Consider the following 144179-nt stretch of genomic DNA (forward strand, 5'->3'; position numbering starts at 1 on the left):
AAGGTTTTTCACCCAGCAAGTGGCTGAGCACTGAACAGCCTCCCCAAGGAAGTGGTCACAGCACCAAGCCTGAGAGCATTTAAAAAGTATTTGAACAACACTCTCAGACACACGATGTGACTTTTGGAGCTGTCCTACATAGGGGCAGGAGTTGGACTCAATGATCCTGATTGTTCCCTTACAACTCAGTATATTCTGTGATTCTACACCCAGCTGTATTTTATCCAGTTTGATGTTTAAGAATTCAGGTAGAGCAGAGCAGAAAGTAGATTATTCTCTGATTCACTGGTAAAATTGAGAAAATTGGGGTAGTCTTTGCAACCAATGACAGACTCTTTATATGAAGGATACAGTAGCAATCCAGGAATATTTAAGGATCTGTACCCATTTATAAGGATGCATTTAGGGCATTAATATTAATATTAATATAATTGAGTGATAAGAAAATTTCTGCATTGTACAAGCAAGAGCAAACAGCAAGCTGTGTGGTTTTAGTTGTTTTCTATTATTTCTAAGTTCTATTTTGCTTCTGCTGAAGGAGAGGATGAGAAAGGAGCCTGGGAAGAGCTGAAGTAGTTCTTGCATTAGATCTGTTTTCCAACAGCTCCAGCATGAAGGAGAGTTGATGGTGGATTCTGGTTCTGGGTTTGCCATGCTCACTGGGGACTGGCATCGCCCTGCTGTGTGCAGCCTAGCCACATATGTCATTAAGAAATGTAACTTTTGCACTGAAATGTACTCACTCAGTCCAAGCTTTTGTCAATAGCATTTTCAGTCCTACCTTTTGTCAATGGGATTTAGGTTTACACAGTAAGGAATATGATTTTAGCTTGGAAAGGAAACAAATAAGAGAGGTTTTTTCTACTATACTCAGGGTTACACTGAACATCTAAGCACTTTCTTCTGTTAAGGTTTAGTCAAATAGGTTTCACAACAGGCTAAACCTCACTCTAGGAAAGACCTTAAGGCTACAAGCCTGATTTTTTTTGCTTCTGACTCAATTTTGCAGTTAAATCTTACTGCAATGGCCATTGGATTTGTTGTTTGTTTTTTTTTTTCCTCTGGCATCTCCTTTTGTAATGCATGTTTGTGTCTTCATGATGTTTTAAGGAAACATTTCTCATTACCCACAGAAAAGGCAGGCAGAAAGTACTGTGTAATGCTGAATATGAGGAAGCTTAATACTAACTGACACCTAGTAAGAAGAAAGGGCTGAAAGCCTTCATGAAAATTTGTCAACACCTTGAGACTGGAATATCCCAAAGACTTGCTAAAAACTCACCACATACAAGTATAGAATTATTTGCCACAAGCTTCTGAATAAAGCAAAACAAGCCATAAAATATTCACTGACAGATCACAAACAGAATGAGAGGCTAAATTTGTGCGCTATAAATTCACTATAATTTGTTTACTTGGCTTCAGCCAGTTTATAGGTTATGCTGGGAATCTGCCAGGTCCTGGTAAAGCTGAGGCTCAGTAATTCAAGAAGAAACCTTGTTATTGCTTATGAGAAGAGGTTCTCAGTGCTCCTCATGATGGAAAGTCAAATTAAATGAAAGTAGATGTAGATATGCTCCATGCAGAATTTCAGTCCTGCTTGTGGGCAGTCAGGTCAGAACATGTCCCTGGATGTGTGCCAGTGTGCCAGGCTGAGGGGTGGTGCCCTTGCCAAACACCAATGTCCAGGAAAGAGCAGTGATACCCACCCAGGAAACACAGAAACAAGGAATGGTCCAGGATGTTTCCAAGGATTACTACAGGGCCTCATGGCCTGAGAGAGCCATGGGCACCAACTGTTGAGACATTTCTCCTTATGCCCTTGAATTGTGCCCAGCTTCTGCACGTGCTGGAGAACAGATTGCTGGTAATGCAGCAGAGGGCAGCAATGGAAAATCACCCTTGGAGATTCCATGCTCTGTGTATTTTGCAAATAAGAAATAGGCACAGGGTAAATAAAACATAAAAAGACCAGAGCAGAACAAACCCTAAATGGATCCTCTAGGAGTAATCCTCCAAAAACAGAACATTCAGGCAATGGTAAAACTTAGAAATTACCAGTGTAAATATTCTTTTCTTCTTATCCTCAGCCATAAGCAAATCTTCTGCTAAAAGAGTGGGGGCCACAAATCAAATTGCCTCTGGGGCACTTGGAAGCCCAATGTTCAGTATCATGTTAGTGCATGAGAAATACTGTGTGGAAAAGATTGTTCACTCTTCATTGTCTATGCAAGAAATATGAAGAGAGCATATTCATAGCAGTGAGAAACAGAAATTCAGTATTTAACATCTGTTCACAGTAATATTTGAAAAGGGTGTAAACACAGATGACCAGCTGATGCAGCCTCTGTCTTTCTGGTGGGTTTAGTTGCCACTTGCTGAGGAGCAACCTCAGCATTGTTGCCATGCCCTTAAAAATCCAATATTTTTCAATGAGACAATGTCCCTTGGTTATTGAAAATAAATTAAGTTTATTCTATCAATCTGATACATTTCAATCCAATAAAATTTTAAAAACACTTCTGTGAATAACCCCTGGGTTTTTAGAGTTAAACAATTTTCAGTGAGTCAGCTAAGAGTAATCTACTACAATCAGAGGTCTGGATAATGGCTATATTTGAGACATACATTATGTGCACTTTAAGCAGATAAGTGTTAAAAAACAAAGTTGAAATAGCCTTCTTGTGAACTGTGCTAATACAGAATGGGAAGAATAGCCTAACTGTGAAACTTGAACAAAGGAGGAAAAGAGATCATTGAAAAAACTTAATTCTGAAATGGTGAGTGTGCATGAGGACCACAGGAAGGCAGAATTATTACTGTGTCCGAGCTCTTCGTGCCCTGCAGAAGCAAAGAGGGTAATTTGGATCCATTTTCATTTACCAATCATGCCTTTTGAAGTGATGGAGTTTGGCAAGGGTGTTTATGACTTGTTTAACAATTACTAAATGAGCCTTTCTGTTAAAAAATCAAGCTGACTGTGACTCAGTAACATCTCAGATATTACTGCTGGTTGATTGTATTAGATTGAATGATGTCTTGCGACTTGCATGGCCCTCAGAGAACTGTCATTTACAGTATTTAATGTTTATTCAATGAACAAAGATTATGCTGAGCTAGAAAACAGTAAGCAAAAAAAAAAAAAAATCCTGGGTGATTATAAAGATAAGTGTGTCAGTATTTGATTTGGAGAGTTCTGATCTGTCTGCTCAGACATGCAGTGGAGATTTACACTTCCTTCCCAAATGTTCTTTTGGAGATATTTACTATACCTACAGCAGACTTTGCTGAAATCACATTCTGGAGGATACATGTAATGTGATTTGAATTCAATCAGATAACTCCAGTGCTTCATTTTAAAGATGAAACTGTGAATTTTAAACAAATTCTAAGTAAAATGCACTCACACTGCAAATATTTCATAAATCATTCCCCAATTTTATCTTGACTGAATGGCAACTTGTTAGCACCAGTATTTCTCAACATTTTTGTTTCATAACCATATGAATGACAGAGGCAAATGATGCTTGTTAAATATACACATTGATATTTTTTACTTTCTTTTGCTACTTGAGTTAATCTTAAAATACATGCTTCACCTTCAAATGTGACAGCTGTTTTGTTTTGGTTTTCTTTGAGAGCTTCAACCCATGTTAGATTAGACAGTCTTTGGTGTTCTGCAGAAGCTGTCTGTATTCCAGGCTGCTAAAACAAAGAATATTTTGTATCTGGCATATTAAAGCCAGCATATTATAAAATCAAGCACAGTATCATCTTTACAATATAAAACGTGTGAATCATTTATACATTTTTGCTGTCAAATGTTGTTTGACAATCATCGCATGATAATGAAATGTATAATTAATAATAAAAATGCCAACATCTGTTAGATTGCTATTACAGACTGATTCTGAGTGTACTACTTGGAATATGTCATCATTAACTTAATTAATATTAAAATCCTTTAAATACAATTTGTTTTCATTACTTGCTAATTTAGGAAGATACAAGGCATACAGAGTAGGTTCTGGTTTTTCACTTTGTCAATAACCAAACTTCACAAATGCTTTTCAAACTGTTTAATTAATGTAAATGTCCTATTAGCAGATGAATCCAGTTAGATGAATGTTGTGTGATTGACTCAGCCTTTGCCTAGCCAGGTTTGTCTTTTTATGGGGACCCTCTCTCTGGGGGATGTTGTTTGCCTGCCCAGTAACCTCTTTAATTGTTCTTTCAGCTGCCAAAAGCAGACAGGTTTAGGTGCTCGTTCCACTCCCTACTGCAATATGCAGGCCCTTGAGCTAATATTATGCAGTTATACAGTGCATGTTTATAGCCCTGAGACATTCTCCTGCTCATTGAAGAGAAAAGGTTCTGAGGTCAGGCTCCCCTGGAGGTCTGATCAGCAACTGAATGAAAAAAAACTCCCCATGAATGCATGTATGTGTATATATATATATGCACTTACCTGTGTATGTATGTATCTATTTACTATGTTAACACTTGCCAAGAGAATTACTGGGCACTTGGAAGATTGTGTGGTGAACAAACAGGGGCTGTTCTAGAGAAGAAACTCCCATTTCTTCTATCTTGCCATCTGCAGGGAAGGTCTTATCTGTGGGGCAAACTGTGAGGGACTGCAGAAAAACAACCTATAAAGCAAGCCTGCCTATCTTTCAACATGCAAATTAAAGTCATCCTCCAGTAGTCTGAGAGCAGTCTAGGGATTTGCTGAGGCCATCTAAAAGCTGCAAAGCTGCTCAGTAATGGGGGTGAAAACATCTGGCAATGGATGAAGATCTCCCTGAAACATCCCATTCTTCTGGTCACAGCTGAATTGGGAGGCAATTTGTAATTTTTGTGCTTGGAGTCTGATGGTTGTGTGTGTCCCTATCATCTTTCTCTGAAAAGCTACTAAGGCTATTGAAAGCAGTAGATCCACATAGACACATTTCATTTTGAATTTGATTGAGGAAACTGATATCTAAATGTTTGTGATGATTGATAATTATGTTTAAATAATCCCTACATTTTTGCAACAGTGGATGTTGCAAATTTTCATAGGAACAATGCATACAGCAAAGACTGACCACATTGACCACTTGACATGCAATTAAACCTATCCACAAAAAGTGCTCAGATCTCCATTTCCTGCCTGGGAAGAGATGAAGCTGGAATAACTGAGAAACTAGGTTTTTTCACTTTTTTTCCTTTTCATCTTCATTGAATTCCCCATCCACCACTTTGTAGTGAATGCAATAGAAAGCCACTATTACTGGTTTTGTGGAGTTACAATAAATAATTCATGAGTTGGAATTAACAGATTGTGAAAATATACTAGTTGGGAAAATGAAAAAAAGAAAAAAAAAGGAAAACCAGCATTTAGGCTGACCGCAAAGATAAGACAGCTTTCTTCAGTTTACAGTGATGTTAAGGAAATTAAAATCAAGGCTTTGTGCGTAATTTAACAAGAGCAATGCCATATTTCAATATGAGCTGTAATACTTCAGTCTCCTGTGGTGCCTTTACTTTTGTAGCACCCTTCCATCTGCAGGAGAAAGAGGCAGGCACCTTCTCAAATGAAACTTTCCAAGCTAAGCTGCTTCACCTGGATTGGCATAAATTTGGGGAGCTCCCAGGTGCAGCCGAGCTGGCTGACCTGAAGGAGGCTCCAGGAGGGGGAAAGGAGTGACCTTTGTGAGATGTGCTGAGGGCACCCATCTCTTCCATCAGGACTGGGCTCTGTATTTCTGCAAAACCCCTTCAGCTAGATGGATCAGTCCAATGCCTAAGGCTGAAGTTAGGTGAGTCACTTTTGTCTTCATCACTCATGGGAAGAGTGACTAATTTCTCCTAACCACACTCGGGAGCCAAGAGAAGTTTAAGACACAAGTAATTTGTTACAGCTTCAGTGAACAATGAAGCAAGCAAAATAAGCCAACACTAAAAGCAAACAATAGAAAGGGATGCAAGCAGGAGGTTGCTCCGAGGCTCTGTTTTCACGTGAACAGCTTCCCTGTTGTATGATCTGTGTGGAGCAGTAGGATGGAATAATATTTTCAGGCAGGCTGTTAGCAGTGGGTCAGAGATTTGGGGTTGGTTCCACTCCAGAAATTTTTAATAGTGAATTGTAATTCAGCTCTGGATATAAAGACTGCCTGTGTCAATGCTTATTGAAGCTATTTACTTTAATGAACTTCGGACTGGACTTTTATGTGAAAATCTGGAGACGAAAAAAGAGTTCTTTGCATTTAGTTAGTTTTTTCCATCCTGATTTTTAAAAAGTCACAGTTCTGGGCTCACATCCTCTATGGACTCCAGCCTTCTGTTCCAACCCGACTGCAAGAAGTGCTCCAGTGTGCCAGTGGAGCTGCTGTGACGGTGCCTCCCTCCCTCCTCGGAGGCAAAGCAAATCCTTGCTGTGCAAAGTGTGCAGACCTGGGGGCTTAGAGGTGTGGGTTGACTGTTGAAGAAGCTTCGCTGGTTGATCAGAGTAAGCCAATACCTCTGAACCAGGAGTGGAAGCTTATCCATGTCTAAGTGACCAGAAGCAGGCTGAGGATGTGTGAGGATGTGATTCCCCCTGGCCTAACCCTGTTAGTCCCTTTTCCCTCAGCCTCCCCTTCCATCACTTTATTCAACAGGAGCAGCCTGGTATGCAGCAGTTGATGTTCACATTGCTGTTACGGTATATGTGTGCTTTCATTTAAAAAAATGAGAAACTAAGAAATCTCTGATACCACTAAATACATTTTTGACATATTTGAATATATTACCCTTTAAATAGTTTAGCCAATAAGTATGTTCATTTCTAAATAAAGATGAGCACCCTTTAGCTGGCCACATGTTTTATGCAGAGGAGATCAATAGTATTTACTAGTCTGCAAAAACTAGATAAATACTGTATTCTGCAGGCAGAGTATGCTGGGTCTGCACACTGATACCACTGAAACCAAAATTAAATTGTACTGATTTCAGTGGGAACAAATTTCAACTTTGATAAACAGAAATAAGGACAAAGCCAAATCAGTTAGGTATTCATCAAAGAATGTTATAACACCTACTGTAAAGGAAAAAAAAATAATATTCCTGCCACAACTGGTCTATAGTAAGTGTAATATATTAATGCAAATATAATATTTGCATTGGCTCATGTATCCACTTTGTTTCACACATACAAGAATTGCATATGCCTAATTATCTGTGCTTTTAGCATGAGACAAACTGGGTGGGGTCTGGCTTCTTTCTTGAAGAAGTGAATCTCTCTGCTGCACTTCTGCCACTGTCATTATTATTTGTCTAATTCCCATCATAAAAAATGCAAGCAAAAGGGCCTCTGATTTCTGCATTCTGTGTACAGAACTATCTGCCCTCTATCCTTTCCCTAGTCCAGGTAAGATTGCAATCTTAGATAGTATTGTTTAATCAGTGATTGAAATGTAAACAAATCCCATTTTCCCTTTGTGCTGGTAATGGTTATAGTGCATCTTTGCAGCCTGCCTGGGCTCTAGAAGACAGTGAATAGTTTCTGTGCAGAGGGTGAGGTCCTGTACTTTGTGCATGTACCATTAGCCCTGTGAGGGTATTTTATAAAGCATCTACAAGGTCTGAAGGAGAGAGCCCATCATATGGGGGACTGTAACCAGTCAGGTTTCATTTCTGGGTGTTTTGCAAACCTTCTCAAATCCTCAGATTTCAGTTTCATGGCAGTTCCAAAGTACTTGTATTATCATTTTATTGAAAATAAAATAAAACAGTAATACAAGCACTCATTCAGTTCTATGATTTGGTATTCTCTCCATACATTCTCAAATAACAGAAAAAGTTTGGTGTTCAGATGTAATCAAATGAAAGCATGCATTTACTAAGAATTCTCCAGTTGTCAGCAGTTTTGCTAAAGAAATAAACGTTCAGGTGAGAAGGGCAAAGTGGACAACCATGCTATTTAGATATCTGAATTGCTTATTGAGACCAGATTTGATCAGTGCTTGTGAAATACAAACCATTGTAGCTCTTTAGCTCTTCCTTGATCATAGCAATTCGCAACCAATGCTGTAGAATAAAACATACCAATGGGCTGGCAGCTAAAATTCGTAATTTTCAGAGTTGCTTCACCCTTTAGATAATTTCTGTAAGATTTCCAGATCTGTCTCCCTTGGAGGCAGGTTTGTATCATGACTTTGGTTCTCCAGCTAAAAGCTATACAACATTAAAATAAAGGACCCTAAGTGACCCATTCCCACTCTTAGAATGCCCCATCACCCTATTCCCTTCTTTCCCTCCCAAAGTAGATGTAACTAATATATTTCTAATGCTGAATATATTCAAATTTATGACAGCAGTTTTCTAGGGCTTTTAGGATTACCTCTGCTCTGAAAGGAGTCAGATCACATGCTTAAGTGGCAAAGGTTCAGCTGCTTTGGGAGATGACACCAAGTCCTACAGAGAGGTGAATATGAACACAATCGAGCAAAGAATAGGTACCTCAGTGAGATACACCAGTGCCAAAGTTTCTGTCTGGCATCAGCAACATGTTTTGCCCCTCAGTATCTGGACTCAATGAATGAATCTTAATTCATCTGGTAACTGAAAGAAGCCTCTGATCAAATTTTGAAAACCACAAGCCAGTAACAGCTGTGTGGGTAGATGAGAGGTCGGATGTGCATCAGAATAAGACTTCCTGGGTGTTTTGATATTTCATAACAAAAGCAGCAAGTGTAGCAAACCACATCAAACTCATACTGTTGAACCAATTAAAAACATCAGCAAGTCATCTGTGCACTGAAGTCCATAAAGGTTAGTGAGATGAATCATTTCCTCTTTAAGGACCACCACGAAGTAGGGGAAACTGGTCAATCTTCCTAAATAGGACACATAGTATTTTCTGCATGTCTGAGTTGGCATGGCAGCATGGAGCTGGAAGCAGAGGCCGGAAAAAAGGAGTAAAGAGTGTCAGTATTCATCACTGTGGGTTTATTTATATCTTTGTTAGGCCAGTGCACACCTTTCACTTGAAGGTGGTATTAACTGAAGGATGTATTCATCATCTCCTTTGTTTGATATAAGATATAAATCTGGTCTAAAGACAGCTTAAAGGAAATTATTTTTGAGGATTTTGTAAAAACCATATTGGTTTGGTTTTCGTCAAGGCTGCAGTTCTGGCCACAGATATCTTAGCAGAGCACCATTTAATTGGGCTGTAACTGGCAGCACGTTACACTGCCCTTGCTCCAAAGCTGCGTCTCGGCCACTCGCTCCCAATTCTGTCACACACATTTAGCTCGAGATGGCTGCTCAAAGAGCAGATAAAGCAGTTAGCACCACTGTATTTATTTTTTGAGTCTAAACTTTGTGCTTACAGTTTTCCTTGAAAGAGTAATATGTAAAGTATACTTTACAATGTATTGGAATTTAACTACAAAGATATACACCTTCATAAGTACAGGCTATTAAAACAATTTACTGGTATGTCAACAAGTACTGATATGTACATAAAACCAGAATAATTTGGTTTGTTTTAATGCACTGAGCCAATCCAGCAGTGTGCTGTCAAGTGCTATTGAGAATCACTTTGCACTAACAGGATGACATGACTGGAATCACATTCACTGCACATCTTAGTTCTATTGAATGATGCAGAGCTGAAATGAATGACTGACACTTTGTGAATAAAAGAATAAAGCAATTGTGCCATTCACACTGAATTAAGGGTGAAAATTTACTTTCATTATATTGGGTGTTAAGATTCACTATGTTAGAGTTCATTAAAGTAAATGGGAGAATGGGACTCTGAATAATTAACAATAAGTCATTTATCAAGGAAATCTAGTTTTTCCTTCTGTTTGTAGAAAATCCATAAATAAATCACAGCTGCTTAAGAAGTGTTTGCTATGCAAACTTATTTTTTAAAAAAAATATTTTTTCCCCTATTCTTAGCTGTTTGGATTGATTGTAAGCTCATTGTGAGGATATAAGGCACTTGCTCGTCATATAGCATTGATTATCTAGTTTGTCAGAAAGGCACACGATTAGCTGTCTCCCTCCTACTCGGATGTGTTTGCCTACTTCTCTAGAGCAAACACCAGCGTGTGCACATGCAAATGTAAATGTTTTTCTTCATCACAATCTCAACAATGACACTTTGAAGGCTATTTGCCATGAATGCTGGTGCCAAAAAAGTGACATTTCTTGAATTTCTGTGAAATGTAAACAAAAAATTTGATGTACAAGTAAATCAATTTGACATAATGTCAATATTTGCAAAATACTTCTATAATATTTCACTTTTTTTACAAAGTTGTATCTCTGCATATTCAGGTTTGAAAGAAATTAGACAAATAAGCCAAATAGTCAAAAATAATTAGTCTGACATACAAAATAAGTATCAAATAGCAAACATCTGCATTACAGTGTGCGGTGCTTTGTTACAAAAGGCATATTTTGAATACAGAGACCATGACAATATTTTTGCCAAAGGTTTTTGTGTTTATGGCTCCACTGAAGTAATTTTGCCATTAAGTGCAGTGAGATCAGCATGTTACCCAAAACAATTGACCATTGTCCTTTCTAACAGCCCAGTGCACATTGTTCTGCAGGCTTTCTCCTTCAAATGATAGGATCCCTCATGCCACGAATTTAACTTTCCTCTAGAAGTAAGTGCCAGTATCTGGTTGAGATCAGTGGATTAAAAGCTTTACAGGAGTGCTGAGAATTATTATTATCTTAGTTATCACTATTTTTCAGAAGTATTCCCCAGGACTGGAGACACTCTGGGCCTCTAGATTGCAGGGTCAGACAATGCTGAGTGCCTGACACTATAATAACAAGAGAATTCATTCAAATACAAATGGTGGTTTTCTCCCACTAGTTCTGATAGCTGTCAGGTAAAGGAATGCGTGTGGGAGGAGATCTATCTACAGCCCAAAGCCATCCATAAAGTCAATAAAATTAATTTCTCATTCATAGCTTATAGAGAAAAACGTTCATTTACAGTAAAATATAGGTACCGAAGCCCATTAGCAAAATAGCACATCTCTTACACTTAAGTACGTATAAAGCCCTCTTTGAAGCCCCTTTCAGAGCTCATGTTGCCAGCAGTTATGGTTCAAGTCTTTCATGTGACAAACTTGCCTGCACACCTGGCAGGCAGCGGGCTGAGCTCCCCGATGGGGGCGGATTGGGTTACGGGGGCAGTGCCGGGAAAGTCTCAGGAGGAGTGGCTGAATTATTTTTTAAGAAGAAAAGCTTCAAATGGAAAGTGTAACCCAATGCTTTCTAAATGTGGAGACATGCTTAAAGAGCAGTGCTATTTAGTTTCTTTCTACATTGGAGAAATTTAAATCCTCGGTAAATAAATCCTGCTCTTCAAGTACTGAACAAATGAAATTGCCTGATTAAAATTTAGAAGCGCTCCTGCTGCATGTTCCAAAAGCAGGAGGGATGACAAGAGAGTCAGACTTGCTCAAAGAGCAAAAGCTTAGCCTCTAGCCCACAGAGCTAAATTCTGTCCTTGGGTCAACTCAGTGGAGCTGGGATAGCCTGGGTGTAAGCTGAGAGCAGAGCCTCACCTTCCTGGAGGAAGATCACAGCCAAAGTGAAGGCACTCCTGTATAGAAACAGCTGCTTTCAGAATTAAAGTCCTCCTCAGTTTGAAGCCTACAGGCATGACAAGCACAGGCTTAGCAAAAATAGACAAGGGGAGAAAGACTGGAAAACAGAAGATTACAGGAATTTCTTTAAAGCACCTGATGTACATAGAAAAATCCTTTCATGTTCATGTGCAGTTGTGATCTCTAGGCACAGGTGTGAGCACAAACATTCCCCCTCAGTGGAGATGCCAGCACGGGAGAGCCCCTCAAGCTGCTCCTGCTGCTGAAATGTTCTCCCAAAGCACGTGGCTGGGACACGCTCTCACAATATTTGTGCATGAGTATGATCAGGTCTGTGGCCAGAGAAGCAGCAGGGATGTGGTTGGGCTCATCTGCCCTCTTTCAACAAACAGTTTGGTTTAGGTTTCTTTTTTTTCAAAGAAAAACGTCAATCAAGCAAAAGCAATCTCCATCCAGCAATTCAGCTGTGCCTGTTCACTCTGATGAGTCACTGGAGCAGAGACTCAAACCTGCATTATCGACACCAAAGGCGAATGCTCAAACTTGCTGGATTGTAGGATCCATCTCTCGTTAAATTGAATAATACTTAATTATTCCTAAAAATTGTAACAGCTCAAGAGTAACAGAAAAATCTCCTTTCAAGTGATCAGCTCCTAGGAGTTAGAACAGGTATGTGGGATGTAAAAGTTCATGTTTTGAGTCTTTGCTTTGACCCATCCTGAGCAGATTTGAAACCATGAGGTGAAAGATCCTAACCATGAACTTACTGGGTAACTCATTGTCAGGCCTTCTCTCTACTCTTTTAAAATTGAGAGAATATGTAGTTCCTCCTCATATAGCAGAGAATAATTGGGAATCTCCCTCACAAATAGCTGATAGAAAACCTTTTATGCTCCCCTTGCCCTAGGTAGGAGCACAAGTACATATTTGTGAGGTACAAGGAGGTCCTTCAGGTGCAGGGTAGCTTGGACAAACACAAAGTCCCATTTTGCAGAAACCACATTTACACATCTGTGAGGAACCCAGCCTTGTGTGGAAAGCTCAGAAAATGGTTTCTATAGTATTTGTTTCATCTTTTAGGCCAAGTAGGCGTTACCTTCTCACAGTAAAATCTTTTCACCCCTTTCCATGTCCCATTCTACCTTCAGTAACAATTTTCTTCATTATTTCATCTGCTGTCATTGTTCAAGATGAGTGTAGTTGGGTGTTAAAGCCAGGGAAGAAGATGCAGATGTATGTAGCAGTGGTACAAGACACATGCAAACTAAACCCATTCTGCATCCTCTTATGGCCCTTAAACACTATTGAAAAAGGGCCAAGAAAGGTCCCACAAGACTCAGGGGCCTTCGGTGTATTGTTCATGTTTTTCCCACAGATAATTTGGAAGAAATACAGTGTATTTTGCATGCCCCCAAAGTAAAATTACAACCAGCTGATAGAACTATCTCAGCAGCAATGAGAGTCAACTCAGAAAGGCAGGTTTTGTTGCCAAATAACACAGATTGTTTATAATGAATATAAACAATTACACTGCTGACCAGATTCCCAGTACACTTCCATCTACAGAATATACAAAATACTGCTCTGGCAATGGTCTCTCAAATATTTGCCATATATTGAGCACTTTCAATGAATGAAATTGAGTGGAAATGACAGTGAGGGAATTCCACACCACACTGTTCTCATTCCCTAGTATTTTTCATTCCACATATTTATTTTTGCCTTTCATATTATAATCCTCCAAAACAAAATGCTTCTTGATGTATCATGATCTCCCCCTAATTCTTTGATCCCACGTTGATTTTCCTTGTCTCATGGAACAGGTTTAACATTTGGCACAGACTAGAAGACAAGGGCAATTGTTGTGGTAACTCTTGCAGGTTTTTTTCTTACCTCTTTCTGTGTCACATCTCGGTGCAGATCTTGACAACGTGACTTGTCTTTCCAAAGTGGAGACCAAATGTAAATTGGTGATAGTACAGAAAAAAGTCTTTGCACTGGAGCATCCATACAGGTGGACTGAGCCTGGACACTGCCAAGCATTTATCTGAAAGCAGAAACTTCAGAGGTTTCTAGTGCACTGTACAATTTTAAACCCTCCTATGGGACAGTACTGAGGGAACTAAAGTATTCCCAACAAACAAGAAAAATCTTGCAAAAGAAAACTATTTCCAAAGGTTTGGTGATAGAAATACATTATATATGATGTTAACACAGGTAATTTGCAAGAAAGCTCCATAAATCATAATTTCAGTGGGTCATGAACTTCAAACTGTGCATTCAGCTCAGCCATTTCATTAGAGCAGAATAACCTTGTTTCCATACAGAAAGCAGTCATGGTGCTAATGCTAAAGTAACAAATTGTCCTTTTGTTTCAAAACTTATTAGTACTGTCACTGACAGATACAGGGAAGAAAAAGGAACCAAAACAACTGAGAAAAGCTGGCATTTTCAAAGTTGTCCACAGAGGGGAAGTTGGAGAATGATGAAGACCACAGCACACTCATTGCAGTTTTCTGTTGGAAAGAAATGTGTTTTTCTGGCAGAAGATAAGTTGCTTTAGTTATTACTGGAGTCAAAAGCAAACTCTGTGTATACCAGTCTGGAGAACAACTTCCAGCAACTGCTTACAGATCTCAGTACTGTAGTCCCACATTTTTGGGGCTTTTTTCCCCAGAGAAAGCCACTAATTCCCACAATGTTTTTGTTGTAAGAAACAAGAATTACTGTTACACATTGAAAAGAAAGGTGGTTTTTCTCAAACCACTCCCACCAACTTTATCACGAGTGTTAGGAAGACATCTGGGTTGAAGCTGCATCTGTCTTTCCAGAAAGCTGCACCTGTGATGCTGCCCCATCACCTCATTGCTGCCCCTCTCCTCGCCCATTCCCACCTGGCACCATCAGGCAGTCAGCAGCAGGCTTTGAATTTCTGACTCTCATCTCAGCTAAACTCTTAATACTGAACGCACTCTTAATGTTTTCAGTTTTACTGACTTCAGTTTTGAACTTACTAAAGCTCATGACACTGACATTGCCTATCAAAAACAGGGCTGGGCCTGTGATGCTGTGATTAAAGCTTCAGGTGAAAATACAAACTCCCTTGAAAACAATGAACTGCCATATAAAATTAAGTGCCAACCAACCAGACAAGTTATTTTCTTGGCTTCCTATAAAACTGCAGGGCCTTGAGTATAGCAAATATGAGAAAAATAATGATAGAGTATGATACATTTGAGTCTGGCCTTGAAAATCTGCAGTTACTGCAGCTGTGGGTGCCTTACACTAACTACATCCTGTTTATAAACAGCCAGCACAAAAATGTCACTTTTCTGATTTGAAGCCATTTGCTGTAGCCAAATATGCATTTCATGATAACAAAAGTGTCTCAGCCAGTTAGAACTCATTTCTCTCCCCTCAAATAAACAGCAATCAGCTTTTCCATTGGTGGTGGTGGCTTGTTTTGTGTCTGCAGCTCCTGCTCTGAATATGTAGATCCCCCCCACTCTCATTAGTTCTTGAAGTGCCTTTGTTCACCCTTCCTGCTGGAGTTGGTGTTTCTGAGTTGTTTGGATGACAATATCACAGCTAAAGACAAAGATAACTTTAAAATGTATATGAAAGCCTTAAAACATACTATGTCACAAATCAAACTGACTGTTGAACACCACTGAGAATTACTAAGAAAGAATTATAGGAAACAGCTCCTGCAGATGGAGGGACCTTATCTATGAGGATTGGATCAGGCAGAATCTTGTCCCATGCCAGTAAACCTGGTGGGGGTGTGTTTGCAGGGCTAGATCTGAGTATGGAACATCTCAGAAATGAAGTTTATTCAGTGTATATGCTCTTGCTCTCAATATAATAGTCTGCCTTCCCAGCACTGGCTGGTGCTATACTTTCAATGTTGTTCCAGTTTATGTTTTAATAAAAGACAGTTCAGCATCATGTTAAAAAATTAAATTCCAAAAAAATATGCTTTTATTATTAAGAAAACCCTGAATCAGCAACTCCTTGTAGGCTTAAACGCAAGCTGCATGAGCAGGTTTGTGAAGGGTGTGTACATGCTGATCTTGCAGAGATTTACATCTGAGTGTAGCCCGTCTCTCTCTTCCCCACTTGCCCAGTAGTCTCAGAAAAGTGGTTGTGAACCCACAATATCAGTTAACAAACCCTCACTGTGGTTAAGGCATCGCTGTTTTACTTTTCCCAGCTACCAATCAAGTGTCAGAAATTTCCCCACATTTATTCAGCAGAATGGTCTCCAGGAGTTCTCCCTGTTTTTCTGCTAGGCTGTTATGGCTTTAAAACTACATGAGGTTTAAATAGTTTAGCAGGTGGTTAAGCTGCCTGCCTGCCTTTGCCCAGAGAGCGCAGGGAAGAGGCACGTGCTGTGTTCTGCCAGCAGTTTTGGGGAGGGATTGCTTGGCAGAGGGGCAGGAAAAAGCAGCTGGGCTGGAAATGGGCAGCAGCAGGTGGGAAGGAGTTTGTGTGCTCAGCCTGAGCTGCCCTGGTGCTGGCAGACTCCTCTGCCCCAGCAGAACCCCAGCTCTGCCCAGCACACTTTGGGAACTCTTCTGGCTCATCTCATCACAGGACTGGAAGCTCTGGTCCCAGTCAGGAAAACTGCTCGGCCTGTGTCATGGTCCTTGAGTGCATGTTCATGGCTTAGCCCCCTGCAGATGGAAGGGAGCATCCAGGAACTCAGCTAAGCCCCAGGGCTTGGCACTGGAGCAGCTGCCAAGGGCTCACACACCCTGCTCCAGCCACGCCGTGGTGGGACAGTGTCTGACAATGGTGGTACCAAGCAGCTCAAGGAAATTGCTGCATCTGCTTTGTTAAGTGAGCACGTGTCTGAGCCCTGAATCCATCCTTCAGTCAAGTCTTTAATAGGCAAATGTAATCCTGAAAATTATATTTCTGATTAGGACCCAGTAAGGAATAGATGGACATTTAGGTACAGTTTAGAGTGAAATCAAACCAAAATATTTAAAGTGGTGTTAAAAGGTCCCATGGTGTTGAAAGCAATCACACTTACACCAATCAATTATGATGTTTTAAACTGGCCAATCTCCTTGGCTAGTTTAGCTTGCAGGGTTGAGTCTATCCTGAACAAAGAAAATCAACAGTAAACCAAAGAAAAATTATGGGGAAACATGGATTCAGTGTTTACATTTCCATCCCTTGCACTGGGCTATGATAAGGGAGAGATGAGAAAAATAGGGACTGTAAAATACAATCTTATCTTTCTACTCCCCTTTTAAGATTGATGAGTTATAAAAGCAATTATCCAGAAATGTTTTTAAAACTTGTCAAATACATTATTTGACAAATATATTAATAAATCATGTATCTAGTAACAAACTGCATGAGTTCTGAAAGCTACCTTATCATTTTAAAACAACTTGAAAATCTCATTTCATCCATTGATGAATCACCTGCCCACATTAGCAATAAACTGGCACAAGCAGGACAGAGACATTTTTATCTTTCAAATCATATGAAGTGCATTTCAGGACACTTTGCTAAATTTAAGCAAAGGCAAAAAAAGGCACATGTGTATGTGTTTTGAGATAGTGGAGGCACACCCATCGATTTGGGGCAATTCTCTACACCTGTGCAAACTGCCACTCTGGTTTCTCTGCAGGGACTCTCATCTGCACAGGGAGTGGTGGAGACCCAAAGCTGAATCTCTCTCAAATGATCCCCAGCCCACCTGCACCTTCTGAACTGGGAAAAAACCACTTAGTCCATTAGACACCCAGAAAAAAAAGTTACTATAAGTCAAAGTTTACATTCTTATCAGCAACTTCAGTCTCAAGCAGTCAGGTAGCTCCATGCAGACAGCTCATGCAAAGAATCTGTGTCACCTCCAGTATAACACAATGCATGTCCTTTAGGAAAGGGCCCTTCCTTCTCCCATCCAGGTGGCACACCCTGAGGTTGAGAAGCTCATTGTCCTCTCACTCCCTTCTTCCCTCTGGCTGAGGTCATGTCAACAGCTGAATTTGATAAAAATGAGAAATTTTAAATCCATATTTATTTAACCGTTTGTGTAATTGCAAAAGTGCTTTTCCTGCACATTTAACTGGCAGTGGCTTTCAGACCTGGTGGATGCTTCATCTGGCAACATATTTTTGCCTCATACACTGCTCACGATGCGTTGTCCCTAAATTGGGTTGAAATGAAATGAACAGGAGCAATCCAATTCTCCAAGGTTATGGGCTCGTGTCTGTGGCCTGGCCCGTGGCACCAGGTTGCTTTGCAGTGCCAGGGGATGTTCACTGTGCTTGGCTTGGTGCCTGTGCAGTGGGCACTGAGCTCCTGCTGGCCAAACCCAGCTTCACCAGATCCTTCTCCAAAAGAAAAGTTAAATTCTTGGTTCCTTGCAGTCTGAAATGTACACTCATGGTACATCTCCAAATCATGGCCAGTTCATGCTGCTCCTGTTATCCACCATGAGAGAACTCATCAGATGTTGTGCTTCTTTTCTGCCATGTAGTCACTGACATTTGCAGATGAGATGGCTGCAAGTATGATGTCTTGGTGAGGGAGAAACACTTCAGAGGGCCACAGTGGTTATCACAGAAGTTTCATCTGGAAAAGATTTGGACTAGTAAGAGTGGAAAGAGAAAAGAAAAAAAGAAAAAGTCCTTTATTCAAAATAAAATACCCAAAATCATGGCTTTTGGTGAAGAGATGAGTGGGAACCCCCTAGTTAGTTTCTCAGAAGTTTCTGCAAAACAGAAGTGTTGCCTGCTGGATCATTTTCTCCATTTCACAGACAGAATGTCAGGTCTTAGCTGAAAAAGGAACACAAATCTTCACAATTTGAAGAACTGGTACACATTCTCTTGCTTTTTCCTGAGCATTTGTGATCATCTCTAGTTATTCACAAGAAGCCATACTATATATTAATAGACAATTTGGCCTTGTAATTTATTTTGCAGGTTGTGTTATTGCCTCATAAACACAGAGATTCTTTAAATTGTCATCAAAATACATCACCATAAAATTACTGAAGCAATAGAAGAAAAAACTTACAGTACTGCTACACCAAATTCTATTTCAAGTATTGTGCTGCTCTTCTGTGAAATTCAGTGTTCTTGCAGACATCTAACAGCTTTGCCATATTCTTTCACTGATGTAGGTAGTCCAAAAGAAGCAATCACACCTTTAGCAAAAGCTGATTTAATTTCCATGGGACTGTGGGCTCAAATCTGCTAGGACCATCTTAACTCTTTTTAATGCAGCCAGCACTAACTGCTGTTCTTTGCTACTTTTCACCTTAGACAGACATTTATAGCTGAGTAAAGTGGCTGTAATTTATATCTGAGCAAAGCAGGTCTCTTGATTTGGAGCACTTTCCATGGGTGTAAATGACAAGCCCAAGGCAGCAGCAAATCCAGCCCAGGAGATAGTTAGTCCTTTTCAGGGAGCTGGGAAATGAAACTCTGATTATTGTGATCTGTACTGGGCAGATGTTGCAGGCTGTGTGACACTTTGCAGGAGAGGAGAAGTTTGCTTTTGCTGAGCCATACAGAGCCTCATTTCCCACACCTGCATGTGAAGGGAGCACTGGGCTGGGATCCCTGTGCTGCCCCAGTGGGAGCCTCTCCACAGACTCCTGCACCTCACTTTGAGAAGGGCTTTGGGAGCTCCCAGATGTGCAGACACAGATGATGTTAGGATAGGATCACTGTGATTCTCGGTAAATAAACTCTTGGGGAATGGCAGTACCCAATTAGATGGCAATAAAGATTTTGTTGCTTCAGTTTTATGCATATTTTAAGACAAAATCTGTGATGAACTGCATTGTGTATGCTTGCACCAAAATAAAGAGGGTAGCATAGCATACAAATAAGTTTAGCATTAGACCGATGTGTTTTTCAAATTATGACTCACTAACAGAATTTTACAGCAATTTGATTACAATTTTACTGCATGGAAGACTCTTTTGCATCTGTTTCACTGATATCCACCTTTTAAATTTTATTTAATTTGTATTGATTTTTCCTGCACTTTCATAAGCAGGCATCACACATCTGAGCACACACAAAAATGATTACTTAAGTGATGATTTTAAAAAATGGATGTACATTAGCACATGAATGATTAATTCCTTTTTGTGAGTACAAGCATCCAGGCTATGGCTGAGTAAAATATTGATGGTACAAAGGAAATGAGCTGTTTCTTAATTTAGTTTTGTTCTGGTAATGTGTAACTAATGTTGTTCCCTTCTAGCAGTATGCATTTAGTGACCCTTTTAAATTTTAATACCTAGTGATAGCTAAACTAATAGTTTCATGGGACATACAAGATGAGATTTTTAAAAGATGCAGGTAGGGTTTACATGCTTTAATTTGAGACTCTGTAAGACATAAAACACAAACAGGCACTACAGAAGAACCTAGATAGTCTCCACACAGAGGCTGGCATTTCACTAGAGAGAAGAGGCTTTTTTTGTACAAGACACATTGAAAGGTAGAGACTTCATTGTCATATTGGTCTCGTGAGGCTGTGGCATATGAATCCCAGTTCATCAAGGCCTGATGCTCTTGTGAGGCACTTGAGAGTGTGGGGATTTCTGAGGCTGGATCAGAATGAGACTGCAGGACTGCTCTTTCCACCTGACACGTGGGCACTGTTTAAATGTAGGGGGACTTGAGCACTGAGATTAACCTCTGCTGGGCTCCTGCAGCTCCACTCAGAGGTACCTACGTTGTGGTTTTTCACTGTTCCACAGCTCTGCAGGTATTTCTGGAAATTTTTGCCTTGACTACAACACCCTGAGGTGTTTTCGCACATATTTGCTACTAAATGCCACAGTGGGGAGAAAGGCACTGAAAGCCAAGCAGGGCTCACGTGGTCCTGCCCACACCTTCATTGCAGAGCATGGCAGGCCAGGCTCACCCATCCCAAAGTTAAACCTGTGCCAGTGGAACAGAGCAGGATGGGCTGCAAATCAAATAGAAACCTTCCAAACACTGCAGAGATGTGTGTGAGCAGCAAGGTGTGTGAGGACACGGGTTAAGGTTCCAGGCTCCACAGCTCCAGGCTTTGACATCCTCAGCTGGGAATACAACCTTGTTACTCAAGGTTGATATCCAGACTGGAGTGCTGGCACTGCCTACCCCCTGCCCATCTGCTGGAATGGCACTTTGCCCACAGCGTGGTGACATGCCAGGTTTCAGCTGAAGTAGGTGTCTTCTAACAATGGGTTTAGAAAGCAGTCTGTTGAAGACAGCAACTGACACTTCTTTCTTCAGTAGGCTATTTTTGGAGTGGGAACACTTGCTGGCAGCAAGTGCAAAGGGCCTAAATCAGTTTCTGCTAGTCAGCTGCAAAAAAGAAAAATCTCATTTGCTACAGAAGGTTTGGGATAAAAAGTAAAGTGATTGCTTCCATTTGCTCTTGCTGGCTTCACATGGGAGTGTTTATTGTGGATACTTAATCCTGCTTTACCAAACTGCATGACAATTTGCAGGTGAGAAGGGAAAAAGAGGATGAGGAATAATGTATTGCTTTTGAGACAAGAAAGGGTGCTGCTTTGTTTAATTTTAAGCCATGATCCTTTGATATTTTCCACTGCTGCAATGGATATTATATGGTAATCCTGCCAGGACATTTTATATGTGAGGAAGAGTTTGAGGGTTGGCTCCCCAGGATGACATTTGAAAAGTACAGTTCACATTTTTTTCCTTTTGGCATCTGAGAGAACAGAGGGATCTTCACTCAGTCCCAACAAAAAATCAACAGGCTCTCTGTCATCAGGTCTGTTTGAAAGGTTTTTGAAGATCCTAGGGAAAACACAGACTTAGTCACTGTCAAAAGTTCATGAAGGGGTGTAGATCAGAGAGCAAGTTAACGCACGCAGCTCTCCCGAGTGCCGTTCTGGACACAGGACGCCCGAAACGTGGGCAGGGTGTAAAACCACATGGCTTTAAGAGCAGCCCAGATGGCCAGCAACCCCAGGAACAAATGCACACATGCTATCCTGATCCTTCTAGGAAGGATTTTGAATCTAAATTGTCAGCCTGACATCAGTGCCATGACATTACTGATGGGCAGGACTGACAGATGATTCACTTTGCAGAGAGCTCCTCAATTGGCCTCTTCTGACATGTCCAAAGCTCATCTGAGCTTCAGTCCTGGCAGTGTGATGTGATGGGAGTCCAAGGCTGACCATGGCCCTAATCTGCTCTCCAAATCCCCAGGCAGCTGGCTGAGCAGTGGACAGTGTGCTTTGTCCCCCTTTACTGACTCCCCAGCCCCGACTCCACTCCCTTCCCCCCTGGCAGTGCAGGGGACTGGCCAGGTGCAGGGAGCCTTCCAAGCCCGTGCCTTATGCAGCTGCTCTCCACATATGGAGAGTGTTTCTGCATGGTCTGGCTGCAGCACAGGTGGAGACCTTTCATCCCTCTCTGCTTTGGTGCTGAGCTCTTGGCCTGGTGCACATACGTGGGTAATAATGGCAGGGAGAGGAATTACCAACCAGGCATTCTCTGCAGCATGCAAAGTACATGCACAAAATAAACAATCACTGAGATTCTTCTGAACGTGGCAAGCTATTCAGGCAGCATCTGAAGCACTCAGATAAAATATCCAACTCTGAAAGAGCTTTTGATAAGAAAGCTGAGAATAACATGTAGTTATCTTTGGCCATTGGACAGTAGAGACTTTAATATAAAATTATTTATTTGCTATAGCATGGCTGCTAAAATCCTGGCACCTTGTTATGCAACTAATTTTTTAAAAAGTCAAATCTATAAAAGGAGCTGGAAAACTTTGACTGGAACCACAAATACTGTTTCTTCCATTGCTTCCCAAGTAGTGAACCACTTTTCTGCCCTCCTCTTCCCCACAAAGACACAGAAGAGAGGAGATCTGTAGCTAACAGTGACAGCAGCTACGACTGCATCACTCCAAGCAGCAGAGGGAACAGAGTGCCTGCAGCAGTCTCTGTGATTTGCCAAGAATGGAGATGTCACAGCTTACTCTTTCTTCCAGCTATGTCAGAGAATAGTGTTGGCATTCCTACCTGAACCTGCTTTTCCAAGTCAAGCACCATCCAGAGTATTTAGTTATAACTTAATTATTACTGGCTGTTGCTCTGTTGTATGTTTTTGCAATGTTAATTCTTCCAGTATGTGATGCAAATGGGAGATTTTGTAGGATAGACTAGGTGCCATGGCTAATTTATATTGCCTTGGATCCAAAGTGCTTTCTACACTTTTGACCCCACACATCCCCCTCTCCTAGACCAAGCCTCCTCCCTTGACAGCTCCTTTGCATGACTGTTTCCTGCATGAGTTGTCACAGACAATGGTATTTCCCCAGACTCTGTGGAGCTCTGCATCACTCAAGATTAGTGGGCTGACATGCACAGTCATACAAGCAGCTGGCATACTGTGATCAGTGAGACAATGTGGGGCTGAAATGGGCCACCTATCTCACTGTCACCTACTGTCACCTCAAAGGTGAAAATGTGTCATCTTGCATTCTCCAAAGGAAAGCAGTAGGAAATGTCCCTGGATCAGTGACTTCTAGACACTGTGCACATTTCAAATGTTGATGGGGGAAGGAGCAACAGTAACTCCAAAGGATCAAACAATCTGCACTCACTTCTGCCTCTTACTATAGAGAGTAGTAGAATAGAGAGCATATAGAAAGAATATATAATACATAGAGAATAGTATCTGTGTGTGCTCACCTTCCATAAGTGGAAATTTTTCTTCTGCACAAACAAGCAAAGCACAGAACAGAGGAAAGGAAACATTTCATGGATGGCTCTGTTACAGCTACTCAACAGAAAGGATTTTGCAGCCCCCAGCCAGAACACAAGAAGGAACTCTGAGGTACATCAAAGCTAGAAGTCATTTTTTTCAAACAAACTGTAATGTTAGGTAAGGCCATAAGTGTTGAAAGACTAATTAAAGGTAATCACCTATGTCTCAAGAACAATATACCCAAGGCTGAAGTCAGACACTGCGATGTCAAGGGGCACACAATAACAGAAACTCAAGGTAATATGCCAAAGGCAGCAGCTCCTGTCATTACTGATTGTGTGTGGGCCATGGACTTTATTGTGTGTGTCACAGAGGTAAAAGCAGAGTTTGATCATCTTTCTTCTAACCCAGGATAAGAGTCTACCCTCTTGTTGGAAAGGAATGCCATATGGTAAGGCTTTATTTCAGAATTCATTCAGATACAAATTTGCAAGCAGTTTGTTTACCTTTCTATTCTTAGGAATTAATGGTATTAGCTATTCTCTAAGCACCCTCCCTACTTCATCCAAGGATAATGTCTGTCTGATCCTTTACAACTGTTTCACTGTCACCCAAATCAGGCAGGCTTTTGGCTCCTGAGTCAGTGTTAGGCTGGACAGCTGCTGAGCCCAAGGAGCTACCTCAGGCTTGCCCAAGGGGGTTCAGACTGTACTAAATTACATTCTTAGGGACTTATTTAAGGCCTTAATCCGTGGAGTTATATTTGGTGGGCCAGTGAAGGAGCAAGGTTTGTGTGTGTCTGTGTGTGTCTGTCTGCACATGCACACGTGTCCAATTACCTGTTTTCTGTAATACTAAAACCTCCATGACTATAAAATGTCATCAGCTGCTACCTGTGGACTCACCTTTGTGTAGGATGTGATTGTTTGTGTACAAAGTCAAGCCGATTCATGTTGGATTTTATGGACTCTGGAATGAGTAACATGATACAGATCTGTAGATAAACTGATCTGCTGGTATTTATAACCAGTGAGCAATTGCTTCATCCTTTGCAAGTTTTGAGATGTGACAGTTACAGTAGAAAGTAGCTTTACTGTAGCTCTGAGCTGTTTGAGAAGGTGTATGATTGGCTACATTTCTATGGGAATATTTGATTTACCTTAAAGAAAACATCCATCATGTCTTTGGTCATTCTTACTGATAGGGAGTAATTATTCTTCTTTTTTCTTCTTGGTCAAGTCATAAAACACTTAGAATTCTGAGCCCAGTGAAGTAAATAGACAGATAAAATCATCTGCTCTCATCCTACATTATCTTGTAATTTACACATAAGAAAAAAACAGTGAAATAATGGAATGTTTTCAGGCCTGTTCCTATTCTGAAGGTCAATGGGTCTCCACAGGACAACAGGGACTCATCACATAGAATCAATTACAGGATTAGGTAATCCCCTAAAATGGGACTGAAGAGTGATTTTGTGTAACAGAAGTTGCTATACATAATATATAAATAGGTAACATTAAGTGTCTTGTCATCTTGTGATTATATGCCATAAACACAGATTTGTTACTAATACATCTTTTCATCTGTCTGTGCCTGGAAAAGACAGCACATTTTACTACTAGTGAAGGAAAGTGTAGGTTAACACTGTGATGCTGAATCTGTACTGAGTAGCAGTATGACAAATGAAATTTTGGAAATTAAAATTGTAGGCTGTGAGGAAGATCACCTATTAATCTTGGAAGTATGCCATTAAATCTAATTACAGTATTTTGATGATATTACCTTAGATGTTTTGAATTAATTCCCCATCAAAAGATGGGTGCTGTAATACACCAAACTGAAAAGCTAATAATTGTACAGAAAATGGAGTTTGTTTTGCTTTCAATCATTCCTGCAGACATTTAGAGTGCTGAGGGGAGTGAGCAACACCATGGCTCTGTACCTGGACCCAAGGGGCACCATGGCAGTGCCTTCAGCTTGGCTTTGGTGCTGCCAGCTCTCTGCCCTGTACAGCTGTCCCTCACTGGGATTATTTTACAAGATGAATCTTTTGCAAGGACCAGGAATTAATCATGTTTTACTATTGCAGTGATCTTTGTGTCAAAGTGCCATGGCCAGAACCACGGGCCTGAAAGAGCTGGTTTTTCAGAGTTAAGCCTGATGGGGAGCTCACAGGCAAGAAAGACCAGTTGTACAGGACTGTGCCCAGTTACATTTATTGCTTGAATCCCTTTTATTGGCTTTGACATACAGTCATCCAGATTTCACTCCAAGCACATTTCATCCAGATCTCACTCCAGGCACATTTCAGGTTGTAACATACACAGGACAACACATTGCAAACGTCCTGTCTATGTCTCTTCTGTCTTTGCTGACATGGGGTTCTCTCCACAGCCTCAGCAGAGGAGGAATTTCTGCCTTTCCACTGTCTCAGTTCCTCTGCACAGGATCCTGCAGGATCCCTGCTGGCTGACCCACGCAGTATACTGACAAAGCTTTAAAAAAAATTGTTTCCCAATTATTTTTATTCATTACTGGCAGATCTCCTCTGCCTCCCCAGAGAACAGATGGGGGAGTTGGAGAGCCAACACATGGAATTTCAGCCGGACCTTTGCCCGAGAGCAGCTATTAGATTTATCACTCAAATATTCAATATAGAGATTGTTCTGTGGGCTTCTCAAGGCAAACTGATGTCAGATGATGGTGGGTGGTCATGAATAACAGTGTGAACCCATTTCTTACATCAGCCAGAAAGCTAAATCACAGGAATGAAAGCACATGCACATGCTGGTCTTTTACAGAGACAGGACAAAGTTGCCAAGTTGGGGTGCACAGCCCAGCATCAGTGTTGGCAAAAAAATGATCACTACACCTTCAAGTGACAGGCATACAGCCTGAGATTTCTGCACACCCCTCTAAATGAGGAGGAAGATTAGAAAAATATTAAAAAGGGAACAATTATGTTGCTAATGGTTGGACTCAATGATCCTAAAGGTCTTTTCTAACCTACATGACTCTGTGTTAAAGTGAATTCTTGACAGTCAGAAATACTTTAAACATTAATCTCCATAGAGCACCCAAGAAGATGCTATAAAAAAGTGTTGAAATTGTTTTCTCTCCTCCCTATATTTTAAAAAATGGTAATTGCTTAAAAGCACCTCCTATAATTTTCTGTCAGCTGTCAAGGGTGAAAAGAGGGGTCTTCCATCATTTGGAAAATATGAGAAAATTATCTTCTCTCCTTTAAACATTATAAAGAACTACCCTCATGTGATACCTTGGATGCTATTTACAGGGTAAATTCATTACATCTTTTCTTAAACTTACCCCTCTTTAAATAATACTTGACTTATGAACAATTATTTGTCTCTATCAACACAGCACAGGCTTGTTATATTAGCAATTTGCTATTTTTAGCCGTTTGGTGTAAATCATGAGCAACAATGTTCTGAAATGTCTTACTTCTGACTTGCATTGATACTGCTACATGCTCAGGGCTCAAAGAAGGAAAATGGTTGGCTCAGCTCTATTGCTTTGCCAGCCAAACGCTGGGATTTTCACCAATATTCCCCCTGGCAACAACGTTTAGGGCAATTGAACAGGGATATGATTTAAATGCACTCGAGGCAGATTAAAGACCCATCTTCTCAAGATCTAAACCATGGGGAATGGGGAAGAATGAGTGGCTAAAGAAGGGCAATACCTTCAGAAAGGGTTCGTGGAGATGGGGTGCTATAGCCAGGAATGGCCGGCATCCCTCTAAGAGGGGTGAGCATTAGGAAACAAATTCTGCATTGTGCAGGCTGACTCCATAATGAGCTATCAGTTTCAGCTTATGTGGCTTTAACCCTGTTCTGGTCATGAGCTGTGAAGCATTACAGCTTGATCTTCCTATTTTCTGCGTTTATGTTCTTAAAAGTCCAAAGGAGAGAATTCTTCACCAATCGATAGAGATAAAAAGCCTGTTTTTCTTGGAAATTGTCCTACATTTATTCACGTATTATACATGCCTGCCCTGCCCTGTGCAATGGCTCCCAGGATATTGAGAAGACAAGAAGACACATAAAACCAGAGCTGCATGAAAATAACTTTTCTAGGTTGTTAATGAGAACAACTATTATCAGGCAGACAAATGTTTACCCTTTCTATGGGAGCATTACTCATTGAATAGCACCTTAAATTGTCCAACTAATTTTATTCACTCATAATAAATAAATTCTATTCTCTTTTACTATCAAAGTTAATTACAGTAAAGGTAAGTCATAACATTGCACTTTGCAATTTAGATTTAAGGATAGTGAATATAAAAACTGCATGTCTACTTCATCAGGAATTATGTATCGATCCATATTAAATTACCTACCAGTTCCTCTATGCAGTGCCTTGCACTGGGCAGATGTCTATATGCACTGGCAAAAAGAAGGGAGGAAGAAAATATTTAGCTAAAACAAAATAACTCTTAGGGTATAGCATCATCACTTCTTGCCACTGCTGTGATATGACCTTCCCCCTGTAAATGACATTTGCTGGCTTTATTGGAAATGACACAGCTTAAATGAACATGTCCTCCAAATATAAGTTTGATATTTCATTCAGAAGCCATTGTGTCCGTGCATTTGCATGCTGAGTCACTGATGGAGCTCTGGCTCAGCCAGGGGGAAACCATCAACTCCATTTCCCTCAGCACTTAGTATTTCCTAAGGATGTGCCATTTGAGCTAACTTTTCCTGAGCTACCATGATCTGAAGGTGCTTTCCCAAACTGGCAAACTGCCCTGCACTGTGTGCACTGGCACTTCCTCACCAAATCACCATGTGGCTGAAGTGTTGATGTCAATCCACCCACCTACCTGCTGAAGTCAGTTCAGCTTTGGTTATAAACCCAGTGGAGGCATTCAAACAGAATGAAATGTCTGGTTTAAAAACAGTTTAATACTATCTATACTTTCATGAATAAAAAAAATCAGTATGTTATTCTAACAGAGGCTGCTTCTGTTACCAGTATGTAAATTTTTAACACTTTGCTTATATTTTCAAATTCATGAACAAGTGTTGCTCAAGTCTGTAAAGCACTTAGAGGGTGAAAAGTCCTTTGGACAGTAGGGATCACCTGTACACCCTACCCATGGGACCAGGTGGGTCTGTTACTACCTGGGACACAGGGACAGTCTCATTGAAGCCACTGCTGACACTCAGTCCATTTTATTCTGCCTCTGTACTTTCAGATTCTGCTGATGTGTTTCTTTTGCAAATCAATCATTCTAGGGGTAATTAACATTTAAAAGCCAGGTTTCTTTTAATTCCATTAGTATATTTGTGACAAGAAATGCGTTGGCAGAATCCAAAGGTTAAGAGTTACAATGAAGAACAAGTTTTAGGATAAATGAAAGTTAAGGCCTAAAATAGCCTGACAATACCCCATTAATCTGCACACTATTGACACAATAGTGGTCTGTTGTGTCAATGAGGATTTAAGAAGCTTTGCAGCACATGTTACTGATAGTTTATCATATCAATAGGAGCCTGCATATATTTGTGTTTAAAAACCTGTGGCTGTGCAATTCCCTGACTGCACACATATTGTAAATGCACATACTTTAAATCCTTCCATAAAGTGGTTTCTAGCCATGCAGCAAGTTTTGAAATGATAATAAACTACCATATTTAAGTGTAGACACAAGATATTAGTCTTGGCTATACCAAAATCCTCTAAAATGCTATACTTCTAGCTGAAACCCTTTGCCCTACAGGAATGCGATCTGATTCTCAACATTGTGTCACCTGCCTAATTGAAGCAGAAGGAGATTTAAACCATATTAATCTTTCATCCTGATATATGGAAACCTTGAGTCAGCTTGTGGCTCGGAGGTATGGCAGGGAAGAAAGGTCCCTTCCCACAGGCTGCCCTTCTCAGAGCAGAGGGGAGCAGGCACCCACAGCCCAAGCGTGCCGAGGGCTGGGCATCCGACACCCCCAGGCAGGGATAGCAGAACAACATTGAGCAGTAACTTCTACATGGCAGTCACAAAAGGGGCGCCTTGAATGAAAATATAGTGGCTCTTCCAGTGCTGCAGTCTTCTTGGCTGGCACTACCATCAGGAGTTTCAAAAGCCAAGGAGCAAATCCCACATTTTTAATGCCCTGGTGTGGGTAGCCTGCACCTAGGCACCCATCCGTACCTGCCATAAATCCCCACCACAGTGGGTCTGCTCCGGGTGTCTCACTTCCAGTGCAAAGGCCACAGAGCTATTCTGTGAAACAAATCTTTCTTTGGGAAGCACTTTCATCTTTGTTCTCCTGAGGTTGTGATTCAATTCCTAACCAAGCGAGTAGTCTCTATCGCAGCATTTTCATGCGCTGTGCAAATTTTGATGCTTTTCAGATTAGGGCTGTTCATGAGAAAGAGAAAATAATGTCCTTACACCTTTAACCAGGCAGCAGCTCCTGGGGTGCCACATAGCTGTGCTGTGTTCGCTGTGAGGAAGCCCATAATGATCTTGCCTTTAGCCTGTCACCACTAGGAAACATCAGAGAGAGACAGCCAAGGGGGACAGAGTTGCCAAAAACGTCCTATTCCCATGGCTGGGAGATTTTGTTGGCACCATCTCTAAAGAGAATTTACTATGGGCCAAATCCTGGCGCCCTTACTTAGATGAATCAGTTCTCAAGAGGCAATGCTCCCCCTGTGAGTGGTGCGTGCGTAAAAACCTGCCAGATCAGCCCAAAGTACTGCTTGGGAGTATCAAGCGCTGCTCTTCCAGAGGGGAAGGAGCGCTGTGGGAAGCAACCAGCCCAAGGCTTTGCTGTGGAGACAGTGCTCAGCTAAGGGGCAGGAACTTGGGAACTGCGCATGAAGGAAGGATATATTCCCCAGCAAAAATCTCTGAATTACTTTTACTTGGAATTTTTCTTATTTCCCATAAACCAAACACAGATTAAACAGTTTGGCAAGTAATCCTTTATTTTTTTTCCCCTTACAGGGGCATCCAAAATACTCCATGGTACTTTAAGGCTTAATTAATCTTTCATGTGAAGAAAAATGACTTAGTGACAGCTATTTCCTGGACTTCATTTCTGGGATTAAACCCTTTGTTTCTGGAATATTTGAGGGGATTTTGGACAGGCATTTAAAAATATGTCATTTCAAGGACATCCCCCCAGCACCACACGCGAAGCACTCGTCTGCAACATCGAGTATCATTAGCCCGCAAAATTGCATTGCTCGCAATGACTTTTTCTTTCCGAATAGAAATGAAAATTTCTGTTTTAAGAAGCGAAGGTGGCGTCGACGATGAACAAAACAAATTCTCGGCGGCTTCGCCCCAGCTGTTTACCTGCTCGGGGCGGGAGGGGCGGGGGCAGGTTTGCCGAGGTGGGCTGGGAGGGGTGAAACTACGGGCGAAGTTTGCCGAGCTCCGCGCAGCCGGCCGGGGCCGGGGCCGGGGCGGCGCCCGGCGCTGCCCGCGGCGGGGGCGGCGGGGGCGGCGGGGGCGGCGGGGCAGCGGCCGGGGCGGTGCCGGGGCCGGTCCGCCCCCGCCCCGCCGCGGAGCGACTGCCGAGCTCCGCCGGCGGCCGCGGGCCGCGCTCCCGCTGCGGTGAGACCGAAAAGTTGCCCGCGGTGGCGGCGGGGCGCGGGCCGGGGGCGCCGCGGTGCCGGCGGAGGGACGGGCGAGAATAAATCCGTTCGCGGGAGGTGGAGGCGGGGGTGGGCTCTGCCGGGCGCGCCTCCCCCGCGCAGCGCCGGGATGGGGCGCCCGGCGGGGCGCGGCGGGCGGAGCGGGCCCCGCCGGCGGGCGGCGGCCGCGGGTCCCGCGGAGCGCGGCGGGAGCGCGGCCGCGCTGCCGAGCGCAGCGGGCGGGGGCCGGCGCCGGCCGCGGCCGGGGCAGCCGCAGCGGAGCTGCCGGGCTCGTCCCCGCCGAAGTCGCCCCGGGGCGCTTGGGGTGAGTTGGGGCTGGCGCCGCGTCGGGGGCCGGCCCGGGCCGGGGCTCGGCGCTGCCGGCGGGGCGGGGAGCCCGGCGAGCCGTGATTTACGGGCTCCCCGGCAGCAGCCGGGCGCTGGGAGGCAGAGGGAGCCGCGTTTCCAGCTCCCCATCAATAATGGATGGAAACAAATACTGGAGTCAGTTCTGAATTATCCCCGTGCCGCGGCAGGGGCAGCTCCGCGCCCGCCCTCCTGCCGAAAACAATGCTCAGGTGCAGAGCGGGGAAACTTTTGTTTTTTTCCTGGGGGGGTGGGGGCGTTTCATCACTGCAGAAACCGATACAGCTGCTTTCAAGGAGTAATTAGAAAGGGTTTAAAGCCTTCTTTATTATTTATAAGGATGGATGGAAATGAAAGGTCACACAGATATGTCTAGGTGGCTATTACGCCTGTGTTTTAAAGGGTCGTGGGGTGGTTGTGGAAGGTTTTTTTATTGTTGTTGTGTTCTATCTTGTGAGTTAAAAAAAAATGCGATTAACTGCTTTAGGTTGATGTTTTGAAAAAAATGTAGTTCCGGTGGAAATCCCACTTGTTAGCATGAATATGGCTAGTCTTAAATTAGTGCATTTCTGCCAATCTCTCAGTTGTTTCTTACTTCTGGTCAAGAGTATGTCTGTAGCACAGACATTAGCCTGTGAGTAATATGAGCAAAACTCAGCCTTCAGTGTGTAAAATCATTTGTATTTGTGTGTGGCTTAGAACGCATTTGCTTTTGAGCATAGCAGCAGCAATGATGGTTCATAATGCTCACATATGTGGCACTTGCTGTACAGATGGTATTGTAGCTTATCCATGTACACACACACACACACTTCACACATAATGTGCAGGAATTACAGCAAACTTCCTCCAGAATACTGTTCGGTGCTCTGTAAATGTGTGGCATTTTTTTTCCCCCCTGGTTATTTCCTTCAGGGAAAAAAAAAGCATGCATCTTTATTGGAATACCTTTGTGCTTCAAGTTGTTGGTCTTACTAATGTTCCCTAAATATTATTTGAAGAAACAGCTTCCTACTGTCTTAGAGGCGTTTACTGGTGGTCTGTTGCTCTCACATACAAATACTTTCACAGAGAATTTTCTGAGGTTCTCTCCTTTTTCCAAGTCCAACAGGAAGCTCATTGTAAAGCTTTGCAATTACTTTTGTGGCAAAAGAGAATAGACGTTTTTTCCTACTTTATTCATGCTATAAAATTCGGTGTACCTCTAAAGTCTACTTCAGTTCCTTTCTGTAAATTAAGCTGTATGGAATCATGTTTAATGTTGTAAGTGACAGGCATATTTTGTTATGTTGGCAGATATTGTATAAACATTTACTCTGGCTTAGATAAAAACAAATTGCCAGCTTAGTGCTCTGATTTCTTCTTTATATAATTATGAACTTCAGCAGTTTTTGTGTTAACTAATATAAAGCTAAGGGGTTTTTTTTTAAATCGGGAAGGAAAAGTTTGTAGTAAGAATTTATTAGGATTCTGAATTATGTAGCTCAGATTTGTTTTCAGAAAGGCAGCCAAAAATGTATAACCCAGAGGCTCTACATTGGTTTATTTAAACAGCTTCTCACTTTCATCTGCACCTTTAGTTACAGTGAACCTTCCTCCCCCATATCCTGCAGTCTGTCACTACCTGTTCTCCTTTATGGTGAGATGCAACAGAGATAACATCATTTTCTAAATGTGCTTTGTGTGATGCAGGAGTGTGTGCCAGGAATACAGGGATGGCCCTGTCAGAGCTCCACAAACCAGCTGTGTGGCTGCGGGTTTCCCCCCAGCCTCTCGCGCCCTTTGAGCTGGACCATCTGAACGTTTCTGGGGATGGCTGAGCTGAGCTGTTAGTGCAGATATTTTAGCCCTTGGAGCTGCCATAACTTTGCTGTCTATTTATGAAGAGCACATTTAGATAGAACGCTTAATTACAGATGCAATTCGCTCGAGGTTGATCTTTGATCCAATCGGTCCCGTCATGACAGGTGTGGGAAGGAAAAGTCCACCGTGGAAGTTCAGTTCAAAGTGTATGTTAGGCATTTGTAATAATGTATCTTCTGGTCTTACTACAGCTCATCACATTCATGTTTCAGTTCTGGATTTGTATGGGTTTTAAATTCTTTCAAAACATTGGTGCACTCAGCACAGGACTCGGTATCCCCTGAAGTCAGGTGTAGCCAGTTAGATGGACAGAACCTGCATGGAAATATTGAAATGCTATATTTGTTTGTCTTTCTGAAAAATAAAAAGCAATTTGAAACCTGAAATCAAGTGGTGATCAGGGGTGAATTTGGTCAGTTTTTATCAGGTGTAGAAAAGTGGTATGACTGAGACCATTCCAGTTCAAGTCTTTTTTGGTAAAACAAAGGAAACAGGTACTTCAACAGCTTCTGTGCCTGTATAAGCTTATGTGGGGCTTACTTACATTGCAGTCTGATATTTTTTCAAGGCTTAGACTGTGTGTTTGCTAACTGAACAGAGGAGATGATGGTTGATTACATACTCATATGTTAAACATACCTCTAATTCCAGATTGATAAAATCAGATACCTTTCCACTTGATAAAGTAACAATTTGCTCCACAAGTAATTAAGAAAAGATGGAATAAGGCATATTACTGGCATTGGGTAGTACAAGTTATTTTCAGTCTTAGCAACTCAGTGTAATTAAAACAGTTCAAATGTTGCTTTCGTCAAAACTGCTGCTCGAACAGATGATCCCTTCTTATGCATCCGATAAGCTACTGCAGTTACTGTTAAAATCCATCTAAGCCATTTTATTAAGCTGTTATTTGTTCTGTGAATAGCTGCCAGCCTTGAGTTCAAAAGAAAGTGGGTTCTGATTTGTTTCCGTGTCACATGGAAGAGGTGTGCAGTGAGAACAGTGTTACTGCCCTTCCGATGCTGTTTGTGGAGCTCTGTGTGTTGTCTGCCGTAGCCTGCTTTCCCTCGTCATGGCTTGACAGTAATTACAGTACAGCTAATATCAGAAGTTGGTTCCGTTTATTCAGACAGGACAACTGTTAAATTGTCCCACTTCCAAAGTCAAATGTTTGTTAACCACAGAGATCAAATCTGCAGTGCATATATACAGCATATGAGTAGTATTGATTTCCCTAACTTTTCTTTTTCGTTCGGCTTTTGTTAACTAACCCAGATTAGCATTTTAACAACCCTGAAGTGAACTTCTGCCATTCTCCCTGCTTGGACAGTGTGTGTAGACCATCCATCATCCTGTCCTTGGCCACAACAGGCTACTGGCTCCATAACCATTTGGAGCTGCACAGAAACCACCCGACTGTGAACAGCACAGCTGGCTACAGCAATTTTTTCTTCCACGCCACTGGCAGCATTGTCTGGCTATGGTAACTAAAGTTAACATCCAGAACGTGAAGTTTCTTTCATTCTGGCACCCCTGCCCAGCCCCGCTGCAGCTCGGTGTGTACACCTGCAGAAGGAAGGGCTGCAAAATAGCAGGGAGGAGTGAGGCAACCACTGGACTCTTGCTCTTCAAGGCTCTGGTTTGGAGACAGCAACCTGTTGTTTGGAGTGGGATGACATTAACTCTGTCCATACTCGAGAGGGAGCTTGCTGGCTGCATCCTGTGTGTGCTCGGTGTGCAGTGAGCTTGGGAAGCCAGCTACAGAAACAGAACTTGCCACTTTAACTTAGCCACACAAACTGCCAAGGAGCACAGAAAGAAATGGAGAATTTCGGCTGTGTATTTCACACATTCTTGTAGAAGCCTTTTTAGTTCCACAACGGAAACCATGTGATTTCACAGGATCTGTGCCCAGACTCTAATACTTGCTACAGATGCTTTCCTTGGTTTGTTTTGCAGATCTATGAATGCAATCAGAAAGAAGTTGTTACAGGATTTGTTGTTTTAATTCTGACGTGTACTTTGAATGGCAGGTAACCAGCAGGTGAATGTACTTGTGACTCTATGCTAATTTTGCTTGAGATTTTTGCATAATTTATATAAATTGGCCTAGCATGGCTGTCTGTCATGTGTGAGACACTGCTTTCTTGCTAGACGAGAACTTTTGCTTTCAAGAGCAAAGGAGGTCAAGAGGTATTAGTGGGGAGGGAAGGGCTTGGTGGGAGTGGAGGAGCAAAGAAGTGGTGGTGGAAGAGGAGGAGCAAGGAGCTCAGGCAAGCAAGTGACATTTGTTCTGTCCAGAATGGTTACAAACCTTGTAAACGAAATCAGTCCCTGGACAGCTTTGATTTATATTCTCACACAGCAGCCTGGCCTTGGTCTGCCTGACCTTGGTAACATAACAGAGGTCGTATTTGCACACAGAGACTCTCTGTGCAAAAAGGTTTGTTGTTGCCGTTACTTTTTTCTTTTTTAACCGTTACATCTGAGAGCCAAATTGCAGCCCCGTTTCTAATTGGATAGGCACTGGGAAGGCACAGAAAGAAAGGGATGGCTCCTGTTCCCACAGCGGATGGTTTAAAAGAAGAGATGGCAGATGGGTACAGTCGGGCAGTGGCCTCTAGAAGCAGGAGAGCTGTGTTGACCTGCACAATCAGCAGCTGTGCACAGGCCACCTAAACATAGCTGAGCTGCGTGTGTCAGGGACAGGGGCACACGTGCTTTGGCATCAGAGGCACAGGGGAGCTTTGAAGAGGGCCTGGGATGAGAATGAGGAGTTAATTGGCAGATGCCTGCTGGGGGGCTCTTCAAGTGTGGGAGGGACAGCAGGGAGGCAAGCACAGAGTTGCTCATCTAGAAAGGTAACGAGTGAGTGGTGGGGAGCAGCATCACAGACTGGCTGCCCACCGGCAGTGGGAGTGAAACCTCAGAGATGAGAGCTGGCCAGCTGGTCACTCAGCTCAGCTGTTACTGCAACAATAGGCTTTTCTTAATGTGAGCTACACAGTTCATCTTTATTTTATCAAATGGTCATGGCAGCTGGAGCTGCTTTCTCAAGCAGTGCAAAAGTACCAGCTCACACCTCTGTTGGGTAGGGCCTTCCTCAGAGCTTTACTGTGGTGTGAAACAAAAGGGATTTCCCTCAAGTGCTGCTGCCTCGCTTCCCAGGCATGTGTAGGGCTGCTGGTGGTGGGCAGGGACTGCAGCACGAGCACAAAGTGTTGCTGCTATTTCTGTGTCTGTCGTGACAGATGCACTTTGGGCTTGAAAGAAGGTCTTCTTCACACTTGGTATGTCAAGCCCTTGTTTATGCTCCATTTAAGTGCCCCCTTCCCATGTTGTGAGAACCCCTACGTGTCCTATTGGGCTGTGTAAACATTGTGTTTTGGGAGACCACAGAAAAGAAAAATGCGTATTTAATTAAAAAAAAAAAAACCCTCCATGTATAGTTAAGGCTGCAGTATTGAAATTTTGGATGGCACCTGAATGTAGCCCAGCATGAGGGAGCGTGGCTCTGCCTGTTGGTGTGCTGGTAGCCAAAGCAAGAAAGAGCTGTGCAGGCAGTGTGGGTGTTCCCTGAGCAGTGCAGTCTCAGGAGTGAAATACCAGAGCACTGCCTGGTCGGTCAGGGCCCTGTGGAAACAACTTGAACCAGCCAACCTGGAAGGCAGGAGAGGCCTCTGGCTCTTCAACAGTTGTCCAAGAGCCAGCTTTGGCACCCCTTGCAAATAAATATAGCTCTTTTGTGTATTGCCACCTGGGGACGAGTGCTGCAGAGAAGGGAAGGGATAACAGAGGAAAAGCAGTAGTGGGAAAGCTGTCAACAGTGTGTGAACAATGTCCCCAGGTGTCTCATGAAAGGAGTAATAAGGAAGGGGGAAATAATCTTGCAGAGTTGAACGGTTTCCTTCAATTTGCAAACTTCTCTCTGTGACAGTTTCTTTAACCCAGCACGTGTTTATCAAAGATTAACACCAAAAAGCCAGTAATTTGTTTTTGCTCAGTAAATCATATTTTCTTCATAAAGTAAATGCTTTGTGGATATTTTTAGCATTATGTAGTTTTTTTTCCTTGATGATAACCTCAGACAAAAATAATCAAATCTCATGCTTTGAGGATTAATCTGATTTCCTGCAAGGGTATGGATAGAATTTTTTTTTTTTTTTTTTTTTTTGTCTTGCATAGCACTATACAGGTTTTACTGTGAGAGTGGATTATGGCTTTTCCTCCCCCTAAAGCATCAGGTTTTCATCCTCACCAAAAACATGACAAGCATTGCTCATGGCTGAACAGCAAGCTGTGGTCTTCAGCAGCAAGCTATGCCAGCACAAACCTAAATATTTGGTGCAGATGGGTAAGAAAAATAGACCTGCAGACATAAATAGTGTGGGGGGTTGGTATGATTATCTTGTGTTGTTGCACTGGCTAATATTACTAGTGACAACCCAAGGATTTAAGGAAACATTGTAATTGTACTGGGGATCTGGGGAGGCCAATGTTGAGAGAGTGGGACAGGCTGTAACAGAAAGCTTTAAAGCCCCGAGTCTTATTCCCTGATTTGGCATAGATTTCCTTCTGACCTTGATTCAAGCACTTGCAGTCCATGTGTTACTGATTTAATTTTTTTTTTTTTAATTTTACTCTGAAAGGTTTGATCTGTGACTTCTCTGTGGCTCACAATTCAAAATGCCAAAGTATTGTGATGGAAATATTTCCCTGTCTTGCAGAGTGAATGTTATCATGAGGGGATGGAGCCCAAGTAAAACAGAGAGGAGGGAGATCTGGTGCCCAGCATGGCTGCATCCAGTCACAAACACTGCCATGGATGGGCTCTGCAGGTTGTGTTTGCTCTGTGGAAAGTGGGCAGCTCTGGGGTGCAGAGTTCCCCAAATCAACACAGAGATGTGCCCAAGCTTGGGACTCAGAGTAGGGAGAGCCATGGCTACACATTTCACCAGCCCCAGACTGGCAACAAACAGGTGTAGTTTACCTTATGCATTTATATCAGTTTAATAACTTCAGCAGACTGGAGGGCCAGGAATCAGCCAGATCAAATGCTGCACTAATACATCTGATTTCTAAATAAATAAAAATAAATTTTTGAACACTACTCTGTGTTTCTGGTAAGCCAGGTCCTCCAAGAGACCCTCAGCACAGGCACCTCTCAAAACACATCCCTGTTCCTCTGACCATCCCCAGGGTCTCACAGCATGAGCACTGGTGTTCCCCCCTCCCCTGTAAATATGTATATACATACTTTTACAAATACACACTCGGAGACTACAAAGGCAGCAAATGTGATAATGTGATCCAACTGTTCAGTGCTAGGCTAGAAAGAAGTATTTTTCTGCCATTATGTGAAAATTTAGCGTGACTGGAACAGAGTCTGCATTTGATTAGGCAATTTAAGAAATGGAAGAGACTTCATACTGTAGGGCAGTGCTACAAAACAATTGCTCGGAACATGTTCTAAAATTGGTTTGCTTTCACCAGATTTCCATGTGTTTCTGCACGACATCTCAAATGAAAGTATGAGCAGTCACGTGGCAAGTGACAACATTTTGGTAATATGGTAAATAAAAGCAGCAGTTTAAACAATTACTCCAAATCCTGAGAAGACTTTGAGATAAAGAAACCAAACTAAAACCAAGAAAACAAAACTCTCTATTTCCTGTAAGCCTGGGAAAGACATTTCATAACACATCCTTTTACTGGCACAGTTAATCTTTAATCCTAACAAGATAATAGTAATTGTTAACTTCAAGCTCAAGGTTCCTCCAGGTTTTCAAGCCTGTGTTTTGTACATGTAATTGATGGTGCCCAGGAAAGGGGCAGAGCACACGCTTTGCATATACAAGTAGGTAACTGGGTGGCCAGCTACCAGATTTATCTGTGCAGAAAAAGCAGGGCTAGTTGAAAACACGTTGTTCCCCAGGATCTGTAGGTAGTATTCCTGCAGGCAAGGCTGGCTGACCATTCCAGCCCTGAGAATGGCACACAGAGAATCCCAGCATGGTGTTTATGATCTCTCACGTGCTTCTTGCCTGTTGAGTCCCCTCCTGTCCCTTTGCATTTTCCGCAGCCATTTACCTTCTCTCTGAAGTGAGAGCACTGACATGCAGCAGCCTTTCCCCAGCAGCAGCAACTCAAGCCAGCAACGCTCCAGCAAGGCACAGTGATGAGATGCTGGGGGATGTTTGTAGCAGGGGAGAGTGGTGGGTGGAAAGTGATGCTTTCTGGAGTGAGGTTGACAGCAACATTGTCTGAGGCACAGCCTGTTGAACAGCAGATGTGCCCTTTCTACTGTGCAAATCCCTTTTCTCTCCCTCTGCTCTGCTTGTTGGTTCATATTCCTTCCCCCAAACCTCCCTTCCATTTCAAAACATCCCATTCACTTCATCCAGCAGGCAAACCCTGACCTCCTGGGCTCCAGCCAGGACTCAAATGGGCAGCACTTATCTCAGGATCGGGGCTGCAGCCCTGCTTAGGGGGGAGGCTGCTTAGACTGCTTTCTGCAGGGCTGCCAGGCAGCAGGCCCGGGGTGCTGCCAGAGCTCCCTTGGCTGTGGCGTCGGCTGGACTTGTGCAAGTTGTGCCCCAGACCTTCATTGCTCCTCACCTGCAAGTACTGGTCTGTACCTGTCTCAGAGTTACCTTATCAGATGATGCCTAATCATGCTGAAATGATTGTCAGTCTTGCTATGTAAATCATGTTCTGCAGGCTTCCAGGAAGAGCACTGACTTCCTTCACTTACAGCACTGACCCACACTTGCAGCCAGCCCTCCCAGAGGGAGGCAGAGTGATACTTTGCTCTAGGTTTTAGGCTTTTGTTCCAGGCCAAGGTGGGCAGTTTTGGTGTTACTGAACATCCAAGCCTGAGTGTACTTTGGGAGGAAATTAGGTCTTTGCCATTATGGTTTAAGGGTTCTCCCTAGTTTTTGGTCTAAAACGCATTAGTCAAAAGCATCAGACACCTCTGACACAACTGGGAGCTGGAGGTGCTCAGGATTTTACCCTGATGAGCCACAGCTGCTCTCCCCAGCAGGGTGGCTTTGCTTTTCTGGGGTTGGGGTCAGGCAGGGGTAGGAGTTCCTGCTACCAGAGCTGCCCATGGCCAGGAATTAATGGAGGATAGTGCCCAGAGTGTGGAACAAGGTCACTGTACTGACATTCTCTGCACAGTCCGTGGACACCTCCACAAATAAATTTAGTATATCCCAGGGCAGTCCCAGCTGGGCATGAGGAGTTTGAATTAATGAAATGCAGGTCTCCTAAAATGGTGGATCCAGAGCACTGCTTAAGTTAAAGCACTGATTGCCCAGCCCTGACAAGCTTGCAAGGAAAGCATGTTCTACAGGAAGTTTGCAAAACAGAACAGATTTGACCATAGATGCAAGCTGAATCGGGTGCAGGACTTTCATGTCACCCTTGTAAGAGAAGGTAGTTAACATTTAGTCTCAAAAATTAACTTAAAATAACTATAATTGAGGCAATCACTTACAGTTTGCTTAACATTTTATTTCCTTTCCTCCTGAAACTATCTGGTGTTCAAGTAAATTTCTGATCACAGGAGAATTTAGCCCTCAAAGTGCTTCTAATCAACCACTAAACACTTGCATCATTAAAAGTCACCCCAGCCATTTTGCAAGTTCTGTCAACTCGTTCTAGATCAAGAGGGGTGCGCTTGCTGCAACATTCAAAGCCTGCAAACAACTGAAGTGTAGCTGGCAGTGCCATAAGCCAATTAAGATGAAAGCTGTGATACTCACTGGTAGGGTTTCATCACTTTAATATTAAACTATCTTTTTTTACTTAGGCATAGATCAAGAGGTGTTAATGCAGAATCCTTAAAAGAAGTCAAGTATTATCTTAAAATAACAGACCTGTTATTTGCACTTTCATGCTCAATTAATATCTCAGCTCTAAATATCCTAATTTTTTTTTCCTCAGAGCTGCAGACTTTAAAGTTGTTATAAAAAGTAAGGATGGCTGCATACTGCAAGTTTATATTTGGGTATACATTTGTAGGAGAGAAAGTTTTTATTACCTATCCATTCATACAAAATCATGCCTCATGTTCCTGAAAGGGACTACAAGACTTAAGTACCTTTCTTTCATTTTAGCTACAAATATTTTCCTGTGTTATTTGATAATTAGATGAAACCATCTATCACCAAATTCCACAACATGGATTTATCACATCATAGAGAATCTCTTAAGATTTGAATGTACTGTAAACCTCTGTGTCAGGCATTGCCTTCAGGAACTTTATTGAAGTCAGACTTCATTAGAAGAAACATGTACTGGAATGACATTTAAAAGAATTATAAATAAAATCACACTTGCATTGATGCTGGCTGTTGTATCCCTGTTTTGGGAGGACTTGCCATGCTATAATGCAATTGCATCATTGGAAAACCTATGTATAGATATGACCTAAAATGGGAATCTAATCCCCTGCCTTTCATATCATAAATACTAATACAGATTTTTAAGGCAAATGTTGCATTCTATGTAGAATACTTTCTGGCTTGTAAGCAAATGACTCATCGTACACATTTCACACAGTAAGACATTGAAAAAAAAAAAAAAAACAAGACAAAAATACAGAGATAGGAAAAAGAATTGTTGGCTCCTCCTTTAGAGTTTGAAGCCCCTGGCCCATGCTGGTCTTATATTTTGACTTGGATGGTACAAAAAGGTTCTATTTTCATATTATGATTACTAAAACACCCTTTTGCCTGGTTCCCCCAGAGTGTGTCTCTGCTCTGGAGTTATTTTATTCCAGTCACAGCAGGGATTAGGTGCTATTCTGGGTGAATGTTCTGGTGCATCTGTGGTTGCCAATGTGAACATTTCTACAAGTCTAGGGCGTCCCTGAATGCAGCCTGTACCACCTTCATAAATTTTCTTCTGAATGTTTTATCTTCTGAAAGGATTGACCTGGTTGACAAACCAAAATTGAGCTACACTCTCCCTTTCTGTACTCTGCACTCACTGCTGAGCTGTATTCTCTCTGCAGCTGGCTCAAGAAGTTGAACTTCTCCCACCTGGCAGCAGTTACCATCAGCAAGTAAACTCAGGTGCAAATCCTTAGCCCCCTTAAGTAGAGTCACTGCCAGCAGGCTTTTTACTTCATGAAGCCCAGAACTTGAACCCTTTTCAGGTAGTGTTTTTTAACTGCTGCTAAAACTGCTGTAGACCTTAAGTGATTTGTACATCAAAAAATAATCCCTGAGGCTTCAGTAAACAAGATTTTTAACCTTTCTACGTTGGTCCTTTACAGCCAAAAAAAAAAAGGGGAGTGGTGCTAAACACAAGTAAGCTCCCATTCAGCCTTTCTTTGGGTGCAGGTGGAATGTGTGACTTGCTCTAGCCTGGCCAATAGATCTTTGTTGCTTGAGTGTTCTTCTGGTTGAAGAGCTTGGAGGCACTGCTTTGGCCAGGGGCTCAGTGCCTGAAGCCACTGTCCAAGGGTGTCCTGAGCCCCTCAGCAGGATTTGTCTCAGGGGCTCACTGGAAGTTGCTGGGTTTTGCACAAGATCAGCTCTGCTCTGCATCAGGGACTGAAGTCTCAGCTGTAGGCCCTGAGAAACTTGTTGAACATCTGTGAACAAGCAGCAGTAAAAGATTTTTTGTTCTGGTTTAACTTTTATTATTAGAGTGGTTTCATGCTCAAAATTTCAGAAGGTACCATCTGAGAAGACACTAGTCAGTGCCTTTGCACTAATTAGTGCCCTCAGGGAGCCATTTACATGCAGGAAGAAAGAGAGGACAGCAGGGATTTCCTGATTTGTCTCAAGTCCAGTCAGCTGGGATTGTGAGAAACCACATCAACATAAATTGACTAGGCTCAACATATTACTAATCAGTTCTGCCTGTCCCCCCATAACATTATGTCCAACTTGTACTTCCAAGCACAAAGGGGATCCTTGGTCTCAACTAACAGCCTGAGTCTGGTGGAGGAGGAAGATGATGCAGTCATTCAGTCAGTTTTTATTATTGCAACCCTTTCCTCCACTCCTTGCCAAACTCTCCACAAGTGACCTAACTTTTAGGATGTATCTTTTGTTCTGACCTGTCATGAACTTGAGCCTGGATTTATTGTACTGCACTCCAGTATGTGCCTAGCATTTTGGGAAGCATTTACCGTGTTAAGATTTTTAAGATTTTTTTTTTTCAGTAAGTAGAAAATATTGCATCAGTCTGGTTTGAAGCCATTTTATATGTTGCTTCTCCCCAGCTGGCTGAATGCCCTTTCCCTTCCCCCTTCTCTTTTACGTGGCAGTGCACAGAAAGATGATTGATGGAGCGTCACCAGCACGTTGTCAAAGGCTGGAATAGATTAATGGGCAAGAAACACCAGCCTGTTCCCCTTCATGTGCGATTGTTTGAAGGCAGGCTCATATTTTAACAGGAATTATATCCTGCTTCTCTGGATTCCCCCAATCAGGAATTGAAGGATGGGATTTCTATCTGAGATTGAAAGGTGGCAGCCACAAAAAGCCAGTTTATTACTTGGGACAACTGCCTGCCTCCCATCTGACCAACAGCATCTCCCTGAGGCCTGTTTCAGGCAGGTTGCTTGCCTCCTTAATAAGGTGGATTTTTGCCACCAGTTAACATTTACACCTCTAGTTCTTTCTTCTTGCAGACACAACTCATTATGGCACAGGCCACGTGGAGCTCCGACCTGTAACCTGATTTTCACCTGAGGGACACTGGTCAGTGTGCCTGTGCTGCAGGGAAGGAGCACATCTCACCCCAGGCAGCTCAGAGCCTTTTTAAAGGCCTTTTTGGTTGTTGGCCTGGGCCACAAAGTCAGCCTTGATCTGTGCCTCAATTCCCCAGCTGCAAGACAAGGATAGCAATATGGTAATTTCCAAACATTGCACTTGCCATGGATTGTTTTCTAGCAGAAATGCTAGGAATGCAATTTATAAGAGAAATTAATCAAAGACTGGGCTGAATCCTGGCAGGGGAAAATAATCAAACCCAGAGCATGAATGTTTTCTGCATTTTCTTCAAGGTAGACATTGCCAGCATTTCGTAATCAGCTATTTCAGGCCGAACAGATATTTTTCAGCATTGTTATTTGTAGTCCCCAGTAGTGGCCTCCACTAAAAGGTTTGAATGTGGCAGGAATTACGTCTTTCACACCAGTCTATCTGTGTCTACCAGAAGGCTACACCTGGCTGTCATAAACCCCTGCTCCAAGGGCTAGATGCATCCCATTTTTCTGATTATCCAGGAAACAGCTGTTCTTCCCAGTTTTTGTCTCTTCAGTGATTCTGATCTCAAGCCTGTGTCCAACCAGATAAAAGCTACATTTAAGAGCCTCTTGAAGCAGGTGCATTTTCTTTTCATATGTAGCTAGAAAGCAGAGCTACTGTTAATATTCTTTTAGTAATTTTGCAAGCAAAATAATAAAGAAATCTGCACTTGTTGCCTGGCTGGTGAGAGGTGATTACCTGTGGTTTGCTGATCCAGTGCAGCTCTCTGTCTGCTTTTCTGTCCTGTTGTGACAAAGGTCTGTGCTTCAGTATTTTCTTTGATAGAGATTTGCAGCAGATGATGTTTAGTTAGAAAAGATTGCTGAATATGACTATACCTACCATGTATGTTCTTGTGGTTCAGCTCTGGAGTATCCTGAGATGTTTGAGGGTTTTTTGGGGAATGTGAGTTTGTTTCTGCTCTGGATGCAGCCTCTGGGGAAACACATTCTCTGGATTTACATTTACAAAACTTCGCATTCTTCTAGGGAGTCCGATACCCTGCCTGAAATTGGAATCTGTGTGAGAGAACTGATACTTTGTATACCTGGCATTTCAGTTGTTTTCTGTTTACTTTTGTGACAATTTGCTGTATATTGGCCATGATAATCATGACCTAAAAACAAGTTGCCCTTTGACAATTGTGACCTAAAAACAAAAATAAATTGCCCTTTTTTCTGCAGCCATTTCCTGGAGTCCAGAAATCAATATCTGCCTCTGTAGGGCAGGTTACATGGAAGTTTTGTAATTGTTGCCCCAGTTAATTCTTCCCAGATGGAACACTGGAAGGAAAAGGAATCTTCCTATTACATGCCCCTGCTTGGTGCAGGTGGAACTTACACCGTTTGCAAGTTGTGTGCAGTTTGAAGCCAGGCCAGGGTCTCTTTGAGTCATGATGTGGGCCACAAGCAGCCTCATCTTCTGTGTTGACTGCAGCCTAAACGTCTGGGAGAGCTTCTTGCTCTTTGGCAATTTGTATTCATTTGTTCTCCAAGAAAACAAGGCTTAAGGGAAGACTTTTACTAAGCACCTTACAGATGCACCAACTCAACATACAGTTTATGTGTCTCCCCTTTCTCTTTCACTGGAAAAGGACTGGGCTGGATATTTGGAGCCTGCTTTTCCTTACAAAAAGCCAAAAAAAAAAAAAAGATTGTATAAGCATTAATGATTTGTTATTGTGTCTGGGAGCCACAGTGCTGCAGGACTTTGCTCTAATGGTGCTTTCACAAGAAAGAACTAATTTGACTAACTTTATTAATTCCAGTTTGTTTTAAGTTTGTTCATTAGTAATTTAACGCAAGATGCTTCAGCTGAAGAGGCCATGTCAGGACAAGGAAGAGCAGAGGGAAAGTGCCAGGAATCATTAGTGTTTATTAACCACTGCACTCATCAATCTTGACTAAGAGCACAGCCCATTCGTTCTGGACTGGTGGTCTGAGATACAGAAATATCATTAACACTGGAAAATGCTTCTTTCCAGGTCAGTCTGTAATGGGCAGGCATCCAGGCAACACCCCCACCCCCATCCCCAAATGTTCAGCTGGTCTCCTCACAATCCAGCCCAATCTGACAGCTCAGCAGCCTCTGGAAGGAGGAAGGCCTGCCCCTAGCCAGCCATAGTATCAATTAACAAATACAGCATTTTCGTCCCCCATAAGCATTACTGAAAGGTTAAGTGTTTTTAAGAAGAGATTTTTTAATTGCTTTTCAAATTATTAAATGATTCATACTTCTGTGCTTTGCTGGATCAGGTCTGGCACTTTGTGTCGGCAACATATTTTTCTAACTGAAAGTCTTGAAACATTAAAATGGAAAGGTTTCTCTTTTTTTTCTGTTTAGACAAAGCGTTTAATAACAAATTTCAGCAACTGCAGGGCACTGAGCTGATGACTCAGAGCTCTGACCTGTGAGTCGGGGCTCTGAATGAATGCATCCAAAAGGTTGGAGGAGGGAATAATACTACATTTGCCAGGTTTCTAATGAGAAATATGACCCTGCCCAGTCCACTTGCACTCATTAAGGATCACATTTCACTTTGAGATATGTTTTCTTGCATCCTACCCAAATTGCAACTTGAGTGGTTACATTCTGCTCACTAAAATATCCCTGTGGTTTAATCAAAGAAGTTATGTTTCCCTTCCCCTCTTAAAAGCTTTGTTGTATAATGCTGTGGTGCTATCATGATCTGTGCTGTCAGATGTACAGAGCACACACACAGAGCCCCCAGGTGAAAGCCTCTGAAGCCTTCAACAGTAGGAAATAGAATGAGGGGGAAAGTGGCATCTTGGGAAGGGGGTTCAGCATTGCATCCCCATTTGAGTCTCTTGCCATCCTTGTGAAGTGTGTGACAATGCTGTCACACTGCAGGGGCAGCATTTTGCATTTCCTTTGCACATGTATAAGTCCCTGCAAAGGCAGAGCATCAGGTGCCTGCTCCTGGGCATCAGGTCTGTGACAATGAGCACATTGGACTGAGCTCTGTGATGGTACAGCCTGGAAACAAGCAAAGACATTAAAACACAACATGGATGTTCAGACACACTGTGTGTGTCATGACGTTTTATGGATGAGATTTAGGTACTTTATGGGAAAAGGGTTTGTGTTGGATGACATTCGGTGATTGAGGGGATGGAAAGAGATTGCAGTTTAATTAAAATTCTAATCCCAAGTTTGACAATTTTTCTTGCCAGGTCAGCAGCCTGTATGTTCAATTTCTGATTGTGTGAATTAAATGGGCTGACAGTCATCAGCTTCTTTAGAAATGCCTGTAAATCCAGCTAAAAATTAGCAAACATCAATATGTTTCACAGCAGCTCCGAGCAGGACTGTGTCACGCAGCAGTTTCCCATCAATGTCCCCTGCTGCCAGTGCTGAAATGCAAAGGAAAGCCCTGTTGTGCAGCAGGCAGTGGCGCCGGTGTCCCTCACCGCTGTGTCCCGTTGGCAGGTGGTTGAGCAGCGCTGTCACCTGTCCCCAGCCATGAGGCTCCCGGTGCTCTGTGCCTTGGTGACGCTGCTGAGCCTGTCCCGCTGCCGGGCCGTCAGCTTCCCCGAAGACGAGGAGCCCATTAACGTCGTGGACTACCACTGTAAGTAATTGCATAAAGTGCTGCCGAACACCAGGGGAAAAGTTCTAATGTTGACTTCTTTTTTCCCTTGCCTCTCCACTCCTGGGAAATTTTTAAAAAATCTGATTCCTTTCAAATTGAAATGTGTTTACTGGCTTTGTATCTTTAATAGAACACTTAATCATTTTCTTAAAAAAGCAATCAGAAATACAGCAATAACTTCAGGAAAAAGAACATTTGCTGACATTAGCCATCTTTTTCTCATTTATATTCAAGACATTACTCAAGGAATTTAGTTTAAACCCTTCTACACCTAGTATATACAGCTAATCAATGCCATATATTGATTCTTTAGCTCTATAATCCTGAGTGATGGTGTAGCCCATTTTTACTTGCAGATTCAAGGCAATATCCAGTATTTAGAGGACGCCCTTCAGGCAATGAATCTCAGCACAGACTGGACTTCCAACTAATGTTGAAAATTCGAGACACACTCTATATCACTGGCAGGTAATTTTCCTTCACTCAGTTCATTAGATTAAAATTCTTTTCTCTTCTGGTTTTGCATTTATGTGTAAAATTCATTTTAAAAAATGTGCAGAATATGATAAAAATTAGAATTGGGTCAGAATTTCCCAGAGAAATATACCATATCTATGGCCAGTGCATGAAAATTGGATTTGAAGGCTGCAGTTACTGTAGTTAAGCTTAAACCAATGATCAAATGCTCTTTTCCCTCTTTTATATTACTGCCCTGCCTGATAAAAACCTCTCCTGATCATTTTAAACTCGGACTGACACGTCAGGGCTGTAGGAAGTGAGGATAACACACTTACATATTTACAGCCCAGGTTAGTCCTCAGCAGAATGGGCAGACGGGGATGGACAGCTGGACACTGCAGGTGCTATCTCAGGACCACACCAAAAAAATCAAAGCCAACCCGTGTTATACATGAACAACCTTCTCCCATTTACATTAAACATGGAAAATCCATAAGCATTTCATAGAGGTTGTTGGTCAAACATAACATTCTAAAAATAGACTTAGATTACCAAATAAAGAGGTACAGAATTAATGAATTTACTTCTGTCTTTTTACTTTGCAAACAGGGACCAGGTTTACACTGTAAATTTAAATGAAGTTCCGAAATCAGAAGTTATCCCAAGCAAGGTGAGTAGTTGCGTGCTGGAAAGAGAGAGGTGTTTTCTTTCATTTTAATGGGTTGTTTTTAAGAATTTGCTGTGGCAAGGAATTCAAATGTTCCTTTCTGGTGTGCTTTAACAGAAATTAACATGGAGATCAAAGCAGCAGGACAGAGAGAACTGTGCTATGAAAGGCAAACATAAAGTAAGTTTAGCACATTATAGGAAAATGACACTAGTATTTATTATATACATGGATTTTGTGATTAATACATCTTACTCTCTTTTCAGGATGAATGCCATAACTTCATTAAAGTCTTTGTTCCAAGAAATGATGAGATGGTGTTTGTCTGTGGAACAAATGCATTTAACCCTATGTGCAGATACTATCAGGTAAGAGTACTGAAGATGTCATTAATCTGTTGCTGGTTTTATTTGCACTGGTTATGCCATAGCAAATACATCCAGTGTGCCTGAAGTGTGCTTCAAGGTGAAATAAAAACAGACAGAAGCCAGTGTGCTGAATTAAGTTTTGTGGAAAGACAATGTTTTGCTTTTGTGCCAGTGCACAAAATAGAAATGACACTATCACCCATTTATTTTTCTTCTCTAGTTGAATACATTAGAGTATGATGGGGAGGAAATTAGTGGTTTGGCAAGATGCCCATTTGATGCCAGACAAACCAATGTCGCCCTCTTTGCTGGTAAGAACTTTTACTTGTAATGAGTCTAAATGATTAATGACACCAAAAGAGACAGTGAGCTTTTAAAGCAAGCACAGGAAAGCTAAAGGTGTCATGGTCCCCCTGCTCTTAAATTTTTTAAAAGGCCTCCAAAGGATTAGAAGCTGACCTGTTAATAAATAGGTTACAGCAGTCTGGGGAAGTGTGACAGTAAAGAAATGGGGAAACATACAGGCTAGTCAGAACTCTTTAGATTATCGAAGGCCTCTTAATACCATGTTTTCAACTTCCATTTTAGATGGAAAATTGTATTCGGCAACAGTAGCAGATTTCCTGGCAAGTGATGCTGTTATTTATCGCAGCATGGGGGATGGATCTGCCTTAAGAACAATAAAGTATGACTCCAAATGGATAAAAGGTAATTCGGGGAGTATTTTCCCATACACATGGCAAATGTAATTTCAGTGGCACAGAAGGTTAGGTTATTCACAGTCAGACTGGTTTACACATATGCTACAATGTCAGCATGTATGAGGCTTTCAGAATATTAAAAAGCTGCATAATAAAAAAAAAAAAACCCAGCAAAATTTTTGTTAAATCCTCCAACAAATGAATTTGCAGTAACAAAATACCTTAGTTGAAATGCAGTTTCTGTGGGGCCTTTTTACAGTCTATTAGCCAATGCTAAAGACTTCAAGTTCATTTAAACTCCAGTGCACCTGTATTTGGACATCCTAAAGTATCTTTATACTGGAGCTCACCTTGGCTGGTTTGGACCTGGGGAGGAGCTGCCAAATCTCGCAATGTCACTGTCGTGTGCCCATTGAGCAGTTCTTTGAAGCAACTTTTTTCCTTGCTCTTTCTTACAGAACCACACTTCCTTCATGCCATAGAATATGGGAACTATGTTTATTTCTTCTTCAGAGAAATTGCTGTAGAGCACAACACTTTAGGCAAGGTCAGTATTGTCACCATGAACGTTGAGTCACAGCAGAAGGAGCTCATCCTAAAACAGCATCAGGAGCGAGCACAGTTCATAATATGAAGAAGGACCTAGGACAAAGCTTGCACAGTTTTACCACGGTTATAATTTACAGGGAGGGGAGAAAAAGAGAACTAGAGCACTGCATTCTTCAACCAAAAAGCTCTTTCTGTTCTCCTGGCCCTGCTGTTAGGGAGCTCACTACAGGTGTCTTTCAATGTGCTGTTGCCTTAGTGCTGCTGTTGCCTTAACTCTTATACCAAGTACTGGAAGAGCTGAGAATGTTTTCATGCTTATTAAAAAAAACAAAAGAAAGCAACACAAAAGGAGAGCTTCAAAGAAGTTTCTCTAATGTCCCTGGATATTGAATAATTCAGTCATGCCAGTACAGAGTATAATACTCATGCCTCACCATGGAAGGATATTCTACAATAAATTATTACATCCCTTACACATGGTTAATTAAAGTCTTTAAATCTCACTAACAATATGATTTTGAAGGTGAAAAGGGTGGGAGGAAACTGTGGAGATGCATTTGCTTGGTGATACATTAAGATGCCTGTGCTCTGCAAGCTGAGCACCATTTGCTTTCATCTTCTCTGTGCAGATAAATGGCAGCTTCCTGTTAACAACATTATCTTGGTGTTTTATTAACAGCTCAGAAACAAGCACTGCATATCTCAAGCCTCTCTCCCTTTTTCCTTTCACAGGCTGTATATTCCCGTGTGGCACGCATCTGCAAAAATGACATGGGGGGCTCCCAAAGGGTCCTGGAGAAGCACTGGACATCCTTTCTGAAAGCTCGGCTCAATTGCTCAGTTCCTGGGGATTCATTCTTCTACTTTGATGTTCTGCAGTCTATCACAGACATAATAGAAATCAATGGAGTGCCCACTGTTGTGGGGGTATTCACCACACAGCTCAACAGGTAAGAGATGAGCAACCTTTCATCAAAGGCAGATCTCGGATTCTCTCTTACACGGAGATTGGTGCCATTGTAATCGGAGTTCTTGAAACCATTTTTTGAATTTTACAGCATCCCTGGTTCAGCAGTGTGTGCTTTTAGCATGGATGACATTGAGAAAGTCTTCAAAGGGAGATTTAAAGAACAAAAGACTCCTGACTCTGTTTGGACAGCTGTACCTGAAGACAAAGTACCAAAGCCAAGGTAAAAGGTTCTTACGCATGATGTCATAACATTGTCCCTGTAAAGAGCTACCTTAAATCAGCTGCACTCTTGAGTGCCTTGCTGGGTAAACCTAAAGCAGAGCTTGATACTTCAGCCATAAGGACGCTCATTAACCGGCTGCCTTCTCTCATTAACTAAGATATCAAGAGGAAAACAATATTGTTCTCATTTCAGACCTGGCTGCTGTGCAAAACATGGCCTAGCAGAGGCTTACAAAACCTCCATTGATTTCCCAGACGAAACGCTCTCCTTCATCAAATCTCATCCATTGATGGACTCAGCTGTTCCCTCAGTCACTGAGGAGCCCTGGTTTACCAAAACACGTGTCAGGTATGACAGTTCAAAAGTAACACCTGTGAAAAGGAAAACAGGGCAACTTGCTGCTAATGATGTGCCTTCTGGTCTTGCTAGATACAGATTGACAGCAATTGCTGTAGACCACGCTGCTGGACCCTACCAGAACTACACAGTCATATTTGTTGGCTCTGAAGCAGGAGTAGTACTTAAAATCTTGGCAAAGACCAGGCCTTTTTCTTTGAATGACAGCATATTACTGGAAGAGATTGAAGCATATAATCATGCAAAGTAAGTATTACCAGAACATCTAAGCTCTTCATCTAGTCCTTGGTGCCTAGCTAAAAGAGATTATGGTAAACTTGCTCATTACCACCAACATCACCACTTGTTTGTCATTTCCTCGTGTTCCTCATGTTGAATAACCTGAAAGTATTTGGTCACTTGCCATTTTGCATGGGTTGAATGAACAACCTAATTCCACTCCAGTGACGTCAGTGACACGGTCTAACTCTCCCGCAAATACTTCTGAAACGTCAGAAGTACTTGGTGATGTTAAAAAGAAATTATCTGTGCTTATCTTGAGGGTTGCTCAAGAGTGGCTGATAGTGTATAACCTGTATCTGATCATTTTAAACTTGTTTATTTCTTGGCACAAATAATTTGGGAGTGGAAGCATTCCAATTAGACTCTATAGCCATCCAATACAGGATTCCTCCTCTGTTCTCTCATGATACTTATGCTGACTGAGAGAACAAAGAAAATGGATTTGGATTTTTTTTTCCTACATAGTTCAGTGAATTTCTCACCTAGCTGTTAGCAGGAGCCAGAAGCCAGCATTTGATAACTCAGAGGTTTGTTTAGCAATGTCTCAGCAAAGAGTAGTAGGTTACATTTATGTATGTGAAAAGTTTCTCTTCTGTAGAGCTACACAGACAATAAATAAATGTGTTAATAATGTGTTTACTGCACAAAGGACTACAGTCACTAAAGTGGTGGCCTGCCCTTGTTTTTGCTGACCAGGTGTAATGCAGAAAGCGAGGAGGACAGAAGAGTCATTTCCCTCCAGCTGGACAGAGACCACCATGCCCTGTTCGTGGCATTCTCCAGCTGCGTCGTTAGAATTCCTCTGAGTCGGTGTGAGCGTCATGGGTCATGTAAAAAGTACGGCTCCATTCCTGAACCCCCCCTCCCTTAAAGCAGGGGCACCAACATTTCTTGGGAAGGAAGTAAAAAATGCATGATTTTCTGGGGTTTTTCTCTTGCAAGGGCATGTATTGCTTCACGGGACCCTTACTGTGGCTGGTTAGACCATGAAGCGTGTGGAAGAGTGACACCAGGCATGCTGTAAGTACTCCTCTTTGAGTTAGCCCAGCATCTCTAAATATGCTTACACGATTTCATGTCCTGTGCCTCTTCCCTTGCACACAGTCATTAAATCTGTTTTTTTAAAGACTTTTTTTCAGTGCACAGTGTATGTAAGAGAACAGAATGCTAAGTCTGGCCTAATTCTGGAACCTCTGAGTGAAGACTTGCTTTCAGTGGGAGTTTTAGATGTGTAGGACAGGCAGACCTGTAGGAAGAGCAATTGGAAGCAGGAGGGCAAGCAACTGCAGCATGCAAACCTGAGCAGCACCAAGAGGACAGGACACAGTATTTCCTCCCAGGCATGCTCATGGTCAGGGCATAGGCAATTGCAAATACGAAAGCACAGGATTCACAGTGGGAAGAGCAAGGTTGTGCCTCTGTAGTGGAGCTGGGGTGTTATATATGCATACCAAAGGCATTTTGCACAAATCAAGTCTGTAATATATAGTGCACTAGCAGCTGTATCTTAAAAAGAGGCCTTTGTAGAAGGCCAGTGCAAACATTAACTGGTATAATTGGATGGTTGTATCTAAACCCAAGAGCATGCCCAATGGAGAAGACATGATGTAGTTGTTTAAAAATGGGATTGTTTTTCTTCTATTTCCTGGCATAAGCACACAGAGATAGATTTAACGCTGGACTATCCTGTACATTTTGTACAATCCTTTGGGCCATACACTGGCTGTTGTGTATGTTTCCATCTGCTGCTTCCAGGAAAAAAAAAAAAATCTCCATTTGTGTCCTTACTAATACTGTTAATTGCAGGTTCTCTTTGTTTGTTTCATACAACCACAGCACTGGAGGATATATACAAGATGTCGAATATGGCAACACGGCACAGCTTGGGGACTGCCATGGTAAGGCACAGTCACTGCTGCTCCTTTGGAATGTCTCACCATAGTCTGTGGCCACACCTCACTGTGGATGTTAAATTTCTGATGAGCTTTTCAGTAACATGATGAACACATCACCTGGTGTTACTGTGAATGTTCACAAAGCTGAGCTTTTTAGTCCTGGGTGGCAGTTTTTCTCTTCCCTTCACCAGTTTACAGCTATTTGGGGTCTACAGCAAAGTATTGAAAAATTTATTTTTTGTAACCAGTGATATTTTAGTTTTTATTTTCCATTACTCAGGTCTAAAATCTTTTGCTTTCTTTTTGTTACTTTTTACTGATTACTTGTTCCTTTAATTCTTTTAGAAATTTTGCCTACTACAGCTACACCAGATTACAAAATATTTGGCGACCCAACATCTGGTTAGTTTTTTTTAATTTTTTTGAATTAATGACCTTTACTTTCCTTCAGTTCAGCATTTTCAGCCTCCTTTTTTCCCTCCTTTTGCACAGTTGGCAATCCTCCATTTTTGTGCTTTTACTCATGTTCCCACTGATGGTAAAGATAGTCAGACTCTTCTCACTCAGCACTTCACCCTGTGTAGCCGCATGTTAACAGCTCATTATTTATTGAGACATCTTTTATTAAAGAGCCTGATTAACATAGATGACATCTTCGCTGCACGAAGTCCACTAAGCTTTACTCTTGATCCCCAGCCATGCGTCTGTGAATGCCCCTCTTGGTCATCTCTAGTAGATGAATGGCAGAACTTCATCATCTTCCTCCTTACCTCTCCTTTTCTCTTTTCCTTCTTTCCCAGCAAGCTTTTAGCATAAATACACATTTTCTAAAATGTGTATTTCTTTATTTTTGAAATGCTTTAAGTAGTTCATGCTAATGGAAAAAAATTTAACATCACGAACTGCGTAGCTGAATGAGAAATTGTGGAGACAAAAGTGGCTTAGAAAAAATGTTGTGCATTGTCAGATGGACTTTTGCATCCTTTTTTCCTCCAGTGATTTTTCTAATAAGGTGTTCACCACCAGCCCCTGGTGTTCAGGGACACCCAGTGTTCTTCTGTTGAACTCAAGAGCAGAACCTGTGTTGACTTCAACAGGAGCAAGACTCAGGTCTTACTTTCCAGTCTTTGCTTTTGGAACTTGGGTCTTTGCTTTCAAACCAAGGGCACATTTCTGACTGACAAATAGGACAATAATCTGTGTGTATGTTAAATTTGTAAGTGTGCAACAAGAATATTTTTTGTGGTTTGGTTTCTGACATTTTCACTTCTGTTACTTGATAAGAAGTAACATTCGAGACAAATATTTCCCAGATCTATTTACCCACAATGCAAGTTAGACTCACTTAAGGGAACAAAACAAAACTGTCACACAGAAATGCTGCCTGGCTTTACGAGTGTTTATCAACTGAATTTTCAAAGTGATAGATTATGGCACAGATACAATTGAACCTTATTTTCAAGTCCTGAATGAGTGTGCTTTTGAAGTACATTTCTCAAGTCTGATCCATCGACTTTCCTGCCTAAACCTACTGGGACAGTGAACACAAAATACTCAAGGGTGCAAATAAGACTGGACTGTAAACCCAATTTTATGAGTTTCCTCCTCTGTGCATTTTCATGTAGGCTGTGGTGGGTCTGTTCAGCAAACATACTACAGAGGAGCCAGAATCTCTGCTGTATTGTTCCTTAGGAACCATTACAAAATAGGGGTTAAAAACATTCCTTTTATCCCCACCTGCAGAAATGGCTCATTCAGCAGTTCCTGGTATACCGTAATAGCAGTAATGGAGCTGATCTGGTTTCTCAGGCATAACCTGTCATGAGTGTGCATCGTTCCAAGTAACTTCTCTTTTTTTGAAGATATTTAAAAGGCAGCCAAGTATGTTATCTCCAGTGAAGAATATAGCAATTAAGTAGACTAAGTTGTGCTTTTCACCCCCACAGTTGCTTACTTTAACTTTTGCACTGCTTTCACAGTTGACTTCTCTGGCTTTTTGGCTAGCAGCTGTTGAAGTGTAAATGTACTATTTTCATACTTCCAGTTTTGAAGTAATTGATTTTAATCAGCCATCTGTATTTCTGCAGCGTGTAGGGGAGTCACATTTTGCTCTGACATGTAACTCCCATAAAATACTGTGTCCAGCTATAGCTTAGATGTGCCATGAAACACATTAATAAAAATCTGTTTGCCACCACAGACATGGAGTTCTCCTCAGCTTCCATTACCACAATGGCAAGTATCCCAGTTATATCACCTAAAGTGATTGGTTCCTGGAAACCTAAAGTGACTGGCTCTCGGAAATTTGTAGTTCAAGATGACCCAAACACTTCTGATTATTCTGATCCATTATCAGGTGTCCCAAAGGGTAAGGCCTTACCAGGGAATACATTGCAGCTGAATGGAAACCTGATAGTCTCAGCATTGTCTAAGGCTTAAGTTAAATGTAAGAGCTATGATTGTTGGGCTCTATTTGCACCCATTTCTTGTGAATATGCAGACAGTGCAATCATGTTTTTCATACCTACTTATCCCATGGACAAAGTGCTGCTTAGAGCTTATAATGGGAAACACACATACTACGCTCAGCTTTTTAATCCTGGAGTGGTCCAAAACTCCCATTGAAATCAATGGCAGTTCTGGATACATTTAAAAAATTACCTTCCACACCTCTGTTAAATCTTTAACTGTTTAAGCAGTAACTTAAACACTGGCTTAGACTGTTAGTCCTCATGAATGGTTGCTTATGTTTTGGGTTTTTTTCATTTGGGTTGGGGGTGGTGGCGGCAAAACAGAACACAAAACAGAGCTCCATGAGACATCCATGTGTTAAATGGGGCATATCCCTACCTCTGCTTGCCTGGAATATGGTCTTGAACAAGGGTCAGAGTAAAACAGTGCTCTTTAATTTTTATCCTCTGGATATGAGCATCAGTTTAGAGATTATCTCAGTACGTACTGAGACATCCAGAGGTTTTAAGCTGAACACAAGAAACATATTGTGCCTGTAGTTCATCTTTCTCTAGCCATTCTTTCAGCTAAGTGAGCCTTTGATTAGGCTCTTATGGCAACTGAGATTTTAATGTAATAGGACTACTGCAGTCAACCACAGGATTGAGAAGCTTCCAATCCCATAACCAAAATTTAACACAAGTCTCTCTCAGTGCATAGCACAGCAAGGTGACAGACATGTTTGCACAATTCTGTATTTACTGAAAAAATCTCACCAGCCAAAAACCATTTCTGTTTTATTACCATTCACCAAAACATATCAGGTTTCCTATCAGCCATTATGGCCATGCATTTGTCATTTTAATTTGTTGCAGTTATTTTCTGTTTTGCTTTAAGTTTTTATTATCATCTGCTCTTGGTTCTCAATCACATTTTGTGTCATAGCTATTAGTGAACTTTACTCATGTTTTCCTTCTGCTTCTGCACAGTGCCATTAAAACCTGTAACCCTGAACATTAACAATATTCAAAGGCCTTGCCTCTAACAAAAAGTGGCTCTGTTCCTTCCCTCTTGCTCTTTCATTTTAACATCTCTTGGGATAGCAATAGAATTACTTTCATTAAAAACTAACGTTGTCTTAGCTGCAAGATGTCTGTGGTTGCTTTAAAAAAATCTAAAAAAAAAAATCAAAGGGAGCCTATTAATACCCAAATAAAAAAATTAATCAAATACTCAGTTTCTTGGTCTAAGCTAAAAGTTTCTAAGTTTTAACATTCTCTAATAATTTAACCTAAGTTGTTTTTATAATGTTATGTAAGTATTTACATTTGTTATTGGTAAAAAATAAAAATCAGTGCTCTCACAGAATCACATTATCTTCAAACTTGGACATGTATGAGTGCAGTTGTGCCACTTCAGGGCTAGCAGCCTGGAAGTAGAATAGTTTACAAGTTTTCTACTGTATTCCATTAGCGTGGCTGTAGCAATGCAGTATATATGTTATACATTTTTACACAATATTTGCATAATCCCGTCTCTCCTTTGATACTGATTTATGAGTTGGCCAGGAAAGTGAGAGAGAAATCCATCCATGAGTTATTAATTGCTGTCTGGCCCAGTAGGACCTTCTAACCTCAATTTTCCAGCAGAAATCATTAATGTTAATAACATAAGGCCCCTATTTGTGAGCCTTAAAGGAAATTTGGGGACAGGCTAAACAAAACATAATATAAGGAGAGAAGCTGTGATAAGCATTCCTCATTATCAGAGAAAATGGACAATCTTCATTTAGTCTTGTCGGTGCACACACAGTCATTTTATAATTTCTATAAAATTATTTGCATTCACCAGTGGAGTAGATTGCTGGATCCTACTGAGTTACACCAACACCATAGCCAGAGCACTTAAAAACACTTAATAGTCACTTCCATGAGGAAGGGTGCCTTCTTCTGAAATGTGTCAGTGTGAAATACCTGTGAATTTATGATATCCTGCCTGTCTTTTTGCAGGTGTGAGGTGGGAAGTACAATCAGGAGAGTCCAACCAAATGGTACATATGAATGTCCTAATCACTTGTGTCTTTGCCGCTTTTGTCCTGGGAGCCTTTATTGCGGGCGTGGCCGTTTACTGCTACCGGGATATATTTGTGCGGAAATCCAGGAAAATACACAAAGATGCAGAATCAGCTCAGTCCTGCACTGACTCCAGCGGGAGCTTTGCCAAACTGAATGGGCTGTTTGACAGTCCTGTCAAGGAGTATCAGCAGAACATTGATTCACCCAAACTGTACACAAACCTGTTGACCAGCAGAAAGGAGTTGCCTCCAAACGGTGATACCAAGTCCATGATGATGGACCATAGGGGACAGCCTCCAGAATTAGCTGCACTTCCAACTCCAGAATCTACTCCAGTTCTTCAACAAAAGACTCTGCAGGCTATGAAAAGTCAGTCGGACAAAACACATGGTAACCTCAATGCTTCACGAAAGGAAACCCCACTAAAAAGCCCTCAGTTTTTTCCTTCTAGTCCTCCACCCCACTCTCCTTTAAGTCATGGACATATTCCCAGTGCTATTGTTCTTCCCAATGCTACCCATGACTACAATACATCTTTCTCAAATTCTAATGCGCACAAGGCAGACAAAAAGATGCAACATATTGATCATCCACTTACAAAATCATCCAGCAAAAGAGACCACAGGAGATCTGTGGATTCCAGGAACACCCTGAATGATTTTCTGAAACACTTAAATGAAACTACTAATAATCCTAAAGCGATTATGGGAGATATTCAAGTGGCCCACCAGACTTTAATGCTGGATCCAATGGGCAATATGTCTGAGATCCCACCTAAGGTTCCCAACAGGGAGGCATCTTTATATTCTCCTCCATCGACTCTGCCAAGAAACAGTCCCACAAAACGAGTGGATGTTCCCACCACTCCTGCAGTACCAATGACCTCTTTGGAAAGGCAGAGGGGTTATCACAAAAATTCTTCACAGAGGCACTCAATATCTGCCCTTCCTAAAAACTTGAACTCACCAAATGGTGTTTTGTTATCCAGACAGCCAAGTATTAATCGTGGGGGGTACATGACTCCCACGGCAGGCACTAAGATGGACTACATGCAAGGGACGCCTGTCACCGTTCACCTCCAGCCTTCCTTGTCCAGGCAAAGCAGCTACACGAGCAATGGCACCCTGCCTCGCACAGGAATAAAGAGGACACCCTCCCTAAAACCTGATGTGCCACCAAAACCCTCATTCGTCCCTCAGACAACATCAGTCAGACCACTGAACAAATACAGCTACTAGGACATGTCTGAGTGTGGCACTGACCTGTACAGGTTGTGAAATGATATTGTGGTAGACACATAAGGCAGAGACTTGCTTGTTACTAAGTAGAACAAAGTGGCCAAAGAAACTGTCTTTACTTGAGCAACATCTGTGTCTTGCCACATGTAGCTGTAGCAAGACTTAGTGTATTTGCTACAAGCAAACAGAAAAAACAAAGGAAAGTGCTGGTCATTACATTTCTTTTGTTTGGAGCTAAGGAGACATGTAGCACAATGGGGTGGGGGCTACGTTACTGTTCTAAATAGCTAAACAACAGTTGTTGGGAAAAAATCAGTAAGCAAATACTTGAAAAAATGGGTTCCATTTTAGACTGCCATTAAGTGTGGTCATTCCCATTAAATGTGAACATTTTACTATGTATGCATTCACCTTGCCTCTTGCACAAATGTCAGAAAATGGTAATGTCTCAATGAATAGCTGGGTTAATAATCAATTTGCTGGAATTAAGTCTCTGGCCCAACTGTAGCATTATTTTTTTTTCTCTCCATGTGTGTGGCATTTTGTTTTTGCCACAGATAAAGCTGTGCGTGTGTGTGGATGTGTGTGTGTACTGTACACACTAGGATGTACTTAGATTCCCCATTGCATCTTTTATGCTATGGAATTGTTTACATTGAGCATGACAGAACAAACAGATGACTCTGCCTTCTGCAGCCCGCTGGGCTCAGCTCGGAGCCAGCTACGGATGAACTGCGCATCTCTGACAGCCTTCTGAGGGGAACACCTGGATGAAAGAGTCACCCAGTCAAAGAGTGCAGATATGTTTAATTCTTCATAACTGCTATGCTGCTATTGATTCAGAGCTGTGCATTTCAAATCTAGTGTTCTGGGCTGGAACGGGGGAGTTCTACTGTGTTTCCACAGTGCCTCCATCCAAAACCTGGCCACTGTGAACTTGAGCCCCTGTACTTCTCACTGAGGGCAGCTAATAGTCAGTTCACTTGGCAAATGCCTGTGTAACTGGAGAAGGTCACGTTTTTGTTGCATTTAATAACACCCTACACACTGATAGACTCTTGTCAATAAAAAAGGAGAAACATTAATTGGCCTGGCAGAAGCAGTCTGTGAAAACTCAAACAGTAGTGCAATCAATTTGTTTTTGTTGTGTAAAGTAAGGTTTGTTTTTTTCCAAAGTCATGCAGGTAATGACAATATTCTGTAAATATTATGTGTGAGTTTACCTGAATCTGTGCATTTTGTGCCTTATTCATGCAAATGATAAAAGTACTAAAAAAAAAATTAAATCTGTCAAGTGTTCTCACTATAGCACATATCTCCCGAGTGCCAGTTGTAAAACCTCTCAACAGCACCCGAAAAAAAAAAAAGATAAAACGCAAGAATAATTAATGGTAACTAAAGGCAGCCTACAATCCAAGAAGACAGCAGCATTAAATCACCTTACCATGATAAACATTCCACTCCAGCTCTCTGAAGGATCAAACAGTTATAATGTGAAATCAAATGAGGTTTCTAGGGTAATGGAACACCTGCTAAAGTTGTGTAAGCTATTTAGTAGGGTTTACAGTATCCACTTGCAGCTGATGTTCAACACAGATGGCTATTTTAGCTTGCAAACTACACACTACCACATTGTTTATTGAACATAACTATAGAAATAACCATGGCAGAGGAATATTCATTAATTAGTGGGACAAATAACTGCAACGGGTTTCAGAGACGGTGGAGATTTATATTATGTGTTCAAAGGGGAGAAAAGGTTAGTCACTAAAAACTGGATCTCTGTTACAGAACAAAGAATAAAGGATAGAAGTAGTCATTTTTTTTCTTGTAAGGCTGTAAGGGACATTTATTTCCTGAGACCTCTAGATCCAAAAATCAATGATCTTTCTTCCTAAACACTTCTGTCTTGCAACTAAAACACTACAGATTAATAACTATTAAAATGTACTCAGTTGTCAGAAGACAAAAACTGATCCGAATTCACTTTACAAATATTAATACAGACTTGTGTGACCCGGAAGATAAATGTATGTGAACCCTGATAACCTCCTGTAACATTGTGCTGCCTTGTAGATGGTAATGTGAGTTCTCTCAGTATTTATGTTGAAATTTCTAACATTCAACCTAGTCCTTATTCTGTTAATTTAATAATAAAAGATGCTTTATCCATTTGTGCAAAGGTAAACGCAGATTGTATCTTTTTTAATGGTACGGCATAAAAAAGTAACCCTTAAATGAAGCTGCTCTATTACTATAGAGTACTTTAACATGTATAGATATCTTGTAAACTTGTATTGTGGATGTGTAAATAATACGTTCTTTGGGTTTTTAACACCGCATGTAAAGTCAAAATAAAATATTCCCATGTAGTGAGTGTGTAATTTCATTATTAGTGCAGATGTGTTATGGGATTACTGTAGGGGAAAATCTCTGCTTGCCTTCAGCAGCTCTGCGAGGGGGGCGCAGAGCCCTCGGCCACTCCCTGGCCTGCGGGACTTGCAGAGGTGGGTGACACACACCAGGGTCCTGTGTCCTCTCCAGCCACACTGAGCTCTGCGTCTCTGGGGCAGAGTTTGGGTCTGTCGGTGACTTTCAGCCTTCTGAGGCAAATACAAAAATCAGAGTGACCAGCATGTGGTGACAGAGCTCAGTACAGAGTTGGGGATGCCCACACAACACCAACACCATGCGCTGAAGCTGATCCCTGGAGCTCCATCCAGGTTTCAGCTGGGCTCTAGTTCCTGCACACCCTTCTTATTAAGGTCAAAAAAATACCAATTTTGTACAAATACAGTACCGTATTGAAAGAATGTAGTGCGTTCTTTCTACAATGTAGATTACAAAAGGTAGAGCTAATTCCTGGCCAAATTAATTGCTGACTCACATAGCGGGATATTCCTAAATACTTATTAATGCTTAATATCTGAAACTCATTTCAGGCAGACAGTTAAAGCCCAACAGAAAAATAGATGCTCTATATTTAGTATGTGCCAACATCCCACAAAATTTTTAAATTATCAAGGTAACTTAGTATCAGAAAACAAATATAACGTTCTTTTAATTAAAAGTTTATTTTAGATAGTGGATATAAACTATTTTTTACAAGATTATGTTGTCAGGGTATTAATCATCTGAAATTACTGTGCACATTATAACACTACAATGGCACTATTTGTATCTTACAAAAAATTCTGAAGGGAAAAGAAATATGGTGCTTAAAAAATTCCAAAGCTATAATAGCTCAATATATATTTCCTAGTAACAAAGAAAATTTCTATTTTTTTGTTAGTATGGGGTTTTCTTCATTGGATTTCTTCATATATGAAATGAAGCATCAAACACATACAGCTCTCACAACATGCTGATTTCCCACTTTGAAATTAACTCTGCCTTTGACACCAGTGTCAGCCAGTGTGGCTAAAAGCTTTCCCTGTGGAGGGGCTGTACCTACCTGAGTCATCTTCAGCCAGGCTATTAAAGGTCACCATGAGAAAATTACAAATAACTGTTTTAGTGACATGTAAATGTGCATCTGCAGCACAAATCCAGGGATATTTTTTTGTTCAGAAAATGTCTCTATTTAAAATGTGTCAAGTGACCATTTTCTGGGGTTCCATGGGTTGGTTTGTATTGGACCAGCCTTCCCTTAACCAGTGATGTGGCTGGATGGTTGTAGCCAGACCATCATCCCCTAACATGCTCTGTTGGGCTACATGGTGCATGCAAACACCACATCTATTTATTTTTATTTTTAAATACATGCATATAAATATTAAGAATTTGTTAGAAAAACAAGTACAAGAAAACTCTCCCTTTACTAACAAAGATGGCTTGTATCCAATGATGATGCCAAAGCAGCCACCTACAGAAGCCCCATTCTGAAAGGGAACTTCAGCAATAAGAGAAAGCAAGAAAACAGTTTTTCTCCTCCGATGCTTTCCTGGGTCAGGCAGTTGGCTTTAAGCATCCTAAGGTCTCTTGTGAAGAACAATCCAAAGCCACAGGTGATAAAGGAAGGGTGCTTGATATGCCCAGGGTCACCCCAGCAAGAGGAGGTCCCAGCACTGGGATGTGGGGCAGGGCAGCTGTGGACACGGGGAGGGAAGAGGAGAGGCTCCAGCTCAACTCTGGCTTGCTTTGGGTTTTGTAGGAAAAATAGTTTTGAACAGAACACAGACAAAACACCAAAGGGCTGCAGGCCTGTGTTAGTGAGATGATTGCAAGAAAACCAATTTGTAAAGCTGTGAGTAGTTATCTCCATGACTGCACTGCCAGAACAAACCTATGGCCTTTTAAATTGGGGTCTTAAAGTAATCACAGTAGTTAGAAAAATCAGGATGCCTCTGTCTTAGTGCTGTCTTGCTAATGACTCACTCTGTGACCCTGGGAAGATTATGCAGGGTTTATGCAGTAAAGGCTCCTCAGAATGCAGTGGCTTTAGTTGGTGTGATCTGTGCTGTTTTCTTCTTAATGTTTCCTTCTCTGTCTCTGATTCTGACACTAGCAAGGACATCTTGCAGGTAAATAAAGGGAAAGAGAAATACCTTCCCATCTGGGAAAGGTTAGTATTTGCAGGAGTAGGGAAGAGTTGGTTGGTATTTCCCCAGGTGCCTATTAATTTCATGGCATGGAAAAATATTTTTTAAAAATTGATCACTATAAAGTACCTCATAAATGCAGCATCTGGACTTCAGCTGGGATGTGCAAGCTTTTCATATAAAAAGTACTACCAGGAGACCAACATACCAAGACTGCATTTGTTGTTCAAATGTCATCATATCACAGTATAAAAGAGCAAGAAAGCAAAGGATTTGGGAGGGAAAAAAACCACATTAAATATTTAATTCGATTCAACTTTGCTCAGAGAAGTAGAGATTCTTGCCTTTTTATTCAGCCCTGCTAAAATTCAGCTGGTGTGAGGACCTGACTGTCCAGCCATTGCTGCCTGCTTTCAAACACTTTCACAGGCATATTGCATTGGCCTGACACACATCTGAAATTATAATCTGTCCCGCGCTCTCAACTGAGAAACTGTTTCTACTCTGCCTGAAACTAAATTTATTGGGAGCTCTGATTTTATTAGTGCATTCTGAATTCATCTGAGGGCCTGATTTATGGTCTCCTCACTTGCTTTTCTCTGACAGTCACTAATAACTTTTTTGAGCTCTTCTCATTAAAATTGTAACTACATCCCAGCCTGTGTCCTACAGTGAAGGCTGCTGACCGAAGCACAGGTGCTAGAGAGTCCCCATGTTTAGGTATGGATTGAGAATTCCTTGAGCTGCAATGAGGGCACTGCATCCTCCCTACCAGACTGGTACTTCTGCCCTTCGTGTCAGCCAGAAAGTGTTGCTTAAGCTCCTGTAAGGGTAGGGGAGGACAAGAAAAGCTACCAAATAGACAAGCTGTCCTGGCCATTTTCAGTAATGATCCCCGTTTGTCAACATAAAAGGAATTTTATGACAGAAAAACTTAATGGCCAAAATCTGCACATATCTTGCTGTCCTTGTTTTGAGAATGAGAAGCTGTTTTCCAGGGCAGAGTCTCACTGCACAAAAAAGAGCAAAGAATACCAGTTCTCAATGAAGGCCCTTCTGCAGGATCATACCTGGCTGTAATAGCTGTTTTGTAAATTTTTCCAGCAGCTGACCTTAGCCATTGGCAGAGGCAGTCCATGAGCTCAGTGGTTTGCTTCTGCAGCAGTATTGACAGCCTCTAACATATGTCTGTTCCTGCAGAGAAATGGACAGCTGCCTAGTAAGAGAAGAAAGGTGGCAACTGGCTTTTAATTTGGGTCACTTCAAGCATAGGGTTATTTCTAAAATCTTTGATTTACAATACTGGCCTCACATAAGGAAAAAATAATCAGAAGCAGATCAGAGCACATGAATCATAAAAGCAATGCATAAGCTAGCTGCACATTCCTTTTCTGTGCACTGACTATCCATGTGATTGCTCTGATTTCCTCAGGAATACATTTTGGTCAATTAACAGCCTGAGATTTTTGTTTTGTTTTGTTTTGTTTTTGTTTTTGTTAGAGACTGATGGCAAATTTTTATGATCAGGTCGTGCTGTATAACTATGAATGGCCATTAGTCACAGGTTATCGTGCCTGGCCAACATTTAGGTGAGAGAGAAGCACTTCCAGTATTAATGTGGTGTGTGAGAATTGATTTCTGTGAAAGCTTGTGCATGCAGCTCTAACATTCAGTTTCTGTCACTGCTGCTTGGGTGAAATACTGCCTCCATCGAGGGAGATGGCAGAGCTGCATGGGGCCAGGCCTTTGCCCTCACTCACTCAGACATCCCCAGAAAGCAATTGTTAAGGAGATGTGAGCAAGGCCAAAGCAAAACAGGATGCACATCTGCAGGAAAGCATTTGCAGCCCCCAGCATCATCTCTGGCCACAAATGTTTGATAGCGATCAAGGCTTCAGGGTAAGAAAAATGTCTCTGTAGGAATTACCTGCTTTTTCTGGAGAGTTGGAGAGTTTTGCAGCAGGTACTGTCAAAGGAACTGAACAGGCTTGCTTGGTTCAGCTGACATTTTGTGTGTGAAGTCCTCTTGCCATCCCTGGACCACCATGTGTGTGGCTGCAAGTCTGCTTTTAAATTCGCTAGCAAATCCCATCAAATATTGGACTCAACTGGGACATAAGAGAAAAGCCAGGTGAAGGTACCCAGAGAGCTCATTGAGACTGCTGGGAGAGCACTCCTGGTACTAACAAGAAGCAGAAGAAGGCGTCTTGAGTTTGTTTCACTTCTACTAGTAAATCAGGCACACCTAAATATCAAAATCACAGAATGATTGAGGTTGGATGGGATCTCTGAGATAATCTGTTTCAAGCCCCCCTGCTTAAGCAGGGTCACCTGGAGCTACTTAAACATTCAGGAAATCACTGACCTGAGCTAAGACCCTGGACTGAATGACAGTAAAAATGATAATTCACTCTTAAAACCCTTTCTAGAAGAACTTTAAATTAGGAAGGTCTTCTAGCAGACAGGTGAAGTCTTCCTTCTACCCAGACTGAGGGGAGTTTAGATATCCAACTACTCTTTTTATTGCAGCACTTACTTCTCTTTGACAAGCATAGAGTGCACATCTCAAACAGTCCTTCTCTGTTCAGATCCCAGAGGATATCTGCCGATCCTAATGCACAGCGCACCGTTCTCCGTGCAAGCCTTTCATCTGAAATGACATCACGATCAAAGGCAAGGTTATACAGAGTGCAACACACTGAGAAAGTCATGTGATATTTCAGAGCTGCTTCATTACTGGGACGAGAGTTCAGAAAGTACTTGAAAATGACATTTTACTATACATGATATGTTCCATATTACAAGCATTCCTTGCTAGTCCCTGCTGCTTCAATTAAACTGCAGTACTTGGTAAAAGACTGGAACCAAACTCCAGGTAGAATTGCTCCCCATACTCTGAGGGAGGGGATACATCTCAAAAGGCTCTAATAAAAACGGTATTCTAGACCAGGAGGGACAAAATAACTCATAGGGCACAAAGCAAGATCAGTTGTCAAAAATTTACTTTTTGTCACATTTCAGATGAAAACCATTTAGAAACCTGTTGTCTTAACTTGATGGCAAGAGGGAAGAGAAAATGTTTGCTCTGAAACTGGTTGGCAGAATGGACAGCTTTTTGATGTTGGCTTCTAATAAAATTTTGCACAAATGCCACCCAAATAACAATGTCAGCAGTTTCTATCTAAATCCAGTACTGGAGCTTTTACACTCCTCCTTGTGTTCTCTGAAACATAGTCTAATTTGCTTCACACAGAACAATAACTAACCTGTCATGAAGCTGCACTTTACTATTTTAGTGGTTGTTTGGTTTTTCATAAAGTCCTTTCAATGAAGGCTTCTCTCCTGAACTGCTCCTTTGTAGGATACTCCAGCCCCACTCCCCTCTGCTTCAGATGCAAAGTGAAGTCAGGATAAGAGGATCTCAGCTTCAAAAGGGCAGATTTCACCTTTGTTATGCCACCCAGACTTACCCCCAAGCTTGTCACAGCATGAATGACAAAACAGAACCTTCTCCAGGATGGTTCCCCGTTAAGTCCTTCCTATCAAGCACAGGCTCCTTCATCTCATCAGTGTAACCCAAGTATTGACATTTTTCTCTGAAAATTTCCCCAGATCTCCATCAAACACCCATAAGTAGCTAGTCCATAGTAAGGTCAGTGAGAGCAGTGGGGCAACAGACCCAAACCAGGGATCTGAAAGCAAGTTTGGAAAACTGACAGAAACCAGCAGAGGATACATGTCTAAATGCCACTCATGCCTTTGAAAATTCCCTCAGCTGTTAGGCCTACTTAATCCTTGCTCTCTGTTCAGACATTAACAAAGACACCAGCTCTGATGTGTTACATTCACCCTGTAGACATAGGGAAGACCCATGGTATCACTGGACAACACATCAAATCTCCTAATCCCAGCCCTACAGACACTGACTAGCTAATGCCTCCTGATGACAACAGAATTTCAACCAATAACCACAGACTTACAAAGTCCCTAATATCTTGTTTAAGAATTTCTCTACTATCCAAGGTTACAGAATCTGTTTCCATTTTGGGGGCTACTGTCCTCATTGGGGTTTTCTGCTGTCATGGCTGTTGTTTTAAAATAAAGCAATTCTGGAATACTAATAAGTCTATGTGAATTCTTTTCCCCCTAAGATTATTACAAACGCTGACATTAAATGTACTAGCCTGAACTCAGTTTCTGTCTGATTTAATAAATTTATGCCAGCCAACCAGCAATTTTTTTTAATTAACCCTGGAGGTTAAATGGAAGTTTACTAAAATGAGAATATGTTAAATGAATAATTTCTCTTGCCTTCTTTCAGAAAGTCTCTTTCTTACCCCAATAATCAGTTTAGCTGCAAAGAGATCAATAAGGTCTTTCAATTCAATGAGTAGAAGGCATACATTAAAAGGTTGGTAACAAACTGGAGAAGATATTTCAGCTTTTATGGAGTCTTTTGACACTAAATCTATCTGCTAAAAATTCTTGAGAAAAGGTTACTGCCCATACACTAATATTGCCAAATGGCATAATTTGTTAGCACTGCTTGGGAAGATATCCTGGCATTTATCCACAAACACAAGTCTTGTCTGTTAAATCCTCATTACAGAAGAAAACACACTTTTAATCTTAAAGTGTAAAACAGCTTCAGAAGCCAACCATAGCTGGCTCTTCCTGTGCCATAAATGAGCACAGCAGTTTATACTTTCCTAGACTGTAAAATCCCAGTTGAATTCTGCCCTTCCCATGAAGGAGACTCCCACCTAACACACCAGGCACGGTGTGTGCAGACCAATGCCCTGCACACACCCCCTTGACACTTCTATTAGGGACCTGTCTCCACACAGGAACTGGGTATTGCTCACCCCAGGGGTGGTCACTCACAACAGTTCAGTGCAGATCATGCTTGTGAGCTAAGATTAAATCCACATGATTTAGTGTCAGTCTCACTGAAGGACATGGAACAGTATAAAACCCTTCAGTTGTATCCTCCTTTGGGCTGTAATTATACCAATAGCTTTAGATCATTAAATGTACCCATCATCATACTTCTATCGATCTCAAACCAAACGTGCAGGCTCCCATGGAGAAGGAGTGAGTTTTTAAGAGAGTTGAACTGGAACAAGAACTCAATGACAGCATTCATGCAGAGCAGCAGAGCTGAGCTATGCAGCTCCCAGCAGAGCAGCCAGCATGTTTATATCCACTGCAGGAAGATGTGTTCCGAGAATTTCATGCCGCAGAATCCTCTCCATGGATTTAAATCCTCAGAGACACAGAAGTCTTGATTTATTCCTGTGATACTTCAGTAAAACAGAAATCACCTGCCAGATGTTTCTAGTCATGTTTGTCAGGAATTTACTATCACTGGTTCAGTTCTGATCACAGTCTTGAGTTTTCCTCAGTGGCCCCATTTAGTTCTTGTTAAGTAAACACAACTAGCACTCAGGAAAGTGCTCAAAGTAAAGCGCTTTATATGAGGTGCCTGACTGAAATAAGCATTTCAATTAGATTCATTAAGTAAGTTATTACTTGCTAATTGAATAGCAACAGACTGCTAAGGATCACTTACTGAGGTCTAATAAGTATGTAAGAGTGAAATCTACTCTTCATGTAATTCCATCAGCAATAAACTAGTATAATTATCTTCTTACTAACAAACTTAAATTGTGGGGAATGTTGAGGCAGATAATTGGCACTTAGGAAGATACCTATAGCAAGTTAGTGGGGTATCAATTAACATACTTATGAAACGTCAGTTTAAACTCTGAACAAATAATTTATACCAATGGGCTCGGGTTACTTACTTTAAAGCTATTTAAATGCTTAAACATTCATGTTCAGAGAAAAAATTAAAACAAGTCCTCTCACTGCTCTTCCTAAAAAATTATCACATATGCTTAATTTCCAGGTGCATAACCTATGAATTACCTTCCATAACCATCAGTAAGGACTCTAGGGGTGCTGGCTATAAATCCTGACATGTGAGTGGTTCAAGGACCTGTTTTCCCAGGGTGCTGTCTGCTCAGGAGCATGCTTGCCTTCCACCCCTCACTCTCTAAATCTGAAGCCTATTTAGCAATCTATTTTCACAAAATTGTGCTTCTAAAGGAGTGTTAATTACCTGAGAAAGAGCTAATCCCTGCTCCCTGCACTTTCAGACTCAACCATCACAGGACTTCACCTTAGTTTGATCAAATTAGGGCTCATACCCCATTACTGTGAAGTCTCATTTTATTACATGAAGAAAGAATCTGAGGCACCAAAGCAGCAACTTTTGTCCAGAGATGACATGGAAAGACCTCATGGTATCAGTTCCTTTACCCAGGAGCTATTAGATAATGTCTACGCCATCTGGACCAACCAACCTGAGTGAGGAACAACAAACATAGTAATTGTCTGGTCAGGAGAAGCAGCAAGAGAACCAACATTCATGCCTCTAGTCCTGGGACCTTACCACAGCTCCATCTTTTCCTAAAGATATTCTCCAGATGTTTTGGAAATTCTTTGTCTTCATGTTAGAAATTGAAATCTCTTTGCTCTCTGACTTAATATGCAGTTTGGCTGCAGGAAATGAAGCATTTTGCAATGGCATGGTGTGTATGGAGCACTACTGTTTGTATGCAAAGCCTGAGCCCTCAAACCCAACAGAGGCCTTGGGAAGAAGGCAAGAAACTCCCACTTCAGGGAGCAAGGGCAGCTCATGGTGGCAGAGGTGTAGGACTGGAGCCTCAGTGCAGGTGTTTGCCTGCAGTGAAGGTGGAGGCAGAGGCAGGGAGCTGGGAGGATGCCAGGCAGAAACCAGGCAGGAGCATTGAGGACAGCAGGCAAGAGTCCCCAGCTGGGCACACCAGGGTGTGGAGCAGGCAAGGTGGAAGGGAAGGGGAGTACAGGACTGGGGCCTGAGCTTGGGTGAGGAGGACAGGAGGGCCAGGAAGCAGGAAGTTACTGGCAAGGGTAGCAGTACTTGCCATTTACAGGGTATCTGTGCAAACCAATTTTAGAAACTTCTATTTTAAATTGGGTTCACCCCTCCCCCTTCCCCACATACAGAAACACACACTGATCCATCATCTATTTTAAAAAATTGTCAGCATATCCTCGTCAGCTAGCTGTGATTTTTTTTTTTCAGCTATGCCAGCAAAAGCCCTAATGTAGACGCAAATATAATATGAGCAAAAGGGGAAAAAAACTTTATTTTTGCCAGTGCAGCTTCTTTTGCTCAGGCAACTGATACAAGGTATATTTTTGCAGGTTTTTTTTCCTAGTGTAAGCTTCTGCACTCTGAGTAATTGCACTGTCAGTACAGCTGTGCACTATGTTTAAAAAAAGTGTCCACAAGACCTTAAATTGTGTTGGGGAAAGGACAGCACCCAGCACTGTGAAATCCTGTCAGTGCCTGAAGCTCATAGGTATGAATGAAATAAAAATAAAAAATAATCCAGAATTTCAAGTCTGCCATTCCCAAGCTCCAGAGAAATGGCAGCCAAATTTTCCTCATTCCCCAATCTTCCCAAGAAGCAGCTTCAGCCCAGTGCAGCACTGCAGGCAATTAATGCCTTCTTAGAGTAAATTATATCCTAAAACTTAGAGCTGGTTCAGTGTCCAGAAGCTGAGAAGTATGAGAAGGACTTTTCTGTTCAGTATGAATGGAACAGAGCTAAAGCATCTAGAGGGAAAGGCAATCTCAAATTATAAATAATGCAGAAACTCCAACGTACCTTTTAAAGCCTCAGTCCCCTTATAATTTAATGTTTGAAATGCTATGCTATTCCTTTGGAAGCTTTTCTCTCTCCACTGCTGATGATGGTCCATCTTCTTAGACACTTGAATAATGTCTCTCTTCCTCTTGTAACACCTTTTTTGACTGCTGCTCATGCATAGTAATGCTAATAATCTTGCAGCTTTCAGCAACATTTTTCTTCCTTTAAATGAAAGTCTGGTTTTATGCAGGGCTGTTTTGTTCAGTACCTTGTCTCCTGCATGCCCCTTTCACTGCACAGGGTACCTGTGTACATACAAATGTCTATTTACTGCTGCCCATTATGAGCTGTTCATGTTCAATTTAGCAGCATGCAGGAGAATGGGACTAATTGATTACCTATATTGTATAAACTTTAGCAAAGCATAAATGATACAGTCAAGATTAGATTGCCATTATATTCACTATTTTACAAATCTATATTTGAGCATAATCCCTCCCAAAAGAACTTATACCATCATTAACTAGGGACCTTGTGCATGTGAAATGGACTTGATACCCAGCAAATTATACAGCAGATAATACCATGTGCAGTCAAGTAGAAGGATATATTTTATACTACCTGACAACCACAGAGTTTTACACTTCTTTCTTTAGAGAAGATGAATTCAGATCCTATCATCTCCTAAATGTAATAACGTAAATATAGACAATAGATAGGTATTAAGCTCATTTGTCAAGGGAAACCGGGCAATTAACCTCAGGTCATGAAGCAAAAAAGGACAAGAAAAGCAAACAGAATCCAAAATGTAACTCTTAGTGCAGTCCTATAACTGGTGGGGACCACACTAACGTGCTTTGTGCTTCTAAGTTATTTTTAAGCACCTTCTCAGTCATCATTAAATGTTAAAAGGATCTTGTATCTTTGGAAAGGGTGCAGTTGAAGATCCTGGCTATTTCCAAAGCTTCCTGAAATAGAAATCCTCACGTGTAAATGGCCAGTATAGAATTACAACTGCATTTTATATAAATAATTCTGGTAGGAAACCTGGACTAAAATCATTCTAATGACTTTGATACAAGTGCACAGTTGGTCTGTGAACTTGCAGCAACTGCAAAGAGTAATCACGTTAATCTGAACACTATTCCAATGGCAGCTGACAACGAAATGAACACCAAAGTAGTCAGCTCTGGCCTCTCCTGCTTATTTAACCAATGTTCCTGCTGCACTTAATATTATCACTGTAAAATCCAGAGAGAACCCTTCTCCTTAAATATAGTCTGGAGACAAAGTCGTAGGCTGCATTCTCAGAAACAGTCACACACTATTAAAACAAAAGAAGCAAATTATAAACAAGAGCTTAGAATAAAGGTGAAAAACACAGACACCTTCAAAACATTGAACATCATTACAGCAAGTGCCATCATTCGCTTTCCCTTTGAGTTGGTGTTAACAAGTAAAGTATTTTACTTGTCTTTGTTTACCAGGAGAATATAAATACTGCATAAACTACATCTTCTTGCCAACTAAGCTTTGTCTGCAGGATGGCAGTTTGTTCTAACTATGCTTACACTTTCAAAGAGTTGAAAGCTGAGTGGCTGAGCAGGAAAAATGTAGAATGCTATATACATGTGAAATGCATTCTTCATGAAATAAGTACTTGAGAAACCTTAAATAACTCAGCTGGAGATTGCCCAAAGGTCTGTGCTGCTCATCAGGATCTCACTCCAACAAGTATTTCATGAAACACCTGAATTTGGAGCCTAGATCCTAGCCTAAATAGAGGCTTCCTAGGGGATTTAAAGCCACCCTTCCTAGGAAGATGATCACAAAAGCTCTCAGGTCTTTCTGAGGTGCAAACTAGACAATCCAACAGTGCCCTGCCTAGGCCTTCTGTGTGTTCTGGCTTCCCTAATTTTTCCCAGAGAAGCCCCTCTTCCTTGTGTTCAGAGTGGCTGCCCAGAGCTCTGCAGGCTCCCTTCAAGGAGCCAGCTGCCCCATGCCTTGATGCACTAACACCAAAGCAGCGGGGATTCTGGTGAAACCTTCCTGTTCTGGGTACAGCATTGCCAGGCAGGGTTGTATAAACACTTACAGTGCCTACAAGCTTCACAGGGCCACCCAGCTTCCATACACCCAGTATGGAATAATTTTATACACAAGAGCTTCAAGATGTCTCAATGCTAGGTCAGCCACAGCACTGAATAGGCTCCTCATGGATATTCTTGCAGAGCAAACATCGAGTGACAACAGGGGAAGGTTCTTGCATTATTGTGTGCTATTTCATGGGGACAGAAGAAAAGCCCCATCTGTCCTTAGCTGCCCACCAGGCAGGCAGGGGGGTTTCAGCCAATTCAGCATGAGCTGATCTAAACTCAACTGTTTCAATCTGCCTATGATTGGCTGGTTCTGCCTCCAGAGCTGCAAGCTGCCTGGAGATCTGCTCTTAAGACCTATGGATTGAGCAGAAGTAGGAATAGTTTCAATTGGATTTGAGCAAAGATGGAGCTGGGCCTATGAAAGAAATTATATCAAAATTTGTCTGTAAATCAACCTAAGGACAAAATGCCCTGAGTGTATTTGCCTTGCTTGAACAACCTAATTCTAATTTTCCATTTCCCATGGAAGAAAAACAAAAGAAATTGTATGCCTAAGCATGGCTCCTCTCTCTAATACAAACTGGGCTGTACTCCACAGATTGCTGGATGAAAAATTAGCATCAAGTACCAGCATGCAGTGTGTAACATCTGGAAAAAAAATATAGAGCTATCTTCATTATATTTTAGAAGAGAAGAGAAAACTGTAAATGGTAACAGGTAAAAGAATAAATTCTAACAGATTGTACATTGTCAGGCACTCTATTTGTAGCTGTGGAAAACCTGATAATAAAGCACACTATATAGCACCTCAAAGTTCAGACATCAGCAGAAACAAGGCAGCCCCCATGGAGAGCTTCCATGCAATATGGGCTTTTAAAATGGCAGCTCCCCACAGGTAAGAAGCAGTCTGGACGCTTTGGAGAAAATCTGAAAATGTTTAAAGGATCAAGGTATAGCTTTGAGTAAGATATTCCTTTTTTTGTATCTTTGGGGGATATTTTCCTTGTTTTGTGCATTACATAAAAGAGAGTGAGGACACTTTACTTATTATTATATCCTTGATAAGCATATATTCTTAGGAGAATAAAGCAAGGATGATTAGAAAGCAAAAACAAAGGAGACAGGAGGAATTCTAGGGACAAAATGTTCTTGACTGGCTGTGGAGAAAAAAAAAAATCAAGAGCTGCAAAACAGCAGCCCCTGTTATTTGCAAACACGTACCAAGGAGGCTGAGAATAGATCCAATGACAGCTGCAGCCTAATTGATAGGAGACTCGCCTAACAGGTTGTCAGACTGCTGCATGGCTTCAGTCCAGGCCACGTTGCTGGAGGCGCAATGTTAGAAATACTGACAAACGTTTACTAAAAATAAATAAAAAATATTCCAGGGCAGAGGGAAATATGGCTCCAAGTGACTACTTGCAAAATTGTGTTAGATCTCTAGGAAAGAGGAAAGCAAGCGGCAAAACGTGTGAGTCCCCCCAGGGCCTGCAGGACAGACGCAGGCAGCCTGCCAAGGCACTCCAGGATTGTGCTGCCTGTCAGGAACGTTGGCTCTGGGTGTGCTGAGAGCAGCTCTCCACAGAGGCAACAAAAATAACCACCAGATCAGCAAAGAGCACAATCAAGAGAGTTGACTGGCTGCAAAAGAAAATTATATTAGATGTATAGAGATGGATCTGTTTAATGGTAGAAAGGAAACCACAGGGCAAGCCTTTGAGCTCTTTTTTTACTCACCCAGAAAAGGAAGTATGGTTTCCTTGGCCAGTAGGAACGGGAAAAACTATGAGAGAGTTAAGAGTGAGTTAGGTGGGCCCTCAGCCCATCTCATGCAACACACTCACAGCAAGTCACATTTGGGAGTGTTTGAATGCATTCAGCTACATGCTAGGGCAGAAAGCTTGAAAGAATCCTTGGTCTTGAGCTCCCAAGGCAGCAAGGCATCCAAGCAAGCTGCAGAGCAGAGAGGTGAACAAGAGAAAGCTAAAGCAGAAGGAGAAGGGCGGGGAAGTGAGAAGCCACATGGATGAAAGCCTGCTAGGACTGTGAAGACTGCTCGCTTTGAAGGAGATCCAACCTTGGTAACGCTGAGACTATGTGGGAGGAAAACAATCTTCTGAAGGTAACACCTAACATTTTAAGAGGCACCTAGGGCAGGAATATTGCTGTGCATGTGTGCACAGAGGAACAGTGGGACATGAGTACATAGTCCCTCTGGATTTACTAGGACTACTGATCAGACAAGTAAAGTTGATGCCTGAAGAGAACTGAGAAAAACAGCACTGGCTGAGTTCTCTATCTCTCTTCGTTGTTTTGGGATTACTGCACTTGACACTTCTCTGTTAATCTCTGGTGATAATCAACAAATTAACACATTCAGAATTAATTCGCAAAAACATACTTCATTAATTTCTATAGAAAGGAACTTGGGACCAAGCACTTTCTTTACTTGGTCATGCCCTGATATTAATTTCTGTCTCTGAGAATGTCCAAAAACATTGTAAAATACCCATAAATAACGTTATGCAGAACTCACCAAATAATTTGAAATAACAATAAACTCATAAACCTCCCCATCTTCATGCACTGCAAAAGAGAGGAAAAATGCAGCCAGGAATCATTTGCTGCTCTCTCCTTTATTAAAATTGACATTAGGTCTTTATGATCCCTGAACTTAAACTCAGAGGGCACCGAGTTTTTCTACAGCAACATACAGAGATCTAACAGAGGGCCACCATGAAAATCCGTGGAGAAGCCATATGGCTAACAACTCTCCAGGGTACATTCAATATATGCTCCTCAGCACTGAACAATCCCTAGATAGCTAAGGAGAGCAAGAAAATTACTCACAAGTCAGGGCAGTCTGGATGGGTGGAGCTCACTGCAGCCAAGGGTGCTGCTATGTGACAGCGAGGCACTGGCAGAAATGGGTTTCAGAGGTAGGTTTCTGCAGAAATCTGAAATCCCAGCCTCCTCATCACAATCTCCCCCTGAAGAGCAACTGCTAGGAGATTCCTTCTCCTTTACTATGTAACTTCAGAAACTGCTTCCAGTATGGAAAATACGGAAAAACAAAGAAGAAACTCAGAGCAAGAATAATGAAAAAACATTACTAATAAATGGAGCCAAAATTCTCAAAAGTTTTATGCTTGGTGGATGCCTGTGCACATACAAATACCCAGTTTATGCATGCTGACAAATCAAAAGACTGTCTGATAATTACAGCAGGAGATGAGCCTATTTGCAAGCTTCACAACCAAATCACCTCTGGATTGTGCACCTTCTGAGGGTATCAAATTAAGAAAATGAAATCACACAAAACTTTGCTACACATTCACAGCCCAAAATCTGGCTTAATCCATTAGTTACCTCCTCTGCTGTTAACTTTAATGAAAACTCAGTCCCTCAGCCATGGGGAATGCAAAGTTTTGCGTCATAAGGCCTAATACTCAGTACAGTCCAAGGTGCTGTGTGGGAGAGAAGACTGCAGACAGAACCACTATTTCTGTATTGTTTATGAAATAGGCTCTCTGAAGAGTATCCTTGCATCACATTACTGCAGGAATGGTATTACAGCTTTTGCTGGAAAACAAGCATCTCAATTTTTCACATGAAGTTTTTTTCCCCCTTTATAAAATCCTCCAACTTGGACTGGGTGAAATTTAGAAGCATGATCCCCTTATTGACCTTAATAGAAACAAGATTGAGCTCTATAATAAGCTTTTATTTAAGGCAGACAGGCTCCTTTGTACTGTGGTTTTGTAACTTCACTGGACCTTAGAAAACATTAACTTGTTTTGAATTCGCAACACTACTCCTTAAATAGTGGACTCTCACCCCAGAGAGTAAGGATGTTGGAACACTGACCTCCCCCATCCAGGGACTTTGATCATGAGTTTGCATCCCAGAACTGAAGGTCAGGTTTAGATCTCAGCTCAGTATATGAGCACATAGTGGGAGTGAGGAGTTATTTTCTAGGGCATGAGTCAAATGCTCCATGCTGATAGAGAAAATCGTATGGTTTCTGAATATAAAGGAGTTACTGCTTCTTTACAGCCAGTCCACTTCAACAGAAACCTCTGCAGGAAATAATGTGGAACACTTTCTTACTGAGCAAACTACTGAAAAATCTTGTTTATTGACAGGGAGCAGGAGATGTGAGCTAGCAGAGCACAGGAATATGCAAATACAGTTTGGAGTTTTACCATAAAAATATCTTTCTGCTTTTAAATGGAACAAACTGTAGTTAGTCCATTTCCCCAGACAGTATAATCAGAATTTTTGAAATGCCATTAATTATTCATAAATTGCATCTGTGTCATCCCCCCCCCAAAAAAAAAAAAAGCTCATTTAGCCACAGTGCTCAAAATTCAAAAAAGGTCTGCATATGTCAGAAGGGGATCCAAAGCCCCATACACCAAAATGCCAGATATGCACATTTGAAGCTCCATCCCTTATTGGAGCATAAATCCTGGGCAAAGCTGCAGGAATCTTCAGCAGGGCTTCAACACTCAAACTGACACAGCCACCTTCTGTATAGCTTTTTTTGAGCTTTCAAGCACTCACCTGAGATCCTGCTATGCTACAACCAACGAGCATTTGATTCATCTTTCACCTAAAGAAAAGTATTTTCTACCATGCTTTCAGTAGTATAGTTTATAATTAATTCATAACTCAAGTGATTTGGGTTTCAGTTACCATTATTCAAGGCTGACATACAGCAGGGATTTGCACCACAGGACAAGGCCATTTGTTGACCATTCCTGACACTCTCCAACATAGCAACAGATCTGCTCAGGAGCATCCTCTTTACAATTTGAGAACTGCAATCTCCGACTGTGTTCCTTCAGCAGGTTCACACTTTCCTTTGGCTATGACAGTAAAACTCATCTCTGTGGGATACTACCCAGGACAAAACTGTGCAAAGAACTCCCCAGAGCCACAGTGCCTTACAGTCCTGCTGTCCCTGCTAAATGTATTTCTAGTATTAAATCCAAATCCCAGCATAGATGACGAGAACAAAAAATCCAACTCCCTACTATAAACACCCTAAACAGCCCTTTGTAGCCCAAGTGACTGTTATTGGGAGGTAATAGATGATACAATTCACAACAGACAATGCTTTCAGGTACTGTTGGAGGAAGTGCAAAAACATTATACAGTAGAGCACTGTTGCCATATCCTACAAGATCATTAGCACAGTGTTCTACCTTTGTCCTTTAGCACTTTTAGGATCAATTCCTCAGGTTTTACTAAAGCAAACAGACCAAAAAACTAAGCCCACATCAAGTCCTTATTCACCATCATAAACGTTTTCAGGTACACACACTTTCTTCCACCAGAAAGGGAGAAGCCTTGTACTACCAGGGACACCCCAACCAGCAAACCACCCTCTCTGCACATGACTGCAATGGCCTCAAAGAAGGCACTGGCAAGGCTGGATCAGAGCCTTTCTTCATTCTTCCACAGTCTCCTGTATGGAGTGACTAAAAGTTGTATATTGTCCATCAATGTTTTGGCACTAACTGCAGGGCTGGAGTCTAACAGCTTTTGTTTGGCTACTGTTGTTTTGTCAAGGAGCACTTTTTAATCATTATCAATTCAAATAAAGACTTTGCTAATCTTTCAAGTCATGCAAAACAGGCAGGTCACAACTCTTTCAGGGCAATCTTTTACAGTTATTGCTATCAGAAAGGATGCTTTACCTGAATTGTTGGTATTGGAACTCTTACTGTTTAAAATATTCAGCAAGGAACTGTCTTCCTCACAGGTGCTGCAACACCAGAGATTACATGTTGGTTAATAAACTTCAAGTGCCACATAGGAAGATTAAGCATATGTACTAAACATAATTTGCACAGACTTGGTTTTACAAAGCACACCTAACAGCCCATTGATGATCAAGTTGTCACTATTATTATTTACTGAAAGCAAACACTGTGTCATGGTACAAAAAGAAATAAGATCTACTCCTTGCCCCAGTAAGTTAGAAAGATTCAATCACTTGGCTACAATGAAGAACTCAAAGGGGCTAATGAACAAGTGAGTGACACTTTGCCATACACCATGCATGAAAACATTCAGTGGCAGAGAGGTGCCTTGGAAAGTTATAAGGCTATAAAAGCAGAGGTGTAACCTTCAATGCACATGAATCCTAACCAGTTAACCTTAACCTAACCATTAATCTTAACCTGACAGTAAGTACCAAGCACTAACAATACAAGAAGCCTGAAACTGTGAGAAGGCAGACAAGCCCTTACCAGTCTGCCTGGTCCAGCTTCCTGGCTTTTAAACTCCTCCCATGTAAGCCTTTGTGATGGCCTAGGTTGACTGACTTTGAGAGGAGTGCTCGTGGCCTAGGCAAACATTAGATTGCAGGTGAGCAGTAGTAATGGCCACAACCACCTAGGTCCCAACAGGATCACCAGCTATTGCTTTTGCTAGGCCCTGTTTCATCAGGATTATTGTGTAAAGGAACAGCATAGAGGGTTAGCAAAGGAAAGATAACCAAGAAATCAGGTCCTTTCTGCATGACCTCAGCAATATTCTCTGCCCTGCATGTGTTTTAGTCCCTCACTGGTAAACAAGGGCCAACCTGAAGGACAAAGTGCCGCATAAAAACCCAGTGAGCAATTTTAAAGGTGTTTAACAGATTGTATGTTACACATTGTGACATATCCATTTTAACGTGCTAAGTTTAATTTTGTTTCAAATGTCTATGTTTTTTACTGTCTAGCATAACAACATTATTACAGGTCACTCCTTTACCACATGGATATATTACATCATTCTATACTACAATAGTAACTTACTGTGTATAGTATGACAATTATGACTATATTTCCCAGAAAAACTCCCAAAGAACAAAAATCTGTTAGTTATTGAAATTATTTTCTCCATGTGTGTAAATTCACTTAATCCTGTGTACAACTCAGCAAGCTTTAATCCTTCTGTATATTTCCAATTCAGTTATATCACCCTTTTAGCTACTGCATTTGCTCTTAATAGAAATTTTCCCTTGTGGCTCATTTATATTCAAGAGACTATGCAGGTCACCCAGTGCAAATATTTTTGGATCATTGGCGATGTCATTGTCCAGAATCATATTCACTCTATTTCCTCCATTCCCAGAATGAATTTACTAGGTATGGGATGCTGGAAAAAAGCTCTTGTTCTCATTTCATATTTTACTGAAGAAGCAAAAGAGAAAATAAATGAAGTCTGATTTGCATGAAATCATGTATTCTGTACCTTAGTGTTGAACAAGAACACAGACATTCTTTGAGTTCTTTCATGTCTATTTTCTATATTTAATTCATCTCCTTGTCATCTTCTGTTGAATTAAGGGAATGATACATTAAGTTATCAATAACTTAACATCTTCCACTTCATCTGGCTACTAACCCCACCCTAACAACACTGCCTTCCTTCAAGCTGGAGATGCAGCATTTGTCTCTCAGTACTCACAATCCTTAACAACCAAATGCAATTTAACCTGTTGAAAAATCCACAGAAAGAGGGAAAACAGGGAAGTTCATCCTCCCTGTTGGCCTCCCAGCAGAGAGAAACAATGCATTTATATTCTGCAGCTCCTGCTTTAGAGGACATTGTGCTCCTTTGCTCTCTGGTGCACTTTGATCCCCCAGGCTGAGCAGCGCCTTCTCAGCCACCTCCAAACTCTGCTGCAGAGATAGCCCCAGACAAGCCTGTCTCCTGGAACTGCCAAGTGACAGATCAAAGCCAGAAAATTGCCCTTGTTTCCAGTACTGCTTCTGTAGTTAACACTTTGCGCTCTCCCCGCCAGGCACTCGAGAAGCCTCTCTGGCTCCTCCAAGTTAAAACCTGGAGCCTGAAATCTTGTGGGTGTGAGAGACAGCCCCAAACATACCCCTAAAGGCTCAACAATCAGATGATGTGCCAAGTTACATGGAATTAGCTCCCTTGTTTCTCTTAAAAGAGACAAAGGAAATGAAAGCCGAGCTGGAAGCGAGGCTGTGTGTACCCCCTTATTCCTTATCCCGGCCCCTTCTAGACATTATTTACAGCAGCACTGGAAGTGCTGGAGTCTGCCTTTTAGAGCTCACTGAAGAAGGCAGTGGGAACCTTTCCAACGATTCTGTGGCCTTGCTGAAAATTGCTGAGGTTTGGTCTGTGCTCCTTTAAGGCTGCAGTGAGAGTATGAGCGGTGGGACACAAGCTAAACTGAAACCACTGTTGAAGGAAGGGGTAGGGGAAAGAGACACAACACCTAACTATTCTCAAAGTTGAGAAAATAATATTTTTTTTAAATAAAACGAAAAAAAACCCCACCTTCCAAGCATTTGTTTTCAACTTTAAAGAGCAGCTGCAGCTGGAGTGCTGCCCAAACTGTGCAGACTCGCTCAGGAGACAGGCTGAACATCACAATAACTTCGGGTATTGATGGTTTTAAGACCTGAGGAGCTGGAAGATAGTCAGGGTTGCCTTTTCCAGCCCCTTAACCCTCAAGCTGCTGCAGCGGCCAAGGAATACCTACTGCCACAAGAGGAACAGGTTTAATCCTTGCACAGCCTGAGCTCAGCCCTTCATCTTGCACAGACAGATAACTTGAAAATTCCACAATTCATTCAGCATAGGCTGTCGTGACACAGCATTAAAAATGGACTGGAATGGCTTTGCAGCATTTTTCTAAGTGTGTCAATTTGCTATAGCACTCCCTGTCTCTCCATTCTTTTGTGACATGCTGGATGTGATGGCTGCCATTACTGCTACGTGGCAAATTTCTGTGACCTATCAGAATTAAAATAGCTGCATAAACATAAAATGACAGATAATCACAAATGCCTGCAATCTTCAGATAAAAGCAACACACAGAATAAGATAACTTTTTTAAATAATATGATTTTGATTTTAAAATGCAGCTTCTTTTCCTCTGACACTGCTACTCAGATGGACAAACTTTACTCAAAGGCAATCTGTTTATTGTGGGTACATATCTTTCCATGCTTTTATTTAAAGAATACTTTGCTGTGCTTGAGTATCATGATTTCACATCTCCTGTATTAAAAGAATCCATGCAGGAGAAGCAGCACTGCAAGATTCCAGCTAGCACAACCTTCAGCAGCAGATGGATTTGAGGGGCATGTTAATTAAATCACTCCAAGCAAGGACAGAATGACATGATGCTGTGTTGTCACCCAAAGCCTCTTACACCCTAGTGAACCAGGTATCACTAGCACAAGTATTGCTTGTGTAGGCTTCAGTGAAGAGTTTGATATATATTTTCCTGCTGCAGTCAGACAAACACAAACAGCATTTCCTGTATTGTTCCCTCTGTTTGGAGGATGGTGTGGAAACTTCATTTCCTTTTTCCAGATATGTAGGGAGAGAAACAAGGAGGTGAATATCTAGAGAGCTGGCGGATGTGCAGTAAGAGGAAATAAAATCAAGCCTAGGGAAAAGAAAGCAAAAGTAGACTGAATGCCCCAAACTTGCACAGTGGTCAGTAAACTGAATCAGGTACTGTGAGAGAAGGGGAGTTAAACAGCTTTGTGTGGTAAACACATCCAATACAAGTCCCCAAAAGAAGGAGATCTTCTATGGGTGGCTTTATTTCCTGATTCCAAGGGAACCAGCAGAGCTCAGCAGGATAGGGCAGCAAGGAAGCAAAGAGATTAGTAGAAACTGAACAAAGCAAAAGGATAGGGAGTGAGGGTGGAAGAGAAGGATACAAATGAGGAAGGGAATATTATTTTGTAGAGAAATACAGTACTTTTCTGGGACACAGCCAATATGAATGTACCTTAAACTCCTATTTCCCATTCTCTCCCAGCTGGAGAGATAATTGCCTGACTCTAGAAATACATTAATCATTTTTATGTCTATGATCTCCAATGCCAGCACAAGGAGTGCTGTTAGACAAAGCCATGTCTCACCATAGGCTACAAGTGCAGAACAGGACCCCCTTCCCCTCCTGTATCTGAGATCAATGTCTAAGAAAAGCACAGGAAACATCAGGAATTCCCAAGGATCAATGGGGTAAGATCTTCCAATGGTTTCAGGCATATATATTGTATTCCTTCCCCAAGACTCTCATATGCAGCCTGATTTATTAGCCTTAGTCAGCATTCTGTCTTGTACACCTGCCAGAAAAGCACAGTAGGATGAAACATCTGGTAAATTTGCTCAAATTCTATTATGAAATATCGTGAATTCAATTTTTAGTGAAAAGTAAACAAGTCATTGTCTTTAAAAAGTGCTTTGCTTTGCTGTCAGAAAACCCTGGCAATCAGCAGTAGGCATTAGTCCTCTTTTCAGGGCTGTCAAAGGAGAATAGCTCCCATTGTGAACCACTCTGGCCCAGGCAGAAGACCATGTGTATCACTGCTAGTTCAGTGACATTTGACTTGTTCACCGGTGTCTGCTGTGGCGCTGCCATGCAGTGACATTTGCTTATACTTTAGAAGCACCTGGGGATGCACAGAGCACATGGAACACAGCAGGCTTCTCCTTCCTGCAAGGCAGGGTGCTGAGGAGCCTCCCAGCTCAACTCTGAACTGACTCCAGATCTGGTGCAGTTTGACAATGTGCAGGTTCAAGCCTCCTCAGAGACAGCTTGGGGGTCTCTGACAGTACAGCACAGTGCCTTGCAGGTGTCACCAAATGCAGACTGTGGTAATAAATAGGTACAGCCTATTGAGCTCCAGGCAAGAAAAGGAGGTACTTAACAAATGTTTCTGTATTCCTCCATGCTGGCTCCATGTGTACGCAAATCCATTGGTCCCACATTATCCTTCCACATAGGGCAGAGGCCAAAGGCCCTTTTTTCAGTCTCTAAATTGGAACAACACCTATAGAGAGCCTATTCTTCGTTTCTGCAGGTGATTTCCAGCCCGCTTCAATCACTTGGGCTGTTTGTGGAGAGAGGTGAATGTCCTCCACCAAAGGAATTTTTGGTGGTAGTTTAATTCCTAAGGAGAATCATTCCACTCTTATGGTCAGCAACTTTAATAAGTGGCTGTGCTGCAGGAAATAAATGTATTGGTGGATCAAACTACAGCACTTGACTGTATTGATCCACAGGGGATATTTTTTAATTGGTGAGGAGCCCTTACAGAGCCATTGGACTTTCCTACATACCTATAGCGTATGGTATATTTGAGACAGATTTAGCTACAAAAGACCAAATCAAAAAGACAGTGAACACATTAGAGATCATTACAGAAAACAGAACTGCATTAAGAACTAGCCCATCTGTATAGGAGCAGATACATACATTCATGGCAGGTTGTGCACTGAATGATGGTAGAGCAGAGAATATGTTTATCTGTGCAATCCACACAACACACTGTCTGCAGTCAACACATTCCTACGTGTGCTGGCATGAGCCATTCAAAACCGATTTTCCATTTATGCCAGTTCTCATCTTACACCATGCCAGGGTACTGGAGCCTGGACACTGAATGAGGCAAATCCCTGCCACCCTCTTTGGCTCAGGGTAACTTTGGGACAACACAAAGTACTTGGAGTAAAACAAGATAAGAAATACAGTGAAAAAACAAACCAATTAGAAGTGCCGTCAGAGCTGGAATTTCTCTGGGAATGTGTGATACAACTGGAGAAGGTTTAAAAGTGCTGCAGACAGTAATGTGGCTGCCAAAAAGAAAGAAGCTGTCAGAGCAGGGAACTTTTTTGGGTCAGGGCTAGTCATAAAGAAGATGACATTTTTGCAGTTCTCATTTAATCTGGGCAAAGAAGGCTGAGTGGGGAGAGGTGACAGAGACAGGAGCAGAGCTGCAACCGTGGAAGATTAAAACATTTCAGAGTTGTGTTTAGAAACAGTCTGCAAAAGAGGCTTCTGGCAACAGAGAGATATTTTGGACCAATCCAGTAACAGCACCAGTAAGGGGTGCTTCTGAGAAATCCTCTTGAACCTGCCAAGAAGAGGAGGTCAGTCAGTCCAGACCAGAGGACAGAGAGAGGACAGTCCTCTTCTGTTGCAGGCAGAAAAGAGACTGTAAGCTACCATAAAGAACGAGACTGGAAGTGGAAAGGTGCAAGGAACCCATAGCTGGAGCTGAGTGAAAAAACAACACCTGACGCTACAGACAACGCCTATCATTTGGAGAAGAGGCACAAGAATGTGAAGGAGCTCATTTGAATGGGATCACAGCATGGATATCGCAGGAGTGCCAGAAATAGTGATTTCAGCAATGAAAGAACCACCACAGATACAAAGCAAATGGGTAGAAAACCCTCCCATTTACCAAGCAGGACCCTTCACTAATCCCCACTGTGGGAGGATGTGAATTGTATGCTTGAATAAATAACGAACTGGGAAAGAAAGAATATGTGATAAATAGTACCATGGAGAAAAGTACAGAACCCAGGGTAAAACACATGCCAAGGTCCTGGTCTCAACAGAGTGAAGCAAATGTGGACAGAGGGGAGCAGAGCAGCTGGGGATGCAGTGTGGGGCAGGCTAACTGCTGGGCTGGCAGAGCTCTGCCAGAAACCAGGGACAAAAGCAGGGAGGAGGAGGAGGGATGAGACAGATAACAAAGCTATTGTAGACTGTCTGTATTGAGAAAAGCCAGGACTGGAGGAACCTTGGTCAGCCAGCACACTAAACAGATGTGAAAAGTTTTACTTCTCCAGCGAAGTGTGTAAGTGAAGTCACCACAATGATAGTATAAGATAGGATTAAAATACTGTCTATTTCACGTTCTCCCTACCAAAAAGAAAAATTCTTTTTGTATAAGAAAGTAATGTAGCATTTGCTGCATCTGCCATCACACCACACTCAAATAATGTGTCCTGATCATCATGTTTGGAGGAGGCAGACAGTAGCTCCCTACAAAGCTGCAACCTGGATAAAGCACTTTTAAAATGTTAGAATTACACAAAGGGTTATTGCCTTGTTCAAGACAGCATAATTCCACTCTGCCAAGCAGTGCTAACAGAGCAGATCAGGCCTGTCACCTACTTGCCCATTCTGATATGGCAAGGGACAGCTGCAATCACACTGCCCCAGGCACACTGCAGGAGCCTCCCTCTCCCTGTACCTCTTCCTCACCTTTCTGCCCTGCTAAAAAGAAAAGGCCATGAAGCAAACTAGAAGTACAAGCTGTAAGAAGCCACTCTGCCAGGACTGCGAGAATTCACCCCAATCCAATGGATCAGCAGAAATCCAACTTATTCCAGGCTTAGAGACTCTGGGAAAGAGCAACAGGGGTAAGGATATGGACACAGAGACTGAGAGAGGTTTGTGGACAGTGATGTGGAACAGCTTTCTTTCTGTGAGTCCCATCAACGTGGGAGCCACCTCCACACTCCAGTTGTCATACTGGGCTCTAGCAAGCACATGTTTTTGTTACTTTTTCTAACTGCTATCTCAATAGAACATTGTTTTCATCACTTTCCCTATAATGACACTTTTTTTCTAATCAATAAATTTAATGATAAACGATCAAGAATATACAGCAGAGAAGAGAGGAGAAAGCTGATTTGTGCTCTGAGTGGGCTCTGATCGTCAATGACAAACTGTTTAGAAGCCCAGTCCCAGCCATCAGAAAGCCACCCCTTAGCCACTCAGCAGTCCCTCTCCATCCTCCTGTTGTTCCCTTTGCCACCCTCATCTTGGGCCAGCCTCTGGTGTTGGGCTGGGATAGAGAATGGAAGAGATGGACAAGCTCCATATTTAATCTTCTCTGTTCCTTGTAAAGCTAACTGTTCTTCATCATTTTCCCCCTCTTCTCCATGGCTTAGAAACAGTAAGATCTGAACAACACAGAAAAAAATTGTAATGCTTTAGGGATATAATCAATATAAATTAATGGATTTTTTTTTCCTTAGGAAAGCACAGGCTCCATATTTCCTTCTGTCTTTTCTTGCAGCTCCCAGACCTTTTGTCTTCTGGAAAAAAACTTCCCATTGAAGTGCATGGCATTTTCTGGGCACTGTATCTTCAGTATATTCTTTTCAGCAGTGCAATTTTTTTTATAGTCATTTGAATAATCAGCAGTCAGTGTTATTATACAGCATTGTACATTGACACCCCAAAGCCCTGGGAAGCACCAAAGATGAAGAGGGAAGCCTGCAGTTCTTCCTCATTTTCTTTCCTTGAGAACTGGCTCTTTTTTTCTTATATGCAACTACCCCACACAGTTAAGGCCAGCCTAGTTATCTACATCCAGCTCTTGTTCCCATCCCTAACATCATACATCTGGACCATGGGGGCTGTTTAGGCCAGTAAGGGAATAACACAAGCTTCTAAAATTGTCCCAAAATGAGTCGTTTGCACAACAGCACTCTGTATTTCAAACCTGAACCTCTCTTCAGATGTGGCAGTACTTAAAAAGGCATGTAGAAATTTTTCTTTTTTAAGTCTAAGTTGATTTTTTAAATGTTACTACAGGGCTAGTAAAGAATCTGGCTGCTTTAGGTCCCATCCTTTAAATAGCAGGATGCACTTTGTAAATAATTTAACATGACAGAGGAAATTAAGGAAGGAAACAGCCAAGTCTGAAGGAAAGAAAGACTGTTCTTTTATCACAGCTGAAACCATTTACTTTTGTTACATGTATTTATATTATTTCTTAAGTACTCAGGTCTTTTAATGTTAATTCAAGCTTGCTGTTTCTTGCTGACAGCCAGCCATATGTGATCCTCTGTTCTTTATAAACATAACACACCGTGCAAGATGATTATGTGGTTGCAGACAATGGGTTTTTTCCTCTCCTGCAAGACTAAATTCTACCATCCTGGTACCATTTCTGCCTCCTCTCCTCTCCTGCTCTGAATTTGCAGCATCAGAGGCTGAGATGTAAAAGATTTTTCAGTGAGGAGTGCATCTTACTGGAGATTTCTGCTTCCTTGTGATTTCATCCTGTCCTGTTCCAAGAGTACAGCTGTTTAACCAAAAGTTAAACTGAAAACCAGGAGAGGGGATAATCCAACCTGAGACCACGTAATGGCTTTCAGAGGGTTTGTTGAAGTGCCATCATCCTTCTTTAATCTCCCTATCTGATAAGCAGGAGGACTTTTGAAGTCCTCAAAACCTGCTCAATTAGCTGCATTGTTGGAAAGTTTGCTTGTGGCCCACTGTGGCAGGGCTGAAGAGAATACAATCACAAAAAGAAGCCGTATTGGCATTTTTAACTCAGGAATTTCTGGTTTTGCGATTGAGCTCTGCAAACACATACAGAGGCCTGATCAGGAGAGACACAATAACTTCAGGCAAGACACTGCACACATACCAAGCAGAAGCTGACCCAGAAATCACAGGGATGGGGTTAAGGCTGAAACAGAGTGAAACAAGGCCAAGTGAAAGCTCTGTCTTACCATAGTCAATAGGTGCACTCAAGCAGGGCATCTCAGAAAGAGAGGGAGAAGAAGAACAAACAGACTTTTTTTGGAGAAAAAAAAATCTACAAACAAACTGTGAGTTTGCCATGAAGGAATCTGAGGGAGTAACCCTGATAATTACATTGCTTCTGTTTCACAGAAAAGCCAAACTCTAGGAACAGGGGCAACCATTTGCCCCTAAAAGCAAGTGCTGTAGTTTAACTTCAAACATGATCATGGTTTCACCGAGAACAAGCACCACCAAGGGTTTCTTGCTGAAACCCTGCCAACCATTCTGAAGTTGTTCCTTTTAGACAGACAATGCACACCAAACCTTCACTATTTCTCATAGGTTCTTTCTCATAGGTTTTATTCCTTGGCCTTGGAAAAGCCAAAAATTGACTGGAGCACTGTATGATTTAGCAGATTTAGAAGAATAAAGGCCATCCAGTGAAGTAAAATACAGGAAAAACAGACACAAAAAGAAAAATTAATGCATGTATAACTAAAAGTTATGAAAGGTGTATGAGAAAAGGGACATGATATTGATTAGTGAGCAAGTGCTGGAATAAAATTAAATAATAAAATCTGGCTAGGAAAGGCTGAAAGGAAGAGTAGGAAATATTTTCAAGGAACAAAGACAAATAAGAATTTTTCAAGTATATAAGATGCAAAATGTCAGCAGGGTTCTAAGAGAGTTCTAGGGTTATTTAGTAAGAGATGAAAAAGATTGCAGAAAAATGAAATCTTTACCAAGTGTTCATAAGAAAGGATGTAAGACTGAAGTAGGAGAGAGAATTACTTTTTCTGTGAGAGGGGGGAAATGCTCAAAGAACTGTAGGTCACAAATAGAAGGAATAAATAAATTACAGCTCTGCATAGAACAGACAGTCCCCCTGCCAATCATAGGTGAGGCAAGAAGGTCTCCTAAGAGTGAATTTTAAATATCTTCTGTGAAAGCCAAGAACAGAAGAAAAATGGATTCCTATTATATTCATCCACTGCACTCATTTGTCCAATGTGAAACAGAAATCTATACAACCTTCCAATCTTAGATACTTGGAGAGCACAGATCATTCTCAAGAAACTATAGTTATACTATTTTAGTCCCTCTGATACTGCAAGGGTCAGATAGGGAAAGACTGATTTTATGTGTGCACACAACAGCTCCCATCTGGCCCAACTTCATACCCCAAAGCTCTGAATCCCTCCTCCAAGTTCATAACTTGAGAAAAGATTTCTCAATGTTGCAAGGTGGACCAAGCTTACTATGAGTCCAGTCAGTGGCTTGCACTGGAAGAATTCACCAGATGAATAATGAGCAGGGTTAAGCTGCATACAGAAAACCACATGTACAAAGTGAAAATAGAGTAGCATCTCTGAGATGGGAAAGGCTTCAGGAAAAGGTTGCTGGGACTTCACAACCCAACTCTATCCACTATTCTGATTCCTTTAAGGAAAAAATTAGTTGTTTGCTTGGGGGTTTTAAATATATATATTTTTTTTTAATTTAAGGACATAATATTGACTAAGCACATGGCAAGAGAAGGACCTCCTCATGTGCCCTCTTCTTGAGAGTTACAAATTGCCATGGTTGATGTGCTTTGAACAAACCTCATCTGGATATCTGTCCCAAAGAACAAACACTGCCAAATGGCTGTCACCAATGTGCACTCTTTGAGCTGCCTAGCCCTTAACTTGTATACAATTTCATACTTTATATTTAGCTTTTGAAAACTAAGTGTATTGGCATAGGGTTGCTGTATTATAGCATGTTAAGGAACACTAAAGAAGTAATAAATATTGTCAGATGCTGATCCCTTCTCCTTAAAGTGTTTTTGCCCAAACTTGGCTTTTGTCTCTGCTATATTTCTATGCTTTCTGTTAGAACACAAGGTGACCTTTCCATGCTTAATTATCTGAACAAAATACACAGAACAATAATGCCAAAAATGCCCCTTGTGCATTCTACTACATTTGCAGATCTTTGAAATAATCTAGCCTAATCTCTTCTACTTCAGGTTAGGGTGAATCTAGTGTGAAATAACCAATCAAGTAAACAAGGGAAGGGAGGATGGACAAACCCATGTTGACAAATACAGGCCAAGCAATAGAGTCTGTGTGTGCATGCACAAGAAACTGCTTCCCTGCAGAGTTTGACTGCTCTGAAACAGACACTTAATAGTGCTTTGCCTTTATATAGAAATGTTCATGCAAGCATCTCAAGGCATCTTTCAAACAGTCACATTAGCACAGTGTGGCAATCAGAAACTACCAAGAATAATCATTTTACAGAAGAGCGAATTGATTTATATGGTCTGGATGATTTATCCTCCTTCACCAAAAAAAAAAAAAAAAAAATCAGTGAAGAAGCTGGGAGTACAACATGGAAATCACTACTCATGAGGCTCTAATTATCATCTTTGCTCTGTGTTCTTCAGCCTTGCAGACTGCAACACTGCACAGTGTGAATTCCCCACTCTAGACTTGGGAAGGATGTGCTTCCTTCACAGGAGAACGCCTCTACCTGAACACTGCTTGGAGCACACATTGATGTGTTTTTGCTAGCAGGAACTGAAGCCCCACACATTCACCTTGCTACCTGTAATTTGTGGCACATTCCACTGACCTCTGGTGCTTGAATTTCTCACCTACTGTTCATGTGATGAGGCTATTTCCCATGACTGGCAGCATAGCTGTGCTGGCACAGGTGAAAATGGGGCTCCAAATCCATTCTTGCAGGAAGAAGGGAAATTGCAGGTACCCTGAAGTCCAGCTGGGCACAACCATGCCACAGTGGAATAGGAGAAACAGGAGCTATTACCATGTCTTATCTATGGACTACTTCCAGAGCTCCACCAAGATCAGGTTCTGAGGTGTGTGCCTTGGGGCTCTCAGCTAGATGAAGTGTTAGGTAACAGCTCAACATATCATGCAGATCTCCAGGCAGAGGCCTTTAAAACTTCAGTTGGCTGGAAGCAGAGTAAAGCTCAGGCATACTTCAGAGGAGTTAAAGTGTGACACAAAAATGTTAGAACCTATTTCTATATAAAGAGGAACTTAAGTAGTTCAGCCAGTTAGACTATTTGATTGGCTGACATTGCAAACATTTCCATTTTGCACACAGGGTGCCTCATGCATGAATGAACTGAACATGGCATTTGAAGGCTTTGCTTTTTGTCAGTGCTATATGTCTCTTTGTGGAATATTCTTGTGCATATTAATTTCCCTAACATTTTTCTATAAATGCTCAGGGCATCTAATAAATTAAATTACTGTTTATTAAGTTACTGCTTGGTTATTTAAGAACTTAGGACAAACATATGTAGTGACCTGAACTTGAATTACGGAATTCCTCTTTGCAGTTCAGCTATCAAGACAGAATAGCTCAGCTTCTCTTCACGGTCCTCTAGCCTGTCCAAGTGGACACAGAAGCAATTGAGATCATTCAAATGGAGACACCCCCAGGGTGTCATATGCATTTTGAGAGAATTGAGAAATAAGAGGAACCTTTAATCCAGGAGGAAAATGTCCCTTAGGCAAAAATTTCACTAGGCACTAGGGACTTGTGGGATAATCCCTTTCCTCCACAAATGACATAGTTCAGTCTTCAGCTCCTTACTGAACAAGCAGTCCTAGAAGTTTTGCCAACCTGATCTCTTTCCTGCATGCTAGAATTAAGATGCTGCTAATTATACAAATAGTTTCTCTTGTCTTTCACTAGAATACTGCTAAGCATTTATACAAAATGCTTCAGTACACTCCCTTATGACACATTCAGAGGTTGGCATTCACCATCTCCCTTTCCTGGATGACAAGAGGCATGGAAAGAACAGACCTAGATTAGGAATTACTCCTTGAGTTTTCAAGCTGCATTCAAAATAAAAAAGGTTGTCTTCTCACTTTTAAGGCATTTGAAGGTGTCTGGATTCACACAAACCTTTGCCATCTCACAGGGGAAAGTAATTTAGCCTGAGGTACCCAAATTTCCAGGAGAGTCCTTGAGTACATTTCTGCACACACAGGTGTACACAGACCTCTATTTCTGCTCCACAGTGCCTGGATAAGAGCCTGACACATTTAAACACCAGTTCACAGCAGTTTGGTCTAGTACACCTCACCCATCACAGCACTAGTTCTGTGAACTTCTGAGTGATGTCCCAGCGAATGTCTTAGCAACTCATATAAACTCTTGCTTTCCTCTCTGACTGGAATAACCATCTTGGAATAATTAATTATTTCAAGAGAACATAATCATACTCATTGACATATTTACTAGAGTAATAAATCTCTCCAGTAATAAATTACTCTGGTAATAAATCCCTTCGATCAACCAATTTCAGATTATCTACAGAGGTTTAAGAATAATTAGTCTGATTTACCTTTAAGTTTCTTCATTTCTAAGCTGATTAAAAAAAAAAATTGCTTCAGTGCCACTACAATCCCAGAGCTGGAACAAGGTTCAACTCTGCTTTGCAATAAATCTGGAATAATACAGCATTTTGGGAGGACTGGTAAGGAAAAATGTCCAGTCAGTGGGGCCAGGATTTAAGTGGTCCTTATGTGGGTCTCATGCTCTTTAAAGGGTCAGAATCTCACTGAACTGCAGAGGACTTCCAGAAACCACCTCCTGCTCTCCTGCTTGGTGGGACCAGTGCACCTCTGACTCTCTCGACAGATGTTTGTCCAATCTGTTCAACAGTGCTCTAAGCAAGCCAAGGACTTGGTCCTTGACTTTATCTCAATCCCCAAGATAAGTGAGAAATCAGGCATGTTTTCTGTATATGTCAGAGAAATTAAAAACACAATGGATTTTCATATCAGATTGTTGAGGACTAATTACAACAGTGTTTTCCAGCAAACCAGTGATTGTAGGCTAATTTTCTGTTATGAAAACAGGGTTAATGAGGCTAATTGTGTCTACCAGTGTTTCAAACAAAAAAGGAAGCCAACTCAATTTTGAAGCAAGTTCTTTGTCAGGAACAAATTGAGGAAAATTGCTACAGTTGTACCAGCATTTCCTAAAATTGCCTAGTACCATGCTTGGGAAACCAACCTATAGAACACAAGCTAGTGGCACAGAAAATGAAGCTTATTAGACAGTAAGTATATTGAGTTTCAAATGCATGGCTGTGTGACATACCATGATGGTTGAGCTGTTGAAAGCAATGCAACAGTGAGTCAACAATAGAGTGAGTGACCCTCATTCCAGCTTTACTGAGGTACTACAGAGAGAAATCAAGGTATGTAGTAATATATGTCAGAAAACCAAAATCTTCTAGTTCTATGTCTTACTGTAACCAATTAATTAATTACACAAGCTGGACTGGTAAAAAATGAATGCATTGCCCTGCAAAGCAAAATTCACCAGGAGAAGTCCTTTAAAAAAATAATCAGTTTAGCCTCTCTTGCTATGAGCTGATAATTGTATTAACTACTCAGAAGAACTGACTGACTTCAGAGACAAAAGACATAAACAATATATACAGCATAGTACAAACTGGTGCTGCTGGGGAAACCTCATCAAATGCACCTCAGCATTAGTGGCCCTGCTATTCCCTTCCCAGTCATTGAATCCCCATCCAGGCCAACCAACAGTGCTTTGAGTTTGTGATGTAACCAACTGGAACTAAAATGCAGCCACATTCATTTGCACTCCAGACTGGTGCCCAAATCAAGCCAGTGTGTGCTAGAAAGAATATGAAGGCTTTCAGCTACAAAACACGCAGGCACAATGCCTGCAATTTGACCTTACTGCAAAATTCAGGCTGTCTTGCTCCTCTGTGTACTGAAGGCAGAAGCATCCTGGGATTTACAGGAGAGCCTTACTCTGTGGCAAGGGAGCTTATGTGGGGGAAATCTAAAGAAAATCCACATCTATACATATGGCTGTGCAAAGAGGATCTCCTTAGGATGACAGTGCATAATAAAAATTTATGCACAGCAAGGACAAAAAACAGGAAAACAGGCAAGTGGAAGAGGTCTTGTGGGGAAAAGGAAGAAAAATAATTAATGTTACAATACATCAACATAAGAGAGAATAAAAAACAAATGGAAGAAAGGGAGAATCTTAAAGATTAAGCACAAATAAGGAAACACAGTAGTTAAAAAAAGAAACAAAAACAGGCATAACATTAAGGTCAGTAAAGGTCACCAGATCCTTGACCTACATTTCCTATCTGAAAATCAGTTCTGGGGAAAGGTGGCAATAGGAAGCAAAGAAAGTCTCGAGACAGGAGTGGGAAGCACCTGGCTGAGATCTCGACTTTTATAGTGCAAAGTCCATTTGATGTTGTTCAGTTTAAAGCTACAGCCAGCTGCTACCCAGCTCCAGTGGCTTCCTGATCTGGGGCCTTTTGCAGTCTGTAAGGTGTTGCCTGGCATTGAAGCTTCCCTTTAGAAAAACTATGTCTGCAGCCCTTCTGGTTTGCCAAGATATAGCCTTCACTACGTAAATCAGTGCTGTGCTGTCTTGTTGAATCTACAGCCCGAGGTATGAACATCTCCCATTCATCTTAGTGGGATATTAACCTCAAAGCTTCATTGTAGCTCTCCAAATGTTAATACTATATTAAACATGTTGTTTAATATACAAATGCTGGGTTTAAGTCATTCACATTTGTACAGAATTTGTGTAGGAGAACTGGATTTTACTTTGATTTTGGATCTGAAAAATAGAACAAAACAAATACCTGAATTTCCAGTCATGGTCATTCTGCAAATCAGCTTTATTTTGGTTTAGAGATGCAGGGAGGGGCTTAGACTGAATGACTGCTCTTTTTTCTATTTATAATCTCCAGGTGATGAGTGAGTCTTCTGTTTGGTTCCAGGACTTCAATTCCTTCTCCTAACACTGGTGTTCATACTACTTGGGTTTACAAATCTTTCAATTCACTTTTCTGCACCAGATTCTACACTCTTTATTTATGCTTTTGGCTCCTCAGAAGACCTCAGCAAGGACATTGAAAGATAAACTCAATGATGAGGCACCATGGGACCATTAGGAGGTACCAATTGCTCTTTGCTCTCACTGTGCAGCTGCATGGGCAGACAGATCCAGCACTGGAGCAAGGCAAATGCTCCATCTCGCACTGCCCACAAGGGGTGGAAACCAGGTTTCTAGAAACGGCAGGCAGCTACAAATGCTGTGTATTCAGGTGTCAAGCAGAATCACTTCAAATTTGGAAATTGCCAATACCCACCCTGAAAAACCTTTGAAATCCTTGCAGTTACACAGCCAACACCTCTGAGTTCCCCATTAGCTCTAGGAAATTGTAGGTAAGAGCCTTAACCAGAAACCACTATCAAGCCCCCACATTTTGGCCTTGAATAAAGACTTCAGTACTGGGCTTACTACCAGAAGTGAATGCACATCTATCAAAAAATAGATCAAAAACAAATGAAACTGCCTGCTCAGATAAAACCCTTTTCAGAAAGTTACAAGGGGGAGGGGAGGGCCATGCGAGAGGATGTAAAGAAATGTCTGTTGAAAGATAAAATAAGCATGATACTGTGATGAAGAAAGTGAACAATGAAACAGAATCCAGTACAGAGAGATCAAGTGAAAGAAAACCACATTACTATTTACAGTAAAGATCACTCATCTAACATGTATAATTAGAAATTCACACACTAAGATAAAAGTGACCAGTGAACACTGTTGTAATCAAAAATAATACAGCATTGTATATATTTTAAAAAAACCTAACACTCTCCAAAAATAGGAATAATGGGTCTCATTAATAGAGTCTTCATCTGAACTAAACAAGTTCCCTTTATTCACATTGCAATTTTTCCTAGCCTGCCAAAAGAAACCCTCATGAGAAGTCGTCACAGTGCAGCCCCCCCGCCCCACACATCTGTGCCCCGATGAAGTTCAGTTGCAGACAGGACAATGATACCCAAAGAAATCCATTCGAATTACAAAGACTTTCATTTTCACACGAGATTGCATTTGTTGGGCTATATCTGAAAGTACAGCACAGCACTTGGATTTTTCTCTTTATGCAAAACAATGGCTCACAACACTTCAGCATTCCACTCAGCGCACACACATCTTTGGCTGAAACACAAATGTTCAGTGAATATATGGGACAGCACACTATAGTGGAAAATCCTGAAGGGCAAGGAGTACTGAGAGAAGGTAATAATTTATCAGGACAATTTGGAAGCCTTAAATATCTGCTTAGGAAAGTGTCTGTTTTTCTTTAAAAAATATAATGAAACAAAAATTAAAACCAACCAACCAAAACCACAAACAAAAACCCAAAAGAAAAAAAACCACACACACAAAAAACACCACAAAGACCCCAAAAGAGACAACAAATAAAACCCCAAACATCTTTTCGCAATTAAAGCAAGTGCTTTTCTCTTGGTTTCTTGGAATTTTAATGGTAGTCTATTATTACCAGCATGCTAGTATCCCAAGTAGACACAAGTCAGAGACAGTTGCTATATGGAACTTGTAATGAGTAGAGAATCAGACTTCCACACAGGTGGCAAACAAGAGGGTTTGTAACCAGATAGAGTCCCATGAGACTCACCAAAAATTCAGCTATGAAAGCGAGCAAATCTGTGAAAGGGGACATGATCAAGTTGCAGCTATATTATAACACTAGAAAATTACAACTGACTATGTTATTTACTATTCTTTCCAAATCTGATAATATGCTAACAGTACTTTGTACTTAACAAGGTACTCCCAAGGGCATCCATGACTGCTGACATTGCACCATTCAATCTCTGCCTAGTGAAATTATGCTGGAAAGGCCTTAACCTACTGAGCTGGGTTGCTTCTGGTCTCCCTGGGCTGTAAGTCTACCAGAAGCAGTGTGATCTGGAAAGCTGTCACTAAGCAGCTGCCAACTCTTCCTGTTGTGTTACAAAGGACAATAAATATTGTTACATCCCTGAGATTTATCCTCATTATGTCTCTTAGGTGCCATTTTATGCTACAAGGAAAAACACTTGTTGAGAAAAAGGATGGAAAAAGAAGATGACATAAAATACCTCATCTGTGGATTTTAATTTGACTTTACTATTCAGGGTTTGCATGTCTGGGGTTTTTTTAACATAAGCAGCCAAGTGTTCTGCAGATTCATCTGTGGGGCAGAGAGATCTCACTGGTGAGCACCTCTGAAAAGCTAAGTTAAGCTAGGTTGTGTCCTACAGGTTTAATATTTTAGGCTTCTTGGCAAAGAAAAGAAGTGACAATAAATCTCTTCATTGTTGTCATCTGCATCTTTATCTTTTTCTTAAGTCAGCAGTACTTTTAATCTAAATCCTTTTTTCTATTCTCCCGAAGTGGTAAGTAATAATTTCATAACTAGGGCAAATCAGAGGCAAACATAAGACAGGAACAGATGTCTAAAATTTTCAAAATATATTTTATATTGTCTGATTAAATATATAGTATACCCCAGGCATTATTATTATTGTTATTATTCACCAGCAGCCAGCTCAGCAAATGTTCACTGAATTCACACCTTAAAAAAAAAAAAAAAAAAAAAAATAGAGAGAGAGGGGAGAGATGATGCATACAGATGGAATACATCAGTAAGTCAGGAAAACAACTACCTAACTTGTGTCAAACTTTTTTTTACAGCAAACAAAAAAGGGATTACTTACTTTCTGAAAGAGTTTACAGCATACTAATAATTATTAGAAACCTTCCTGCACAATAAGTCTTTATAAACATTTTATTCATGTCCGAAAGTCTGCAAGAAACCTGTGGTAGAGAAACAGTAAGGATGGAGAACGATAAACAATATATGAAGAAGGGCATGGCAGTTTTATGTGCTCTCCTAATGAAAACATGCTACAGAATTGAGTAGCAAACACCTGAAGTTGCATATATGCTCTTAAGAAATATCACAAAATCCAGATAGCAACATCTGAAGATCATGGAACTTTCTTACTGAAGTCAACAATACTTTTACCACTGACATCACCAGGAAGACTGGGGCCAATAAATTACCATGGATGCTCCTGAGGAAAGCAGTCCTAACATTTGGCTGTAGTGGTCTGGATGAGCACTCTAAAAGAAGACCTTATTCTTCCAAATAACCTGCCCTAAAAAGTTCAAAACAGCATTTCATAGGACAGAGAAAAAAAAAAACTCTAAATCATTAAAATACCTATCTTCAAAAATAAAGTTCTCCTTATGTTCTTCAGAACAGAAAAAAACATACATTTTAACAGAAAAATATTTAAGACACATTCACTGATTTAAGTTTTTTTGCCATTCTGCTGAAACATCTCTTAATGTTGTTCTGAATTTACGTATACAATATGACTTTAAATTAGCATATGATCACTCACCAAAAATGTCAAGTGCATTATCAAGATAAGCCAAGTATGAAATATTATGGAGGGAAAAATATTTCAAAGAAGACACAAACTGACCTAGTTTCACAGCCCGTTGTTCCATATTATCAGGATTTCACTAACGATTGCATTTGTTTCATCTTGTCAGAATGACTTGCAGCTTATGAAGTGCATTGATCTACTGGTGAGAATTAATTGTAGAACCCAGTGACTTCTGTCAAAGTAATATACTTCGTTAAAACCTTTCTGTTGTATATCTTTGTTGGTGTCTCCAAAATTAAAATTCAAAGTTAGCAAAAGCAGAACTCCCTAGGAATCTCAAACGTCAACTGAATGCAACAATTCTTTCTCATTTTGTATTCTACTCTAAACCCAAGGTCAGTTAACAAAATATATTCTGTGAATAAAAGCATAATTATTGGTGTAATTTGCAGTGCAAATGAAAGAAAATCATTACTGCCTAATTAACAGTACATATGTCAAGAAATCAGTAAGAAAAATACTTAGCAATAAAATAATAATATTTTTTAATTATATAAGCTTTTTATCTTCTGTTCTGAACAGAAATCTCAAGCCCTGTTTGTTGCCTAATTTCTTTTATAAATCATTCACTCCAAATTGTGGACATTTTCCATAGCAGAAATTTAAATCTCAAGAAGGATTAGTCCACTAAAGAAGAGGAGCTTCATTAATCATTCTCTATTCCTTGAAGCCAATTTTTAACTATGGCTTCTTGATAAAGAAAACATTTTTTCACTTCCAAGTTTTACATGAGAGCTTTCAATATAAACTCCTGTAGGATGCCTGAGACACTTCTAGAGATTTTTTTTTTTTTTTAATTAAATTACTACTTTCTAGCAGAACACTTACAAATGGAGATATTCCATGAGTGTGAAGCTCTTGATGAAGGTAGAACTACACTCAGCTGTCAACAAACCACACAATCATTGAGGAGGTCAACTTCCCAAATTAAGGCAATTCCAATCACTGGCTTTTTCAAAACAAAAATAACAATAAATACAGCTGTAAAATTATTCCACAAAACAGATTACAGGATATGGCCCTGTAGGCTCTCAGGTAGAGGAATATGGTCTGCCAATAATTTTGTAGCAAAAATAGTATAATCAGGGTAAAACAAATTTTGGACCTATCCCAGAAGTGAGAAAATTCAAAGAAGAGTTTCCAAATAAAGAAATATAGTTATGCAGCTGATTTGAGTTTGGGTTTTTTTTAAGAACAGTATTTTCAGCAATTGTTTTAAGTATCATAGAAGTTGTTTATATGTAGCACATATTACTTTAAAATGAAGATTTCCCAAACACAAAGTTCTAGACTAAGCTCATCTAATAAAAGCCACAACTTAGGAAAGATATCACAATGATTAAATTACAGTAGAATTCTATCAGCAATCAGGTGGTATTGAAAATAGTTTATCCCCATCAGTGTACAAGTCAGTAAAGGCTTGCTTTCCTCTCATGTCCTAGGGACTCCATCAACACTGAGCACCATGGTGACCTCAAACACTATTTCCATTCCCCCATGTGGGTAAATCTTTGGGTTTGGCTTTTTTTTTTTTAGGTTCCCCAATTAACAATATCAAAAGCTTATAGGCAAAGTGAAGAAAACAGAAACAATAGAAAGCACAATATAACAGTTCTGTAAGAAAACAAAGCCTGTTAAAACCACCCACCCAACCTCACCATAACAGATGTGACATGCCACAAAGCAAGGGGAGAGCACAGGCTGAGGGAATGGCAGATTGCAAACTGGTCTGAAGAGGCAATATTCCCTGGGTGAAACCACAGGGTGGCTGTGGATCGTTAAAGCCTTGTCTAGAGATATTGAACTCTTCAGAGGACAGACACAGCATTAGGAATAATTAACTGCATTAACATTCACTACACTGCCAAGCATTGTTCATCCCCTAGTAGAATGAACTTTGGGTTTTGCCTTGATTAGCCGCCACAATCAAGGAAAACATGTCTGAAATTTGCAGACAATATTCATGCTTGAGGAGAGAGCACTGTCTTATTCTGCAGCACAAGTGCTGTATTATCCTTCACTTCTACAGAAGAAGATGTCAGTATGAGACACACTATATGTGACAATTTAAATGCATGCCCTAGGGCTTAAATCAGCACAGTGCCAAAGTCTAGAGATACTCGCAATCACAGACTGACTGACCTCAACTGCAAGCTGCAGAAAATAGACTACATTTCCCAAATTCTGAGCTGGACAAGGGCTCTTTATAAAATGTCCTGGGAAGATCATTTCTCTTCTTAAATTGCATTGTCTGTCAACAACTACTCTCAAGCCTGAAAGTAAACAGAAAATTTCCTTGCTTAATTTAATGTGTTTTCTTTTAATAAAAATTATGTTGTTTAACAATTTTTTAATTGTCTCCATTCAAACAAGGTATAATATGTGATAATGTACATTACGGTTTCTGAGTCAGGCAAGCACAAGAAGGGAATTCAAGCTTCTCCAAGAGACTTTGAGGAGTGGGGATGGATAGAATATGTATTTTTCCACAAAAATTTGAACTACAATTACAGCATTGGAGTGGAATGGGATGGAGCTCACTGAGAAGCAGCAGCCCACCCAAGTGACAGATGCTCACCCCTGCTGCAGTGCAGACCCACTTTTCATGCTGGCTGTTTGCTTGGACTGCTGACTGCTTCTCTACCAGCATTGCTATTGCAGTTAGGTATGCAGTCTGAAGCAGCAGCATGATGTCTCCCAACAGAGAAACAGCACTATACTGATAGAAAAAATGGCCTTAAAGTGTCATCACAGCTTATTCTCCTCACATGAGCTCCTTAAGGGTGGGATCACTACACAAACACACAGTGTTATTAAGGGGTTTCAAGCCTCTTCACACACTTACAGCTATATAGTTACTGCAATATGCTCCAGCTATTCTTGCTGAAGAACCAGGTGGTGTCTTTCCAAAGCAGAGCCTTCCAAACTCAGTCATCCATCTCACACTCTCAGATGGCTGTAATCAAATACTGCTCATTTTGCTTTGCATTTAAAAGGAGCTCAGATAAACTCTTTACTGTGTTCTCTTCACGTTTGCACTTGCCTGGACCTCAAAGAACAGATCCATACCTCCCATGTTATTTCTGTTAGAGGCGTTGCATCACTTCCAACGTGCCAGTGAATGTGTTAATATCTGAATACCATGGCTATTCCCACTGTGGCCTCTCCCTTTGCTGCCATTTAACATGTAGTTCCAGTGCCTGTTAAGGAACATGGTCTGGAGCCAGCAGAAGAAAACTTCTCATCATTAATATGCTACTGTCAGCTCTTCATGTATAAAATAAGCACAACACAGGGAACTACTCTGGAGGACAGCTCTTTGCCTTAGAAACAACAATTCTGGATATAAATCATAAAAACATGCACAAATCTGTACATATTTTTCAACACAGATGAAATCCATTTAGAACTAACCATCAACCATGGACTGGGGGGTCTGTCAGTCAGAACTCACGGAGCCTTCTTGGCAGCATTCTGCTTTCACAAGCCCTCAAATCTGATTCTCACACATGTGCCCATCTCACCAAGCATTGCAGGGATTGCATGACATTCTGCATTCTGCAGGTTCCTCCCAAAAAACTTCCACAATGGACCACATTGTCTGTGTCTGTATGTGAACTGTTGGGGGCTGTGTCCGACACACAAGTGATGCTATGAAGCCAAAGTGCTCAGCACCTTCCAGAAGAGAGGCATTACTATTCCATGATTTTATGGCAGTGCTGACAGACTTGGCCAGTTCCACAGGCAGGCACAGCAGCTAGTCCGAGACAAACGGGCTGCCTGCACTGCATTCCTCCTGTTCTTGCCAGCCTCTGTCTATCATCTGTTTTCCATTTCAGCCCTCTACCTCCCATTCTTTTAATGTATCTGGAGGGTTGAAAAGTATCTGTTGGCTTCCTGGTCTCTGCTGCTGGAAGCAGAGTCGTTTTTGTTAGTTGTTCCAGGGAGCAGGCCAGAAGCCGACAGCCAAGGAGAGCATCAAGCCAAGCGGTGGAGTTTTAAGGGGTTCATGGGTTGTTTTTTAACTTCTTGTAATCTCTGCCTTCTGCTATGTGTTTTTCCAAGCATATCCAGAGCCACTAGGCCTGGCCATGACGTGTGCTCAGGGTTAGGCCACACAGTCATGATCACAGGCTGCTGTGAATCACTGAGCTGGGAATGATTCCCTCCTTCCTGCACTCACTGCTGCCCTGATTTAGTTAAAAAGTTCAATTGATTTTAATTCAAATAATGCAAATACCTACATGATGCTCTCAATTTAGTCTAAGAATAGTTTACTTAGATTTACCCCACTAGCACCTAACTGATTAAATCAAAATAAGCCATTTTTATGCTAAAATCAGTTATTAGGTTTAACTAACCCAGAGCTGGTTTGTCTTTCCAAAAGTGTGGAATAACAAAGAGCATACGGAGGCATGCAGAGAGTATTAGCTCGGACTGTGAAATGCAAAATTAATCTGTCACCCCCTGACCCTGTGCTGCATTGCCAATATGTCAAACATTTTCACTCTGCTTAGCTCAAGCACATTTTTTGCACTGTGCTCTTTGTCAATACCATTCAAATAGTTCACTGCCAGTTAAAGTCACAACATTTTCCTGCCCCAACATTGCTCCCTCCACACTTTTCTGCTTGGCACCAGCCATGAAGGAAAATATAAATGAAAAGTATTTACAAGATTTCATTGTTTTTAAGCACATGCAAAAAGCAACTCCATCTACTTTTTCCTTCTTTGAGGGGGAATGTAATGCCTGCAGATTTTTAATTTCAACTTCAAGTCACACATAAAAAACCGAAAACTTTATTTTATGTGGGTTTTAAGAGAACAACTTCAGAGCTTCTCAAGAACAGTTTAACTGCATTTCGGCAGTCCTACATGTGAACAATTTTGTGAAGAGTTTTGGGATCCTTCAGCAGAGGAAATGCTCTGCAAATGGACAACATTTATCATTTGCACAATGCACACACAAACACAAAACTGACAGAAAATATCTCTTATCTCTAAGGCCGGGCAATATCCACGTCTGAAGTACAGCTTGTCACAGATGCTCTTCAGCCCACTCTACTGCCTGCTACCACAGTAAAAAAGGTAGCCTGGGCAAGTGGGATGAGTTTAAGCTTCATCTCTTGGCTGTAAAGTATTTCTTTTAATATCAGTGAGCACAAGAGGCACAAGAAAAAGGAACCAGCGTCGTTTGATACCTTTTCAGTGTGAGGAAGAATAGCAGCAATACCCCGGAGGAATCATGCCTGGATCCCTGCATATGAAAAACACCTCAGCAAGCTACAGGGTGAAAAGGCAATAACCTCTGGGCAGCCTGTGAATATTAGACATTTTAAATGGCAAATAAAGGAAGGGAAGTAAGAAAATATGATCAGTTATTTGGGAAGAGTGTTTTTAGTGAGACTTTTGAGAATTTGATGTTTTGGAGAAAGGAGAGAGAACATGTCTAACCCTATTTGGAAGTGCAATGAAAATCTTCATCCTCTATGCCTCTTCCATATGTAGTCCCATGTTATTTCTGGAACATTTTCCCAGAAATATTTGTGTTTATTCCTCTTCTAGACTTAGTTCTATGACACATGTCTGCAAAGCTGTACTGACTTCAGTGGGACATTACAAAGGTGGGGGAGACGTGCTATTAGATTTTGCTGTGGCACAAAGGTTCTAGTAAATTATTTGCTCTACTGACACTCTACATAGGAATTTCTAAATCCATCATGCAAGTCATTCTACAAAGAATTCACAGTTGCAGAAACATTCATTTCTTTAGACCTTTAACACTCTGCTTTGTAGAGGGACAGTTTCTTGAACTCTCTTGATACTTCCTGCTCTCAGTCTTAGAGTATATAGTATTATTAACTTCAAAAAGGAAGGAATAAAGTAATGAGGGAAAAGCTATAAGAAATAATTCCCTGTTCACGTCCCCCCTGCCCCCCCACCCCCGCGTTTTTATTTTGGCTCTCTTAGCTGAAACATCCCATTTCTCTCAGGAAGTTTTTTGTCTTTTTGTGCCATTTTCCCCAAATGGAAAGCACATCACAGCAGCTCAAGTGGCTCTGCCTTGCATGCTGCCCTAGAGCTTCTGGCCTTGGAATAACTTCCAACGAGCCATGATTTATCTGGCTAGTCAGAGGTTACTGTACACAGAAATGCAATTCCTTCCTCATATTTGCTCTAGCCTTCTTTGGCAACTCCAGGTGTCATCAACAATCTGCTGTATGCCATTTTGTGGCCTTTCCTCCAGCATTTTATTCAACTGATAGCCCTTTTGCTGAGCAACACTGCCTAGAAAGAACTAAAGCCCTTTTCTCTATATGTATTTAATTAGTTTAACTACTGATTTATGTGTTAAAGAATTGAAAATTCATTTATAATAGTTCTCTCCTTGCAATGCTACCAGTGCCTTGCTTCATCTTGACATTTGAAAAAATGTCTTTTTATTCCTGGCTGCATTCAGGTCTGAGTTGTTGCTCTTCTCTGGAAATTAGTGTTCAGAATTACCTGGCTACTCCATGGTTTCCCAGTTTTGAGCTACATTAAATACCATTAAGGTTTTACATTGAGCTTTCTGAGTTGTGTGTTTTGATGACCCTCTTAAGCCTGGTCACTGACAATCTCCAAACCTCCTCAATTCCCGCAAAATAAATTAATTTTCCCATGCTCCTGATAATGTTTTAAACAGAAGGCAGGAAAACTATATCAAAAAAAGCCTTTGCTTTCTTTGCAAATCTGTTGCCATGCTGGTTTATCTCTTTTTCTGTTTTTAGATCAGCCCCACAATGATCCACAGTGACCCAGATCAGATTATTGCTGACATCCACTTCTTGCTAGTTAAACCTGGGGGAAAGTCTGTACCACAGCTGAGTCTAGTCTAGCATCAGAGAAAATACATGTAATTTTCTTTCTTTTTAGTTACTTTTTTAGAATATTGGCAGTGACTAGAACTAGGACAAATTATGATCCTTTACTTCATCTTATTAGGTAATGGCAATGCTACTCTTTCTGCTATAAATTTTTGCAAATACTTCCATCAGCACACACAGTTTTAATTTAACAGCAATAGAGAAAATCAAATGGACATTAGAGACAAAGTAGCTTTCATTAAATAATTTAAATTACTAAAGTCTTGAGAATTTGAGATTATAGAAAATAAAATTTTACCCACAAACACTGTTACTGGACTAACTATACCCTAGACCTGTGCTCCTGGAGAGAATGGGAATTTTTAGTTATCTTCAATGTAAACACAATCAAACTCAGTAAAGCCAAGAATGCAGCATTGATCTATGATCAGAAGGGCAATTCAGAGCAAGGAGAGGCACATCCTGTAAAGGAAGAAGATATAGCTTCCAATTTTCTTACTAGGTGTTCTAAAGTGCTCCAAAGCCTGATTTATGGCACTCAAGATTCACAGCACTCTAAAGCTCTGTGTACTCAGATACTTTCTTCTTTCCTTAATCTGAGTCTTTTTTGCCCCTATTTGAAATAAAACTGATGTTTGATTACAATCTGTGGCAAATCCATGTGCCAACATTCATCAAATTAGCCCACTACGTATACTGCTAGCTCATTTTTAAAATGTTTCCAGCTTGGGCTGCCTGGGGTTTTCACCAAAGCATATACACAATTACAGCTTTATAAGGCTAATTTTTAAGCACCAAGGATTGAAAATATTGGTCTAACAAAAAGTCAAGAATAATAACCCCTGTCAGTTAGAGCTGGCTGATTAAGAATGAAGGTGGCACTAAGAAGTCAGCCTGTGATCACATTAAAGAACATGATCCTGTTATAGGAGCACATGACAAGAGAAACAGAAGCAGGCTCTGAGCACTGCTAAACCATTGAAGGAACAAGACAATTCTAGCTCTGAATATTTTTTTTTAGCATTTAAATTTAAGCAATTAATTTTTAGGCATGTTTTAAAATGACATGTAATTTACAAAACATCTCCCAAGATGACAAGAAGAGTTTTCTCAGTCTCCCTAGGAAAACAACCAAGATAACTGACACAGTTTTGGGCACAGCATTGCAGAGGGTCAAAGCATCAAGCAAGAAGATGAATAAATGAAATGTTATAAAACTGATTAACTTCATAATGCCAACATTTACATTAACTGATTTGCCAAAAGTTATATCAATAAGAATATGGAGCAATACCATCAGCAACAAATCTACTCTGAAATGTGTATGAACAGCTCTCTACATACAAACTCGCACTGAATTCACTGGTAGCCAGTGCTCACATCGATGGTCATGTTCCTGTGGTTATTGAGGGCCAAGGGGGCTGTAATGCCTTTCAGCAGATTAGCAGCAGACCCATCCTAAACTGGTTGAGTCATAACTGACTCTTGAAGAGACACTGGCCCTGTTTGTGCCCCTCTTCTTTCTCTCTGTTGGCTTTGGTTGTTTGCTTGAACACACAGCTCAGACTGCCTGAGGAAGCTGCAGTAGTTCCACACAACACACAATCCAAACCTTTTGCTGTGTTCACTGATAATACCTTTAGATTAACATTAAGCAGATGATACATTGGCTCACATTACATTACTTCTACTGTAGCATGTCACGTTATGTCAGCCAAGGTCAACATTCAGTGTGACATGATATGATCTAACACGGTGCAGGGTTATTGCCTCCTGAGTTAGGAATCTCAGGCTAAGAATCAGAAATAGAATGAGCAGATGCACATAACAGATCACTTTATAATACTTCTGGGAAAAAAGAATCATTTAATGCATTGCAAATTTTGCCAGTATCCTCCCTCTTGGATTCATCTGAACCTACAAACTATCATCTCTTTCTTTTCTCTTCTTCTTTCTTTCTTTTTTAAAGTAAAACATGAGGCTTGTCAAGTCAATCAGACAGACACTTGGACCTCACCACAGAAAGAATTTCAAATAATTCAGTGAACTTCACAAGCTCTGATCACTCTGCTAATACTTTCTGCTCTCGTAGACTTCAGTGACCCCCACTTCATGAATAATGTGAGTGTTAGTGCTGCAAGTCCCAGAGGATTCTGATTCCACTGAGCAACATGGAGTTTTGGCCTGCAGGGTGACAAGCTGTAGGAAGGAAATGTTTAGCTGTATCCAAAAAGAGGAAAAATTTAAAAGAACTGCTAAGTCTCCTGGAGTTTCAACTTGTTTTCACACACTGTGGAGCTTCCAAGTCACAATCTCTGCTCCCTCCTCTGTTACACCCACAAAACTGCATCAGTAAGACCGAGAGATACCAAAGTTAAACTCAGCCATATGAGTCAAAGGGCTGGTTATATTCAATTCTGCTACATGGCAATAACCTCCCTGATTTTATTCATGCACCCATTATAAGCACAGCCAATACGTGCAGCGTAAGGATGGTAATTTTCAGCTTTATACATGCAAAAGCTATCCAGATTGCAAGAGACTAAAGACAGGAAATTCTCATGTAAGGGTAAACCTTTAGTTCTCAATTAGACATAATAAACTTGTAAAAACTACAATAGAGTTATCAATGGCCACTGAGATAATTTTATATCTGGCAAAACAAAAAAGCAGAGCTTCAAGAGCCCATCCTGTCTCTGATATAACACAAGGATGTATCATTTTTAGAACAAAGGCTAAGCTAATCACAGCTGACTTCACATTTCTCTATTTTTATTCACCTTTGTAAACATGAAGGTAATGTTTTTCTTTTTAGTATTCTGTGACAACAGAAAACACAACCATTATTTTATTAACCTTTAAATGCAATTTGGTTGCTCTTTCCATTTCAGCTGTGGAGCTTTGATGTCTGAGTGACATTGGATATACCTTAAGGGCTTAAAAAAAAGTTCAATAGTCTTCATAGCCTCAGCATAAAATACAGAATAAGAAGAGAAAATAAATAAATAAGTAAATACAGACATATTTCCCTCTTTTATGACTTTGAAAAGCTGCAGCTGTCATTTGGTTCCTCACTCTTACCTCAGGCTAGAGATCATCTGATCAGATAGGAATGAGCATAGTAGAGTCCTTAGATTGGATACAGAGAAGCTGATATTTTACCTAGTCAGTCATTTCAGTGAAAAAAAATTCAAAATAAATAGACAACTCCTCATATATATCCAGGGAACTGCTTCCCAGACTCATCAGCACTTAACTGCACCAGTTGACTTCCATTTCTGTGTAGTCTCCAGAATCCAGAAAAAAAACAATCTTGAACCTTAATCTTCAAAATTTTTGTACCAAGGTTTAAAAATCTCAAACCTTGAACCATCACCATGGAATCTTGAACCACATTTTTCCAACACTGAGTCAATTTGGGTGAAAAATTGACCCAAAAATCAATGAAAACATTAATTCAGGCCAGAAAAATTAATCCTTGGAGTAAAACATAAGGCACTGTTCATTATTTTGAGACACCTTCAGCACCACCGTTCCAAACCTTCAAATCAACCGGGTAGTACAGAAAACAGATGGTAGGTTTAGAGCCCTGTTGACAACAGACTCTTTTAGCACTGCATGAAATAAGCTGGATTCTTGACCCTTTCAATATCTGAGCCCCTAATAGAAATGCAAAAAAAAAAAAATCCCAAAATTTTCAATTCAAAAGTGGGATTGACTGTGCAATAGTCAAGAGGAGACACTGCTTTCTTCTAATATCAGTTTTGATTAATTCTGTGACCTGTGTCTTGATGGACAACATGATCTCTGCCAACCTAACTCTAAGCCTCAGCATAACTCCTCATATGGGTGACAGGCCCATTGCTTTCACAAAAGCAGTAACACTTTCCCTTCCAGCACATCCCCTCCTACAAAAGCTCTCTCTGGAGGGCTCTTTACACAGTCCAGTAAAGATAAAAATGTCTAAATTTTTTTCTTAACTAACAATCTTATGAAGAACTGACCTACATTTTGAACAAACTTAATATGGCTTGTTATTGCTGTGAATTAAGGCTTGATGAGGACTGTGAAGATGCCTCTTGGATCTTACAGTGTCTCGGAGTTTTGTTTTATTTCCTATATTTCTGATTTTCGAAACAGAGCTTACATTTAGAACATACTATTGCATACAGCTCTACAGAAAATAAGTAAATAAAAAAACTGATAAATAAAGCCCTGAAAATGTTGACTCAGTTCATTTTCACAAATAGCACAAGCTTTTGAAATGGGAACAGCAGAGCAGCATAAGCCAGGATGGCAGGTGTCACTACTGAAGTGACAAATCATCTCTACTTGATCTTTAAAACAAGGTTGCATCACTGCTTTAAAACATGAAACTGAACTCTGGTTCAGAAACAAACAGGTGAGCTTGTACCAGATTACCTGATTGCACTGACCCTCCTTTTGTTTGCATTGTACTGAAATAAAAATAAAAATCACACCCTTATCAAAACAAATGGAGCCAAGTTACATATTGCTTGTACTACTCTGTCATTTGTCAGCGAGCAAAGGCAGAAAGCAAAGCAGCAGGGTGATGTAGTGACTATAACTAATGTTGCTAAATATCACAACATTTTTAGCAAGTCTGGCTTCTCTCCTCAGTAAACAAGAGACAGTCAACTGAGCTTGGTGACAATGAAGAAAAATCTGCTTCTTTGTGGAGGTGGGTGTATTTCACTGCCAGAATTATGGAAGATCCAGTATCAGCGAGATATTCTGATTGAAGCTAAAGGCAATCCTGTCCTGAAAGCTGATAAAGTCCCAAGCATATACCCAAGCAAAAGTTAACGTAAAGGACAGTTCAATTTCTTGCAAGGGATTATAGAGAAGAAATGGACATTTATATTTCAATCCCACAATAATATTCACAGCAAGTCTTTGCTCTCCTGAAAATAAACCTGATAAACACTTTTTTCTCCCCCAAGGCTTCCACCATACCTAAGCAGGCTGTGATTTTTAAAGATTCTGAGCCTCTAGAATAATTTTGTAAAAATCTGGACTAAAAAATACTATTCAGGAAAACCACAGAGCAACAAGAACTCAGATTAAAATGAAAATGGAAGAAGATCCAATAAAGGAAAACTGCAACAAAGAGGCAAAAGAGCCAAAACCACTGACCACCCAGCAGGGAGAAATCAGTGGTAGTATTACTTGCACTGTTAATTAGGTAGGGCATTTGTCAGTACAGGAACATTACTGTCAAGTCCCTACCTAAATAACTTAACATGCTTAAAACATTCAAAATCCATAACTGTTTGAATTAAGAGCACTTTTTAACCTACAGTAGGTTTCAAGACGGAATGAGTAACTATGGTACACTTCACCTGTAAATATAATTTTTTGGCTCTTATACCACATACCCTAAATTTCTGTATTTTCTCGTCTGTTAATCTCTCAATTATAAAAATTCTCATTCAAGCTGAATAACTGTCTTCTAAGACCTCATCTGCTCATGGCATTGATTCCCCAGTTGAAGCCAGGTCTCTGCTGGAGATGTCATCTGCACACCCAGATGCAATGTCATATGCAAGGGATTACAACTTTAGGTAGGGGACTGGAAGATTATATAGATGCAGTTAAGGAATAGGAAATTTCTTTCCATGTAAATGCCCCAAGCACATGGACAGTAAGCATAGAGAAACACAGATCATAGAAGCTAGTATATGCAGAAGGATTTTAAAATAGTTTTGGGGGTTCAAAACTGCCATGGAAATGAGTAACCTCTAAATAAAATGCTTGGTATAACATATCTCACTGCTGGCAAAATTTCAATTTGGGGTTTTAGTCTAGAGGGAGAGAAAATACAAGAAAAAAGAGATTGTGCATTATTCAGATGGAGCTACTCTTGATGTCAGCTTGGATGAGATTATTGACAAATACATAAAGATGTTTTAGTCTTGGGGAAGCTGGGGTCCTGTGCTGTCTTTCCAGTCAAAAATTGTACTACAAAATTTTTATATTGGTTTGACTGATATTTGGTATAACGATCTTCAAAGCAGTAAACCCATTCTTAATCAAGTCTGCTTAAGTAAAGGACACATTGTCAGAGGATGCTGCGAGGCAGCAACAACCTCTGGGTTATTTCACCTAACGAGGACTGTCCCACAGCAGGGCCAAGCCTTACAGCGTTGCAGCGTTCTGATCCGCTAGGAGAACCATCCTGCTGCCCTTGAAGAGGAAAAGCTGAAGAAGGGCCATGAGCAAGCCTTGGCTTGGCAAAGCGGGGAGAGATGGGGGATTCCAAGAATTGGATTAGCTTTTACTGGAATCCTGTCATATCACCAGGATAGATGTATAAGCAGAAAAACAGAAATAGGGTAAACTCTGCCAAAAAGCATCATGCCCTAGTAGCAATGTGCACAGTAAACTTGACACTCCTGCTTCATTATATGTTTTCCAATTCCAGGATCATTAAACAGTAATTGTTCTGCTCTGCTTCCTGTTTTGAAAAATGCTGCTTTTTGCTCTGCCTTTGTAACATCTTAAGTCATTTAAGTTTTAATACTCTCACAATTAATGGCTGTGAGAAGGAACCTTGCTGAACTGTATAAATTTATTTCAGGGCTTGAAGATGCTATTATTTATATTAGTTCATAATTATTGTAGCAGTCATTTCCAGATGCCTCATAATGCCCCCACAAAAAGGGAAGTACTAAAAGGAAAATTTTCAAAGGATTTAAAGCTTCTATTGTGGTTGTTGGATGCAGAATGCTACCACATTTAAGTGGCTAAAGAAAAAGCAGAGAGCTCTTTCAAGAATGTGACCGTGAATGACTTGTTCTCATGGATGTCTGTGTCAGAACTGAGAACAGGCCATGCATCCACAGCAGTGAAAGTATTACCTTTAAAACTCAGCTTACAACTCATTTAAGGTAGAGAACAGCAATAACAATTTGCGGCATCCCAGTATTTTACCTTCACAGGATACAGGTTCCTTTTCCAAGTTCAAAAATGTCAAGCAAGGGCATGCATATTCAGGTGAGGGCAATACTTTAGTGCACAAAAAACAAAATATGTGAACTAGGAAAAGGAGAGATAGGAGATTGTAAGAAAATGACACAATAGAATTAAACCTGAGCAAGCAAGATATAATTCTGATAAGACAGAGAGGCAAAAGAAAGCATAAGTAAGTATCCTGATGAGGAAAGCATTTTTCTCAGCCACTTTACTATTCAAATATTATCTACGTCAAATGTTCTGCATGTTCTGGTGCTATAAAACAAGGTCCACCATCTGTGGTACTCTTTCCTACTGAACTACACTGTGGAAATAAAAGTGTGTACTTCTGCTGCACTTGACAAAACAGGGTTTTGATAAATGCAATGCAGCAAAAAAAAATCAAAGAATCAGGCACAGAAACAGGAGGGCAATGACTGCATTATGTCCTCAGTACCCTGTGGATTGCTCAGCCAGTGTTTCAGAAACACCACCAGAGCAGAACCCAGCAAACTAAGACATTCTTCACTGTCATCACATGCAGGAAGTTTATAACCACCTTGCAGCATTCATAACTGAGCAGCTTTGTAGCTGTTTTCTCCAAGCAGTATTGGGCAATGAGCACACGTCAGCATGCCTCACCTCCAGCCAGGGAGTGACCATCAGTCCATCCAGAGCAAGCTGTATGCCTACTGACACATTTATTGCTGACTTTGGCAGGGGTTTGAGTCCCCTCTCACAAGCTCAACAAAGTCAAACTGGACTTGCTGCCAAGAGGGCTGTTTCACCAGCGTCAATGGTGACATCTGATTGCTGGACTAATGTCCCACATTTGACAAAAAACTGTCTGCTGATCTGCTGCTCACTCCAACCTTCTGCTTCTGACTGAAGATTTTGCTGCATTCCAACCGGCAAGATTTTGTTAAAAAGGCAGAAATTCCCAAAGTCCTCTTTGGTGTGCTTCCTCAGAGCCTCTGTTTTCTCAGTGGTGGGTCTATAGCAAGGGGCCCACAAACTGCAGAGGGAAGTATAAAATCTGCTATCACAGCTGTCCGGCACTCAGCAGTGGGGTTGAAATTTGTAAAAGAAGGCTCAGGAGTAGGACCTAAGGCTGAACAGTCTGGAATAAGATGTATTTGAAAGAATCTATACAGCAAAGGAAAGGGTATGTTCAGATCACTCCAGGTATTGCTTCAAATCTCATAGAAATTAACTGCAGTGCCTGTGCAGAACTTCTCTGAACACCCATAAACCCCTCAGGAGCTTCCAGAACAGGGTAATTACCTCAAAATTTGGAAATCCTGTCTTTCAGCATGAAGGTCACTGACATTGTACCACCTTATTTTCTGCAGAGTGTGTTTAAGAGCCTTTAGTAAGACAAAAAAGCTGGGTCATATATTCTCACATCAGCATGTTCACACTCACAGAGACAAGGGAAACTTGCTAAAAGCCTGCACAGTGAGAACCTCTCTGCCAAAAGGATATTCCCCCAGAGGCTGGGCATGTTACACCTGGAGTCCCTGCAGCTGCCCTACCACCCTTTGATCAGCCCATCCTTCCCTTAGTTTGGGATTCAGTAATTCTGGCCACATTTCTGTAGAATTCTTGGGTTTTGGGAATCCTTCTCCAGGTTCCAACAGAAGGGGGACTGCAGGGGCCCCCATGAGAGAAAGGAGGGGCTGCCCTGGCTGGGCACAACCAGTGCCAGCCTGTTCCCACTGTGGGGTACAGCCAAGTCCCCAGAGATGCTGGTGCAGCCTCTGTGGAATGTGTTTAAAAGCAGGCAGAGCCCCACAGGCAGTGGGTGTGAGGAACAGCCCTGCCCGCTCTGGGGCCAAGGGGAAACAGGGTAGGAGATGCTCCAGGTACCGGAGCAGGGATTCTCCTGGACCCCTGAGGAGCATTGCTGAGAGCAAAATGTGAAAGTGCCATTATTCCCACTCAGAAATAAAATTAATTTTAAGCTTTTATTCCTGGAAATCCCAATTCTGTAGGTGGCATTACAGCAAACATAACCTCCCCACCTCTGTACAGTTATTGCTACATGTAAAATATCCAGAAGAACTAAAGCAAAATGAACTATTTAAGCAGAAAATTCAATTAAAAATTGTGAGAAGATACAGATGCAAGAAAATCCCCTTGCTTTGGTATTAAGGCTCCTAAAATGAAGTCAATGCCTCTTATTCTAATCGCTAATTGCCAATAGTGTGCTTTCTCACCAGTATGTCTAGTTGTTTAAAATACAGTCTTAGTCCTGGTCTAATGACAGAAGACTACCCCAGTAAGCAATTTCACTCAGAGTGACTTGGACACTGGACATTCATTTGCAATTACAAGTCAAAGTTAACAGCTAGAGGCGAGCCAGCAGAAAACACCTTCTAAAGGAACAGCAAAACTGTGAAAAACATTTTGTTAGGAAGACACTCTGTCTTGATAAGTGTTTTCAGACAGGCAAGACTTCCATACCTCCCTCACTTCCTTTGGGTCATGCATCCCACTGGGGGTGAGAGAGACAGTGAGGCCTCTCACCTCCCAGGGGAGAAAAGTGGAAAAGGAAGGACCAGGGGCTGCAGAACAGCCCTGAAGGGAAGCTGAGGTGCAAGGTGATTGGTACTGCTACACAGGGGAGCAGTTCTTGGTGTGGTAAAGCTTCTCACCTCACCACTCCTTCCAACCCCTCCCCACAAAGGCAGGAAGGGCTGCACAAGCCAAAAGAGCCAACCATCGCCTCCCCATCCCCAGGCAGAACTGACAGGCAGCTACAGGCTGATGAATTAGGCAGTGGCCTGTTCTTCCAAGGCCCAGAACTGGTGCTGGTGATTGCCTCTTGGAAAGCAAGCACAGACACCTGAGTATGAGCAACTAAAATGATGCAATACATGACACATATCTATCAGAAATAACCTAGTAATTGGGTTGCTGGCAGACCATGCTGCAGATAAGGCAGTGCTGATAATACTTGAACTTCTGGGTCTCTCACTGAGATGTTTGCCACAATGCTATTTGTTCTCTGCTCTTAAATCTGCATGCTCACTTAGGTTTACCAACTGACTACAGGATAAGAATCTGATTTTCTAAATCCAGAAATAATGCAGCTTGGGTTTGAAGATACATTTTGCTGGCGTTTCTTCTCATTGATCTTGGAAGTTATGCAATAATATTAAAAAGTGAGCCATCACAAAGAGCACAGCAAGGTACACCAGAGAAACAGGAACAACCTAGATAATCCCCTTCACAAGTTGTTTCAATTACTTATCTTGCACACAAAGAATATTCACATATTTAAACACCATTCTAGGTTCTGACAGAAGGCAAGAAGTTTGGTGGAGGGCTCGCCCCACGCTGGTTGTGCAGTGACTTTCTGATGGAGACGAGGTATTGAGCAAGTGCAGCACCTGGCTGAACAGGACAGGCAGGTGCTGTTGCAGGTACAGATGCACTGTGTGACGTGGGGTAGGCAGCTCTTCCTGCATGTCTGCAGAGCACAAGGTGGGGCCAAGCAGAGAAACATGACTCAGTCTCTACATAACTCATTCACAGCTATCTTAGATCCTAAAAACAACAGTCATGTTAACATGGTGCTCTTGCCTGGGCATGGCTAACCAGTCTTCCCAAATATTGCACAAGGTAGCTGTTCCTCTGTTCCACAAAACCCAGTCATATGAACAGATCTTCTCACTCCCTCAATGTGCCTTGTCAGTTTAGGTCTGAAGCACCTTCAGAGAAGGTCCACTGGACTGGTTAATAGTGCCACATCCCAGCCTCAGGACTGTCAGCTGGAAGAGGCTGCATGAGGATCTCTCAGTGTGAGTATGGTTAAACATGACCCAGAAGTTACAAAATGTTGAAAATCATGCAATTGTAAAAAAAGCATTAAAAGCTCAGATCTGCACATGAATGGAAAGTTATGCATCAAACAAGCAGGTAGCTGTAGATGTTCCTATGTGCCATATAACAAGTGCTTGATTTCTGCTACAGCAATCCCTGTAAAAATAGTTATCAGTTCCCTGAGGTCATATTTACTAGTGTTCCCTTCAACTAAAACACCCACAACATTTATTTTTAGAAACAAGTTATCTGTATGTATTTGGTGCCCTACTAGTATTCCACACATTGAAATCTTGGCAATACCTCCCAGTCAAACATAGCTACAGGTCTTACCCAGAAAAATTGTCCTTATGCACACAAGTCTTACTCATGTTCAGTAGTCACATGGATTGGAACAACATATGTACATGATTTTAGGATTTGCAAGAAAGGATCTTGAATGGTGATGGAGCAGCACTACATTCATAGTTAAATAAATTTGAGAAGGTGTATTTATGCTTAGGTTTAGACTATTCATAAAATAGATTTGCAATGAAAGCATATATTTTAATTATCAAAGAGCTTTTGGAGAGGATAAAGTAATCATAGAAATTCTGTACTTTGATATATCACATGCTGTCAGGGTGGGTTTTTGCTTTTTCTTTGCCTAGGTCAACCAACTACATACCATGCCTTGAGCAAGAAGTAGCCATTGAACTGATCACTCCTTAAATTTCAATTCCTAGTCACACTTAATAACTGTCTATGCCAAGTCCCTGCAAGGGACAGGAGAGCACCACAATGATACTGAGCTCACATCAATTTCTGACACTGACTTGGGTACTGCTGGCATTAGAAACACTCCACTTTCAGATTGTGAGCCTACAAGCCCAGAGTATTAAGCAAAAACTAGGGAACTGGGACTCTGCTTCTTATTCTTGGTTTTTTGGGTTGTTGTTTTTTTTTGGGGGGGTGGGTTTTTTTATCTGACTTCAAACACAACTATCCAATATTTTTAAAGGTATGGGTAACAAGAAACTGAGAAAGAAGCATCACTGCTAGATGCACTCAATACTAACACTTTAAGTTTTTCCTCAAATTCTGCAGATTTTAGTCAATCTAGTCATATGCATGCACCACTGAGCTTTGGCTCTTTCCAAAAGGTAGCAAATGTAACACTGTACAGCTTGGAAGCAGTCTTTAAAGTATTTTATAAAAATTGCTTATTGGAAAAACTGAGTGACCCTTCCATATTCCTGAGCAGTGGACTCTGTGGTCAGGAGAAAATGGTGAGTTTCAATATAATTTTCTCCCTACCAGATTATAAAGAAATCACTCATTAATTATGAAAAAAAAGAATTATCAATTAAAGTAGAAACTACTCCTCTAACATGATAACAGCGACTTTGCTACAAAAAGGAACAGCGAGTCAAGTGTGTCCAGAGAGTGCTGGACTGTCTTCAAACAAGTTTGTTGGCAGCTTAAAGGCTGCTGAATATTATGATTTTAATACAGTTGCATTATCTTGTTCACATTAATAAACACATGTGTGGGAAGGTTCAACCCTCTATGTGGCAAAATAGTTCTACCTCATTGGTTTCCAATGGTTGTTTTAGGCTTAGTCCTGAGAGGAGATCAAAGTTGGCAAAACCCTCTGAGTGGGCGTCAGTGCTGCTTCTGGGCTGTGCTTCCAGATGCTGGTGCAGAGAAAAGGCATCTTGCAAAGAATTGACACTGTATTTCATTGATGTCATTCATAATCCTTTTTAACAGATAAAAATTATGGGCTGTCTGGTTCTCAAACACAACATCATCCAATTTGCATGGTCCAGGTCCTCTTCTGCAATGAATGATGGGCTTAGTAAGTGATATTTACCAGTCCATCATGTCACTGCACTGCATTTAATACACACTGAACCTTCAGAAAGGCAGTGTGGAATTAATTCTCAGAAGCAATCAACATTCATTTGACTCTTTTTCTATTTCCTCTGCATTTCCAACTTCAGTGATTTCACATCAAGAGAAATAAGCAAACCCTTGAGCACTCTCAGTAAACATTGAAATGTGAATTGCTAGAAATACATAGGGAGACTGCCAAAGGCACCAAATGGCAGCTAGAAATTTAAGTTTCACTGATGAACCATGATCCAGAAGTCAGCAAGCATGGGATAACTTTGCTGGCATTTTTATTTTTGGAAGTCTCCCCCTATGGCCACTTACATGTGTCTACAATTGTGCATTGTAGAACCAAATGCCATTCTAAAGCACACACCCCATACAGAGACACACACACAGACTCACAACACAGATCAAATGCTTGTTTTGCCCTCCAGGAGTCTCAAGGGCCTTCAACTACTGAAATTAACCCCTGTCCTTCAGTGCGTCCAAGCCTATGGCTTTACAGCATTCCACAGCATCTAAGACAACACAACTATTTATGTTCCTGCACATATTGAGGTTTTCAGAAAGACCACATCAGAATCCACATCATAACCATTCCTCTTGACAATAGCAGTGTATCAGGAACACTTCCAATACATAACAAAGAAACCATCACAACTCGTCTGATGTTGACATCTGCCTGAAGGATCTGCAGACCTTATATTGCTCTGAAAGTGACATTTATATAGATAAATTCGTATCTAACGTTTGCTTGTTTGTACACACACAGGTAATATATGCACTCTACTCCCACATAAAGACTTCCTTGTGAAACCAAAATATTATAATTGCCATTTTACTGTCAGTGGAGCAATATACAAATTCTAGTCCAAGGCACTGCCTGCAGCTGCCCTGAGCAGCTTTTGCCCCAAGTACCTGGAGTAGAGCCTTGACACCACCTAAGCTCTGGGAGTCACAGGGTGGTTGCAATCCTGTCCACAGGTAATTCCCCAAGCAGGTGGCAGGGAAGACAGGCAGTGCACTCCCCTGTGCAATACAGATAATGACATCTCCCACAGAAGAGAACTTTTAAAGCAATTTGTTAGAAATAATCAGTGCTTCATTTACATCATTTCAGAGCACAGTTAAGCCTGAAAGCACAGCTAACCAGCTCCAAGACTCCTGGCTCAGCAATGTCACCAAGTGCTCCCGGGTTCCCCTTGCCCCATCAGCCCAAATGAACCGACAAGAGGTTCAAAGCCCTGCGAACCATAAGACAGCAGGAAATCACAGAGCTTGGGAATCACGGCTCCAACACTTCCAGTTGTGTGGCATGCTGCCCAGAAGACCTCAAAGTACCCATGGTATATGCCAGGTCTTTGGGGATCTCCAGAGGCAGCCAGCATGTCAAGGCTATCCCAGAGCCACAGACCTCACAGCTCGCCAGGAGTCATGAAGTCAAGCATGAAGCCTGTCAGAACCCATCCCATGTCTTTGTAGAAAGTCACTAAAAACTGATGTTTCTGCAAAATATATTTTGGTATCAATGAATCCGCCTTTTCTGGCAGAAAATTGTTTTGGCAGAAAGTTTCCAGCTAGCTCCAGTCTGTCCCTTAGGCAGGTTAAAAAATTAGAGAAACTGCTCCACTGAAGTCCAAAGTTCTTGTCTAAAATTATTTACATAATTAACTTACCCTTCTTCACAAATATCAAACTTCTACTGAAACACCCAAAAGACACTATTTCCTTGTAAATGAGGTAGCAGATTGGACCTGCATTTTCTTATGCATGATCACATTTGTGTTTTATCTGCAAGCTCTTGCACTCTAATATTTTCCTTTTCTTTGTCCCAACTACAAGCTCTTTGAGACAGGGCCCTTTTCCTGACAAGCAGCATGTGCTATCACGAAAACAACAAGTTCATATCAGTAACAACCCTGGCATTTTCTTTTTCAGAAGAATGACCTCAGCAATGCATTTCCAGAGTGACTTTGTCCTTCAGAACCAATCAGTTGCAAGAGGATAATACTACCAGTAAATTTAAGATCATTTTACATAGAAAATACTCTCTTTTAAGGTCCACACAGAAAATTCTCTCATGTAATGATCGGGGCTCTTTTAAAATACTCTTGGAACAGAATGAAATATATATATTTCACTAGTGTAATATTTCTCTCTAAAATAAGATGCTGCTTATTAAACATGAAATTGATGGTTTCTTGGTCTCACTGTTGTACTGCCACTGACTGGATTTTGCATCTTTTCAATAAATGACACAGACATTGAATCCCCACCAGGTAGGAAAACTCCCCCCTAAAATGTTTAAGAAGAAATAGGGGAGAACATTATCCTTTTGTTCAAATGAAATCTTAGAAAATATTCTAAGCCCTGATTTTTCCATATAAAAAACATCTAAGGTATTAAATAACATCACAGGATATTTCTGCAAAACTTACATCACAAGCCCAAGCTACATAAACCAGCTGTAAAGCTTTTAATTTGTCTGAAGAGATAATTAAGTAGGATCAAGCATACTCAGGTGTCACAACTCAACAAAGGAGTTGGGCAATTCTTCCTTTGACAAAAGAGCTGCACTAACCAGTATCACTTTCGTCTCAAGTGATCCAACATGCAATACCTACTGCAGCAATAATTAATTTTGCCCACATTTTTTAAATACTTAGATTTTTAAAATAGAACAATGATATTTTTATAATTTTATTTTAGAATTTCAGAAAACCTTGTTGTGCTTTACCTAAAGCACTCACAACAAATATTTGCCATCAATTCAAGTCCATGTATATTTCTTTTAATGCAAATTGTTCATGCATATTACCTGAAATTTGACTTCTGATTCCAACTTTCTTCTAAATTGAACTGGAAAGCATTATTTTTATGCTAAAATATTAATAGTTCAAAAAGTTAGATTAATAAGTATTTTATAGCCTTGGTAACCTCTTTCAAATATTGCATAAGCAGGAAGAACCTAACCTAATAAAAGCAGAGCTTGACGCCTACTGCAGATTCTGAGCTACTCATTGAAGTGAGTTTCAAAAAATTCATTTGACTCTCAGAATTTCAGGTGAGAACTCAGTAACTGACCTAGTAAAGATAGTGATCACAGCATCATAGCTTCCTATGCTTTTTACATTTCTCATTAGCTGCTGTATAGTTTCACAAGTTGATGAAAATCTTTTTCAATCCATTGAGACTTTCAATCCATAAAGAGAATCTGACTGGGTCTGGAATAACAGGATCCCAACAGTTTCAGATACCCCATGGCCTGATTTTAGCTGAAGTCTCCAGCAAGACCTGAAAAGCCACATTCTTGCCACCATCTGACAGAAACTTTTAGCTTGCCATACACCTACAAGTGTTGTTCCTTGTTTTGCAGTTCAGAATAGGCTCTGTATTATGTACTATAAAGAACTGACAGCACACTAACAGATGTTCATTAAATTGCATGCACTGTGACTTAACCACGTACAGCAAAAGCTGGTTCAGGGTTCATCCTAACTCACTGGCAATTGACATCTGCAGAAACCTCCCATCTCTATATCTTTTGTCTTCTAGTCCAATAGTGAGTTTTGTTTCTACTTCATATTTCAATCCCTGATTTAAGTATATTTGAAAGATTAGTAGTACCCATATATTACACACAATAGTATATCACTACCTATATATTTAAAAACTGACTAGCTCCCATCCTTACCACCTTAGTATTGAAAGATGTGTGATTTTAACAATGGTTAAAAGCTGACAAGCTGCCATCACTGCTTGCTGCATAGCCTGACAGAGTTTTTCCAAGTCCTCCCATTCCCCACCTGTAGCTTGTGCCTCTTGCCACATCCTCACTTGAGCTTGTACACCATCTGACACTGAGGCCTCTAGTCAATAACCAGGGCTCTTTAATACTGCTAGCCTCCAAAAAAATTAACTGCATAGCATCACATTGGTGCACGAGGTTCTTTATAGGGAAATGAATTTACAATTTGTTTCTATTTTTATTTTAAACTGCTTGGTAAAATTTTTGTCAAATGCAAAATTTTCTTAGGAAGCAGTTTGATGAAACACTGAGTTGGCTACTGATTACAAACCACAAAATCCCAAGTGGTGTGAAACTTGGAATACCCTTAGTGCTACATACAAGGAGAACCTTCAAGCTTAGCCATAAAAAGAAACCTCACCTTTTTCTGAGCTATCTCAAAACAAAGTTTGTAAAGTACATAAGGATCATAATCTTAATGCAAGTAAACACTTCACAGCCTCATAGTTTTCAAATACTCAAACTGACTAAGTATTCCAAAGAGGAAGACAAAACATGCAGCGACAATGTTACAAGAACACTAAATAAAACTCCAGTCATTGTAGGTCAAGAAAAATGCTGCTAGCTGTGGTACTGCATAATGAAAGTAAAGATACTGTGTTAGAAGAATTAGAGTTCTTAATGATTCTAAAATCTATAGAGCAGCACAGGTCACTCAGAGCTTTTCATTGAATTTAGTGACTGAAAAATTTGATCCTCCATTTAATTTGATTTAAAGCTCTAGAAACAAAGCAATTGTGTGTGCAACTATTTCCAACCTTTTGTTTTGATCAGTTTTCAGCACTTGTTACAACAGTATCTACTTCACACTTGCAATTTAGTCACTGACTTGTAAAAAGAAGAAATTTAATTAAAAATGCCAATTTTAAAAGAGTAGAAGAACGGTCCATTGAAAGTTAGATTATATGGGTCATTGGTGCCATTACAGACCCTTTCCCATTGTTAAACAGGTTACATGGAGCAACTTCATGCCTATACCTGAAAAACACTAATCAGCCACTTTTACTGATTGCTGAAACAGGAGCAGATGTTTTGAAGGCAGCAGAAAATACAGAGGTGCACATGGAAATTGAGTTATCTTAGTCTACTGAGATCTACTGCTGCACTGTGTGTTTGTTTTCTGAGAATTTGACAGCTGTTGTACTGGCCAATACATGCTCACTGCTCAGTGTCCTGGATCTGTTTTCCTGGCTGAGAATTTGACAGCGGTACAATTATTTCTAGAGCAGAACAAGAAAACACACCGATTATTGCCATCATCTTGCTTTATGAAATTCAGTGTCTGTACAACGTGACATAGCTGCTATTCTTCCATGTCAGCTGCTTTCTGGAACTGCAATTTGGCAATGAAAACACAGAAGATAGGCCTTAGGTTAAAACACAAGAAAAAGTCTTGATAATAATCTGAAATACTTATTTTTTTCCATCCAGACAAAAGGAACTCAAGATGAGCTGTTTTTCTAGAAATGGCTGATGTGATGACAGCCCAGCAGATTTCTCAGTGATCTTAATGTTCCAATCAACTTTCTGATTCCCTGATTAGTGGTGATGACCCTTCAAAGACTATTTGACCAAAAATAGTCTTTGAAACCTCTTTCCTATTTCTCATTAATTTTTTTACATCAGTTATTGGAACAACTGCCACAAGTATCTCTCTCAATCTCACATTTCTTCACTTCCTTCCATCCATTTTCCTCCATTTTCCTAATTAAAAAAAAAAAAAGATGTTTTGTGCATTGTTTTATTACTAGCTTTCTGTCCTCTGCAGTGATTACTCCCTCCCTCTCTGCCACGTCCTTGAAGCCTCTCTCACTCCAACTCAAGAGGAACTGCATGTTGCAACTGGTGAAACTCTGATGTGGTTAAATGCTGTGCCAAGGGCTCTGGAGAGAAGAATAGACGCTGAGACTGGCAGGAAGAGGGAAGCTGGATAATATTCAAGAAGCTGACTACCAGTTTGTTCAGAAGAGAAAATAATTGATTTCAGAGTAATCACCAGCTATGTGGCTTTTCCCAGGTCCAACCCCCAGCCCCTCAAAAAAAAAAAAAAAAAAAAGGATATTTGCATAGTGTTTCTAATCCATAGGTCTCATAATAAATGCCAACACCTCTTCACCTAGGACAAAGCCTAACTCACAGAAAGGTTGGGTGATTTTCCTGTACAGTAAGGGAAGGGCAGAGTCCTGGCTAAGATCTGGTTCCCACTCATGCAGTGACTCCACAAGGTCCCTACAAGTCTCCTCTGCTCATGACAGCCCAGAACAAAGATCTGTGCAGTCTAACCAGGGTAGCACAAAGCTGCAGCACAAGCTGAGTGTCTCAGCCATCACCCCACTTCTCAGTGGCCTGGCAGCCCTTCCTGACAGGCAGCCTGTAACACAGCCCTGAAACGCCGAGCCAGCTCAGGCACCAGCAGCACAAACCAGCCAGGAGGAAGGCAAAGGCAGCCAGGCTCCTCGCTGCGTGCTGCCAGCCCTCCAGCTGGGCTGCACCTCTTTGGTCTGAAATCTCCAGGAACACACACCTGGGCCCCGTGCTGCTGGGTGACACTGCTGCCCACATGTCAACCTACCAATTTCAGACCAATCCTGGTGAACTCACGGGCTTGAATGTGGAAGTTTCCCACATATCCTGTAGGGAAAAGATAAGAAACTGCAGCAAACAAACAGATTTCCCAACTCACCAGGGAGACTCTTTTCTAAAGGATTATTCAGGAACTGTCATCAATTTACCGGCTGCCTCTATCAGTCTTAAATGTGCATGATTATTTTTTTTTTAGTTTTGCTGACATTTGTGTTTTGTTTAAGGGTCTCTTTGTGCAATCTTTTGTGTCTGCTTTAAATAAACACTTTTCCTGTGCTTGTTGCAGCATGCTTGGATTCAGCAAGATGTCTATCACTTAATAACCAAATGAAAAGTTTAATCACCCAAAAGCTAGCTTTCAACCTGCAGTTAAGAAAACAGAAAAGCTAAGGGTGTTCCTTATGCATTTTTCTTTCTATTTCTTCTGTTATCACATTTGCTAGTCCAAGCAAGTTTGATGTTGTGTATTTAGGCCTGTAAATATCAGCTTAGCACATGAAAACAAGAACATTTATTCTTATTTTGCAGTAAGAATCAGTGCAATAAAAAAAAAAGCCACTCACTGTATTCCATTAAAAAAACAGGTTTGTTTTTTTTTTATACTAATCACTGAGAATGTATGAAACAGAAATATACTCTAATAGCTTGTTGAGCACATTGACTGCAGAAAACTGGGCAACTATGACATGGAAACCAAACTGGAAAACACAAGTCGTGCCAAGGTGTCATTTTTACAAAGTGACTTAAAAAAAAAAAAAAACAAAAAAACAGGAAGACAAGTTAATGTCCCAATATGGGACAATAAAGCTATGTTAAAAACACTTGCCATTACCAGCCATCTGCTCTCTGCAATTTGGGGGTAATTTTTATGTACAGCTGACAGCTTTGCATCATCTTTCCTCACTTGTGAAGGATTGTCTCTGCCTCTAGTGTACAAAACCTCTGAGAAACTGAATCTGTCCTCTGCATTGTGGCTCTCAAAAAGCTTGTGCTGCTAAAAAGCACACAGCATTCTGCACTGGATTTCCAAACAGAAATCAAACATAAGGTTTTGGGGAAAATGTATATCTATATATGCTAATAATATTCCATCTCTCTCTAATAATATTCTGCTCATGTCAGCATTGCCTGTAAAAATCAAGAGGCAAAATGTGCTCACTGCCCTTGACATATTGTGATGGTAAGAAAAATCAAGACTGCTTTCTCACTGTTCTCTGAGTACAAGGGTAAATCTCTTCTTCAGCCTATCTTTCTTGATCAGAATGTCTCTGGTGTCCTTATGCCTTTTTCTCCTGTTTGAACTTGTCTCGTCAGAATATTTAGTAAATACATTTCATGTTCACACCTAAAGTAAAGCTACCTTCTTTTGTTTTGTTATGCATTAGAAGTCTAAAATACACATGCACAACAATGGCAGGGTCACACTTCTCTCATCTGCAATCCTTGCAAAGAAGAGTTATGCAAGAAAAGTGCAGAGAAAACTAAAATTCTATTAACATTCAAATCATACTCTACCATTTCCATTCTTCAGATCTGATATAATTTTAATATACATTAGGAATAAGACCAGGAAAAAAAAGAAACTGAAGGAGCTAAAAATGATTTGTCTATTGCCTTGTAGTGCTCCCTTTGATACACAAGAGATGGTGATAAGATTCTTCCACCAAACCCAAATCAATTCCTTACCTACATCCCACCCACCAAACACCCTGTAAACAGTGGGCACATGTACACAGTATCTAACACTGGACTACACAAATTAGTGAAAACCCCTGCAACCCCTGTAGTCCCATCAAAATTGTTGATGGGACTACACTCAATATGACTTCATTCCATGTTTCAAGCATTCCAAAGTTAAGGAGTTGGTTTTCAGTCTCTTGAGGGGAGGAAAAAAAAAAAAAGGACCATTTTCACAGGTATCCTTCAGGGTCAAGTTACAAACATCTTCAGCTTAACTGAATTTTCTTCAACTTGTAGCAACCTACAGAAGGGAGCCAAATTATCGTACTGGTTTTGTTTCATGACCTCAATTTCCTTATACTTGAGGCTGCCCCAAACCCAGAAATATAACAATGGAAAGATATGAAATTTTTACTTTATTTGGTTCCAAATCAGTATCAGGAGCTGGTATTTTTCTTCTGTGTCATACCTGAACCTTGATGCAGACAACGCAAGAGGAAATTTCAGGAAAGAATTCCCCATGCAAACTGGAAGCCTGATGTTCAACAACAGAGAAGCAGACATGGCATTAATGCCTGAAGAGATCCAGTTAAACTGCAGCACACACCTTAGACCTGAACCTTTCTTTAGCTTGCTTTTTGTTTCACTGTAAAAACAGCCATTCCTGTGGTACAATCCATCACACACCTCACCTCTGGACTGCATTGCCAAGGTATTGTAAATACTCCCCAGGTCATGAGAACATCATCCATAAAGTCCTTTTTGAGAATATTTTACCCTCTAAAGTCTGCATTGTTCATAAGAATCAGCCTCACCAAGATTCAATCATTTTAGGTAGGCCCTTATTCTAGGTGTATTACCCCTTTTCTACATGTTCTGCAGCAGCTGCTTTCATAGGCTGAGATTATTATCAGATAATCACATTTCTGTCTCTCAGCATGACATTCTGCAGCTCCCAAGTGCTACTAAACCACATCTATCATTTAGTATCCATCCTGGATTTCCATAGCTCCTGCACTGTACATTGTAACAGAACCTGCAGCACCTCTGCAGTCACTCTGCAGTTCCTCATATGGCTGAGCTACATGCAAGTAAATTCCAACTAATGGGACTGAGCACCATCACAGTGACTACTCTGTGCTCTCACATGCCATCTTTCAGTTTAGATTTGCAGGTGATTCCAGGCTGGGTGCTTTTCCCTACCTGACCAGTATGGCATGGGCCTCTGTTGGGCTGATCACACAGTCAGTGTTCACCTCCTTTTCAGTGTGCTGAATGCTAACTGCTGAATCTCAATTTCTGCACTGTTGTGCTTGGGGTATCTTCCACAGGAACTAAAGCAAAAATAGCATAATTAGTGTTACATTTTTTGCTGTCTCCTCCCCAACTCTATTTTTTTCAAACAGCCACTCACCTTAGGACCACCTTTCTGCAGCTCATTTCCCTGCCTGTCCTGTCTTCCCTAAATGTTATAGCTCACTTCCTATAGTTTTGTTTCCTTTGAAACATTTTTATTCAGAATAAAAGGAAATTTGTGCTTTGCATGTCTGTAGGCAAAGAATCATGCATGTGTTTCACATTATACTGTTATGAATATTTATTTAGTCATCCATTCTAGCAATCCATATACCTTACTTCCTTAAGTCTCTTATTAACTATCCACTAGAACTGAACGACACACTACTTTTCACTGATGAAAATTATGTATTGTGTTTTAGAGTATCATTCAATTCCTGTCTCCCACTCAAATCAGAAACATCAGAAATTATTTTTACCAGATTTGCAGCACATGGAAAATTTCAAATGTCTTTGCAAAGCCCAAGATGAGGAGTACAGCTGGTACAGGCAAACCATTTGGAATTTGTAAAAATCTTATCAGCTAAGCTTTGATTCTGTAACTAAAACAGACTAAAACAGATCTAAAGTCCATTGAACCCACACAGAATACCCTCTGCAGCTTCAGATAACCAAGTCCTATTTCACCCCTTTCTATACAGAGCTATAAATCTATGAATGACTGAAATGGGTTAAAAAAACTAACCTCAACCCACGTCTTCCCCAGAATTCATCTCAGAGTTTACATGTCTATTTTTCCTGAGATTTTCTTACTGCTTCTTCCTGTGGGGCCTGTAAACACACTCCAGGAAAGAAGTTTGCCAGGATATAAGAGAAATCTCACGAGAAATTCTGTTGTTGGTTCATTTCCAGGAAAATTCTTTGAACTTAAGACATACAAGTAAATTTCTCCAAACTGGGGACACACTACCTACAATATCACTAAGAGCAACAGTGATCACTTCCTGAAAGCTGCTCTTAGTAGTCTCATTTCTCAAACCCCACTTGGATGTGGAAACTCCATTTCCTGAGTAGCACAGTCATAATCAAAACTTAATCTAAAATAGTGAATTTAAGTTTTAGAGAGGGCTACAGATAGCTTGCTTAGAATTTAAGAAAATTAGGGGATGAAAAACCTGTATTGTTTCTCTTTCCCTTATTTTCTTGAGTTCAAGACCCAAGTGTTTGTGGGTGTAACAGAAACTGGTTGTTCTGCTTGGGCCCAAGTCTGTGATTCCACAAACATTTCTTTAGCAACACCATTAACCTAATTAGCTGCTGTTCAAGGAGGAAAGCAAATCTCCCGAGAATGTGTATGGGGACAAACAAGGGTCTCAGAAGAACCACCACACTAAAAAGGGAGCACCTCAGCATACTCAATGAGAAACTGTAGTACTAGCAAAAAGAGAAAGGAAAATGAAAGGAAGGCACCTGAAATCCAGGAAACATTTCCTCAGAACTGAAACCAAAGTTAAGTATCTATGTCTGATTATGATCCACAGCTTAGAATGCTGTTGCAACACCATAATGTCATCTTCCATCTCAACATAACCTACCTAAAAAGAAAATAAAATACTGCCAGTATTGAAATGGATCATTGTATAAAATTCCCAAGTAGTAATGACAACTCAAATTTCCCTAATCCTAATACCAACACACTATCCATTCCTACATACTCTTATTTTGCCTAACCAATTAGAGCATACACAGACATTTTCTTGATCTAGCTGCCTCCTAGGAGGGGTTACTGCCCTCCTAACCATTACCACTTTGATGTAGCTTACAGTGCAGGTGATACCTGAGACCAAGTGGAAAATACTCACACAGCCAGCTCTCCTACCCTGCTCAGGAGCTCTACTGTCTTCCCTAGTGCACAGACAGCCCAGAGCCCAGCACTCCCACTGCACATGCTACAAACATCAGCCAAAGCAGGCTTCTCAGGAGACAGATGGAGGAATCCCACTGTCCACTACTGATCATGTTTGGATACATCCTGGGCAATGCACTGCTCTGATTTGGAGCTAAGTGTTCACAGTGCATTACAAGGAGCTCAGGAATATTATTACTAAAAACATATTCATTAAACTGAGGCAAACTCTAGGGCCAGGTAGTAACTGAGCTAGATTAGTATTTCTTTAATTTAAATCCAATTTCAGGCATGTCTTGTACTATGAAGTCTAGTTCTAAACTGCACAATTTATCCTCCTTTGAGTAAGTTAAGAAAAATGCTTCCTTGTTTAGTATTCTTAAGCTATTTACATACAATAGCTACTAAATAATTCAGGAGATTGATTTGTAAAAGATGAAGGCTTTACAAAAGGCTGGAAATAGAATTTCTGGAAAACACTTCAGAGTACTCTAGTTCTGCTACTGAGCTTCAAGTTATTAGTTATTACTGTGCAAGGATTTTCATTTCTAAGATACATACTAATCTTTCAGAACACATCCCTTGGACACACACACCCACCCATAGTGCACCATTAGGCAAACAAATGCACATTTTCCCACCTATGAACCATTTCCCTTGATTTTAGTAGGCAATTTTTGCTCAGTTGCTAGCCATAAGTCCATCGTCTTATTTTCATCAGTTGTAACAGCATTCTCACTCAGTAAAATTAACATCTGACCAAATGCCCACTGAACACAAAGGAAGAAACCCTCTGATTTCACTGGGTAGGGAAATGAGCAGATAGCAAAGTGATGTGCAGCTATTTGTTGACTAAACCCTAGCAGCTTGAAATGCACATGGTTTACTTCAGGGGTTAATTTTATGCTGACTTATAGAAGGTTAAATTGTTGACACAATCAAAGAAAGTCAGCATATCCAGATCAACAAAATTGCCCAAGTTCTGATTTATGACCTGTAAACTAGTATGGACAAAGAGTTTCCTGACTGAAGAATAAAATGCCACCCTTTTACATTCTCTTTTAACTTTTTCAAAATGTCTTTTTGTTGGTTTACAGCGAGATAACTGTTGAGTTCAGCAGGTCAGAGAACCAAATGAAGTTGCCAATTTAACCACACATACTGCAGCCCAAAGTCACAAAAATATCATTTTTGCAACTGAAATCTAGTGAGCAATTCAGCTCAGCTTCACAGGACCCCTGCTCTTGGGTGTCTGTAACTTGCATCTTCACAGTGTACCAATTGTATTTCCACAATAAAACTTGTAGGGGTAATTTGTTTTACACTGCCAGCCAGCACTTCATTGCTAGTACTTATGATGCATTACATATTTGTCTGAGAACATTAGCACTCCGATAATTAACTCTTCTGCTCGGTGTCCAGTTTATGCTCTTCACTGAAAGCACTGCTCCCACAGAGGCATGCCTTGCATGTAAGCAAATCTAATCCCTAAATCTCTTATGTGGTCAGTCAATTAAAATCTAGGTTTGTAGCAGTTAAATGAATTCCTTTTCCCCTCAATTTTTTCTTCTTTTTTTGGCACTTTTTAGCAAAACAGTTCACATCCAATCACTCAAAGGCTAGAAAGTGGGCTTGGCAGGAGGAGCCAAGGCTCAGCATGTCTCCAGTCAAGACAAATGGCTGAATTATTGTGACTTTAGTAAACAGGTAATTAGCTTTGCATGTCATTGTTCACCACCTCAAGCTCATTACTGAAGTCTTACAACACTCTCTTTAAAAATTCAGACCTGTTTGACCTGCTACCAGCTATAGTGCCTTTCAAGTACTCATGGATAAAGTGCAATCTTGTCAGACTGAAAACACCTGCTCCCAGCAGGAACACTACTTATGAACTGCCAAGTCTTTTGTTACAGTACCTTGAGAAGCAATGATCTTTCCATCTGGAATAACCAGCATCAACTTGGCTGCAACCACTGTAAAGCAATCTTTGAATATTTATTACCACATGAAGTACACAGAGCTCTAAAAGCAGTATGTACACAAACGCAAAAAGGGAGAAGACTGCTCCTGATAAATTTTGCTGTTTGCCACACAAGTGTTCGAAATTAATTTTCTTTCAAAACTGGCTGCTGGTAACAACTTTCAGTTCTTTTTCCTCTTCCACCAGAACTACCAGGGTGAAGCTCAACTCTGTATAAATAACTTATTTCACAGCTGACACATTTAACTCAATGTATCTCCTCTTTCTGTTACTCTCATGCTCAATTTTTTGTCAATGATTGTTCATCTCAGGGTGGATAATTCACACTAATAATTCATGAGGCTCTGTCCTTGTCTCCCCCACAAGGCTCCAGCACAGCACACTGCTTTAGTCTCCACTCCACCAATGTTGTTTCAAGCTGCCCCTGCGCCCTTCCTTTTGCAAGCTTTGCAGAGGAGTTTACACTGAACTATTCCTCTTTGCTTAGTTTTTAGCTCAATCTCATTTCTTCAGCTATTCATCCTCCTGGATAGTGGACTATATTCCTCAGTTTACTTCTGATTAACAGACGTGATTAATCCATTCTGATACAAGAAAATTCTCCCCTTCATCTTTATTTTGTGGGGGTACAAGTGGTAATTAAAGATAATTACATTTTAGCACTGTGGACATTAAAAGTCCAGTAAAAGCAGTCTAGGGCTTGACTGAAGGTACCATAGAATTTAGGTTTATTCCCTGCATTTTCTTTGCTTCAGTGCTTTCCACAAGGGCAATGAAAAGCCTGATCAGAAGCTCAGTGCTCCTCAGACTTCCAAAGGCAGTTTAATTCAACAACAAATTCCTTGCTATCTTCTCTGCCCTTAAGAGACCTCAATGGGCAAAGTCCATTCTGCAGCACTTAATCATATATATGTAAATGTTGCATTTAGAATTTGGAGCCCACTGTGAGCCTATTTTTCTTGAGCTGTTATTTTAAAATGCACTTTAAATCAATTTTGCAGTAAACATGGGGTTTATTCCAATAACAACCATTTTTCTCCTGATTAGTAAATTACTGTTGTTTCCAATGTTTCATTCTAACTACTATTTGCTCAGAGTCATAGGAAAACAGAGCACTTAGTCAAGACAAACTTCCCTTTATTTCCATCTCAGCAAAGCAAGGTCTAGATTACTTTCAGAAAAACAGTTTTCAGCTGACAAAGTGAAAAATGTTGCATAACAGCAAACTTATAACATGGTAAGAAAGTTTTAATAGAAGGATTACCACTTGCTGTTGTAACTAGTTTAAAAGTCCTTTAAGACTCTCTGCTAAGAACAGATGATTATATTTGCAGTATTTATGTAATTTCTATTGGCTGGCTGTGTAATAATTTATGAAAGTTGTGACAGAACAGTGCTTTAATACAGATTAAACTATATTGAGAGAGGAAAAATACAACAAAATTCCAGTGTGCAGCACAGAATACGAATCCAAGGATCATCTAGAATTTTAAAACAATTCTGTTGGAAAATACAAATTGTCTTTTTCCAACCACTGAACAACGTCTCTCAAGAACATGTTTTTCTGTGTGGATATGCATCAAATGTGTCTCTTTGCATAAGGTTATCTGTATTGTCAGACCCCCATTACACATGCTTAGGAAAAGAAGCAAGTCATTCATGTCACCTTCATCCAGAGACAACACATGTCCTAAATGTTATATCCTGGTGCACTGAGCATTGGCCACATGTCTTGAAAATGTTAACAATGCTATTTGTGTACATTTCTATTTGTTTAGCCAGGTAATCATAATGCAAGTATTGGAGGAAGTGGAAGGTTTTCACTTTTTAATTCATGACAGAACTGTCCAAAACAACTTCAAAGAGTCCATACAAAATGATTCTGATTGTAGCAGGATATTGCAGTGGGGAAAAAAAAAAAGTGAAGTCTGAAAAGCTAGAGCAGACCTCTTTACACTGACATTCCTCCCATCCACAAGCCTGATAGTTACTGGAAATAATTTTCTCATTAAGGATTTTTATTTAAAGTAGTAATTGGAGGATAAGTTAGATTTTACTTTGATTTGAGGCTGGTCAAGAACTTTGATGTCCAGAAAATCCATTAGCAGATCAGTAAACTGATAAGAAGTAAAACATAAAAGCAGCTAACAACAAGGATTTCATTTTTTTATACCTGTTGATACACACAAAAATGTACCTGCAAACCCTAGACCCTGTATATCTGTCTTTTACATTTGCGAAGTTTCCATTTTAATTAATATCAACTGTAATCATATGGGAAACTAGGCATAATAACAGTAATTAAGGTCTTGGCCTCTTAAAACACATCAGATGCACACACAAGGGCAAAATCCAATTTGGAGAAATATATGGAGCATTCAAGGGTCGATATGGAGATAGCCTATCTAGGCTACCTAAATAAACAGGCAAATCAACCCTATTTAACAGTGAAAGTGTTTTTCCTGAGATCTCAAGAGGATTTTCAATTATTCACAAATAACTAACCGTGCACTTCTTTCCCAGAATCATAAACAAGTCACCAGAAAATAGAAAGTTTGACAAAATTGTCCAACAGCCCATTAACTGTACAACTGTGCTAAATAGCCAGAGACAAGTTTAAATCTGCCAGAACCAGTGTCTCTTGAGTCTGCCAAGGGGATAGATGTTTCAGCTGCAGAGTATCCATTTGCAGCTTGCCACCATCTGGACCCTGGAAACTGAGCACTCAAGTGATGGGCTGGCACGATCCAGCTCAGGAATGACCCTCTTGTTCTTAGGAAAGTCTTGAAAGTTAAGGATGGTGTTACTGAAAGGAAATCAGGCTTGCTCACTTGATACAAATATTTGAATTCACAAAAATCCATTTTTACCTGTATTCCTTCAAAAATCTGTTTAGCATGTAATTCTAAAGATTTACTAAACATATCAACAGCTTTAGTTTTTGTGAGGCCCAGCAACTGGAATTCTTCATATATTCAGATTTACACCTCACCTCAGCTGACTTTAAGTTTATTCACCCAAATTTCACAACAGGCAGATGCAAACAGATAATTGGAAGAGTCCTGTCAACACTTACATAAAATTAGACTGGGCACATGGGGATCAGCTGAATGTAATTAACAAGGATGTGGCACAGTGGTGCAGCAAACATTTGTTTGAATTTCAAACCTTTACAAAAAAGAATAACAAACTGGTCAAGTAGTCTCTTCAAGCTTTGTTTTCTACTAGGGTGGAAGGGGAAAAACACTCCACAATTTTCATTTTTTGGATGAAAATATAGTACTGCATGCTTTGAGTTAAAGCAATATACGAAAGTGAAAGAAGGGGACATGACTAGAGCCTATTTCAAGAAAAATTACTATAAAGGAATTTTTGCCAAAAAAATTACACTATTCAGTTTTTACCAAATGTGCTTGTTTGTACTACCTTTATACTAACAGTTTTATAAGGCTATGCTCGCCTCCTTTTTGGATTGGTGGAATACAAATTCTTCTTTAGATCAGGGCTATACTCTTCAAGCATAGAACTGTGTGAAGCTTATCCCTTTTGTAATACCTCTAGAGAAAACTAACATACAGACTATTGTTTTGAGGTTATGTTTGAGCACACTCTAACTTGTGAGCCTGCAAACTGTTTTTTGTTCATCTAATGTAAGATGATTTATAATCAATTACAGTTCTTATGTCAAAGGCTCCCAGTTGTCTTCAAACCATCAGATGCAGAGCCATCACCACCAGCAGCAGGCATGCTTAAAGTTGTACTTTTCAAGTCATGTGAAGTCAACCTGTCTGTATTGGCTATCTCCTGAAAAAGCTCTGTTCAGTCTTCTTTGAGGCTCATGCTTGACCCTGACACAAATGAAACAAGAATGGTTCTGTTACACCAGAAGTTTCTTCTCAAACTATCAGACAGGTTGTACATAACATCCCTGATCTCTGCTCTGGAGGAAGCCTACACAAATGTGGGTCAGGCATGCAGATTCAGGTTGCTAGTTATAGGAATATAATCCCAGGTTCACTGCATTGAGCACTGCAGGTTTAAGAATTGCCTTTGGAATTCTAGAGATGTTTCTGCATTTGAACTGACTCATTTACAAACTTAAGACAATTGAGCATTCTTCAACCACCAAATTTCATTAACCACTCCTCTGATGATGCCTTTCTACTCACTAACAAAATCTTAAAGTTTTTAGGAACCTATAACAACTCCAAATTTTTAGAAGTGGGCCATGGTCTTAAGAATGGCTAAGCACAAGATCCTGAGCCAGATGATAGGCACTTGCACAACTGGCACATTTAGATTAAACCTTTTCCTGACTTTAAGAAGCAGTTCTTTATTTATTGGCACATGTTACACAGTGATTGAAAAGAAAAGAAAAGAAACTACACTTTAGGGCCCTTTGGCCTTCCTCTAAAGACATATTATCAATTTCTTTAATTATCACACTGATAGGAAAACTTGGTGAAATATTTAAAAGGTAGAGGGAGGAAAACATGTGTTACACTCATTTAGGACCACTTGAAAACAGATTATTCTGAAGATGGAAAGAACCATTGGACATTTAAATAATTAATCTCAGCAAATATATTAAATGCAAAACAGTGAAACATTTTGACTGATTCAGCACAATTAGCTTTCACTGCTTCAAAATTGCTATTGCTAAATTGCCATTTGCAGGAATTTCAGCACAGCACAGTGTAACTCACTAGTCAGTCATGTGCCCCAGGCACAGGCAGAACTAAGATGCAAACAGCCTGGTGACAGCCTGGCTATGATAACTAGATAGAAATCATGCAAACAGACACAGAACTTCTATCATGTCCATCTCTCTGAGCAGCTCCCCTGTTTGTAAAATATTAAACCCTGGACATTTATTTTATTTAAGATTTACAGCAAGTCATCTGCAATATTGTTGAGCACTAATAGGTTTCTATGGCTGAACAGCAGAGAGCATAATTTCTCAAGCTTCATTGTTTTGCTAGAAGATGAGAAAATTAGGAGCAATAGTCTGGTTAAGAATGCTCCACCACTGTCTTTATCAGAGCAGGAAGCCAAGATGAGAAGTAGGTTTTGCTGGTTCAGATGAGCTGCACCAATTCCTTGATGCATAGAGCATAAAGAGCCTAAAGCAGGCAAATGCACAAGGTCAAAAGAGCTTCTTAAAAGCTAGTCATCTCTCAATGCTTGATTTTCACTTTCTTTTTTTTTTTTTTTTTGGATGATGTGTCTGTGTAAAACATCTATTTTTGTTTCTTTACATGTAAGTGATACCAGCCAGTTACTGCAATCTCAGCTCAGCCAAGCTGAGTAAGGTTAAAGAAGGGAGCATCTTCCAAAGACATTGCTGCTGCAAGAGCTCCACACAGTCTGGTGAGCAGCACTTTTTTTGTCAACAATATAACAGCTTGAAATGCATGGGTTTTGTGATGTTATTGCTGACAAACAGGCAGTTGCAATTGTTCTATATGAAACATTATTTAACCTGCATCCCAGCAAATTGCCTGTCCCTGGTGCTGCAGTTTTTCACATGAGCCATAAAGGCGTTTCTGAGCCATTGAGTTCAGACCCCAGTTCTCATGGTACGTCACGTAGGGAAAAGAAGATACACCTCCCAGTCTCCTCCCATCAGCTGCCAGGACCCAGATGATGATTACTCTCTCTCTGACTACATTCTTCCAGTATTTTAACATTGTCCTTTCCCATTTAGATTATTATAACATTTTGTTTTGTTTCACTGCTTTGCCAAACAGTTTTCTACCTTGACAGAGCTGCTATAATCTATATATAGTTTGCATATTGATTCCTGTAGTACTTGGAGATCCTTCAGGCAGAAGGTTACCACAATATAAGGTTCCTTCATCTGTCCTTTAAGGTAACCTTTAAAAAAGACAGAGCTCAGTTCAGCCCAGATGTTTATCCAAACTATTCTAAATCTCCAATGCCTGAAAAAAACAGAAGGAACAGGTTTCTTGAGAGACTTCCACTACCACTTAATACCAATTCAGACAAACTACCATATCATCCTGTCACTGTAATCACATGGGATGCTAATAACATCTACCATTTCTGTAGAACTTTATAAAGAGGAATCACCACAACAACCCTTTACAGTATTATCCCCATTTTATTATTGAGGAAAGAGTGTGTTTACTTTTGCATTATACCACGAAGTGACTGCTCTTTCAATCTAAAAAGAACAGCAATGAAAAATGCAGAAACTATTACTGTAACTTCCCCTGCTTTTGTTTGGTGAAATGCTGTTTAAATATTTAGATCCTGCAAATTCTTTTACCATCATAGAATGTTGTTTAAAAAGCAGGCCTCTGAATAATGAAAGTGACACTCTCTTTTGACTCTGCTCTGACTTAACAGCAATATTTCAATTTATTGCAATTTTGATCATGGTAGAAAAGTCGGCTGAATGAAAAAAATAAAGACACCTGTCACTGCTCACTATTTTCTCATACAACCTTGAATGCGCGATCCTATCATTTAGGTAAGGCATCAACTTCTTGAAATCACAACAGCTCTCCATAGGAAAATAACAATCTATGTATTCAGTATGTACATATCACAGACTGCAATATAGTCCATTATCTACTGAAACACCTCCTAGTTCCTGCTTTCCATTAAAGACCAGTGGGGTTGAGAAATCTGGAAGTTTGCTTTTATTTTGGGCAGTTGTTTCAGGGAGTTTTGTGGTTTTTGAAAAACATCAGCTTTCATGACTAACATCACAGGTACAAGAGAACCTTGGGGAAAGCATGGTATGTAAAATATTTTTGAATCTCTATCAGAAATCTGAAGGACCTAAGCCCAAGAGATGCTGTGTTAACTTCACTAATCACAGAAGCCAGAAAAAAAAAAAAAAAGAAAAAAAAAAGAAATGTTTAGCATCATTTTGGACTCACTTCCAAATTAATATTTATGTGTCATATAACTGCATACAACCTGGAAAAAAGAATTCTACAGTAGAATAGTCTCTGCAGAATTAATTAAGTACCAGCTTGGCTCTGCTTCACATTTCAGCAAAGTCATCTAAGGAAAAGTTGTTGACAAAAAATCCAACATTTCCAACTTCTGACTCCCAGGGATCACAACCTGGGAGCTATCCCAAAATATTGCAGCACAGGTTTCATAATAACTACACTCCAAATTGTACAAGACATAAATATTTCCATATTAACAAAACATATCTTTTTGTCAAACACTGATGGACCATCATGGGTCCACAGTATCATTGCCGAGTTGGGATTTTCCAGTGAAAAGCCCTCCAGTTAAGACCATTTTGAGATTTGACCTTCCAGAAGAAAACAATTCACAGGAAATGGGTCACCATATCCAAATTCTGCCCTCTGCAGCAAAGTGGAGAGGGATCAAAGCATATTTTCATTATGCCAGTTCTGTAGCTGGATAGAGAAATTAGTGTCATGGTATATACCTAGGTGTAAATGTAAAAGAAATCGCATCTTCACCTGTATTTTATCAAAAAGTCACATTTCAGAATTAATTCACATAGCACTTAATAATGGCACTGAATATTGTATCACACCATGTTAAAAAAAATTAAGTATAATTAGCACAGAAGCAAATAATGTGAGATTTTCCCCTTGATGCTTCCATTTCATTCACCAGTTTTGACAGCAACTTTGAGACCAAAACACAGCACAAGTGGGGTCATCTCAGCTTCATCTAAGGGTCTGGTTCATTCTCACATCTCAGTCATAACAGTAGTTCTTTCCCCCATTTCCTTGACTTTGCAGAAGACAGACCTTATCAAAATTGAGCACTCTCACACTAAAACATGTGGTTTGTGTATTCGTTGTTTTGATGTGCAGAGATGTTTCTATGCTTAATTAGCAAAGGAATCTTAGGTGAATTCTAGACATATAAAAAAAAAGAGAGGCAGAAAAGTTAAAGCTGGTAAGATGGGAAAGACAGAATTTGATAGCTTAATTAGTAGAATTATATGATTGAGTGGCACAGGGTAGCAAAGGACTAGATTCCCTCAAGGACCCTGGTCTGGTTCCTACTTTGTATCATTGTGATAAAACTGATGATGAGAGAATAAAAAATAACAGTTGGGGACTGAAAAGGGCTGGGAGAGGAAGACTGCAGAATACTGAAGTGTTATTCTCCCCAAACCTTTATTCTTTTGATCACCAAAGCATTGCATCTTCTGCTCTATTTTATGTGTGATATATAGGAACTAGATATGAACAGTGATGTTCAAATAACCACTAATAGCTAATAACTACATTCATCCTTCAAGGATAATCTGTGTGCATATATATTGCTGTTCCTGGAGGGTACTGCAATCTTTGAAGAGTCAAGATAGAGAAGTTGAAGAAAAGCCTAGCAGATTTGCTAATTTTAGTAGACAAATAATTCTCCCTGTTAAAGATAAGTAGGAATTAATCAATGGTATTGTTTGTTACTGCTTTCTAGCCTGAATCAGATCATGACAAGCTGTAGCTAACCCCATGGAGTCCCACAACTGGCCATCTTCATGGCGAACAGAAGCACCAATTGTGAGGAGACCAAGGTCTGCAAATCCATTTTCAATAGGGAGTCATTAAGGTACCTAGAGGAGTCAGCTTTTCACAGCTGTACTAACATGACAGTTTCATCTTGTCAAGCACCTTTGCACTCATCTCACCACCAAAGAGGGAAATGAGTACCTCTTAGTTTATTTTCTATTCTAGAAGAGATACAAATAATCAGTATATGTAGAAAAAGAAAAATGCCTTGCAAACACAGAATTAAATAAGCCCTCAAAAACTGTATATAGTATCATGTTAAGTTCCATGACAATTCTTTGTGGCAGGATCTGTCCTCCTGCGTAATGTACTTTCTAGGCATAACCCTAAAACTAGTCAGGGGTATTATTTCAATTTCTAGAAAGGGCTGTTGATATAGATGAGAATCAGTGCTGTTTAGCAGAGGAGACAGCAGCACTGACCCACATATTTTAACAAGGATGCATGCACATGCAGGACAATTCCAGGAATTCACATCAAAGTTATACGCATAAGAGGTGTGGAACAGGGCAGATGATGGTAATTGAACATGAAGACTGCAGCAAAACATTTTTTGTAGTGTGTTTGAAGACATTAGAATAAGAGGCTTTAAACACATGAATGATGAGTGAGCTCCTATTTTAATCACCCTCCAAAGGATTCTACAGTCCACGTCTGAAGCCAAATTCCAAATCTGTTACAGCCTAGACTGAATTGCATTAGACAAAAAAGCCTTCTATGCACAACCAGTGTTTTGTCGCACTACACTCAGCTTCCTAGAAGGCATGGCACTTGAATTTTGCTGGCTGAATCTGTCATTGTCACAAATGTACTGCTACTTCCTCATAGCATGAACAATGTATTTTGATCTCATATGTTACTATGAAGGAAGATGAATCAGCATCCAAAATTGTGACATTTCTTAATTTCACCTTACAGAAGAAAAGCTATAGAGTATTATGGATCCTCTGCACAAGAAAAGGGTACTGGTCACATTCCTTTAGAGAAAAGATTTAGTGTGTAAGATACAAACCCTGATAGAGGTATAGAGAACACACATGGGCCTCATTTTCCAGTGCAATGGACAAACCCAAAGAAGTAGTCTGATATTGCTGCCGAGATAAGCAGCAGTTACTGGGCAGCAGCCGGCAGATAAAGCCACAGTATTATCCAAAGCAATATTGCCAGTGTCATTCTGGAACAGTAACTTTACCTACCACCAGTAGAGAAACACAGTAGATTGAATACCTCTCTAGGTGCTTCATGCACTGCAAGGCTGCTCTAATTGTGTGCTGTAAATCCTCCATGAAAGGGAAACCCTGGGCAGAGAAAGCAAATACAAGAGACACTGGACACCTGCTTCCATCCCTGTCTTGGTTGATTTGGCTTATTGTGAGTAGTCATGTGAGAATCTTTCCACCCCCTCTGTAGTACACTCAGTCCTCTTCCAGACTTTGATTTAAACACCAAGAAATGGGGTACAGAAGCCATTGCCCTGTGTCTTTACTAGAGAATGATCCTTATGAGAGTGTGTCCCAATGGCACAAGTGTTATGTACTCTTCCTTGAGACAAGCTACATACTTGATATTTTAGTGAAAAAACAGCCAAATTTTATTAGTAATTAATGTAGTTAGGTTTTAAAAAACGTCCTCAGTCCTCTCTCTCAATTTTCTAGAACTAATTCTCTCACTATCCTGATTTATCCCACCGTTTTACTATTGCTCTGTTGGCTTTTTTATCTTGCTGGAACAAATTTAAGACTCCTTTTATTTAATTGCTCTTATTAATATTCATATATTAATGCAATACATTTATTATTCAAGTTGATAACAATGTCTGTCTTCTAACAGCCTAAATTCAGAGAATGAAGATCCTAAGGAAATCAGAATTATATTGTTAAAAATTAAAACATTCCTTGTTTTGTTTCCAGCTATCTTGGAGCTTTTTCAGGTCCAAAAACATTACATGTATTTGAACAGGAGTAGAAATGATGCACAGTTTTCTCAATACACACAAATTGCTCTTTCTTGCCAAGTTGCCAGTACGACATTTCAGTGAGCCCTTCTCCAAGTCCCTGCTTCTACCTTCAAACAGACCTTAGACTTTGGAAGTCTGACAACAGGATGGATTAAAACACATGGAGAAAAACTGACCCAAAACCAAAGGAAAAAGCCATGTTTAAAGCAAACAGACAAAGAACAAGCGAGTCTGACAGAGATGTCAGAAATGTCCTGCCTCACATTTACTCGTAGAAAAGCAGAATGTTGACCTTAAAAAAGGGGTGGGAAGCTCTTGGTTTAATTTTCAGTTTCCCAATGACACTGGGATGCCGGGCACAGGCACCCATAAAGCAGGAAGATGCTGCCACCTGCAGGTGGGAGTCCCCGGAGGGCCCCAAATGACGGGCCCGGGACCCCACCGCGGGCACGGACCCCGCGGCTGCCATAGACCCACAGCTACGTGGTATCTGCCAGAGAGGGGATGCATCCTGTTTCTTCGTCTAGTGTTCAGAGAGCAACACAGGCACATAAGCCAGCATCTTCTGCACAAAATAAGAGGTTTTGCTTTGTAGTCTTCAAAGATCCACTGCAGGAAATACAAGACGTCTTTCAAATCCTCACCACATGACACTTCCACTCCCATGATGCAAAGATTAAAGTAAGTTCTTCTTGTAAATAAGTCCGTGAATCCTCATCTGAGGTCAAATCAACATTCATAGAGGCCCAAATACCTCTCATGGCTGTACTTTAAGCTTGCAAGTTATGAAAATTGTAGGTTTTAGCTTTATGATGTTTATTCTTAGTCCTAAGGTGGGTCTATAAGCATAGCCCTTTATAACAAGAGCTCAAGAAAGAGTAAACTTAGAAATTCTTTAAGAAGAGGCTTAAAACAATTTTAAAATTGCCACTATAGAGGAAGAAAGTAATCTACATAATGGTTCACACAGAATTTGGGGTTTGGCATATAACTTCCATATTCAAAGAACATATTTAGAAGGCCTTTATCTTACAGAGCACTCA

At 40.7% G+C, this 144179-nt stretch overlaps 1 protein-coding gene and 1 long non-coding RNA gene across 12 annotated transcripts; one reads left to right on the forward strand and one right to left on the reverse strand.

Moving 5' to 3' along the window:
• Window positions 1–31085: 31085 nt before the first annotated feature.
• Window positions 31086–62176, forward strand: SEMA6D (semaphorin 6D). 10 transcript variants are annotated; one of them, XM_021537467.3, is made up of 19 exons: window positions 31086–31280; window positions 47407–47548; window positions 47926–48037; window positions 48638–48698; window positions 48813–48875; window positions 48962–49063; window positions 49284–49374; window positions 49652–49771; window positions 50223–50311; window positions 51046–51263; window positions 51372–51503; window positions 51699–51854; window positions 51936–52109; window positions 52842–52982; window positions 53088–53165; window positions 53952–54043; window positions 54386–54442; window positions 56241–56408; window positions 58501–62176. In XM_021537467.3, the coding sequence occupies exons 1-19, from the start codon at window positions 31086–31088 to the stop codon at window positions 59802–59804; spliced, it is 3495 nt and encodes a 1164-aa protein (XP_021393142.2). In that variant the 3' UTR covers window positions 59805–62176. The 10 variants fall into 10 exon arrangements, with proteins under 10 accessions (XP_021393142.2, XP_021393147.2, XP_085444901.1 ...); XM_021537472.3 differs by having other exon boundaries at window positions 53982–54043; XM_085588775.1 differs by having other exon boundaries at window positions 51942–52109.
• A 683-nt stretch (window positions 62177–62859) lies between these two features.
• On the reverse strand, window positions 62860–103792 carry LOC146766526 (uncharacterized). 2 transcript variants are annotated; one of them, XR_014957609.1, is made up of 3 exons: window positions 99876–103792; window positions 65458–66995; window positions 62860–65355 (listed from the first exon to the last, which is right to left on the reverse strand). It is a non-coding gene; the product is annotated as an uncharacterized LOC146766526 (long non-coding RNA). The 2 variants fall into 2 exon arrangements; XR_014957608.1 differs by having other exon boundaries at window positions 62860–66995.
• Window positions 103793–144179: the final 40387 nt, after the last annotated feature.

The sequence above is a fragment of the Lonchura striata genome, chromosome 10 (genome assembly GCF_050655825.1).
Source record: "Lonchura striata isolate lonStrDom1 chromosome 10, ASM5065582v1, whole genome shotgun sequence".
In the NCBI taxonomy this organism is placed as follows: Eukaryota; Metazoa; Chordata; class Aves; order Passeriformes; family Estrildidae; genus Lonchura; species Lonchura striata.

Coding starts and splice junctions, on each gene's coding strand:
- SEMA6D (XM_021537467.3), top strand. CDS start 31,086: ATGGGGCGCCCGGCGGGGCGCGGCGGGCGGAGCGGGCCCCGCCGGCGG. Junction 48,876..48,961: donor CTATGAAAGGCAAACATAAA/GTAAGTTTAGCA, acceptor CTCTCTTTTCAG/GATGAATGCCATAACTTCAT. Junction 53,166..53,951: donor AGAGTGACACCAGGCATGCT/GTAAGTACTCCT, acceptor TGTTAATTGCAG/GTTCTCTTTGTTTGTTTCAT.